Source organism: Bos indicus, chromosome 28 (genome assembly GCF_029378745.1).
Source record: "Bos indicus isolate NIAB-ARS_2022 breed Sahiwal x Tharparkar chromosome 28, NIAB-ARS_B.indTharparkar_mat_pri_1.0, whole genome shotgun sequence".
Classification (NCBI taxonomy): domain Eukaryota; kingdom Metazoa; phylum Chordata; class Mammalia; order Artiodactyla; family Bovidae; genus Bos; species Bos indicus.
The window spans coordinates 35864020-35985915 of record NC_091787.1 but is presented as its reverse complement, the minus strand read 5'-3'; the positions used below and the strand labels follow the sequence as shown (position 1 = coordinate 35985915).

The 121896-nt window shown below is 47.8% G+C and overlaps 2 protein-coding genes and 1 long non-coding RNA gene across 6 annotated transcripts; 1 reads left to right on the top strand and 2 right to left on the bottom strand.

Moving 5' to 3' along the window:
* Window positions 1–2965: 2965 nt before the first annotated feature.
* TSPAN14 (tetraspanin 14) lies at window positions 2966–60706 on the bottom strand. Its single transcript, XM_019954053.2, has 9 exons — window positions 60573–60706; window positions 34398–34495; window positions 14603–14653; window positions 12768–12914; window positions 11095–11265; window positions 8828–8953; window positions 7519–7563; window positions 5669–5788; window positions 2966–4589 (listed from the first exon to the last, which is right to left on the bottom strand). The coding sequence occupies exons 2-9, from the start codon at window positions 34476–34478 to the stop codon at window positions 4518–4520; spliced, it is 813 nt and encodes a 270-aa protein (XP_019809612.1). The 5' UTR covers window positions 34479–34495; window positions 60573–60706; the 3' UTR covers window positions 2966–4517.
* A 92-nt stretch (window positions 60707–60798) lies between these two features.
* LOC109553852 (uncharacterized) lies at window positions 60799–80548 on the top strand. The gene is made up of 3 exons (XR_002180110.2): window positions 60799–61117; window positions 74235–74309; window positions 74777–80548. It is a non-coding gene; the product is annotated as an uncharacterized lncRNA (long non-coding RNA).
* A 4434-nt stretch (window positions 80549–84982) lies between these two features.
* On the bottom strand, window positions 84983–103428 carry PRXL2A (peroxiredoxin like 2A). 4 transcript variants are annotated; one of them, XM_019954085.2, is made up of 6 exons: window positions 103233–103428; window positions 92973–93135; window positions 90844–90935; window positions 90059–90199; window positions 89334–89498; window positions 84983–85767 (listed from the first exon to the last, which is right to left on the bottom strand). In XM_019954085.2, exons 2-6 carry the CDS (start codon window positions 93115–93117, stop codon window positions 85654–85656), a joined length of 657 nt encoding a protein of 218 aa, XP_019809644.1. In that variant the 5' UTR covers window positions 93118–93135; window positions 103233–103428; the 3' UTR covers window positions 84983–85653. The 4 variants fall into 4 exon arrangements, with proteins under 4 accessions (XP_019809644.1, XP_019809638.1, XP_019809643.1 ...); XM_019954079.2 differs by having other exon boundaries at window positions 92973–93152; window positions 103251–103382; XM_019954084.2 differs by having other exon boundaries at window positions 103251–103382.
* Window positions 103429–121896: the final 18468 nt, after the last annotated feature.

Below are 121896 nucleotides of genomic sequence, written 5' to 3'. Positions count from 1 at the left end.
CCATGTCGGCTTGTCCTGAGGTGCCCTGGAGACCCTAAAAGCATTCTGAGAATGAATATATCTTTACTGTAGTCTTTGAGGGCTTCCCTGGTGGCTCAGATGTTAAAGAATCCACCTGCAATGCAGGAGACCTGGGTTTGATCCCTGGTTTGGGAAGATGCCCTGGAGAAGAAAATGGCTACCCACTCCAGTATTCTTGCCTGGAGAATCCCACAGACAGAGGATCCTGGTGGGCTACAATCCATAGGGCCGCAAAGAGTCAGACAGAATTGAGCGACTAACACTTGGGTTTCCCTGGTGGCTCAGATTGGAAAGAATCTGCCTGCAATGCAAGAGACCTGGGTTTGAGGATAAACCAGGTCTTGCTGAGTTTACAGGAGCTAAAAGTGTACAGTTCTCTGCATCTCTGGAGAGAGCGCCCAGATGAAGGAGAACCGTGCTGCAGGAGGCCCAGTCTGCCCTGGAAGGCGGGGCAGCATCCTCTTGGATGGCAGGCGAGCACATGCCAGGGCCTGTACCAAGGTGGGTCCCTGGGGACAGGTTACCACAGTTTGGGGGCAGACAGCCTACAAACCCTGTGGATGAGCCTGGAGCTAGAAAACACCCACCCAAGGTCATACAGCCACTCCACTCACCGAGACAGCTGAAGGCACTGGACCCAGAGGTGACCTGGCTGAGCTCCGGACACCTGGGCAGAAGGATGTCCTGGGACCACTGCAATATCTCCTCCCCCTTTTTTGCAGTCCACACTCTGAGCTTGCCGGCCAAGAGGCAATTGGGTGGTCCCCACTGCCGAGACTCACTCCCTCCTCCGCTGGCTCTGACCCAGCCTCCTGTTCTGAGGAGCTCTCTCCCCTGTGTCCCTGAGATTGCAGTGGCCTACACTCCCAGACATGCCCATTACTGCCCAAGTAGTATCTCTGGGACAGAAAGCTATGCCTGATTTCTCACTGCCCACTAGGCTTGCTCTGGTCATGGAGGGGAGTGAGGCTGCTGCTCATGAAGGTAAGTAAGCTGCCCAGACGGCAGCTCTGGTCATGAAAGGGAGTGAGCCTGCGGCTCAAAACCAGGGCCTCTAGCCCAGGGTGGGACAGAGGTCCTCTGGGATGATGTCATGCTCTCCCAAAGGCCCCCCAAACTCAACCAGGCACCCAGATCCAGGTACAGAGCTAGGGATCTTCACTGACTTTCTCCGGATGGTTGTCAACCTGCCACAGAGCTCAGTAACTGGATCCTCCTCAGGAAAGTGATCCTTCTCACAGCCTTGCCCTTGGTGCTGGTTTTCCTCAGCAGGCACCAATCAGTGCTTCAGAAGCAAGGTTCACAGGCACCAAATCTCCTTCAGGGGCAAGGCTCCCAGAGTTTCAATCCACCTCTTCCAAATCTCCACTGGTAACTTACCTTTCTTGTGTTTTGGACACAAAAATGGTTCCTCCAGAGCTGATCTGGGGACTGAATCAGCTTTTAACTGTTAGGTACTCTGAGTACTTCCTTTGTTCCAGGAAGTTCTGGATCCATTCATTTTTCTTGTTATTCATGTGGGGAAACCTAGTCCAGCCCAGCACCAGCACAGCCGGCTTTCCTGCCCCACCCGCAGCCCTGCCCTGGGGTCAAAGGAGCCCAAGGAGACTGGTGCGTGCACAGGTGCAGCGAGAGGCGGGACAAGGGTGGGCAGGAGGGGGCCAGGCACCTGGGAGCTTGGGCGGCAGAAGCAGAGGACTTTGAGGATGGGGTGGTCCGGGGCTTCAGGAGCCACAGGGAACAAGAGAGAGGCACTGAGTCTGGTGACTGGGCTAAGCGGCTTCCAGGCGAGTGAGAAAAGCAGTGGGTAGTGGCGGGAGGTGGACAGTGCCAGACAAGCAGCTTCCTGGGAAGGAAAGCTGGAGCAGGGCAGCACAGAGCTGGGTAGGCAAGCTTTCTGGGAGGTGGGTATGTGGGATGGGACAAGAAGGAGAGCAACTGGGAAAAATAATAGCATGGCAGTTCCAGGAGGAGGAGGTGGACAGGAAAGTCACAGGAAGGATAAGCAAAGACCCTGAAACTTTCAAGCAAGAGTGTATGGGGTGGGGGGGAGGTGGGGCAGGAGGGGACGTGCAGAGGCACAGGCTGGCCTATGTGGTCTGAGAGGACAGGGAGTGGCTGGGGGCTCAGGGGAGGCTGGGCAGGGCATGACCAGGAGGCTGCACTGTGGCTCTGCGGAGAGTCCAGAGCGCTGGAGATGCCATGTCAGCACTCCTTAGCCTGCATTTCTCTTCTACCCTCAGCACAACTCAGAGTCAGAAGAGACGGCTGAAAGTGGTCAGCAAGTTCTGTAAAATAAGAAACAAACCCAACTCTAAAAAGTCACAGGTAGGTAGACTTCACCCTGAACTGGGCTGGGACCTGTAAAGATATTTACAAGGGGTCACCAGGTCCACCTGAATAGACGGAACGGCAGAGCTGTCGAGGAGCAGCTGCGGTGCACACACACCAGCAGGGAGAGCCTGCGGACACTGACTCCCCCAGGGCGGGCTGGATCAGACATACTGGCGAGGCGGGCAGAGCCGCTAACCCTCTCCACACGTGGGCCAGCAGGTCTGGGGCACACAGCTCACACAGTCTCAGATTCCAGCCCAGTGTTCCCAGGCTCTTTTGCTTGGACCTTACCACCTGGGGCTGTATGCTTATGACCTAAAATAACATTGCCTCTGGGCCTACAGAGTCAAAGTCCCTGTGCTTACAGCTGAGCAAGCCAGCTTGCTGTATCGTAACCTCCAATCACTGAAAGTGGCACATGGAATCTAAAAAAAAATAAAAAAAAAAAAATCACCTGATGAAATTTATTTCAGATTGTGTCAACCGGCTACCTTCCTGTGGTGCTTACTCACACCCAATCCCACTGGTTCCCTTGGCAACCAAGTTTACCACTGAGGTGCTTAATGCCATCTTGCTATGACCCCAAACAAAAACAATCAAAGCAACAGCATTAATATAAAGATATATTCCATAAAAGAGTTTGGCAGTCAAAGAAAAGCATCACACTTCCTAAACACACAAGCATTCTTCTTCCTCTAGTCTACAGAGAAAACTGTAAAAAACAACAAAACCAACGTCATCAACACACACCGGCACGTACACTTCGGCGAGTGAGTGAAGGTAGCGCTCATTCCTGAACGAGGAGGACAGAACTGGCAGGACAAGATCCAGAGAGGCGTTAGAGTGTAGCCCAGCCAAAGCGGCACAGACATCCCAGCTTCCCCCGGGAAGTTATTCAGGACATCAGACAGACTTCATTTCCAAAAGCAGGCCCCCAATAAACCCTGACACGAAGGGTGGACACAATGACCACAGATATCCCCTTCAGGGGTTGGAGGGTCACCACGAAAGTCTTCAACGAAATATATGAGCCTCTATCCAGCTACAGGCTGGGGTCCATGGCTCAGCCCAGGGGCTGGCTACAGGGCTTCTCTGTCCAAGGAGAGGCAAAAAAATGCCAGGCCGGCCAGCCGGCCCTTTGCATGCAGCCTGGAGAGGAGCCCTGGCCAAAGGTCTCCGGCTGGCTGTCTCTGGCTAGGGTTCCCTGGCTTTGCGGTAGAGAAGGGTCAGGATTCAAGTTCCGGGTAACAGTTTCAGTAGCACCAAGACCAGAAGACAGTGAGGCCAAGTGGGGAGGGGAGTGACGGTATGCGTGTCAGGGGCACGTAGACGAAGGGGGAGCATGTGAGTGCAGCTAGGTGATGAGGGATGATAAGGAGAAGCTGATGGAGTTGGTTTGAGAGACACTCAAGGGAACTGAAAGGGATGGCGTCAGTCCCAGACACCGCGTAAGGCTGTTGAGAGGAGAATGCCAGAGGAAATGAAGACGTGGTGTGAGAACATTCTTACCCCTATAAATAAACTATTTACACACTTTAGGAAAAGGAGAGCTGACGCTCAAGAGGAAAGCCACGCCCACCGCCCCCCTCGCCCCCCCCCGCCCCCGCCCCCCGTGCCATCAGGGCATAATGCTGTTAGGCTGGAGCAGTTCCCGTCCTGGGGGGCTGGAGGGGACAGGGGACGAGGCACTCCCGTGGCACCAGCCACGTGCTGGCTCAGGCTTACTTCACTTGGATGTGGCTGAGGATCCCCGCCCACACCCCCAATGTGTGCAGACACCGCAGGCCCCGCTGGCACTCAGAGGTCCACAGAAGATGGGGCTGCCCCTGAGGCCAGCACCAACCACATGTGCGATGGAGGCCAGGGTGCAGCCACCAGAGCAGTCGGTCCCTCAGTCACTTCCCCCACTTAAAAACGGAGCCTCTGACTCTGGGCGGACCCCCGTGGGGGTGTCAGTCACAAGTCTCTGCGGGTTACAGGGGGCCCCTCGGTCTTCAGCACCGGCAAGCAGAAACAGAGGTCACATCACGCGGATGCCGAAGGCGGGGTGCCGGCTCTGGCCAGGTGCTTCTGCTTCTCTCCCTGTGGACATGACGCTAATGCTGGAGAAGGGCTGCTGCCTCCACGGTGTGGCTCAGCTCCGCTTGCCTGCCTCTGGCTCCTCAGAAGTGGTGGCCTGCCTTCACCGCCTCAATGTCTGAGATCAGGGTCCTCGCCAGGAAGATGCCAAATATCTGGAAACAAAGGGCAGCAGAGGCAGCGGCCATCAGCATCGGGGCCCAGAGGGCATGCTGGAGAGGGTAGGTACCCCACACTGCCCATCACCCCCACACCTGCCCGCAGAGACTGAGGACAGAAAGCAGCAACCGGGCACACACCAAAGGAGACCAACCCACAGTTAAGACAGAGGAGCCTGGGGTCTGCTTTGCCATGTCCCAAGAGCCTGGAAGGGGCAAACTGCAGCACCACAGAAGCACAAGGGATGCTCTGGCCTGCCTGCAACATGACCCTGCATATCCCAGACCGCAAACCACAACACGCTTTGTGTGCTGGGTGAAACTGGAAATGACAGGGTCAGTGACTGGTTCTGATTCCCAAAATAACAAATCTTGAACATTTCCCATAAACCTGGATTCTACAATAAATACGCCCTGGCCTGTGCTGATGTCTGAAGCTACACTCTGACCTCAGTGGCTGGGATAACCGTGTGGGAAGAATGATGTTTTTCTACCAAGAACAGACTAATGTGAACTCGGTGACCTGAGGAAATTGGCTTTTTCCCCAGTTTTAAGTTCTTGTTGTGGTTGGTATTTGATGAGCCACTCCTTCTTAAGTCTGAGTTCTTGCCTGCTTTGCAAGTAAGTTTTTTTGTTTCCTTTTCCCGTTGCGTCTGTCTCTCGGCTTTCCTCTGAGATCAACCAGCCACGGAGCAAAGGAGGGAAAAGGGCATGGACAGCTGGTGACCCCGAGTCCACGTCAGTGACCCTCCTTCCAGGAAAGGTCAGAGCTGTACATTTTCTAAACGGTGTGTTTTTCCACAGAGCAGCAGCCTCAGTTGCTTCAGAAGTTGCTCACAAGGCTGCTGGCTTCTCCTCCAAGCCCTGGGTAGTACTGAAAAACCCCTGGTTTCTCTGATTCACTGAATTCTCGACTTTCCCTAGCTAGTTCTTCTCCTGGCAGACACTAGCCAGCCTGCTCACCCCTGGCCTCGGGGACCCCCAGCCACTAGCGTCTTTCCCCGTGTGAAATCTGACTCAAGGGGACAGGTGTGGTTATAAGCGGGGAGGAAGCCACACGGGCAGTGGGAACAGACCTGCAGCAGGGAGATGGCGATGAAGACGCCAGCCACGATGTAGATGTTCCGCGGGAGCCAGCTCTCCAGCGCCTGGATGCAGCCTTTCGTGAAGATGGACTCGTCCCATTTGCTCTTCAGCTGCAGGGAGACACGACACTGCCCTGAGCCTGTGACACGCAGGCTGTCCCCACGTTGGTTTTCTAGTGGGCTCCCGCCAAGGGCAGGGCAAAGGTTGGTGGGGAATGAGGGATCTGAGAGGGAGGTGCCGAGGACAGATGGACAGACAGAACTCTCCAGAAGTACATCAGCTGGCATTGGCCTCTGCCCCTCCCTGGACAGTCTGCCTAAGTAAAGGCTCCCTCACTGTGATCTTTAACTTTTTCTGTGAGGGTCTCCACAGATTTCAAGATCAACACACTCCACAGCCCGTATCTGGAGAAAGGGGAGCAGGCTGGGAGGTGCGGGGGAAAGATGTGCCTCAAAGAGAGAAACTGGGAGAAGAGGGTTCAGCGTCTTCTGAGTCAGCAGAGGGAAGGGAAGGAGCTTCTCAGGTCGTGTCCCCTAGCCCATGGGAGACCGGTTCCAGGAAGCAGAGCCTGCATAAGCAGACACAAGCCGGCCGGCTCTTTCTAATCCTGACCCCAAGTGGAAGCTCAGGAAGCACAAACGGATGGGCCACAGCCGGTTCCTATGTCCCCACCCACCTCCCCACACAGCAACCAGCTCCGGCCCCCCTCCCCTATCAGCATCACTCATGAAACACTGACAGAACATTCATTTGTTAGCGGTGTTAGGAGCTGAATTATGTCCCCCTAAAATTTGTATGTTGAAGTCCTAACCCCCAAGACCTCAGAGTGTGTCTGTACTTGGAGACAGGCTTGTAAAAAAGAAGTAAATACATTAAAATGAGGTCACTGGAGTGGGCCCTAATCCAGTATGACTGGGGTCCCCTAAGAAGAGGTTAGGACACAGAGAGAGAAGCCCATTTGAGGACACAGGGAGGAGAAGATATCATCTGAGCCAAGGAGAGAGGATTCAGAAGGGACCAACCCTACTGGCGCCTTGATCCCAGACTTTTAACCTCCAGAACTGTGAGAAAATAAACCTCTGTTCCCCACAGCCCGAGCGCTTTGTTATGGCAGCCCTAGTGACTAATACAAATGGTGACAAAATTCATTAACTGGAGAGGCTGATGCTGACACGGGCCCATCCCTGTCAAGGGGAGCTCACTGCAGAGGGAGCTGAGGTTTCCCAAACAGGAGGGTCACATCCCCAGTGTCCACGACCAATAGGAGGGGTGTCTGCAGGTTCCCTGAGATCCCTCTCTTTCAGACCAGCTGTCATTCACAGCAGCAGAGGCCATCAGAGCAAGGGCTGGGTGAGGCCTCACCTCTTCACATCCGAGTGGAGCCTGAAGAAGCCCTTAGAGGGCTGAGCCCCACTCTTGCCCTGCCACCACTGTCTCCACTCGGCAGCTGGACCAAGCCATATGCTCCTGCAGCTCCATCCTGGACCCCTAGATAACAGATACCTCCTAGGATTCCAAGGAGCCTCTTCTCCAACATATAGCCTTTGTTCTCCCAAACTTCCACCTGACCTCTTTCCACTCATGTAGCAACTGCTAGATTTTGGGATTGTAGTTCACAGAGTTTGAAATCACAGGCATCATTGTTCTCGGGAGGATGTGTGCATGAACATGTGTGTGCTGGTTCCAAGCTTGCCTGGTTCCCAGCTTAGGTGGCACCTCTGGCTCCTTAAGTCTCCCCTGGCTTTCCCATCCAATTTGCACTTGTGCTAAATCAGGGAGTCAGACCCTGGGGAATAGACCTAAAGAATTCAAAATTCATATGCAATATGGGGGCTCTCACCTGAGTCCTGACGTCGTAGCCACACTGTGTGTTCACAACTTTTTGCTGTTAGAAAAAACAGAAAAAATTCATCATTTTTGTACTCTTGAGAAGCTAGTGGTAGAAAGCTCTAGAAAAGTCACAACCAAACATGAGCACCAACTCCATTACAGCACACACCCTTCCAGCACACTGCCAGCTAACCTTTCATGCTAGGACAGGGTCAGAAAACTTTCTGCATGAAGGACTAGACGGTAAATATTTCTGACCCGTCTACGTAACTGCTTTTTAACTCTGCTGTTGGAGCGTGAACACAGCCATTGACAATATATAAATGAATGGGCATGGCTGTATTTCAATAAAACTTTATTTATAGACAATGAAATTTGAATTTTGCATGATTTTCACGTGTCACAAATTATTCTTGTTTTGATTTATGTTCACTTAAAAATGTCTGAAACCATTCTTGACTCACAGGTGAGGCAAAAACCAACAGCAGGCCGGCTGTGGCACAGGGGTTGCAGTCTGCAGATCCCTGTGCTAGAGGGGAAAACCTACCCTTGCTGAAGAATTCACAGTCACCGTGGAGCTGTGCTCTGCAGCCTCTGTTGATCTGAGGAACCTGCCCAGGGCCTGTGGCCCAGCACCAACAGTGTGACCACACTGACAGTACAGTGTAACTGTCCCCTTGGCTCAGACCCTCTTCAGGCAAACACTGAGCGCTCCTTCAAGGGAACCCGAGGAACCTCCCTAGGCAGTCCACTGGTTAGGATTTGGAGCTTTCAGTGCCAGGTCCCAGGTTCAATTCCTGGTTGGGGAACTAAGATTCCATAAGCCACACAGTGTAACCAAAAGAAAAAAAAAAGGTCACCCAAGAGCTCAGTTTCTGGAACTCAAGGATGTTAGTCTGCAGACCGGAGAGGAAAACCAGTGAAGAAGAAAGAACAGTAAAAATTCTGCGTCACCCCAGATGGCGATGTACCCCATCGTCCCAGGCTTCTGAGGACTGGGCATTTTCTCCAGAGAAAGGGACACCTGGGTTCATTACACTCATAGCATCTTGTTCAGGCTCTCTGAGTGAGAGCCCCTCCCGGCAGGGGTAACACTGTTTTTCTCCTGCTTCACCCAACCCACTAGAGCCAGGGTGGGCCGTGTGAAAACGTTCCTGGAATTTCTACATATAGGATTTCAGAGCTGCACGAGCCCCAGGCAAGTGGAAGGGGAGCCAGGCGCTCAGTGAGTCCACAGGAGAGAAGTGGCCAGAGCCCTCAAGGAAGCAGGAACTGCTCACTCCACTCCAGAGGGACTGTCCACAGGTGAGCCGACTTACCGCGGGGTCAGGCACGCAGCAGGAGAAGGGCACCCCACATTTCTCACGGCTGTAGCTGGCGCCACTGCAGTTGAAGTAGACATTGAGGTCCCAGTCTTCAGGGCCATACGCCCCACAGCACTGGTTCTGCAATCACAACGCCAGGGACCATCAGAGCTCCAAACACAGGGTGGTGTCTGTCTGAGGGACGAGGGATTTGGTGTGCCTCTATGTATCACACAGAGAAATCAAGGCCCACCCAACGGACCTGCCATCACAGGGACGTGACCAAGGTGACCCTGGTGGTCCTAAGGAAGGGAAATGCGTCCAGGCCCTGTCTGGGCCCAACACCCTGGGTTGGCTCAGCAGCGCCCTGGCCTCAGCTCTACTCCCTCCTCACCCTGGAACTTCCCCAACTGCCCCCTAACCAGCCCAGAGCAGGCTTCTCGTTCTCCTTCCTATATGGTCCTCTATCACCTGGCAAGAGAACGCCTCCCATGGTCAGTGTGCCTTCCTCCCCAAGAAAAGGCCAAGCTGACCCCAGTCACCTTTTGTGTCTCTACAGAAAACAGCTGCTGAACACATACTCCCAAGGAAAGAGTTACAACTAGGGTGAATGGTAATGCAATTGAAGCTTTGCCCCCGACCCAGGGTCTCGTCCTCCCTTCCCACAAGCACTCCCTATCTGGTGAAGCAGCAAAGAAAACCTCCCTTTGTCTAAAAACTCATAAAACCAAGTGCACTGAGAGCAGCTTTGTGACATCAGCAGTGTCCCAACCAGATGTTGTTTTTGCACTTGTCCTTAGAGCTGACACAGTTACAGCCCTAATTACAAGCCCACAACCAGGATTTCTGCTTTACTTTCATTTCTGAGGTAAAAGCCCGTCTCTCTCCTGCAACCACCCTCCAGGGTTCCAGGTGCTCTAACGAATACCCAATATTTCACCATGAGGAGAGGAAGGCAGTAGAGGAAACTACAGTGTCTTTAAGGCCAGGGCAGAGACCTGGATCCTTGATACCAGCAAGCCCCAGGCTATGTGGAATCGAGGAGCCTTGAATAGAAAAGGAAAAGGCGCCTCAGGCAGTGCTGTCAGGAGGGGTGGGGTGCCGACTCTCACAGATGCATGCGGGTCTCTACCAATACACAGGAAGGATCTCTGATCACATAAATGGGTTTTGCTGGATCGATCTCAGGATACGTGAAACACGGGGCAAACAAGTTCTGGTTAATAAGGAGAACAGATCAAAGTTATTTTTAATGCTCTCTATTTTCTTCTCAGAACCAAAAGGTTCCCTATAAAAAGTTTTTGAGGAAGCTAGGCTTTTTGGCTGGAGAAGGCAATGGCACCCCACTCCAGTACTCCTGCCTGGAAAATCCCATGGGCTGAGGAGCCTGGTAGGCTGCAGTCCATGGGGTTGCTAAGAGTTGGACACGATTGAACGACTTCACTTTCACTTTCCACTTTCCTGCATTGGAGAAGGAAATGGCAACCCACTCCAGTCTTCTTGTCTGGAGAATCCCAGGGACGGGGGAGGCTGGTGGGCTGCCATCTATGGGGTCGCACAGAGTCGGACATGACTGAAGTGACTTAGCAGCAGCAGCAGGTTTTCTGGTAGAGCAGAGATCAAACAGCAGCCTTGCACAGGCCGGCATGGTGGGGAGTGGGTTTCTCCCGGGGGAAGGGAGGTAAGGATGGGGGATAGCTGTGGTCCCAGCCTCCAGGTGCAGCCACACACAACGGGGATGGAGGTCAGACGAGAAAAGGTCACCGCCTGGGACTGCTTAGACTAACCTCCGGGGACATATTCCAGGGAGGTTACATTCCTCTCGGTCTAAAGAAGTTTGCTCCAGGCGGCTCTGTCCTCTCAAACAGGAAGGGGAAAAGGTCCCGGGAAGGAAAGGGACAGGAATAGCCTCAGACAGGGAGTCATGTGCCTAGCTCTGCCCCTCAGTGCCCACAGGGCCCAAGGGACTGTGGCTGTCTGCGTGGTCAGGGCTGGAGAGGTCCAGGCCCGAGGGAGTGGGGGTGGTCACGAGTGAAGCTAGACTGCCTGCCTGAAGCACTTGGGGGACAGTACGCTGAGCAAGCCTGGCCCATCAGCACACAGGAGTGGACAAAGCTAATCTGTTCAGAGGCAGGGGTGGCACCACCCTGGCCTCCCTGCTGAAGGCAGAGCTGAGGAAGGAGGGTCCAATGTTCCTCACCAGCCTGGGCCCCCAGCCGCGCACACAGACTGAAGCCAGGACAACCAAGCTCTATCAGGGAGAAGGCGGGCATGGTACTTACGGCTTTCTGAAGGGAGTCAATGAGGTTCTGCAGGTCAATGTCATCCCGGTAGGATCTGATGTTGCTCTCAAAGAACTCCCGGAACCGGTCCCTCACCCAGTCCTGGAACAGGAAGGCCAGCACGGCCACGGCCAACTCCAGGAAAAAGATGAGCACGATGGTGCTGCAGAACTGCAGGGGGGACAAGCAGGGAGTGGGTGTCACCGCACCTCAGCCTCCCAGCCAGACCACACCCCCACCTGACCCAGAACCTCTGCCTCCCACTAAGAGCACGGGCTTGGCAGCCAAGAGACCTGCGCTGGAGCTGAGGAATCCCACGTGATGGGCTGGGTACCCTGGTTTCACCTCATCCCTGCTCACATTGCTGCACTATTGGTAAGAGTCAGATGAGTGAAAGGACAAGCAAGCTCCAAGACAATGGGCCAGCCATCTCCTATGAAGGAGCACCCCTCCAACAAGGAAACCCCACAATAGGAATGAATGGCTATCCTGGCCTACCAGGCTGCCAGCTCCTTTAGTGTAGGGACTGTGCCCCAGACACCCTATCTGACCTCTCTCCTCGCGCCTACAGCCATCACACTTGCTAGAAATCTGTCACTCCTACTTTAGGGATAAGGAAACCGAGGTTCACTCAGGTCACATGCCTGAGATGCAGGACATCTGAGTCCCCTGGCAGGGCTCTTGACAACTCTGGAGTTGCTAATGTTATCAGTACCTACTCTGTGTGCATACAATAGTCAACTGCGTTAAAACGTCTGCAGAGCAGAGGCACCACGGGGGTGGAGTTCTGTCAAAGCCACTGCAGCCACAGGTCCACACCCCTCCGTCAAGGTGGGGTTCCAGCCTGCACAGCTCGTGTTATCACAGTCACTAGCACTGGCCACACCGCACACTAAGCATTTATGCTATAGCCAGCAGTATCTCAAAATAAGTAACATACAAACATACATACATACAAGGCCTCCCAGAATGTAATCTCCATTCACAGAGAAGCAAGATAACCAAACAAAAATGAAAAGCATGGGGAAAAAAAAAGTGTGTTTTGCTTTTTAATTTAAGCCCAGAATAAAAGGCTTGGTCTAATAAATTCAACAAATAATATATTGCAAAATATGATTATGTGTTTCCCCCACCAGGTGCTATTTAATTTTAGCTGAACGCATTTCAAAATAAATGTGTATCTAAATATAAAACTAACTCTTAGTAACTCAAAGTTCTGCCAGGAAATCGAGGATTCTGCACTGTACATCCAACAGATTCATACCCGCTGGAGAAGGCAAAAGATTTCCTAACATTATTGACATCTTCTGATCTTAGCCAGGAAGGGCAAAGGTGACCAGCAGACAAACAGCCGGAACTGCAGGGGGCAGATAAAAGGTGAGGGAGGGGCAGGTGACCCTGCCCACTAGGAGCTGAAAACCAGAGGGGCCCAACTTCTCCCCCGCTGAGGGCCTACTTCATCTGAGTGTCTCCTGGAACCTTACCTTTTTCAGGGGGCAGCAGGGAACAGAGGGCTGCCTCCTCCCCTCACTGCCGGATCCTGGGGCAGGCTTGTAAGAGTGGCTACCTCGCCCCACCCACTCCAGCAGGTATAAGGCTAAGCCTGTCCTACAGAGCCTGCACTCCTACCTCCCCCACCATACTTCCTCCCACCCCCACTCCGGGCCACTCACAAAGTTGAGCAGACAGATGTTCTCCCGCAGGGCCCCCACGCAGCCAGCAAAGCCCAGGGTGAACATCACCACGCCCACCATCAGCACCAGCACCACCGGGTCAATTCCATGCATCCGGGTCACTTTGGTGAGGTCGGATAGCACCCCCTGAAAGAGGCAGAGAAAGCAGGGTAACATCAGCCTTGAAGAGTCGAGAGTGCCCTGGGGGGACTGAGCTGCAACTAAATGAGGACAGGGAGCTGCCTTCTGGGGCTGTCTTCTCGTTAAGTGCCAGGCCAGCGCATGGCCCTGCCCCGCTGCCCTCTTAGAGGCCCAGCAGATCTCTGCCTCCCTCAGCTCCCAGTGGCCCTCCTGCTCCCAGACTCCATCTAGGCTGTCAGTTCCTCACAGGCAGACCCCATGCTTCTTTTGTAGCCTGTAGGATATAGATGGGGTGAGAAGGGGCCCTGGGGGACCCTGTGGTCAAGGCACCCAAAGGCCCTGGCCTTTGGTCATCTGGCAGCTGACTCTGCATTCAATTCATGGAGAACGCCATTATTTTGAGATGAAAACAGCTTCAACACGAACAGGCTTGTGAACAGCACAGGCACCAGGGACAGATGAAGACAGCACTGTCCGCTGACTTTTCGTGACGATGCAGATGTCCTGTATATATCTGCGCTGTTCAAAATGGCAGCCACTGGTCACACGTACTATTATTGAGCACTTTAAATGAGGCCTAGTAGAACTGAAGAAGTGCATTTTAATTTGTATTTCACTTTAATTAATTTAGATATAATCAGCCACATCTGGCTAATGGGAACTGGAATGGACAGAGCAGTTCTACAGGATTCAACGGAGGAAGAAGCAAAGAGCAGCCAGGCCAGACACCCAGCGGGAACCGGGCAGCCAGGGTAGCCAGGCCTAGGCTCTGGGCCCGATTGGCTGAGATGCTGCTGCTCCGTTCTGGTCACACGGTGGCGCTATGAGTCATGGTTTGCACCAGCTTCTCGGTCACTAGGGCAAAGGGACACGGCACTGCAAGCACTTAAAGGGGCCTAAACCTAAAGGCAGACCGTATCCAGTTCCCAAGGCCATGGCAACAAAGCCCGCAGACCTAAGTGCTCCTGCCTCCTTCTGAAAGTAAAGAGAGGCTCCACTGAAGGAACAGAGGGCCCTGGGCCTTAGGCTGAAGAGAAAGCTTTAGCTCTCACTGTTTCCTGCCTGGTCTCCACCTCCCCAGTACCCACCGACTTACGGTGCACAAGGTGCACCAAAGCTCCACTCTGCTCACATGCGGTCTAGCCCCCTCCTTGGAGTTCCAAATGCCCCTTGTCCTTCCAGACAGTAAGAGCCTGCTTTCCTCTCCTCCCCCATCCTCCATAGGCTGGGCAATGAGGTTCGTGGGCGCTAAAGATGTGCCCCTGCACCGCAGGGCACCCAGGGGGCACAACCCAGAGCCTAACTCCCTGACTCAGGGGTCCTATCCATGGGCGAGAACGAGAGCTTCAGGAATCACCACAGCTGTGCTCAGGGACCTGCTGGCTCCAGAGGCACAGTCCATTCCAGAAGGTAGCCCCAGGCCTGCCCTGGACACAGCTCTGGACACGCCCCGGGATGACTCGGGACTTCTGGAAACGGAAGAGAGGGCTCTCCATGCTCATAGGCTAGCCACAGGACCCCAAGAGTTTTCATCACAAGTAACTTTCAAGAACTGGCTCTGTAAAGGTTAATGACCACAAATCATTGCCCTGCACAGGAGGGGCTCTCTGGGGAGGAGTTTGGAGAAAGGGACAATTAAAGCTGAATGAACCTGGTGGACTACTGCTCAGGGTTCCAGTGACAGTCACACCTACCTTCTCGCTCCACGCCCATAATCCAACTCCGAGGAAGACAACTCCAGCCAGCTGAGCAGGGCAGGGCAAAGAGAGAGAAAGTTAGGTCAGAAACCAGCTCCACGAACATGCTTCTCAGAGGAGGGACCAGACTGCTAGTGTCAGAGGGGGTTCCTGGCTCATGTCCATGCTGGGCAGGCAAGGCAGCCCCTCGGTCCCTGCAGATGACAGGGACTCCAGCTGAACGGTGGACAGTGAGGCTCTTCAGGTAACTCACACCTGTCTTCCCCGACTGCTGGGACAAAGTCCTTCAACCCCAGCTGGCCCCATGCTTGGGAGAGCAGAAACAAAGATCTCGAACAGTCTCTGATCAGGAGAGACTCTGGGGTCAGAAACGCTGAGCCACACCCTGCTTCCTTCCTCTTCCACAAGTCCCTTCTCAATGCAGTGCACTGCCTGGTGTGTAAGAGGACATCATCCCTTGTGACGCCTTCAAGGGCTCCCAGTGCAGGTAAGGCTCTGCACAGGACTGCCACCCTTCTTGGGTCTCCAGCCCTGGAGACATACTCCAAGCACAGAAAAGCAGCTGCCAGGCTGAGCTTCCTCCCCTACCATACTTACACTCTCGTGGCGGGACACACCTGTGATCAGGGAACGCTGGGTTATGTTACTGAATTAAGAGGCCTGCACTGAGCCATGTGCCAACCCCAGAACCGTGTCCCCCAACCCTGACCTCTCATCCACAGGAGCCCACTGGTGCCAAGGTGCCCCACCTGCCCCATGACAAAAAGAGACCCTCCAGATACACCCCACAGCTCCCTACACCAGGAAGGGTTTTCCAGAGCAAACACCTCGTGGCCTCGGAAATTAAGCAGCCCCCTGTTGTTCTGCTCAACTGCCGTACATTCTGCTGGCGTTGTGCCGCCATTTATCAGGACCTGGTGATAAACAACAGGGCAAGGTTCTCTGTGACTGCAAGTTTCCCAAGTGTGTTCTCCAGCTCCAGGACCCTCCTGCCCACTGCAAGCCCCAGGAGGCTGGACTCAGAAGAAAGGCCTTTGGAGAAAGCCCGGGAGTTCCCAACCTCCTCTGGATCACAGGCCACTTTCAGAAAATGTGCACATGCCCCACATTTTGGAGGGAATTTCAGAGGGTTCACAGACTCCTCATTGCTGGTTCCCACAGCAGTCTGTGGACTTCAAGTGAAAAAGTCCTGCCAGGTGACCTGATCCGCCTGCTCCCACCCCCCGCAACTTGACTAAGTACCACAGGGGCCGACAGGGCCAGGACGAGAGCTCTGAACCCAAGTCTCCCTGAATCCAAGTTCCCTGACAAGTTGATGATGAATCGCTCTATCCATAACTTCATTCCCTTTCTTGTCCCACCCCGTTCTCCTTGAGATTAAGGAATATCAAAGAAAAGGGGAGACTGAAACCGAGCAGAACCCTGAAAGACCTTGCCGGGTACAAGCCCCTCCATGACCCCTGCTTCTTGTTGGCCTCCCCTCCCCCTACCTATTCCAAAGAGCAGATTCAAGCAGTTAATGATTAGAATAATGACACAGGAGTCACAGGACTCCCGATTCCTCCAGAAGGGATTTAGATAACAATCTACCACTATCTTTAAGTTGTTCTGCAGAAGTAAGACCCCCACTCTGTGGAGGAGGGCAATTACACATTGACCACAAGAAGTGTAGACCCCAGACTGGTTGGAATGGGAAGGCTGATGATTCAGATTTCTGAAACATTATCTGTTCAACACTAACCAATCAGAAGAAAGTCCACAAGCTAATCACATACCCTGTGGCCCTCACTACGAACATCTGCCTTTAAAAACACTTGTCTGGATTTATCTCTGGGCTTTCTATTTTGTTCCATTGATTTATATTTCTGTCTTTGTGCCAGTACCATACTGTCTTGATAACTGTGGCTTTGTAGTAGAGCCTGAAGTCAGGTAGGTTGATTCCTCCAGTTCCATTATTCTTTCTCAAGATAGCTTTGGCTATTCGAGGTTTTTTGCATTTCCATACAAACTATGAAATTATTTGTTCTAGCTCTGAAGAATACCATTGGTAGCTTGATAGGGATTGCGTTGAATCTATAAATTGCTTTGGGTAGTATACTCATTTTCACTATATTGAGTCTTCCAATCCATGAACATGGTATATTTCTCCATCTATTAGTGTCCTCTTTGATTTCTTTCATCAGTGTTTTATAGTTTTCCATATATAGGTCTTTAGTTTCTTTAGGTAGATATATTCCTAAGTATTTTATTCTTTCCGTTGCAATGGTGAATGGAATTGTTTCTTTAATTTCTCTTTCTGTTTTCTCATTATTAGTGTATAGGAATGCAAGGGATTTCTGTGTGTTGATTTTATATCCTGCAACTTTACTATAATCATTGATTAGTTCTAGTAATTTTCTGGTGGAGTCTTTAGGGTTTTCTATGTAGAGGATCACGTCATCTGCAAATAGTGAGAGTTTTACTTCTTCTTTTCCAATTTGGATTCCTTTTATTTCTTTTTCTGCTCTGATTGCTGTGGCCAAAACTTCCAAAACTATGTTGAATAGTAATGGTGAAAGTGGGCTGAGGAAACCAGAAGGGAAAGAGACACATGTACCCCAATGTTCATCGCAGCACTGTTTATAATAGCCAGGACATGGAAGCAACCTAGATGTCCATCAGCAGATAAATGGATAAGAAAGCTATGGTACATATACACAATGGAGTATTACTCAGCCATTAAAAAGAATACATTTGAATGAGTTCTAATGAGGTGGATGAAACTGGAGCCTATTATACAGAGTGAAGTAAGCCAGAAAGAAAAACACCAATACAGTATATTAACGCATATATATGGAATTTAGAAAGATGGTAACAATAACCCTGTGTACGAGACAGCAAAAGAGACATTGATGTATAGAACAGTCTTATGGACTCTGTTGGAGAGGGAGAGGGTGGGATGATTTGGGAGAATGGCATTGAAACATGTATAATATCATATATGAAACGAGTCGCCAGTCCAGGTTCGATGCATGATACTGGATGCTTGGGGCTGGTGCACTGAAACAACCCAGAGGGATGGTACAGGGAGGGAGGAGGGAGGGGGGTTTAGGATGGGGAACATGTGTATACCTGTGGCAGATTCATTTCGCTATTTGGCAAAACTAATATAATATTGTAAAGTTTAAAAATAAAATTAAAAAATAAATAAATAAATAAATAAAAACACCTGTCTGAAAGCCTTTGGGGAGTTGGGGTCTTTTGAGCACAAGTTGCCCATTCTCCTTGCTGGGCTTTCTGCAATAAACCTTGTACTTCCCTTCACCACAACCTTGTGTCAATTAATTGGCTTTGCTGCAAGTTGGGCGAGTGAACCCAAGTTCCGGTCAGTAACAATTCAGTAAGCAGTGAGGGAGAAGACCCCGATCCCGAGTCTCAGTTTAGTTTATTCATTTACTCACTCATTCGTGCAATGGACACTGAGCAAATGCTAGGCACCACCTCAAGCACTGGAGACAGCACTGCACCACGTGGCCAAAGGTCCCTCTGCTGCTGGAACGTGGGTGCCAAGGAGCTGACATGAGGTTCCTTCCACCACATCACACTGATCCCCCACTTTTCAGTCCTCCCATTGGATTAGCCAGCTGATAAAGGACTTCATTTTCCTTCATGGGGTGCATGACTTTCCATTCCTGAGTGTCTGACACTGTGTGGTAAGCAAGCTGGAAGATGACTAGTTGCTCTCTGCTGAATCCTATAGACGTCCCTCCCCACCATTCCTCACAGTCTCTGATGACTCACTTCCCTCTTTCCAAGCTGGGAGGTCAAGTCTTTTGCCTTAGCTTATCCACCCTCATCCAGCACAGTGGTCATTCCCTCCTCCACTGAGGCCCTCAGCTTTGGGGACATGAAGGGTACACACATGGTTGTCTTCCACTATCCCTGTCATTCTGCCTCAGTCTCTTTTGAGGGCTTACCCTCTTTCAGTTCAGTTCAGTTCAGTCGCTCAGTCATGTCAGACTCTTTGCGACTCCTTGAATTGCAGCACGCCAGGCCTCCCTGTCCATCACCAACTCCCGGAGTTCACTCAGACTCATGTCCATCGAGTCAGTGATGCCATCCAGCCATCTCATCCTCTGTCGTCCCCTTCTCCTCCTGCCCCCAATCCCTCCCAGCATCAGAGTCTTTTCCAATGAGTCAACTCTTCGCATGAGGTGGCCAAAGTACTGGAGTTTCGGCTTCAGCATCATTCCTTCCAAAGAAATCCCACGGCTGATCTCCTTTAGAATGGACTGGTTGGATCTCCTTGCAGTCCAAGGGACTCTCAAGAGGCTTCTCCAACACCACAGTTCAAAAGCATCAGTTCTTCGGTGCTCAGCCTTCTTCATAGTCCAACTCTCACATCCATACATGACCACAGGAAAAACCATGGCCTTGACTAGTCAGACCTTTGTTGCCAAAGTAACGTCTCTGCTTTTCAATATGCTACCTAGGTTGGTCATAACTTTCCTTTCAAGGAGTAAGTGTCTTTTAATTTCATGGCTGCAATCACCATCTGCAGTGATTTTGGAGCCCCAAAAAATAGAGTCTGTCTATTTCCCATGAAGTGATGGGACCGGATGCCATGATCTTCGTTTTCTGAATGTTGAGTTTTAAGCCAACTTTTTCACTCTCCACTTTCACTTTCATCAAGAGGCTTTTTAGTTCCTCTTCACTTTCTGCCGTAAGGGTGGTGTCATCTGCATATCTGAGGTTATTGATATTTCTCCCAGCAATTTTGATTCCAGCTTGTGCTTCTTCCAGCCCAGTGTTTCTCATGATGTACTCTGCATATAAGTTAAATAAGCAGGGTGACAATATACAGCCTTGACGTACTCCTTTTCCTATTTGGAACCAGTCTGTTGTTCCATGTCCAGTTCTAACTGTTGCTTCCTGACCTGCATATAGGTTTCTCAAGAGGCAGGTCAGGTGCTCTGGTATTCCCATCTCTTTCAGAATTTTCCACAGTTTATTGTGATCCACACAGTCAAAGGCTTTGGCACAGTCAATAAAGCAGAAATAGATGTTTTTCTGGAACTCTCTTGTTTTTTCCATGATCCAGCGGATGTTGGCAATTTGGTCTCTGGTTCCTCTGCCTTTTCTAAAACCAGCTTGAACATCAGGAAGTTCACGGTTCACGTATTGCTGAAGCCTGGCTTGGAGAATTTTGAGCATTACTTTACTAGCATGTGAGATGAGTACAATTGTGTGGTAGTTTGAGCATTCTTTGGCATTGCCTTTCTTTAGGATTGGAATGAAAACTGACCTTTTCCAGTCCTGTGGCCACTGCTGAGTTTTCCAAATTTGCTGGCATATTGAGTGCAGCACTTTCACAGCATCATCTTTCAGGATTTGAAATAGCTCAACTGGAATCAGAGGCCTCTAAATGCTGGAGAACCTCACTGTTCAGTCGTGACCCCTGCCCTCCCCTAATCCTTGGATAATCTCATAACTCACACAGCTGACGCACAAACCTCAACCTCCAGCCATAGCTGATCCCGAGTCAAACACACCAATGACTACTTGACCTGTCCTCTAAATACGACCAGCAACATTTCAATCTTCACGTGCCCCCAAAGGGAGCTGTGGTCTCCCAGATCCCCAGCGGCTCCTCCCAACCCCCACCCCCCCGCCCCGTTCTCACTAAATGGCACTACTGACCATCTACTCTTAAGAGAGAAAACCTCGACCTCAGGCTTGACCACTCTGGACCTCCAACTCCACATTCAACCTACCAGGACCTGCTATTAGTCCTACCTTCAAAATACGTAAAGAACCCTCTCTGCTCCCACCTGTCCATGCCATCACCCCTGCAGGGACCTCGCCACTGTCTCCCCACAGGTCCTGAGCAACTAGAACAACGCTTTAATAATATCAGATCACCCTCCTCCTCAAAATGCTCCAATGACTTCCTTTTACACGTAGAATAAAATTCAAACTCCTTCCTGTGGCTCACAAGGGCCTGGGTAGCCAGGCTGTAGCCCACATTCTAACACTATCTCCAACCCATCTCCCCAGCCCCCGTCCCACCCACCTACCCGCCTCCAATCCCGGCCATCTCTGCTGAATCCTAGACATCCCTCCCCACCATTGTTTCTTGAACTCACCCACCTCACCCCTGCCTCAGAACTTTGACTCGATCCCTTAGCCTAGAAGGTTCCTCCTCCACATCCCTTCCTGGCTTCCTCCCTCACTCCATTCAGGTCTCTCCAAATTTCACCTCCTCAAACACACCTCCCTTTGCCATCATGCGCAGACTGTCTCCCCACGCGTCAGTCCTGACCTCCTTCCCTGCTGGATCTTCTTCAAGGTACTCATCCTAGACCACGTGAGCTGTCTACTGTGTCTCCTCCCCTACTTAAGCCCTCTGAGGGCAGAGAAGTTTTCTATTTTGTTTAGGGTTGCCTGACCACTTTCCAGGACAGCCCACCCACCACCATGTACCACACGGGATGGTGAGGGAGGTCTGGCCCCTGCAGCCCTCTCGCTGAACACAATCAGCCTGAGACACCAGCTCCGTGCCACCACAGCCCCGTTCTCCTCTCAAAACAACAGGGCTCCAAGAATAAGAGCTCACATTTTTTTTTTTTCCCATTCTGTTTCAAAGGAAGAACTAAAGTTAACTTGCAGCAGAAAGACAGGAACTGAGGTGGGGGGTTGGAGGGGTGTCACATGCCAGGGTTCAATGAACACTGGCCCAAGGCAGGAACTTCAAGGACTAACAGTTGTTTTAGAGACAAGACTGAAGGAGGGCCAGACAGGGAAGTGACCTGTCTGGAAGCTCAAACAGCAACCTCTTGAATGAGCCAGGACTCTGGCCAGCTTGGCATGGCTCCCTGAGGAGCCCCTTCCCTGGCCAGCCCCCACCCCCCAGGACAGATGGTCTGTGTAGTTGGGCTGCCCTCTTGGCTGCCAACCATCTGGGAGTGCCTTCCAGCCTCAGAGTAACCTCCTTTGTTTCTCATCTATGACCTGATTAAATTCCTTCTCAAAGAACGGAGTCCAACTCTCACCAGTTTGGGAGGAGCTCAAAGAGGACAGGCTTGGACCATCAGGTTAGCACACTGTGGTGGTCACCAGGGCGAGTAGCACCACCCTCTCCTGGGTAACTGATGCTACATTAAACACAATATACCTAAAGAGGCCCTCCACACCCCATAACACTGGTACTGTTACCCCTATTTTTCAAATGGGAAAGTTCAGATGTGGGATGATTTGGTTATTGCCTAAACTCACATAGCAAGCTGGTGGAGAAGTCAAGAAACAAACCTATGTGTCTCTGACTGTCCTGACATCACGTTATCTCACTGCACAGGGCAGCCGCGAATAGTGGGCACCAGCATACGCCCTCCACCACAAGGGGCAGTCACAAGTGCCCAGTGGTGTGGGAGGCTGCAGAAGGGGCTTCTAGGGTGTGCAACAGTAAAGCCAATGGAGGATCACTCTGTGTCCAGTCAGGACCCCTGTTGGGGTCACTGTGAAGATTCAGGAATAACCTGAAGCAAAGGCCCCCTGTGTAAGAAGGTGAGAGGTTTCCTCTGGGGCATTCTGGGCTGGTCCAGCCCTGCTTTGTTCTGGAAGCCCACATGGAGTCAACTTGCTAAGTGGACAAGTCTTTACCCAGCAGGTTCCAGACACGATGGAAGTGTAGACACCTGGCTAGGTTTCGCCGGACTGGAGGAGGATTCAAACACCAAGTAGGTTGAAAGCAGCCCCTCATCACCCACAATTTAGTGGCCCTAGTCTCTTACAAGATTTCATTTCAGTGTAAAAGTGCTCGGGCCCCAGTGCCTTTCCTCCACAAGATCAAGACAAACCACCAGCAGCCGTAAATGTTTTCAGGCTGCTGGCCTGCCAGCCCCTGACTCTTGTAGATTCCTTTAGCTGAGGCAGGCTCCTCTGGGCTACCTGAGGGAGGCTCCAAAAAGAACCAGAAGGAAACCCAGGAGGAAGCACTGAAACCCAAAGGAGTCCTGGGCAGCGCTGAACAAACAGCATGGGTCAGTTGGTCCTGATTCCAGCTCTACCCTACAAGTTCCTTGTGAGAGGACTTGTGTGGGTCCAGAAATTTCTCTGAACCCGTTTTCCTTTGCAAAATGAAGGTGACCCCTCCTGGGTCAAAGGAGGGTCATAAGGATTCAGTAAGCATCCCGAATAATGTGCTTACCCTGGGGTACTGAGAGAGCCCTGCCTTGCCTTGGAGGCAGAGCAGAGTCCTGGGGTGGGGGACCTTCCAGACCTTATCAGGATTTGCTAGATTGAAGACACTGTGCCCCACCCTCCAATGACTCACAGCTTTGTCCTGACACAAGGTCAGAAGAGTAGAGTTTTAAGGAAATAGGTGCCTCCTGGAGGCAAGTGAAATGGGGAAAGGATGATGGATAGAAAACAGGGCAGGGAGTAGAAAAAGCTATAATAAAACTGTTTCAGCTCTGTTCCTAACTCATCTTGTGGCTTTAAGAAAACCACTTCTCTCTTCGACTTCAGTGGAAGCCAATGATCTCCAAAGACCTCTGTTTCTCCTGCTCCCTAAGCTCCGCCACCATAAACCATGCCAGGTGGAAACCCAATGGTCCTGGCACTCATTCTCCAGAACTGGAAATCCTGGCCTGGCAAGTCCAGGGAACACCAGAGATGCCTGTGGTCACGTGAAAGGATGCCAGAGATGGCACAGATCTTAGACCCAACCTGGCCCTGACAGCCAGTGCGCTGAGGTCAAGATGAGGAGGCCTTGCCCTTCCAGACTGCATCCACTCTGGAGCATAAAGAAAGCATAAAAGGACTGCTTCTTTAAAAAAAAAAAAAAAAAAGCTTAAACCCAGCCACTTCTGGGTGGGAGTTTGGAAGTTCTGGGGGCCGGAAGGGATGCTGGAGCCCAGCTTCCTCATCTCAGAGGGAAACAGGCCCTGGGCGGGTCAGTGCCTTGCCCTGGGTCACACAGTTATCACACACCAGCCTTTCCTCCTGCCGGAAGGGCGGTTCTGAAAACCAGAAGCATGTGTGCCCTTCCCACAGAGCCTGTGAACCCCTGTGAGGGGCCGCGCCAGGATGGGGCAGGACACTCCACAGGGCCCTGGGGCAGCTTCCACAGACACTCTGTGCTCCCAGATAACAGGGGGCCCACGCACACAATGCCTGGGCCAGGGATCTGACTCTGGTCAGCCTTTGAAAGACACGAAGGCGGAGGACGGTTACAGGCAGCGGCCCCAGGCGATAGTGAGAACCCCCAAACCCGCCTCACCCCTGTCCCAGTCCCTGCCATTGCTGGCACAGATGGATGATTAACAGTGAGTAGAAAACAAGATACTAAGCTGAGGGTCGGCAGTTCCAGAAGCCAAATAGTAAGTATTTTCAGCTTTGCTGGGTGGAAGGTCTCTGTTTCAGTTACTCAAATCTGCTGTTTTCACAGGAAAATGGGCAGGGCTTGTTCCAAAAAAAGTCGTATGTGCAAAAACGGGCAGAGAGCCAGGTTTGGCGTGCAAGCCATAGTCAGCCACGTCCTGCACTAAACTATCATACCGAAACCATCTGAACTGAGACAGGATTTCCTTCAGCTCAGCCACGTGAACCCCAGGACATCCTATAATTCGGGTCTCCAACCCTGGTATGTTTCTATATCACTTCAACAGGTCTTAATAGCCTAAAACTACAAGTAATTCAAATAATATGTTTCCACAATGGAATATCCCACAACAATGAGAATCAATGATCTACAGCTACGTACCACAGCAAGAATGAATCTCAGACAAAAGATGCAAATTCAAAAGACTTGATATGGATTGAAATTTATGTCACTCCAAATTTCACATCTTGAAGCCGCAGCCCCAGTGTGATGGTATTTGGAGACGGGGAGGTTAAGTGCGGTTACATGAGGTCATGAGGGTGGAGCCTCCATGAATAGAGGAAGAGAGACCAGAGCTTGTGTTTTCTCTCTCTCTCTCTCTCTGCCATGTGAAAACACAGCAGAAAGACAGCCACGTGAAAGCCAGGAAGACAGCCCTCACCAGAACTTGACCATGCTGGCACCCTGATTTCAAACTTCCAGCCTCCAGAAATGGGAGAAAATACATTTCGATTGTTTAGGCAACAAAAGCAATGGCATGTGGTAATGGCAGCCCAAGCTGACCAAGACAGGAAGAATGCTCGGGCAGAAAACGTGTATCTAGCATCCAAACAAAAGTGACCAGATAGACAAGAGGTAAAACATGACCTATAAAAAGGAAAAAAAAAATCAGTAACTGGAAACAAGACAGGAATGAGAGAGAAGATGGAATCAGCAAAGACTTCAAAACAGATACTGTAAATATACTCAGATTTACAGGAAAATAAGCAAAGAGAGAAATAGAAAATATTAAAAAGATTAAAATGGAACTATAAGAAACAGAAAAACCAACATTAGAAATGAAAGATTCACTAAATGGGTTTAACTGCCAGTTAGACACTACAGAAGATGAGTGAACTCAAAGAGAAAGCAATGGGAACCATCTAAATTAAATGATGCAGGGGGTAGAAAAAACAAAACTGAGCAGCATCTCAGTGACCTGTGGGACAACAAGGAATTCAAGGCGGGGATGGGGTATATATTTAAAGAAATAATCATTGAAGTCATCCCAAATTTGATGAAAAATATAAACCCACAAATCCAAAATGCACAATGGACTTCAAACAGAACACAAGAAAACACACCAGCACACATCATGATAAAATTGCTGGAACCCAGTAAAAAAGAGAAACTCCTGCAGTAAGCCTGGAAGGGAAAGAAAAGACACTTGTATAAACAGTACACATTTACAAGATATTTAACCAAATGAAATGAAAACATCTCAAAATGTGTGGGATACAAAAAAACATGGAGCATCACCAAACACAGGCATACCTTGGACATACTTGGGTTCGGTTCCAGACCACCACTATAAGACAAGTCACACTACACTGTTCGGTTTCCCAGTGCGTATAAAGATTGTCTTTATACTATACTGTAGTCTAATAAGTATGCAATAGCACTATGACTAAGAAAAAAATGTACATATCTTAATTTAAAAATACTATACTTCTAAAACATGCTAACCATCATCTGAGCCTTCAGCAACTCATAATCTTTTTTACAATAGTGATGAATCACAGATCCCCATAACAAATACAACAATGAAAAAGTCTGAAATATTCCAAAGATTACCAAAATGTGAGAGACATGAACTGAGCCATTGCTACTGGGGAAAATGGTGCTGATAGACTTGCTCGAATCGGGGTTGCCAGAAAACCTGCGATTTGTTAAAACTGCTGTGTCTGGGAAACACAATAAAATGAGGTACTTACACTATAGGAAAAAAGAAAGATCTAAAATCAATGACCTAATCTTCCACCTCAAGACGACAGAAAAAGAACAGCATGATCCCAAAACACATAGAAGAGAGAAAATAATAAAAAGCAGAAATCCACGCAACAGGCTGGAGATGGATGGTGGTGATGGATGAAGAGCAATATGAATGCACTTAATGCCACTCAACTGGGCACTTAAAAATGGTTATAATTCTAAGTTTTGTTACATAGGCTTTACCACAATTTTTAAATATAAAAAATTTTTAAACTTTTTAAAGAAATTCATGAAATTAAAAACAGAAAAAAAAAACAAAAAAAAAAAACCAGAGAAACATCCCCTAAATTAAAGGAAGCCAGATCCAAGAGTGAAATTTAATTTATAATGACAGAAGGCAGATCAATGGTTGCTGGAGGAGGGGTGGGGGGAGAATGATTACAGAAAAGTGCAAGGACTGTTGCAGGAGTGATGGAAATCTTTGATATCTTTATTATGGTGATGGTGATTATACAGAGTATACAGCTGCCAACTCAGTGAACTGAACATCCGAAATGGGTACATGTTATCCTATTTAATTTACACCTCAATAGACATGATTTTTTTAAAACACATTTCTGGGAGGGGAAAGGTAAAACAAGGTGGGAGTAGGACACTCCCCCACAGATGACAAATCTCCCCGTCAGACTGGGCCATGCTGACTATTTGCCAGAAGCAGAGTTACTCAGCCCTGACACCACCCTGTGAGTGTGTAATAATCACATGTCCCAGGCACTAATCACAGTACACATACTGCCCATCATTGCAAATTCCTCCTGGTGGTCCCAGCCTCAGATGCGCCTGAACCAATGAGATCAGGAGCTGAGGGCCTGCAAGGATCAGCCACTCCCAGTTCAAGTGGAGTCTATAATTAAGTAATCCTTGCCCTCTGTCTTGGCAAGCCAAAATATGGAAAAATACACAAACAAACACATACCCGTGTGGGCCAAACGATAAGGCAATCTATTTCCTCTGAACTGGGGCAGTCCTTCTGGTGAATATGATTATATAAATGTGTCAGGCCAGTCAAAACAATGGATACACCTTCTGACCCATTTAATCTCACCCTTGGGAACCTATCCCAGCAAATAATTTCTCGTCCTTTCCCCAAAGGCAAGAATCTGTGTTACAAAAGCTAATCACAGCGTCCTTATCCAGGATAGTAGAAAGACAACCTAAATGTCCGATAAGGGAATTTTCAAAGACGTGGTCAGGAAGTCTACTTGGCAACCTGGAATGCTCTATCCTAAGTGACGCTAATACGAAAACTCAGACTGCAAGATGATGAGGATACTTTCACCAAGTGAAACTGAGTGACCACAGACAGGAAAATGGAGCCTGTAGGAGGGAACACAGTAAAGCTGGGAGGCCTTGTGTAGTTCTCCAGAATTTCCAGGCAAATACAAAAGTTCAGTATATAAAACTGGAAGGGGAAAAGGTAATACTTCTCAGCCGTGAAAGTGAAATACTCTACAAACATTATTAAACACTAGACTTTTCCATTCTAATTGCATTAAACAACCAAGAAACGGAAGCAGAGAAACCATCTGTGTGGGGATCAGGCCTTGGGGTCCAATATCACACGGACAGAGTTCAGCTCAAATAAGGGCAATTCTCTAGTGGTTAGAACGATCCAGAGTCAACAGCCCATTGTAGGGTCAGACAAAGAGACTGTCCACCCACAGAGAGGCCACAAACAGGAGCGAGGGCAGGGAGCTGCTGTTAAGTCCTTCCACGTTAGACTGGCTTTGCCTCTCTTGGGCAGGGTTAGGATTAGGGACTGTCCTGTTTTGCCTGGGGCAGTCCTGGGGCACATCTGCTGTTCCGGCAAAATTCTTAAAAACCTCTCTTTCATTCTTTAAAGTTTCCCAACTTGGACCACAAATTACATGCTTACCCTACTCATGGGAGGCATCTGTTACTTTGAAGGAAGGGGCCTCAAGCCATGCTGGTCACAGAACACAAATGTCCATGTTTCTCACCCAGAAACAGGCTGCACATGAGGCTTAGGAGCGAATTCCTGCATTTACAAGCAAGGAAGCTGTGGCTCATGTCACTGAGAAGGCCCAGGGGAGGGGCTCTCTGTGAAACAGGCTGATCGTCTGTGCCTACCAGGGGCCTTGGTTCTACACTTTTAATCCATCTCTGAAATAGATCCTGGCAAGGGCTTCATCAGAACCTTTGCAGATTAAACTCAGTATTTGAGGTGGTAAGCAATCCTGGAGTTGCCAGCATCATCGGAATCATCCCTCATTGAGGATACACTCAGTAAAACCAGGGAAGCCCAAATTCTTTCCAGAATCAGGTGGGGTGAGAATGAACAAAGACAAAGGCTGTATATGCCTCTCTCAGCTTCCCTTCCTCTGAAGTCAAAGTGAGATATTTCAAGAATTTTAATCATAGTGAGGCTTCCCTGGTGGCTCAGTGGTAAAGAACCTGCTTGCCAATGCAGGAGACACGGGTTCCATCTCTGGTCCGGGAGGATCCCACATGCCACAGAGCAACTAAGCCCGTGTGCCACAAACACTGAGCCTGTGCTCTAGAGCCTGTGAGCAGCAACCTCTGAGCCCACATGCTACAACTACTGAAGCCCTGGAGACTGTGCTCCTCAACAAGAGAAGCCACCGCACTGAGGGGTCTGCGCATCGCAACTGAGAGTAGCTCCCGCTTGCTGCAACTAAAGAAAAGCCCGTGCAGCAATGAAGACCCAGCACAGACAAAAATAAATAAATAATTTTTTAAAAAGGAAAATTAATTGCAGTAAAGTACTGGAAAAGGTCAGTTTTCATTCCAATCCCAAAGAAAGGCAATGCCAAAGAATGCTCAAACTACCGCACAATTGCACTCATCTCACACGCTAGTAAAGTAATGCTCAAAATTCTCCAAGCCAGGCTTCAGCAGTATGTGAACCGTGAACTTCCTGATGTTCAAGCTGGTTTTAGAAAAGGCAGAGGAACCAGAGATCAAATTGCTAACATCTGCCGCATCATGGAAAAAGCAAGAGAGTTCCAGAAAAACATCTATTTCTGCTTTATTGACTATGCCAAAGCCTTTGACTGTGTGGATCACAATAAACTGTGGAAAATTCTGAAAGAGATGGGAATATCAGACCACCTGACCTGCCTCTTGAGAAATCTGTATGCAGGTCAGGAAGCAACAGTTAGAACTGGACATAGAACAACAGACTGGTTCCAAATAGGAAAAGGAGTACGTCAAGGCTGTATATTGTCACCCTGCTTATTTAACTTCTATGCAGAGTACATCGTGAGAAACGCTGGACTGGAAGAAACACAAGCTGGAATCAAGATTGCCGGGAGAAATATCAATAACCTCAGATATGCAGAGGACACCACCCTTACGGCAGAAAGTGAAGAGGAACTAAAAAGCCTCTTGATGAAAGTCAAAGTGGAGAGTGAAAACGTTGGCTTAAAGCTCAACATTCAGAAAACGAAGATCATGGCATCTGGTCCCATCACTTCAATGGGAAATAGACGGGGAAACAGAGGAAATAGTGTCAGACTCTATTTTTTGGGGCTCCAAAATCACTGCAGATGGTGATTGGAGCCATGAAATTAAAAGACGCTTACTCCTTGGAAGGAAAGTTATGACCAACCTAGATAGCATATTGAAAAGCAGAGACATTACTTTGCCAACAAAGGTTTGTCTAGTCAAGGCCATGGTTTTTCCTGTGGTCATGTATGGATGTGAGAGTTGGACTATGAAGAAGGCTGAGCACTGAAGAACTGATGCTTTTGAACTGAGTGTTGGAGAAGACTCTTGAGAGTCCCTTGGACTGCAAGGAGATCCAACTAGTCCATTCTGAAGGAGATCAGCCCTGGGATTTCTTTGGAAGGAATGATGCTAAAGCTGAAACTCCAGTACTTTGGCCATCTCATGCGAAGAGTTGACTCATTGGAAAAGACTCTGATGCTGGGAGGGATTGGGGGCAGGAGGAGAAGGGGACGATGAGGATGAGATGACTGGATGGCATCACTGACTCGATGGACGTGAGTCTGAGTGAACTCCGGGAGTTGGTGATGGACAGGGAGGCCTGGTGTGCTGCGATTCATAGGGTCGCAGAGTCGGACACGACTGAGCAACTGAACTGAACACATAATATAAAACTAACCATCTTAACCATTTTTAAGTAAGACTACTCAGTGGCATTAAGTACATTCACAGAATTGTCAAACCATCACCTCCATCCACAGGTATCTTTCCATCTTGTAAAACTGACACCCTGTTCAACAGTAACTTCCCACTTTCCCTTCCCGCAGTCCCTAGTTCCCACCATTCTACTTTCTGTCTCTGACTACTCTACGTACCTCATATAAGTGGAATCATAGAGTGCTTGTCCTTTTGTGTCTGGCTCATTTCACTTAGCATAATGTCCTCAAGGTTTACCCATGTGGGAGTACATGTAGGAATCTCCCTTATTTTTTAAGGCTGAGTAATATTCCATGGATGAGATGGTTGGATGGCATCGCCAATTCAATGGACATGAGTCTGAGTAAACTCCAGGAGCTGGCAATGGACAAGGAGGCCTGGCGTGCTGCAGTCCATGGGGTCACAAAGAGTCAGATATGACTGAGCAACTGAACTGAACTGAACCGAATAGTCCATGGCACGTATAGACTACATTTTGTTTATCCATTCAACCTTCAGTAGACACCAGAGTGGCTTCTACCTCTCAGCTATTGTGAATAATGCTGCTATAAACAAGGGTGTGCAAATACCTCTTCAAAATCCTGCTTTAAATTCTTCTTGATATATGCCCAGAAGGAGAATGCCTGCATCATTCGGTAAATTTTTTCACTTCTGGAGGAACCATCATACTTTTTTTCCACAGCAGCTGCACCATTCTCACCAATGGTGCATAGGGATTCCAATCGCTCTGCATCCTCGCCAACATTTGTTATGTTCTTGTTTTTAATAATACGCATTCTAAGGGGTGAGAAGTGGTATCTCATTGTGGTTTTGATTTGCATTTCCCTATGTCAAAGTGAGAGTCCACCCTAGAGACAGATCTAACACAACCAAGGAATGATTATAAATTTAAAAAACCAAAAGAAGGGTAAAAAATATTAGTGTCCTCAAAATGCTGTGTTGGCAGCATTTCCCTGACATCCCTGTGATGAAAACCCCATGAAGCCCAGCTCCATGCTCACCTAGTAAAACATGCAATTCAGAACAGACACAAATACTGGGGCATCTGTGTTTCTTGCCTCCAGTAAGTATTAAATGTTCCATGGAAAAATCTTGGTCCTAAAGTTGGAAAGAGACAGCTTAAAGAAGAGTACTACAGGTATTTGCTATAAAGAATGTTACTGTGAAAATAATTCTGGATGGGGCAACCTGCTAAACAAAACCTCTGCTTGTTTCAGCACCTAGAACTGGTCAAAGAATCAACAAGTTGCTTCTTCATATTCAAACCTGCCTACTGAGCCCAAGTCCACCATTAAGGCTGTCATCCTGCTCCACTGCTCACTGTTAATTCATCAAAATCAAAGAAAAACTCTCGGCAAAACGATCCAGCAAAATAATCCAAGGTGGAAGAAGACATAAATTAAACAAGATCGGCTGAGTTGGTAACTTTTGAAGCCAGTTGATGGGAGCATGGTGGTGGTGGTGGGATGGGGTTGGGGGATGTTTCATTATATTGTTTTATTTCTGTATTTTCTCCATTTAAAAAAGAAAACTCCTCTGAAAAGGCATACCATATTACACATTTTCAGAAACCTTGTGAAGCAGGAAGCAGGCAGGTGAGAGCAATTCATAAAGAAATTAGCTCTGGTGGGAGTCCAGACTGGCACCCAGGAGCCCCGGCTGCACCATGTACTTCTCGAAGGGCTCTACATCCCAGTTCTCAGACCTCACTCCACATTTCCAGCCCCTGCACAGAAGACAGAAAATCTGTGCCTAGAACTCAGCAGGGAGGGGCCAGGTGGCCTCCCCCTCTCATTTTCCCAACCAAGCTCTCCGTCCTTGTTTTCCTGACTGTTCCTTTTTGTTCCATCCCATTCTGCCCCAGTGGACACCAACTAAAAAATGATTAGCTCTCAACCACACACATAGCCAATTCTGCAAAACTCTGATAACACTGCAGCCCCCTTCAATAACCAAACAGACCTGCTACAATTCTGGATTCATGAACTCTACAATTTGAATTTGCTGCTGCCAGTGTATTATACTGGGTAGGTTAGTAAAGCTTCCCAAGAGCAAAGAATCTGTTCTGAAGAGGCTTTGAAGAAACGGAGATTCCCAGGCCCTCAGCCACGGCGGCCACAGGAGAGTTTCACTCCAGATGCAAAAATCAGGATGAGAGTCAGAGGTCGAGATGTAAGGCCAGCAAACACAGCTGACCAGCTGGCTGAGGGGTACAACAGCTGGGTGGACAAAGCTGAAAAGGTCAAACCGCCGGTCTAAACCAGGTGGCTCTGAACTGTGCATCTGGCTGGTGGGTGGGGACTCCAGGTGGGGCCAGAAGGCTCCCCTCCACACAGGTAGCAATGCAGGTCTGGACGTCACACATCTCAGGGAGGGGCAGCCACAGCCCTCCCATTAGGAGGGGTCCACAGGAACCACCTCAAATGTTCAGCACTGCTCTACTACAGAGGCAATGAGGTGGTTGCTAATGAAAGGTTGTCTGGGACCAGAAAAGTCCTGGGGGAAACAGCCAAGCCACTGAATCCCACCCTATTTCTCCAGGACAGAAACCCAGCCCCCCACCGGATAAATCATCAGGAGATGATGCTGGAAAAACAAGGCTGAAAAGCTGAGGAGTGCGGTAAGTCTGCCTTATTGTCAAGTGTCCCAGTCCAAATAGGAAATGTCAAAATCCTCAGCAGAGGCACACGTGGCGTCATGACCACTCACCCTGTGCCTGTCTCCATCTGGTCCCCCCAGACACAGGCTGCAGCCCCAGACACCAGAAACGGTGCTTATATTAAAGGGAGGTTTTAAAAAGTCTCTGTGTATGGTCACGTGGTCTTGTTCTCCTGCACAGAATCAATGTCTGCCTCTGTCTGAACCAATCCCACCAACATGCTCCGATATCCCTCTTAACCCCTTGACTGTCTCCAGCTAGTACCCAATTTCTCTGCTTTTCATTAAGGCAAGAGTCCTTGAAAGAACTGTCATGAGTCACTGGTCTCCACTCTCTCACGTCCCATTAGCTCCTGGGCCAACTCTAGGTGGGTTTCCACTCCCCAGCAGTTCTGGTCAAGGTCACAACCTCCACCTTGTCAAAGCCAATGTCAATATTCTGTTCTCACCCTACTCCTCTCTACATGAAGGGCTTCATCTTGAGACTTCCATGACACAAAAATATCCTGGTCTTCCTTTGACCTCAGGCCACTCACTCACAGCCAACTTTGGAGTGGACTCTCCTCCTCAACCCACCTCTAGCTTCCCCACCTCCGTATTCAGACTCCTCCTCTCCTCTCCTTCAATAATCTGGTCACCCTTTCCTCCGATGGTGGCCAAGACTTTCATTTCCAGGAAACTGACAATTCCAAGTATCTGGCTAAGAGATCTTTCTAACTCTTCTGCCCCAAATTTCATCTCAGAACTTGGGACCACCATCCATCTCTTCACTCTTCAGAATCTTTCCAAAATCAGATGACACCATCCAACTTATAACCTACCAAGCATTATTAAAAGGAGCAGAAAGTAATTCCAGCTACTTACTGGGAACCACTGAGACCCACATGACCTGGCTTCTTTGTGCCCACATCCTAACCTATGTTGCCTATGCCCTGCACTCACTCAGACCCAGCCACATGGCATTCCTTTTGTTTCTTGCACATGCCAAGCTCATTCCTGCCTCAGGACCTCTGCTGCTCTCCCTACCCAGCGCTTTCTTCCCAAGACCCCACATGGCTGTGTATTCATTAATATTCAGGTCTCTGCCCACAAGCCTTCTCTTCTGAATGTCCTTCCCAAGCACCCTGGCCAAGTGGCTTCTCCTTCCCTGCTCTGAGGCTCTTAAGCTAATACCTCTGCCAGTTGAACCCCAGCATTACAAGGGCAGGGCTTTACGACCCTTGCCCACCCTTACCTCCTAGAAACCAGGACAGGGCCTGGCCCACAGTCCAGTGTGCACAAAGGACCTTACAGTTGATGTCTCATTGGGGCATTCCTGGAGTGTGGGTGGAGGGAAACTGGGTCAGAGCCCCAAGCATTCCTGAACCCCCAAGGCTTCCTAAACCCCCAAGGCTGAAGAAGGGCACCTTAATCTGGTCTTTAATCACTTGGCCTTCCCCAGCACTTTATGGTCTATTTTATAATTTACTTGTTACTGGCTTCATGAGGGTAGAGCAACGACTGCCACCTCATGGGGGGCCAGGTAAACCCAAAGTACGTGAAGAAGAACGGTTTACTAATTAAGGACAGAGAACACGGCCGCTCTCAGCCACTCACCCAGAAGACGATGTTGTAGCTGAAGAGGAGGTACTTGTACCAGCAGCTGACCTCGGCGTTAGAATATCTATAATAGTGCATCTTCTGAGAAGCAGGATCTGTGGAGAGAGGAAGAGTGATGAGATGGCAGGTTCAATTTTTCAAACCATCTCCCCAAAATCTGCTCCCCAAGGAAGGAGCAAAGGCAAGACACAGACTCCTGAAATTCCCAAATTGTCCTGTGTTCTTTCAGTAGTCCAGACATAGGTTTAATATCAATGCCAGCTATAGGTTAGACAAAAATCAGCAAAGTCAACTTTCCATAAACAGCCAAAAGAATAAGAGGAAAATTTTTGAAAGAATGGAGAATAGCAATTTCTAAAAAGTGTCTTGTGGACTTCTGCTGGGAACCTTCCCAAACATTTAGGTCATCACCTCTTCATTGGGTATTTACTCCCCCACTTCACAACAGGGAAACAGGAGTTCAGAAAGGTCACGTGACTTGCCCAACAGCAGGACAAAAAGCACAGCGTTCAGGACCCACACCAAGGCAACGTGGGGGTGGAGACAGCGGTCTCCGCAATCCACGTTCTTCCCACCCACTGCTACCCGGGGCTAAGCAACCAGGAGTTGAGGGAACCAAATGAAGAAATGAGGGCTCGACTAGTGAGAGTCGAGTTTGGGAAGAAGAGATGAAGAGCAAGTCTGGGCATGACCTAACAGTGGCCAGTCAGGAGAAGTCACATTTGTTCATCTAACATTCTCTGAGACAACCTCTCAAGCTCAGCCCTCAAGAGGTAAGGAAGGCAGAGCACCCTGGCCTGGGTGGAGAGGTCCCGTGAACTCACAGCAGCCAGTCTTCACCCCACTCCCTCTTCCCCTGCCTAACCTCCCACCCTCTAGGATCACTGTTTTGGCCTCCTTGGGCTACAGTAAAGCTTAGATTATAGAACTCTGAACTGCCCAGGGTGAAGGGTGGGGCCAACTCTCCTTTGTCCGTGTCCAAAGCCTACAAAGGAGGCGCCCTCAGAAGGAGTGCACTCCGAGGGCCTGCTCCACCTTCACTATGTTCATTTTTGAAACACCATGGCAACCCAGGCGGATCCTTAAGTCCTCCACTATCCGCTGCTGCCCAACAGTGGCTGAATGGTGGCGAAGGCGCCTCAAGCTGACCCTCGGGTGGGATCTGAGGCTCACTGGAAATGCCCACCCCTAGCCCCAGAACTCACCCTACTTCCCAGGGTGAGGAGAGGAACAAGAGGTAACCCAAGGCCTAGGGCAAAAACAAACAAGGCTACTCTGGCAGTGGGGAGACAACCCACCCACAGCTGCCAGTAAGAGACCAGCTTCTGCGCCTTGCCGTGGAGCAGCCACCACAGAATCCCTTCCTGCCGAGGCAGCCTTGGTGGCCTGGCCCCTGGTCTGTAATGTTCTGAGAAAGCGCTGCCAGGCAGGCACATGAAACCACATCCCTCTGGAAATGGGTACTCTGACTGCTCCACCATCCTTCCCGCAGAGCAGAACCAACAGGCAGAGACTGGACACCACTGCCCACTGGCCCCCTCCCTCCCAGAGGGACGGGAGTATGGTCAAGGCCCAGCTGGGAGTATCCAACCTGCCTGGCCTGAAACCAGCCAGGGAGGGGGCAGTGACCCAGCAGCCCATTCCCACCTCCCCGTCCCACCAGCAGAGCAGCATCTCTACAACACTCCCCTCCCAGAATACACATGAACACAGCTCCCGGTAAGGACACAGAAGGCCTGAACACAGCCTGGGCCACACAGGACGGCTGCAAGGAGATGAACAGGAACTCTTGGACACAGTCCTTCCTTCGGCCACATGACCTGACCCTGAGCAAGCGTCTGCCTCTCAAGGCCTCAAATAAAATGGGGCCGATCCCTAAGGTCCCCACAGACTGAGGAGGGCTGCTCAGGCACAATACCCTGAAGTTCAGGAATCCTAAGGGGTGCTCCTTGGAGTTATTTAACCTAACCGTAGTAAAGAACTCTCCTTAAAGCTCTGAAGCAGTAAACAAAGCCAGGCTCCCTTCCTTCTCCTGGATCTTGGCTCCACAAAGACACCAGCTAATTACCACTGGCCTGTATGCTTTCCATAGCAGGGCAGACCTCATCCCTGCCCCCTAGCCCAGGGCCTCTGAACAATGATGACCCTGAGGTGACACAGGGACTCTCCACCCGGAGATCCCTGATCTCCTTCTGCTCCGGCCACGTACATGGGGAGAACATGGAATGGCCACAGCGAGCTCCTTGTCATGCACACTGCAGGGAGCCAGTGCTCTGGAGTGTGGGTTCTCTGCAGGGGGCTGGTTTTCTCAGCACCTGTTCCCCCCTCTTCCACTGGGCTCCCAGGGTCTCACCCCATAAAGACCCAACCAGGAAATAACTCTGCCTTTATAAATGTCAGGGTTCAAACCCACACATAGAGAATCTCAACAACCATGATATAAACCCCAAGCCCTCACTCCATGGTAACTTAAACACTCAGACTATACTAGCCAGGTCCATGCTAGGGAATAATCAGAAAGAAACACCCTAATCATCCATGAGATGATGTACCACCCCCAGATACGTCCCCTTACATGCCTGCCACTCACCCCCAGAACACTCGCTGAACGTTGCATCATTTTTGCTGGACCAAGATAACCGTATGAGGTCTTGGGGTAGGGTGTTTTAATGACACTTATTTCCCCATTCCAACCCACAGAAGAGGAAGCTGTTGAATGGAAACAGTGCAGTTTAGTCTTTCTTCACCCCTTGTTTACTCCTCCCCATGGGGAGAGAAGGCGCTCAACTGACCGGGGGGTGGGGAGAGGGGTCCCGCACCACACGCCGTCAAAGGAGCCGCAAGGAAAAGCTGCCTCTTGCTCTTGACCCACCAGCTCTGTCCTGGGACCAGGGTGGGTAGAGAGGCAGGTCCTGAGCTTCAGCCAGAAGATCCAGGTCCCCACATAGGCAAGTTCTGAATTTAACTGGAAGGAGGTAAAAGTGAGATCTGTTTGGACTCCAGCCTAAGCCACATCCTCCAACACAGAGCCTTGGGTTTGGGGCGGAATGAAGGCAATGAGCATCTGAGGTCTGGCTTGGCAGCTTCAGAACTTCAGGGAAGGAGAAAAGACTGATGAGTGCTCCCCCACCAGCCTGAGGTGTTACCCACATTTCAAAGAACCCCAGAAGGTGACGAGGATGGTGGTGCTGTAACTAGAACCAGATCCAACCCAGAAGCCAGCCAAAATGACTCGAGTGACTATGGTCCCTCACTTCTCACCATAGTTGCTAACCTGAGTAGAGTCACATCAGAGGAAGGCGAAACTCAGCTCTCTATCAGCTAACGAATTCAGTCAGCACCAAAAGCATTTACCCTAAATACCCTAAATACACAGACTAAAAATTCTGCTTCTTAACAGAAGATAAATTTTCACAGCTACTAATGACCACCACAACTGAAAACTCTCCAAAAGCTATGTTGTGTTTTCTGTAGAGAAAACAATTATTTAATTCCAAGTCCTCAAACTGTCTCAACTCCAAAAGTTATTATAACAGAATAAAGCCTTTACGTGGCAAGCAGGAGGCATTGTGTTTGTCCAAACATCAACTTCTTAAAACAAGAGGGAAAGTCAGAATTATTTCAGTGTTAAGATAGCTGGTTAGCAACCTGAGAGGAATTGAATAATACACTAAAGTCTATCTAAATAGTAAACACACACACACACACTCAAGAACAGGGTATCCTTCACATTTAAGCTAAGTGAAGTACAAAATTATCAATATAGAACAGATATGCTTTTAAATTCCCATATAACAATTAAAAGTAACATTAAAATTAAAAAGGAAACAAATGATAAATTATCTGCAGCTGTAGTGATTATGACAAAAGGTAAATACTATTTCCAACACAAAGAAATTCACACTTAATAGAAGACTGATTTTAGACCAATGGACAAAGGATATGGGCAGTATTCTAAAACTGAAGAACAAAACAATTCCTAGATGGAAAACTACTCAAAGTCACTGGAAATGAAATTAAAGACAACTCACAGATATTGTTTTACACTTTTTATTTTAACAAAATCACCACCACTATTGCTGGCAGTCCCATGGTGAGGCTGTTGCATTCATACCTTGCTGGGAGTGGAATAAAGTGTTACTACCCTTTGGTAAGCAATACAGTTAGAGACATTAAAAAAAAAAAAAAAGAAGTCCTACCCTTAATCCAATAAACTCATGACTCAAGAGTTTGCCTCAAGGAAAGAAACCAAAAGAAGAGAGAGAATACGAGTTAAGCATTCAAAATCTAAATATCCTAGCTTGCAATTATGAAACAATTTGTAAGCATGTGGTTAAAGGTCAAAATGGAAGCTAAAACCATGAAAATGGCTTCGTGGGTTGGTAGGCTTACAAGTGATTTTCTAAAAAGGCTTCTATTGTGGCACTTACCGTGACCACCTTTGTACTAAAATGTAAACTGAGGCCACTGCTGGTGGAGGGTGCTGACCCCACAAGTGTGATGACCTCTGCAATCACTGTAAACAGGGCTCATCTACTTTGGGATTATATTAACTTGTAAGATTGTTGCCTCCTCCGTCTCTTGGCTTTATTTAATTAAAAAGGTAGCACATGCTGAACTGTAAAATACTTAGACAATTCACAAGTGTACAAAGAGAACTGGCGATGAGAAGCCACTGACAATGGCTTTCAAATTTTTTACGATGGCCCTCAGTAAGAAGCTCTTCAGTATTCCTGCCTGGAGAGTCCCATGGACAAAGGAGCCTGGCGGGCTACAGTCCACAGGGTCGCAAAGAGTCAAACACAGCTGAAGCAACTTAGCACACACAAGAATCACACTGAACAATCAATCCAATGCACACATACTCCCATACACATCTGAGCTCTGTGAAACAAAACTTGCCCTTATCACAGGCCACGTGTTTCAGATTTGCTATTTTCATTTTTTTAAAAATTATTCCTGAACATATCCCTGCAAGAATCAATGATTGCAAATGCTGTGTTCAGAAAAAAAACAAAAAACAAAAACAGATCCTAGGCCCCAAGGCCCCAGCCCCTTTCCAGGGGCTCCCTTAACTTCTAGCTGGTCTTGATGTTAACATTCCAAATGTCTTAGAAAATTCAGTACATGCTATGCTTGTATTACTATTCCCTGGTTTTTCATTGTTAGGTGTTACCTCACCACTTCCTGCCCTGAAGACGAAAATGTAACTCTACTCCTGTACAAGCCACCTGTCCCAAACCACTCCCCTCACACTCCTTTCCCATATCTCCACTCCAATCATACGCACGGTGACACTAATTTTCAGAGTCTACATTATTAGGACCACGTGAGTCATCACAGCGAGCCATGTAAGCCATGATTACTTTTCCTAGACAACTTTTTTGTTCTCTAGAGTCAATAATTCTCATTTTTTCTGTTTAATTTTCTATGAATTTATTAATATTCAACCCCCAATTCAATGTCAGTTGTCCAAATCTCCTCTCAATAAGTTCACTCACATCAGATGTTCTATTTCTAGTTCTTCTTCCAGAAGAAATTTCTCCTGGAACCTTCTGAGCTACTTTAATCTGGACTGGTGCCCAGAAGAACTCCCTTGGCCTCATTTGGGATACAGCCTATGAAAGAGCCAGTCTTTGCTCATCTTTGTGGAAGAAATCTTCAGGGCAAGAAGAAAATTTTTCAGACCCTGTATGTCTGAAAACATCTTTACTTTACCTTCATTTGTGAATAAAATTTTGGCTGTGTATAGAATTCTAGGTTGGGAGCCATTTCTACTGAGAACACTAAAGGCAGTGCCCTAACATCATCTTCATTCCAGGGTAATGGGAGGTCTGAAGCCACTCAGATTCCTGATTTTGTACTTAACCTATTTCTTTCTCTCTGTAAACTTGTAAGATCATCCTTTTCTTCCCAGAACACTGACATTTCAAGGTACTGGTCTAACTGATCAGGGTACTGGCCTATCTTCATTCTCTCAGCTCAACATTTGATGAGTCCATCTGATATGGAAACCTATATCCTTCTAGGAAACTTTTTTCTGGGTGATTTTCCCACTTGCATTTTTCTCTGCCACTCCTATTAATAGATATGGGAACCTGAGCTGATTCTTCAAACATCTTACCTCTTCTGCTCTATTATCCACCTCCTCTTCATCTTTCTTGTCTATTTTCCAGAAAACTCTTTCAAATTTATAATTATTCTAATGGTTTGATATTTTTGCTCTGCCCTTATTCTTTTAAAATTTTAATTTTTTTGGTTGTTCCCTAAATGTTCCTTTTGTATAGTATCCTATTCCTATTTCATGGGTACTTCTCTTATCTCTCTGAGAAAATGTCTAATTTTTTTCAAAATATTCTCCAAGTAGAATATTTATTTCAAGTTGCTCCCCCTGCCCCATTTGTTTTGCTTCCTTTCACATTAGGTGCTTTCTTCAGGTATTAGCAATCATTAGTAATCCTCATGACTAGAAGTAAATGCCTAAGAATTGACTAGAAGCACTGAGTCCCTGGGCAGGTAGGTGAGTTTCTGTGCAGGGCGATCTGGCTGGCCCATCTGCTCTAAGTCCCTGTTGTCGACATCTTTAGGTCAGCCAGGTTCCTCAATGAGGTCTCTTAATCTCCTGCTTGGAAGGTAAGGGGCTGGCTGTCAGAGTTCTAGAAGCCAAGTGGGATAGAAGGCTTTACTAAGAACAACTGGAATCTCCCAGGCCCTTGGTTTTTCCTTTAGTACAAGGAATCTCCAATGTCCCACTAAAGGGAAAATGCAGTCACCAAGCACCATGGAGACAAGAAAGGCGTTTAACCACATGAACTGCCTTCAAACAGTTCTTATATTCAGCCAGCTCTGAGGCTCCTCCCCTCCAACCCCCCTAAAATAATATGGTGACACCAACTCCTACATTTCAAAGTGGGTCACTCACCCATCTAATTTCTGATTTGAACATTTTTTCTTGCTTTTGCTTCCTTTGCCATTCTCCATGTCCTTGTAGAGTGATTCATTTTTTAAAATTCCCTTTATCTTAACTTCTGTGGGGTTTTAGGATAAAGTAAAATTAGGTGTGCTCACTAAATCCACAGATCTCTGGGAAGACTTCAGAAATATTTTAGTTGCCATCTTTTTACTGAGCAAAGTAAAAAAAAAAGGAAAAACAGGAAGTATAATTTATAACCATATAAAAGGACAAATGAGATTTTGCGGATGTAATCAAGATGAATAATCAATTTACTTAAAATAGGGAAACTATCTGAGTGGGTCCAATGTAATTAGATGAGCCCTTAAAAGCAGAGCTTTCTCCCAGCTGAGGGCAGAAGTAGTCATATTCCAAGTATGAGGATGCAATGCATTGTTGCTGGATCTAAGACAGAGGAGCTACCTGCAAAGAGCAGAGAGAAGTTCCAGCAGTTCAGGGGAACCCTGGCTGACGGTTAGCAAGGAAACAGGGCCTCAGTACTAAAACAAACAACAAGGAACTAAATTCTGCCCCAAATCCTCCAGAAATGAATATAGCCCTGCCAACCCTTTGATTTGGGCCATGTGACAGCCCCAGGCAAAGAACCAAGTGGAACTGTGCTGACCTGACAACACTATCCACCCATATCCCAAGCTAAAACTCTACCAAGTTATTCTGCTGGCTCCTCCCTACCTCATTCTCCAGACCTGGCCATTGACCAAGATTCAACCTTTCCACCTGACCTCTGAGGCTCCCAGTACTTGTATCTGCCCACAAGCCAATCCCCAGGAAGGGCAGCCATATTCCCAACAGAGTTGGGGGCCCTGCTGCACCTCCAAACAGCGCACCACAGGCCTTCGACTCTCCAGGTCCTCAGAGCCCACTGTGTGCTGGGGACCATTCACAGGCCAATGGAACAGGGAGGCCCAAGGGGAGAAGTCTAGGAAGAGACAGGCGACTTTCAAGGGAAATGGGTAAATGAGATGGTCGTAAGGCAGGCCAGTAGGCTGCCTCACTGCCCAAGGGAATCTCACATACAGGAAGGGTATCATATCATACCTCAGCCTAGGGGCACTATCACTCAGAGGGGAAAGAGGGCCTCAAGTCCACAGGCTCCCCACTCGGTTCCGACTCACCCTCAGAGCCAGAAGCGTCTAAGTCCTACTCTAACCCATACCCCTTAGGACCAACTCTCCGTACTCAGGGTCTGCCACAAACAGTGCAAAAATGGACAGGGTGGCAGCAACTACCGCAGGAGTCCAGAAGTTTGCCTCTTCACCCTGGGAAAACACTACAAACTCAGCCAGGAGTTAGGCTGGGCCCCTCAACCCCCTACCCCCACCCCTCACCGTCCCTCATCACCGGGTGACAAGCCCTGCCACACAGGTGTGGGGGAAGGGAGGTTCCCAGAGTTCAGAGACTCTCAGGCCCTTGACTGCCCGACCTGGGAAGGCCTCCAGGTGGAAGTCCAGGAACACCTGGGCTGCCAGCTCTGAGCCCCATCGGGCTCTCCAATGGGCCTGGGATTCTAAGAGCTTGGCTTCCTGTCTGAAACTGTTTTTAACCAACACAGCATTATGAGCTTCCACCACCAAAACCCCACAACCCCCAGACCTGCTGAGTCTGAGAAGCACCAAGGGGCCCCTCGCTAATCTGGGGAGGAGATATCTGTCTCCCTCAATGCTGACACCAGGAAAGAAGCCAAGGGAGGGAGGGACGTGGGGCAGAGGAGGAAGCAGTGAGGCGAGGGCTCAGTGGGAGACATGCTGGGCCTCGAATGGAGGTCACCTAATCCAGCGATTTTCAAACTTACTATTTTTATTACTTTTTAAGCTACAGGAGCTTTTGTACAAAGAGACTCTGACCCAGAAACCCAGCATGAGGTGTGCAGAGCAGTTCTCTTCAAGTGGCTAGGGGGAAGGGGAGGCTCTATGACATACATGCTTGAAAATGATGGGTCTGGCCCAGCTGATCCCAAATTCAGGAATCAGGGGAATCACTCAAGGAGCTTTTTCCAAACTGCACATGGAGACTCGTTCAGTAGTGAATGTGACAGACCTGGAAAGCCACATTTTTAAGAGCTGTCCTTCACAGCAGACAGTTTGAAGGGACCCCCCCACTGGCCCAATCTGGAACTATGTGTGCACCAAAATAAATAATATTGATGCATTTTAACTCACTGAATAAAGAACCCATGACTCCATTCTAATACATATAAATGGATAAATAATATATAAATGGAAGAGAAGGGAAAGTTCTTTACAGCAGAAGGATAAATGTAAAAATTTATGTAATTAAATCATCAGCATTCAGTAACCATAGAATTCTAGGTTGGAGAATTCTAGTATGACAGAAATAACTGATAATGGGTTAAGTCTGTTCTGGCTATTATAACAAAACACCAGACTGGACCAAACTGACAGACCAGGCAATTTCTAAAGTACAGAAGTTTATTCCTCATAGTTCTGAAGGCTAGGAAGTCTAAGATTAAGACACCAACAAAGTGGGGTTCAAGCCTCATCCTGGTTCAAAGCTGGCACCTCTTCACTGTGTCCTCACATGGTGGAGCAGCAAGGGAGCTCTGAGGGGTCTCTTGTAAGGGCACCAATCCTGTTCTTGAGGACTCCACCCCCATGACCTAAGTTCCTCCCAAAGTCCTAACATCATCAAGCCAGGCACCAGACAGAATTTCAATATGTGAATGCGGGAACACACAAAGACCTTTAGACCATAACAGGCTCTAAAACTAGTCAACGAAAGTTTGATTAGAGACAGCATGTTTACATGGTCTCAAAGTATCTCCCCATAGAACACTTATTAATTACAAAGAGCATGATAGTAACTCAGCAATGGAGAAACCTTACAGATATCACCTTTAACCGAGTGACCACCACTGTCATCACCAGCAATGAGTCAAGCCAACGGCTGTCCCTCCTGCGGGGATGCACCGAGGACATGTCATTTCTGTGGTGTTCCCGGCGAAAATGCATAACCTGAGTCCTATCTTGAGGAATGATCAAAAAACAAACAAAACAAATGAAGAGTTTACAAAAGTAACTCACCTCAAGTAAAATGTAAGAAGTTGTGGCCATTTTTCTTTAAAAAAAGAAATGAAGAGAAGAAAACTCTGGGGCAACAGACAATCCTGGGGCCCAAAGAGAGATCTTGAAAATGATACATCAGGCAAGTCATGCCTCACCTGCCTGCCCACACAGGTGAGGGCCGGGCCACCTGCAGCGGCTGCCGCTCCACCTCTCAAAGGACTGCGGAAGCAGGCCTGGCACCGGCCTGGTCTCCGGGGGCCTTCCCTCTGCCGCTGAATGTGAAACCGCCTGTTTAAATGCAGAGGGGGAGCCTGAGCCCAGATGATCACAGCAGGCCTGTTTCTGAAAGCCCAATGTGCACATGAAATGTCCGCATTCAGAAGCAGACGCGCACGAGATGCGGTTTCTGGGCCCAGTTTATGGCAACATCTCCAACATGGACAAGAACCCATGAACCCTGCATGCTGGGACCTCTGGACCTCAGGACCCAGAGGACTGGGCCTTCTGTCCACCCTGAGCTTCTCCACAAATGGCTTGAGGCAAGGCCACAGCACGAATGAATGAAGCCAAGAGTCCAGCAACCTATCAGTGTACTAACTCGCTCTGCGAGTCCCTGAGAGGAAAGGCTTTTATTGTGGGAGACGAACACCTCGGGACCTGTTTCTACACGTCCTGGCTGCTGCTGCTGTTGCCAGGCACCTAGAGTGGGGCTGTGGAGACCAAGAACTCGAGTGAGCCCTGCACCTCACGGGAGGGGCTCAGGACACGCTTCCCTCTGCTAAATGCTGTCAGGCAGGCGCAGGAGGGCAGGAGGAGGCTCAGGAAGGAAGGAGGAGGCGGGAAGCTGGTCAGGAAATGTTCCCTAGAGCAGCAGCTTTAACCACTACAAGCCAGCATGGTGGCAGCCAGGAGTCTCAACAAAGCTCTGGGTCAGGCCCTGTGGATGGCACCAAGGAGCCATCGGGCCGGCTGCCCCAGCAGAACCAACACAGCTGGGGAATGGGACGCTCCTAACAGCCACGGACGTACTGAGTGACGAGTGGGCCTGCTCTCGGGCAGAAATAAATTCTGCTCCAATAACTGAGTCCTGGGCAGCCTTTAGGGGAGCTGCTCCAACTCAGTGCGAGGATGTGACCTGAGTGTCTAACGTGGGTGGGAAACGTTCTCTTTGCAGAGATATCCCACCCTCTCCCCCGCAACACAAACTATATAAAACTTAGAATTAAACACCTTTTCTTCCATTTCTTCATGCCTGAAAGACATAAAGACTGTGGCTCTAAGATGTTCAAAATCCTTGTATCCAAAATTGCACAGTTCACTGCAATATACTTTTTAAGACAACCAACCAACCAACCAACCCACTTGACTCCCGAAGTCAGCACTGGAGGGCCACCCCCTAATCCTGCCCAGGGCGGACAGGACTCACCAAGCCAGGGCAGAGCCTGGCTCCTGGCCTCTGAGCAAGGCAAACAGCCTGGGGTCAGTCTCACAGAGGGAAGAAAGCAAATTTTCCCAACAAGCTATAAAAGGTGAAGCCTGCTGGAGAAAAATAAGTAAAATGAAATGCGCTGAAATGTAGGAGAGAAGAGGAACAAGCAGGGAGGGGAAGGAAGAAGCAGATGTTTTTTTAAAAAACACAAATCAGTGATGGGACTCTAATGAAAAAAGCTGAGAAAAATCTGCAAAGAGATTAGAAGCTTAGTACCTAAAACAGTTCCAGACAGCCAGGGGCATCCCCAGGCTTGGGGCCCCACACTCACCCCCACAGGCCCTCCACCCACCTCTACCTGAAGGCAGGGGGAGGGCAGACCATCTTAGCGAAATCAGGAAAATCATTTCAAACATTTTTCCCGCTAAAAAAATACTACAAAAAATAAATTTACAGTCCGTTTTCTGGACTATTTATTTGAACTTCAACATATACCAAAAACCTTTTTATAGAATGCTTCGTGTGTCTACAAAAAGCAAACAACATTTACAACCTGATTCTGATCGCCATGTCGCCCAGCTGGGACGGATGCGGGGGGGTAGGTGGCAGCAGATGGCCCAGGGAGGCTCTTAGCCCCCTTTCACAAAGGAGGGCTCCAATTACCTCCTCGGCCCGGTGCCCCAGAGTTGACCTTGAGGACAGGCTTGGAGGAGGCACCCGCAGCTGCCAGCTCAGGCGGCTTCCATGGTTCCCAGACCCACCTCCCAGACACCCCCAGTGCCCAGGGCTACCTGCTGCAATCTTCGTGTCCCAGAGACGGAGCCAGACCCCTTTAAAGTAGGCAACTTTAAGCAGGGAAGGAGGGTGCAGACAACTAAACCACAAAACAGAGAAAACAGTCTTGAAGGTGGGGCAGGGCAGGACGGAGGTGTCTGAGACAGAGCCTCTCAAACTTGAAAGTGCATGCAAATCACCCGGGAATCTTGTTAAATGCAGATTTTGCCTCAGCTGCTGTGGGGTGAGTCTGCAGGGCAACAGGCTCCCAGGTGTTGGCAGCCCGGCCCGCTGACAGGCCTGCGGGCAGTACTCTCCACAGTGAGGGTGTAAGAGGCCTCGAGTGAGAAGCAACAGCACTGATGGAGCGAAAGGCCCTTTAGGGCAAGTGACAGGGAAAGCTCACCCCTCTTAACCAGGGATGTCATCAGCTTTCTTGGAGGGATGCTTTAACTGTGGAATTTGTTTGGTATTTTAGTGCATCCTCACAGGTTATTTTTATTCCCATTTCACAGCTGTGGAAGCTACTCTAACCAAATGTTTATCAAAGCTGGGCTCCCTGCCCCTTGGATGTCTTCCAAGAGCACAGGCCTCCCGTGAGGCAGGGCAGGGCAGGGCAGGGCGGAAGCACAAAGGCCAGAGCTGTGACAAGGGGGCCAATCCTAGCCCAGCAGACAAAGGCAGGAAAGCCAAGGGACACAGGAGGTCCCCCAGGGGGTAGAGGTTGGGTGGGGAAAGGCAGATAAAGAGCCAGAAACCCATTTTGCCTCCTGGAATTTTTAACAAAATAGAGACAAAATGTAACCTCAGCCTCCTACCCCCAATTCCCCTAACTCCCACTCCCACCTCCCAGAACTAAAGAGGATATTTAAATACAGAGGGTATCTCCGTCTTATAAGTTTTATTTCTACTTTTAACAGCCCAGCCTCATTTTGGCAGGACATAAAAAACAGCCTTCACTGCCTCCTCCCAGGTTTGCCAGAGAGGGAGTGTGGTATGTCCAAGAAAAGGGCCAGTGCTACTGTCTAAAGCAGACTGTCTGTCTGAGTGGGCTCCCAATGTCACACTCAGCCCCTGAGGGCTGCTGTGTGCTTTTGGCTCCTGGTGGGTGGGTTTCCCTGTGAAAACTGCAGACATCTGGGGAGGTTATCATCACCACTGCCAGTCCCTCAAGAACATGAGGGGAAAAAAAACCATGGGAAGAGATGCCCCGTTAACCCCGTCCAATGACATTTCTCCCAAAAACGTACCCAGAGTTGTCGAGAGGGGATCTGTGTAGTGAACAAGCATTTTGGACTTAGTTTCATAGAACTCAAAAAGTCCCGGCTCAAAAACAACCAAAGTTCATCTGAGCAACCTTTCCATCTTCCAGAGACCTACGCCCATGGAAATGAGTGACCAAGGTCACCCGGAAGGCCAGCGGCACAGCTGGGACCCAACGCTTCGCCTAACCTCCCTGTGCTTTTCCAGAGCAGCATGCTGCCTCAATCACGCTTTTCCCACCCTCGTTTGGGCCCAACTACCCTAAAAACTGGGCTTCCCTGACGGCTTAGTGGTAAAGAATCCACCTGCCGATGCAGGAGACAAGGGGTTGATTCCTGGTTTGGGAAGATCCACTGGAGAAGCAAAAGGCAACCCACTCCAGTATTCTTGCCTGGAGAATTCCATGGTCAGAGGAGACCTGTGGGCTACAGTCCACAGGGTCATAAAATAGTTGGACATAACTTAGCGACAGAACAACAACAAACAAAAAACCCTAAAAGGTGCATCTGTGTTTCAACATTTATGACAGCGAACCTAGCTCTTTTTACTGAGTCTGGTTCAACGTTTGCTGCAATAAGGGCACTCCAAGGGGGCAACCCTGTCCAGGCCTGGGACCTGCTTCCTAATTTAGGAGGTTGGCTGATAAGAGTCAGATAAGACAGCCAGGCTGATCTCAAGATGGATGGGTTTTGGAAAGATAAAATGATAAATACAGAAAGTAGTGAGAGCTCAGGAGTTCTCATATCAAACAACTCTATGTCAAAGGCAGGGAGACGATTACAGACTGCAGTTAAGAAAGTTGGAGATTTGTGAGCTGGGGTGGGCACACTTTCAGAAAGAGTAACCCTCAGCTTAGGCTGTGACCTCACACTGGGTAAAATCAGACTCCCCAGGAGGAAGCTCAATTTGCCCACCAAAAACTGAGGATGAGAGACATTCAGATGCAAAGGGGCCGGGGATGATGGGTGTGTGTGTTGGGGGTGTGGGTGGCGCATGCTGTGTGTGTTGGGGGGGCGCGTGCACGCTATGTCATGTCCAACTCTTGCGGCCCCCACCAGGCTCCTCTGTCCGTGAAATTTTCCAGGCAAGAATACTGAATACCACAACCATAGAGACCCTTCAAAAGAAAAAAAAAAAAAAAGAAAACCGAAAAACAAAAATCACTGTTTTCTCAACTACCCCTGCCACTAAATGCTAAGAGTTTGTCCTGATATGACTCTTTCATGGAGAAGGACCAGGAGGTAAAGGAAGATCACATTTTGCACTTGGGAGTGGCTTTTTCTGCCAAAGACCAGAAGGACGGTGCTCCCAAAGGCATCCATGAATTCAGTCCTTCCCCTCTCTTACACATCTTCAGTGGCACGAGCAGGCGAGCCCTTTCTCTGTCCCCACTGTACAAACCAGCAGCACTGTGATCCAATAAGATGGCAAGACCCTCTTTAAACAAAGAGAAATCTCAGCACCACTGGGGAGCCGGAGGTACAGCTGGGGGAAGTGACGGTACAGCAAGCAGACCGCATAGCATCGGCTCAGTGGGAAGATTCATGTCATAAGGGCTTCCGCTGGTGCTGTGTGCCTGCTGCCTGCTGCCTGCCCAGCCTGCCACCGCCTGCCTGAGATTCAAGAGCCCAGAGATGGCAGAACAAAGAAAAATGGCTGTGGCTCAGGCAGCGCGAGGAGGCTGCAGGCCGGCCGACCAGCAAGCAGGCTTTTCTGCAGCTGAGTACTCCAGTGAGGCACAGGGACACAGGGCGCTGAAGTACAAAGGAAAGTGGGGGCCTCAAGACTGACAGCTGCCCAGGCACACGCCTGGCCCCCACCCAAGGATGCAGCTGGGCCGAGAGAGCTCAGGCAGAAACCCACTCCCAGAGGCAGTGGGCAGGTGGCTGGGCATCCCTACTCCTTGCCCAGTTGCTCAGTGCTCATACCCAGGGAGGTTCCAGGCAGAACCTGGGGACTTGAGAGGGAGGAAGGGGAGTCTTGACAGAAGTACCCAAAGGGCAGGATCCTTCCAGACTTCCTGCGATGGGGAGTGCTGACAGAGGGCAGGGTCGGGCTAGGCAGCTCACCCAACGTCAGAGAACAGGACAGGGGCCCTGGAGTGGCTAAGATCTGTTCATCAAAGGACTTCTATTAAGCATAATGGGCTCCCACTGCCAGGAACAATAGCTGCACTGGCCACCCCCTCTCCTCCTCCCCTCCCCTCCCCCCAAAATTGTCCACAATGGGAGGCAGCAGGAAATGGGGCAGAGCCCATGAATAGCTCCACTGTCAGTCCCTAGGCCCCACCTCCTCAGCCCCACAGGTCAGCCCTAGCTGCCACCCTGCCACAATAGAAACTTGTATGCCGCCAAGCTCCAGGCCCCATACAATAGAGCTGTGGGCATGGGAAGCTGTGGACTTCTCACGGGGCAGCATGTAAGGGCAATGGTGGGAGAGAGAGGGCAGAGATGTGGGCCTCAGACTCACCAGGGCAGGGTCATACCAAGCACATTGTTTTTTAGGGGAGCTATCTGCCAGCCAGTCCTAAAATCTCCTCCCTTCTTGCCCTTCCCTGTCTAGGCATGAGGTCGCCAGAGCCAGACAGGGGAATATTATGGTCATTTCAGGGGCACACGGTGGCCACAGGGGTGAAGAAACTGCCAGAGCACTCCCAGGACCCCCAGAAGGATTCCCAGTAGACACGAACCCTCAAACCCACCCCAGTAAGAAAACCTCACCTGCCCTCACCCCCTGCATCTGCTCTTCAAGGAGGCTGCCTGCTCAAAACAGAAAAACTCATCTATTATTTACACCAGGTGCCTTCTAGACAGGCTTTTAAAATCACAAGGGGGCAGTCTTCTCCAGAGCAGCCTGAAGTTGCACAAAGCCAGGCAGGGCTGCTGGGCAGCTAGGAGATGGGGGATCTCAGGGCGGTGGATGGTCTAGTGAGACCTGGACAAGAGGCCTCACACCAACCCCTGAAACCCAAGGAGGATCTTTTCTTCTAAAAACTGATCTCCAGTTCCTTGTTTGTTTCTCCAAGACTCCAGGTTTCATACCCAGCTCAATTCCTGCAAACTCCTAGAGTCACTCAAGCCCACGTATGAGAAGTTCCCCACGCCTGGCCTCCCCAGACCCTCCCCGGCTCTGCCTGCCTCTTCACACTCTTATAATCACACTTTTGGGTGCACAGGCTGCACGGCCCACGGGGCACAGCCAAAGGCTACAAACACCAGGTGCTCCAGAGGCAGGATGACCTGAGCTGAAATGCTCAGACCACATGGGAACGAGCCAGCACCATGGCCCCTCCAGCTCGAGGGTATGACGGCATAAACACAAGATCCTTCCACAAGGAAAACTCAGAAACGTTCATTCTCCCTCTTGGAATCAAAACAGCATGTTTCTTTTCTGGTCAAGCACCCCACGCCTGGATTCCCCATCTAACCATCTCTACAACAGACCTCTGAGAGTGTACATGCAAGGCATTCCTTGCTGCTTGGCTTGTAGCAGCTGAACACTGAGAGCAACCTCAATGTCCATCCATAGGGGGCTGATAAAGTGAACCATGATTGACCACACAGAGGAATACCATGCCACTGTTAGAAAGAATGGCCTGAACTACATGTGCTGAAATTGAACAATCCCAAGATACACTTGAGGGTAGAAATCAGAACACCGTTAGGTGTGTACGGCATGGGGACAAACAAGAGGACAGACACGCTTCACTAGGCACCCAACATCTGGTGATGGTTATGTGGCCTCAGGGGAGCAGAAGTGAAGGAGCCAGGGGTGGAAATACTAATTTTCACTACATATCAGATCTTTGAAATAAATATGTATTTTTAAAAATAAAACATGTAGTTTTAAAAATGAAAAAAGTTAAAACTGAATTGACATTTAAAACCCCTCATTTATAGCACAAAAAATTTGGCTTGTAGCTCTCTGCAGGCGGTTCCCTAGAATAAGAAGCGGCAAGGGGTGGGGGTGGGGTGGGGGGGTGCCGGTCTTTGAAATAAAGACAGACATACCAACTTATAGAGCTCCCGGCTCACAAGTCCTCCCCAGGTCCCAAAACAGAAAGTTTTCCTAGGAAGACCAAGAGCGGATTCTGACCAAGGCAGAAAGGAAACCTAAGTTATTCCATACAGAGGACCATCTGTAGCCAGGTCCACTCCATCTGTGATGAGACTGTAAGACCCCCAGGATCAGGGGGCGCTGAGTCACAGGCATCCCAGGCCTAGGCAGAGACCCTTCTCAGGGCCCTCCCCAATCATCAGTGAGGCTCAAGGTCCTCATGTTACGAACCCATCCCAATTTTAGCAGCTGAAGAAAGCTATTTCAACAGATTTCTAGGCCTGGCCCAACTCCAAGGACAGGCTAAAAACAGTTTTTCCAAAATCCCAGCTCTAAACTCCAATCCCTTAACCACTAAACTCCCTGCACCTTTCAGGAAATGCAAGCTGCAAAATGGAGCTGCGAGATTGGTGTGCACGCTTCCTCCTTACTAAAGGGATACATACATGTTGTTTAAAAGCCTACTTTAACTGACACATCAATAAATACTCTGCACTCAGAAGCACTGATGTATTTCCTCCGAGTGATTTTCCCCCTAAGGGACAACAGAATAACTAATCTCAGTCTCTCTCTGGCTTCTGAGGGGTATGACACAATGCCTATTAGAACCAGGATGGGCCAGACCATTGGAGTGAGGCCACTTGGAAGGCAGGGAGTGAGTGCTTCCTGGATGGAGCTGTCTCTACCTAGCAGAGGTCCCCTGCCCCACCCCCAGCCCACCACAAATATCCCCTAAGGACTTGCAGAGTGCCCAGGCCACAGAGAAAGGTGGCTAGAAATGGGGGAGGTGTAAGTTTTGCTCCCCTACTCTGTAAGAGGCTTTCTGATGAGTGTTCAATGTTCAACAAGGAGGCTGGAAATAAAGGAGTACAAATGAGACTTCATGACAAGCAGAATCACGCAGGCAGCCAGAGCCTTCTGACCTCAGCTACTGGAAACAAGTTCCTGGCCCTTCAGTGGACCCTCAGGAGCTGTGGTCCATCAGACCAAGGCTGGCCTCTCCCACAGTCTTTCTGCATGAATGGGCAGGGCTCCCACACCCAGGTAGGCACTGATGCTCAATACACTGAATCCTACAGCATCCCAGCTGGCACCTCCCCCCTTGCCCCTCCCCACATCTGTCTTCCCACAGAGAGAGCATCAGGACTCCCCAGCCCAGAGGAGCCCCAGAGAGATCTGCACACCACACCCCTGCACCAGGGTTCACGCCACTGGCTCCGCCCTACTCCCTTGGGAATGAATACCTCAAGGCAACTCCTGGCTCTTTTGTTGTTGACAGGCCCCTTGTTTATATCATTACTTGTATTTCACAGGAAACAATGAGGACAAAGGAGACGATGACAGCAGAGGCAGGATGGGTGCACAGGGCCACTGTTCCCCTGCTGGGGTGGAAGCCAGCCTTCAGGAAGTGGAGAAGGCTCCAAGCCCCGCAGCCAGCAGGTCTTCTCCACACTCCCTTTTTTTCCTCACAACAGCGGGTGGCGTCGTTCCTAAAAAGCTGGCTACTGAGACGCGAACACCTCCAAGAGTAGCAGACACACCCAACAGGGTCATCTGTGCAGGTGTGAGCAAACAGACAAGAAGGTCAGAGAGAACCAGGAGGATGGGAAGGCCACAGACAGCGGAAGGAAGCAGTTGGGGGTAGGGGGGGATCCGGCCAGAAGGCCCTGGAGCTGCAGCAGTGGAGCAGGGTGGGGAGGGGAGAGTCACCCACTGTACCTCCCTTGGCCCAGGTCAGGCAGTTTAGTTGTATCCAAGGCCTGTGGGAGAGAAACAGATCCATAAAGTTGTCGGACTGGTTTGCCCAGAATGCGGAGAACAGGAAACACAAGGTAGAGAGGCCGAGGAAAGAGGGTCAAGTAGGGAGGGTTGTCCAGAGTCAAAAGGCTGTTATCTGGCTCCCAACACATCTGGCAACAAGGGCAGCCAGCACTGGTGGGCCCCAGGGAACCAAGGCCGAGGGTTCACCCAAGTCTGTTTCCTGGGTGCAGAAGGTGGTCAAGGGGCCAATTGTGAGGGAGCCAGGGGCCAAGGAGCCAGTAAATGCTGAAAAGAAAAGGACTAGGGTTTCTGGAAACAAGAGAGTGATGCCCACAAAGAGGGTACCACCCTTGAGTGACAAGCGTGAGTAGTGATGAGCTCAGGCCAATGCGAGAAGCGTGGGCAAGACCGAACAAAGGCTGAGCTAGCCTCATACACTGACAGTTTCTTTGACCGAGCCAGTCAGGCTCCTCTGAGCCCTCTGCCCCTTCTGTCTCTGTCCTGTTAGATTCCAGTTTTAGCAAGAGTCCCGCTAAGGCAGTTTAGCCAGGATCCCCCACCGCTCCACTGCTGGTCACCTTGCACGTCTGACCAAATCCTCACCCTCCTAGTGCAGCATCCCCCACGTTATCTGATCACCCTAGCCTGACTTCAGCAAGAATTCTGTTAGGTCTGTTAACAAAGAACTACCCTACCCTCTCATAAATTCTCCATCCATCCACCCCTCCCCCTACTCTGTTCCCTGGCTGTAAATTCCCACTTTTCCCTGTAATATTTGGGGGTGAGCCCAATCTCTCTCCCTTACTGCAAAGCTCCATTGTTATAGTCTTTACACCTATCATGACAGTCCTGAAGAAAGTCTACCTTACTGTGTTCACAAGTGTCAGAATAATATATATATATTTTTTCCTTTAACAATATGGAGCTCTAAGTCTTCCTGGACCTGGATTGTGAGAACAACTGGGGCTGGCATTTCAGGCTGGACGCTGGCCTCCCCCAAGAATCCCCAGGGACAGATGCTGTCTGCCTGGCCCAGAAGTAAAGGGCTGAAACCAGCTACAGAGTAGCCAGACATCAGGGAAGTCACCTGGAGAGGAAACAGAGTCTCTTCGCAGCAATGGTCACTTAAGTGGGCAATCGGAGCCTTTCCTTGGAGCAGCTGGTGGCTGCAGCCGGGAGGCGTGGAAAGAGCTAGTCCTGAGCACAGCTTGAATGGGCTCTCCAGACTGGGCATCAAAACACACCGAAAGCTGAAAGTCACACCATGGCCTGAACTTGAGCAGGGTGTGTGGGGCCCAGTTGCCCCTCCAGGGGAGACCAAATCTGAAGCTGGGGCGATCATATTCCTTATTCCCACCTGCCACTTTCCAATAAGCCTGAGTTTCCCACGGTGCCCTGGGGGGCTTCTGATGCATAATTGCAGACCCTGACTTAGGACTGTGTCCAGGGATACGCTGCTACCCTCGGCCCTCCCAGGCTCACCACTCGGACCTCAGGGTATGGATTGAAGAGATTCAGGAAACACTCTTGTAATTCCAACTGCTGTTTGAGGGCCCCTCTCCTGAGTATCAGGACTACACATTCCTCCAAGCTTTTTTTTTTTTTTTAACTTTTTGGGCCCTGCAAAATAGACTGGCACAGGCCCCAGTGATTAGTACAGGTAGACAGGGAAAAGCCAGAGAAGGGGGAGGTTCATCAACCCTTTTCTCGGAGTCAACCCTTACTCAGTCCCAAAGCGTGGCTTCTCCCCAAACCTTACCTATACAGGAAAGCCTGGCCTCAGCTCTCCTAAATTCCAGGGGGACACAGAGGCAGCACCAGGAATGCACCTCTGACTAGGATCCCAAAGGCCCCACCACCACAGCTCACAGCCACTAAACACAGGCGGACAGAGCCCGAGAAGGGAGAGGCCGGTCCCTCCAGCTGTCCAGCTGATGGACACCAGGGCTCCAGGAACTTCTCTCTGGAGTGAGGGAGACAGAACAGACCTCCAGAAGCCTGCCCAGGCCCACCGTATCTCAGATTACCAGGCCTGCTGCCTCCTAAAAGAAAACCACAGCCCTGCCCAGCCCCGCCCAGCCCCCACCAGGCCCAAGAATGGAGGAAGTGGGGTTCCCAGAACCCGCAGCTGGTGAGCACTTTGCTGGGAGCCATCAGAGTCACGGCAGCAGTCCCAAAGCAGAGTATATCAGCCTAACTCAAGAGCTGCACATACTGCATCGCAAACCCCAAGTGTGTATGCTTCGCAGTAACTCCACCACGAACAGGGAGGGCGGATTCTTCTCATTTTACAAATGAAAACACCAAGTTCAAGAAAGGGAGAAAGAAAATTCAAAGGCTTGTCTAGATCACTCAGCGACAAAGTAGGTACAGCTCAAAAGCTGGCCTCATCACTGTCCACTCTGTGTGACGGACAACATTCTTCACTGGTACATTCAACCAGCAAAGGCACTGTTTCCCACTGGCCAGGCCAGACCCTCTACTAGTCCAACACACCACTTTTCTGTCTGAACCAAAAAAAACACGCTGTTAAAGGAGAAAACAGATGTTGACACATTATGAATTACCCCCGTTGCTATAATGAAGATAAGACAAACCAGGAATGCTGGCATTCACTTAGACCAAAGACTTTCAAAAAACTGGTGTATGTAGTCCCCTGAGCACTCTGATGACCAGCCAAAATCGAGACCATTGCTGTAGATCACCATTACCTCTCCCTGTATTCCTGATAGGAAAACAGAAGCCCTGAAAAAGGAGGAAAGATGCCCAAAGATAGTGAGTTAACCACAAGCAGAAGAACCTGAGGTCTCACCACCTCCGCCAGGGTTTCCTGGCCTTGCTGGAAGTCACCAGGGACAAAGCAGGCGACAAAGCACAAAAGCAGGGTGCAAAGTGCAGCCAGCTCTTAGACACCCTGCAAGGGTGGCCCAGGTGGGAAAATGCAATTAACAAAGGGGTTCCACCCGCTTCACAGGCCAGAGAACCACCCCAACCCCACATCCAAGCCTGATCTCCATGTGGCTCCATCCTTCAGGTAACATCACCACTTTACCTTTCCACACCCCAAGGCCTGCAAGCTCAGCCTCGGAATCTCACTGGTGGAAGGGGAAGAGCAAAGCCTATGGGGTATTTCTGCCTGCTCCTGCTTCTAAGAAAGTTGGCTGCCCCTACTCGCCACATACAGAATATGAGGAAGACAAGAAATCCAAGGATTGATGTGTCAGGGCAGAGACAGGGAGCAGGAGCCTGCTTCCCATACCATGGGTAATACCATCCCTCCTTAAAGGCCACAGGACCCAGCAGCAGGAAACAGGGATCCTGGAACCCAGTTCACAGCCCCGAGCGCCAGGCAAGGAGATAAACAAGTGCTTAATGAGAATCCCTGGCTAGGGTCTCTGCACCAGTCCTTGGGCCCACGAATTGATGACTGAATAAATGAATAAGCAAAAGAAGAACTCAAGGAACTCAAAATACCTTGTCCAGGGTCAGAGGAACAAGTTGCTTCTGCAGACCACCTCTTACTATGCTAATAAGCATTTTTGTTCACCATACCTCTGCCCTTCAAATGTGACACCTCAATTCATCTCTAACCTAAATGACATTTCTTTGACTAATTCATGATTGGTGTTCCTGGTGGCACAGAAACACACAACACTCAGATCTAGACCTTGGAAATAAGTTACAGGGACAGCACAGTGTTGGGCAGGTGGCAGACATCAGTGCTGTTTCCCAAATGTTTCCAGTCCTCTTTTGCTCCCCACCCTGCAGGGAAGTATGGCCATGTGACTGCTTTGGCTACTGAAACGCCACTTCTAGGTGGAAGCTTTAGGAGCCAGGGTGAGATTCACTGTGCTCCCTGTCTCCAGGTGCAAGTAACTAGGAGCGTTCCAATTAATCAGCATGGGTCCCATGATGAGAACAACATAAAGCAGATATGCGATGGATGTGGTGTGAGTAAGAAATAATCCTTCAATGCTTCAGGCCTCTGAGATTTGAGGATTGTTACCACGGCAAACCCTGATCTATCTAGACAGCTACAGGCAATGACTCACTCCCCAGTGTTCTGTGCAAGGTAGTGCTGGTCTTCCCATTCCCTGGCCTTAGGGAGATAAAAGCTACACTGACAGTCAACCAGCAGAGGTTCAGAGACACCTGCTTTGTGCCCAGACAGATGAAATGCTTTCAGAAGCAGAGGATATGAGGGGACCTGCACTGAAGAATTTACTAGCTCCTCTGTGGGCCAGGCTCTTCAGTGTACTAATCAACTTGAATCACTTCTGAGAGGAGGCTTTATCTAATTTATCTAATTAGATATGAGAAAACCCAGTTCACATTCAGACCTCACTCGGTGACCTCTCTGGGCCATGGTTTCACCATCTGTAAAGTGGGACATTAACATTACCCACTGCACTGTGTTCTTTCAAGGATTAAATGAATACACACAAAGCTTCTTCAATAGTATGTGATATGTCTCAATAAACACTGTCTTAATAAACACAATTACTACACATTTAAACATTCCATATAATTGCTATAAGCTTGTCCGTAACTCCTCCAGTTTTTAAATCTGGCAAAGGTTTCCCAGGACTGGCACAGTGGCACTTTGTAAGCATTGCCAAGCTGAATTCTGTCCCAGTAAAAGTTGAAGTCAAATCCCTGAGCACAAGGTAACCCTAGCGTGGGGCCTCAGGAAATGCTTCCACAACCCAGAGCTTCTAGAACTCCCAGTTTCCTGGCCTCTCTGGAAACTTCACTGCCACCAGGACCCATGGGGCAGAGCTCCCTCCCCTCCCCCAGGGAGAATGCCTTCTGTCCTCCCACTCCCAAATGCAGGATGGGAGGGATGGGAGGCACCCTCACCCGGCCTCAGAGATTTGCACAGCTACCCAGCTGGCAAAGGATGGAACTTTCCTAAGCAGTCAACCCTTCCGCGGCCTTCCTTTCCCTGCCCTTTCTTGCTAGTTGTTGCTAAGTCACTTCAGTCATGTCCGACTCTGTGTGACCCCATAGACGGCAGCCCACCAGGCTCTCCCGTCCCTGGGATTCTCCAGGAGAGAACACTGGAGTGGGTTGCCATTTCCTTCTCCAAATTTCTTGCTAAAGGCAGCTACAAACCTCAGGATGCACCAGTGGGCTTGAACTCCAGTGCCTGAACAGTGCTGCTAAGCTGAGACTGAGTTCAGCTTAGTAAACACTACAGAGCATCTACTACATGTCCAGCCCAGGTTCTAAGACCGCATAGAACTGACAGCCAATCAGGGAGCTGTGAGCCTAGAACAGTGCTTGCAACAATGCCTGGCACCCCACAGATTCTCAACCACGCTTTGTTGAATGAACTGAAGACCATGTTTAGTGGTTCAAGCAGTGGAGTTCAGAGATGTGAGGATGCAGGAAGACAGAAGGGGAAATCCATCTAGTAGCCTGGGCTTCCAAGGCCTGACCCCCAGACATCATGGATCCTCAAGATAAGACAAAGCTTGGAGATAGCAGAGGAGCTGGAAGGACATGTAGGGCCATCATGGAGGAGTATGAGTTTCATTCTGAGAGTGCTTGAAGGATCCCTGGAAACAAGGGCGCTCGGCCTTCCACAGGGCTTACTGAACGATAGAGGTGATGTAGGGGTGCTGGGGTGCTTTGATGACCGACGCGCCAGCTTTCGCTTCACCACCAGGGAAGGGTGACCCAAGCACTCTGCAGGCACTAACTTCCTGTACCTTGAGGTCAAGGGGAAGGGGAAAGGTTACCCTGAAGGATTTAGCAAGCAGCTCCACCCACTTTTATCAACCAGAGGGCAACCCCCATCTCAGAAGTGGGGAAGAATCCTATGGAGCTGACTGTGGTTCAGAGAGCACAGCTGCACAGCCTCCAGTGCAATGCCCTGCACTCAGGGCCCAGGTTGACCTGATGCCCCTAGACCCCACCACCAGGGACAGCCTGCGAACTGGTACACTGCTGCCAGATCAAGCTGCCAGGCCAGCACCGGGGCCAGCCGCTTCCCCACGACTCCCAACAGCACGGACTGCTTCCAGCGAGAGACCAACTTCGTGTTCCCCCGGATTCGTGTCCCAGCGGTCCTGATGCACAAGTCCCTACACAAATACACACACACACCCTACCTACCAATACCATCACCCCTACCGGGCAGGAGCAGTGGCCCGGGACGAACGAACTCCACAGCCACAGACCCAACTCGACCGAAGTTCCAGTTATATCAGGAGTTGGTTTGCTCCCAAGCACAACTCCAAACGACCAACACAGAGAAGCAGGATCACCACCTACTCAAACTCCGACCGCCCCAAATCCGTGAAGGGCAGAATGGGACTTAGGGCCAGGGTGGGCGACTGGGAGCACACTTGGGGGGCAGGGGAGGGGACCGCCCTCCCCGGTCGGCGCCACCCTCCACCCTCTAGCCCGAGCTCCCGGCGGCCGAGGGTCTGTGGCGGAACCGAAAGGAGTGCCCATCCCAAGGCTCGCGGCTGGGGAGGGGAGCAGAGCCCACGACCACGGCGATCTGATCCCTCCCTCCCCGAGTGCTCCCACCCACGCCCGGCCCCAGCAGGCACCCGTCCGGGAATGCGGACAGGGCGAGGGCGACAGAACCCCGAGCGCCAGCTGGGTCGACCGCTGTGGCTCTCACTCCGCTCGGCGCCCGAGTTCGGCTCAGCGGGGTCCGGGCCAAGGCCTCAGCCCCTCGCGGGCTATCTGAGCAGACAAAGCCAGCGCTGGCCGCCGGGCCGCCCCGGGGCAGGAGCGAGGGCGCTGGAGGGACCGAACCTGGACCAGGGGATCAGTCCTTGTCCCCAGAGGGCGCTGGGGGGAGTGGGGGGGATCGGCTTCAGACAATGAGCGGGGCAGGGCCCGACGCTCCAGCGGGGGCTCCGCGCTCTACTCACCCGGGCGCGGTGGCGGCGGCGGCGGCGGCGACAGCAGCGACGCGGCCGGGCTCGGCCAAGGAAGTTAGAGCAAGTTCGGCGGCGCGGGGCGGTAGGGCGCGACTCAGGCCGTCCGAGCGCGGGGGCGGGGCGCGGAGGGCGGGGCCGGGGGCGCGGCGCCGGGTGGCTGCTGAGAAAGGGGCGCCGCTTCCCTGGGCCTCCCGGCGCGGCGCCGCCCTCCGCGCCCGGCCCCCGCCTATAGCCCCGCCCCCGCCCCGCCCCTCCCGGCCTTCCAGTCCGCGCCCGGGCTGAGCCCGCGGGGCCCCGGGCCCCTTCGAACCAGTCTGGGCGGGGCGGGAGGCGAAGGCGGCTCTGGTCGGCGCTCGCCGGGTGGGTTCGTGGCGCAGGCCTAGGCGGGACCCGCACCCCGCGTTTGGGGCCTCCGCAATATGCGGACGCCACGTCGGCGTTGTCACTGACCCAACCGGAACCCAGCCTCCTTGAGAGCGCGAGCTCTGGGGGCCACGTTTCGCGGCGGGGCACGACGAGGGTGACCGGGTAGAGAGGTGAGCGCAGGGTTAGAAAAATGGCAGAATTGAAGATACAGAAAGGCGTTCCTGCCGGGCCTCAGAGTCTGGGAGTGGGGGTACGATTCCAACCTAGAATAGTAAATTAACGTTTATTCCTTTACACACCCACCGGCAGGTAAAGACTGGCTCCTGGTAGCTTTGGTGCTAAAAATACCAGGCTTTCTTTGGACCACCTGACGAGATTTGTCCCTCACCTTCATCCTGAGAAGATGGCTGAGAGGGTTCTTGAGGGGAAAGGGGGGCTAGAGGTACAGCCTGTGGTAGACAGGTATTCACAGTGCCGACTGGGCTCTGGTGTTAAAAATGCTGACCTCTGGGGTCTCAACCCACCTATCTGAAAAATGAGACCCAGGCACCGCCACTGAGCCTAGAACTCATTCAGTGGGGAAGAACTAGGCTATTCTGCTGGGCAGCAGGAAATTCGAATCTGTTAGAACTGGGCCGACAGACTGGTTGCTCCACCTTATGGTAAAAGCAACCAACAGGTTAAGTGCAATGTAAGGAGGAGATCTTGTAAAGGAACTGTTGGGTCCATTCTCAGTTTTTTCTTATTAAGGGGTATGCAGCCAGCCTCTGACACCCAGACAGCTCAGAGACCTTGGAGAACTGCCCATCCGTTCATCTAGAGGAGATAGTGGGTGTTTGATTGAGTGCCCGGCCCTGATTTGATGCTCAGGATACAGCCATAAACAAGACAGCGGAAGCCTCTTACTCCATAAAGCTGATTTTTGGTGATGGAGACATAATTGCAAGTTGAAGTAAATGCTGGGAGAAGAACAAGGGACTGGGTTAGAAGATAGGAGCCATTAATTCTTTAGGTGGAGCCAGCAGGAAAAATGTCTTTGAGGAGTTGATGTTGGAATTCAAGTCAAGAGAATGAGGAGATAGTGCTGGGAAAAGCCAGGGAGAGAAATTCTCCCAAATCAAGAACAGCTTGTGCCAAGGTCCTGAGAAAGTTAAGTTGTGAATGTGTCAAGGAGCTAGGAAGGAAAAAAAACAAAAATAATATGGCCAGAGTATGGAGCCTGGGAAAGAGAACCAGGATGATATGGGGAGGTGGGCGGGGACCAAGACATGTAAGACTGTGTCTAGGTTTGGTTCAGTTCAGTTCAGGTGCCCAGTTGTGTCCAACTCTTTGCGACCCCATGAATCACAGCACGCTAGGCCTACCTGTCCATCACCAACTTCTGGAGCTTACTCAAACTCGTGTCCATTAAGTCAGTGGTGCCATCCAGCCATCTCATCCTCTGTCGTCCCCTTCTCCTTCTGCCCCCAATCCCTCCCAGCATCAGGGTCTTTTCCAATGAGTCAACTCTTCGCATGAAGTGGCCAAAGTATTGGAGTTTCAGTTTCAGCATCAGTCCTTCCAATGAACACCCAGGACTGATCTCCTTTAGGACGGACTGGATCTCTTTGCAGTCCAAGGGACTCTCAAGAGTCTTCTCCAACACCACATTTCAAGAGCATCAATTTTTTGGTGCTCAGCCTTCTTCACAGTCCAACTCTCATATCCATACATGACCACTGGAAGAACCATAGCCTTGACTATACGGACTTTTGTTGGCAAAGTAATGTCTCTGCTTTTGAATATGCTATCTAGGTTGATCATAACTTTCCTTCCAAGGAGTAAACTTAGTCTTTTGATTTCATGGCTGCAGTCACCATCTGCAGTGATTTTGGAGCCCCCAAAAATAAAGTCTGACACTGTTTCCCCATCTATTTCCCACTGAAGTGATCAGACCAGATGCCATGATCTTAGTTTTCTGAATGGTGAGCTTTAAGCCAACTTTTTCACTCTCTTCTTTCACTTTCATCAAGAGGCTTTTTAGTTCCTCTTCACTTACTGCCATAAGGGTGGTGTCATCTGCATATCTGAGGTTATTGATATTTCTCCCGGCAGTCTTTAATCTCAGCTTGTACTTCTTCCAGTCCAGCGTTTCTCATGATGTGCTCTGTGTATAAGTAAAATAAGTAGGGTGACAATATACAGCCTTGACATACTCCTTTTTCTATTTGGAACCAGTCTGTTGTTCCATGTCCAGTTCTAACTGTTGCTTCCTGACCTGCATATAGGTTTCTCAAGAGGCAGGTCAGGTGGTCTGGTATTCCCATCTCTTTCAGAATTTTCCATAGTTTATTGTGATCCACACTGTCAAAGGCTTTGGCATAGTCAATAAAGCAGAAATAGATGTTTTTCTGGAACTCTCTTGCTTTTTTGATGATCCAGCAGATGTTGGCAATTTGATCTCTGGTTCCTTTGCCTTTTCTAAAACCAGCTTGAACATCTGGAAGTTCACGGTTCACGTATTGCTGAAGCCTGGCTTGGAGAATTTTGAGCATTACTTTACTAGCATGTGAGATGAGTGTAATTGTGTGGTAGTTTGAGCATTCTTTGGCATTGCCTTTCTTCGGGATTGAAATGAAAACTCACCTTTTCCAGTCCTGTGGCCCCTGCTGAGTTTTCCAAATTTGCTGGCATATTGAATGCAGCACTTTCACAGCATCATCTTTCAGGATTTGAAATAGCTCAACTGGAATTCCATCACCTCCACTAACTTTGTTCATAGTGATGCTTTCTAAGGCCCACTTGACTTCACATTCCTGGATGTCTGGCTCTAGATGAGTGATCACACCATCGTGATTATCTGGGTCGTGAAGCTCCTTTTTATACAGTTCTTCTGTGTATTCTTGCCACCTCTTCTTAATATCTTCTGCTTCTGTTAGGTCCATACCTTTTCTGTCCTTTATTGAGCCCACCTTTGCATGAAATGTTACCTTGGTATCTCTCATTTTCTTGAAGAGATCTCTAGTCTTTCCCATTCTATTGTTTTCCTCTATTTCTTTGCATTGATAGCTGAGGAAGGCGTTCTTATCTCTCCTTGCTATTCTTTGGAACTCTGCATTCAGATGCTTATATCTTTCCTTTTCTCCTTTGCTTTTCACTTCTCTTCTATTCACAGCTATTTGTAAGACCTCCCCAGACAGCCATTTTGCTTTTCTGCATTTCTTTTCCATGGGGATGGTCTTGATCCCTGTTTCCTGTACAATGTAACGAACCTCTGTCCATAGTTCATCAGGCACTCTGTCTATCAGATCTAGTCCCTTAAATTTATTTCTCACTTCCACTGTATAATCATAAGGGATTTGATTTAGGTTGGAGACCTTTCATTAAAGCATTGAAGGGTTTTATGCAGAAGACTAATGTATCCTGATTTTCTACTGTGTGAAGAATAAATTGGGTGGGTGGCAGGCAAAAATGAAAGCAAGGCGACAGTTAGACTCTTATGGCAGCCCTGGCCCAAACTCATTGTGGTTTGGACCAAACTGATGGCCACACTAAGATCAGTAGTTGAAAGATGCTGTTTTGGACGTGGACATCCATAGGATGGATGTGGGGGAGGCAACGGAGAAACGAAAGATGACTTTCAAGTTTCTGGCTGGAGTAAGTGGGTGAACAGTGCCTCATTTATTGGTTAGGGTAGGCTGGAGGAAAGGGACTACAGCTCAGACAGGCACATCAAGAATCCTGTGTTTATGTTGAGTTCAAGATGCCCATCAGAGATCCAGTTCAATTGTCCAGTCACTACACACCCAGAAGAGAGGCGTGGGCTGGAGGTGAGGCTTTGAGAGACATCATTCTAAAGATGGTAAATGCCTTGGGATCTGAGGGAGTCACCCAGGCCAAAGAGGTAGATGTAGAAGGGGGGAGGGGGGTTCAAGAGAGACCCAGAGGAGTCAGAAGAGTCAGAGCAAGAAAGAAGACTGAAAAAGGCTTCTTTTTCAAAAGGCTGAGGAAGCGAAAGGAGAACCAGAGAGTGCTATATCCCAGAGACTGACAAAACAGTGTTTCCAGAAAAGAGTGGTCAGCTGTGTTAGATGCTGCTCACAAACCAGATAAGATGAAGAAAGGGAAGGAGCCTTTGATTCTGGCAACATGAAAGTCATTGGTGCGCATGATAAGGGCAGTGTTCCTAGAGTAGTGGGTGGCTGCCACGCGATGGTAGAGTGGTTGTGTTTGGACAGCTTCTCCAACAGGGAACACAGAACTGGGAGAGGTCTAGAAGGGATGCGGAAGGACAGGAGGCTTTGGCAGAGAATGCTGGATGACCCTAACAGCCATTCTCCCCTATTTCCTTTATTATAGACTTTCCAATTCTAGCTGGCCACACAGCTCCCTTGACTAAAACCAAGTTTCTAGGACTCCCTCAGGGCTCCGCATGATCACATGACTCAGTTCTAGCCAACAGGAAGTAAATGGAGGTGAGCATGTGCAACACCGGATAAGTAGCTGTAAAGGGAAGTGGTGTCCTGGCCTCAGCCATTGTTTTCTCCTGACCAATGGAATATGTAAAGATGTAGCTGCAGCTCAAGCAGGCTTATTCAATGCTGAAGTGGAAGCTGTGTGTTGAGGATGTTAGGGCAACAAGTTTTTGGGTTCCTGATGTTTAGGGATTTGCTGTATCTACTCTGGGCTACCTACTTCATCCTTTGTTTTCCAGTGCTTATAGCCATATCTAATTTTAATTTTGGTTAGGATATTTGGATTTTATTCAAATGTGGAGGGAGTAGAACAAGCTTGCAGAGTGATAGGAATGACTCAGGAGAGATGGCAGGAGTGATGATTCGGAAGAAGAAGTAGAAGGAGATGGGATGTGGGCAGGAATGGTGCTGTCCCCTCTGGTAGAGGGATGCCCCCACCATTATTAAGGGGGATGTGGAGGCAGAGACGATATTTCCAGTGAAGGTTGGGATTGGAAAGATGATCATCCACACCTGATGATTTCTGCTTAACCCTGGATGGTGAAGAATGTCGTGAGCCTAGAACAAGGAGGAGAGAGTAAAGCCAACTTTGTGAATCATGGACCCCATGATGTTAGTGGTCCTGCCAGCATGAGCAGCCTCAGAGAGACAGCTGCTTCCTGGCGCAGTTGGCCATACTGCTGCAGGACATGAAGGGGGTGAGGGAAGTGCCCTAAAGCCAGCAAGGCCGCCACCCCACCCCCACCAGCCCTCACTGAGAGTTACTGTGACACTCACCTGCCATTCCCAGCTGCCCTTTGAGACCCACCAAGCTTTACCTGACCCATTTTTACAATAATTTGTTGTGGCTTTCAGAGAGCATCAGGGACACTCAAAACAGAGCAGGCCCATTTTCTTTTCCTTTTTTAAAAACTAAAAGGAATCACAGTGGTTATCATTTTGAAATGTACAGAAATATCAAATCACTATGTTGTGCACCGAGACTGACAGTGTTGTAGGTCAATTACATGCTTCAAAAGCAGACTCACGGGAGAAAGAGATCAAATCTGTGGTTACCAGAGGCGGGGCCTGGGCAGGAGGGGGATTGGATGAAGACTGTCGAAAGGGACAAGCTTCTAGTTGTGAGATACAGTACTAGGGATGTAATTAACACCGCTGTATGTTACATATGAAAGTCATTCAGAGAGGAAATCCTGAGTTCTCATCACAAGGAGAAAAATTTATTTTGTTTCTCTTAATGTATGAGTTAATGGTTGCTCACTAAACTTATTGTGGTAATCATTTTGATACTTGTAGATCAAATCATTTTACCATATACTTTGAACTTACACAGTGCCATAGGTCAGTTACATCTCAATAGCACTGAAAGAAGGAAGAAAAAGTACCATGTAACCTAAAGCGGAAGAATGGAGATATGGACAGTCCCAACTCATAAAAGGGCTGTATTTGAACGGTGATTTAGTTTCTGGGCTAGCCCCTAGAACTGTAATTGCCAAGAATATAACTGAATTATTGCACCTACTGCAAGCCTGAGGTATAGATTATCGGAACAGAAAATAGTACAAGGAGGGGTAAAAGAAAGAAGCTGAGAGTACTTTCTTCTCCTGGACCTGGAGTGGCTATAAAATTTAAATGGAGGAACTTGGCATTACCATCCTCTGACTTCCTCCTTTAACCCTCCCATCACCCCCCTCCCCCACTGCCCCACTCCGCCCCCCGCCCCGCCCCAGTCTGGTCCTTGTCCCAGGGCTGCTTTTGCTCACGCTGGGCTCCACTCTAGCACTTCTCTGTGTGTGTGTACAGGACAAGAGGTAGGGAATAAACAGAAACACCTTGAATATAAGAGGGATTTGGTGTCCAAGTGTTCCTAATTCTCAGCCTCTTGATCATGAGCAAAATATTTTACATCTCTGAGCCTTACTTATTTGTGAAGTCAAGATAGTAGAACCCACCTCACAAGCTTGTAGTAAGAATCAAATGAAATAACGTTTGTAAAACATCCTCTAAGCTAGAAGAAACTCTGTTTTCTTGGAAAGATGCCTTATTAGGGCCAGACGACCAAGGGTCCTCACTTTAGTCAGGATGTTTTGGTTGGAAGTGACAGAACCCTACCGAAACTAGCTTAGGCCAAAGGAAGGAAAATTATTAGAAGCATACTCAAGTCATTCACAAAATCAAAAAGAAGAACTTGAAACTCGATCGATTCTGGATACTAGGGGCTGATCCTGTGGGCTACACAGACCAGGAGCCCTTTTCTCTTTGTTTCTCCTAGTGCTCAGAGCTTGCCCCATGTTGGAAATGTGACTCCACATAACTCTACACTCTAGGAATCCCAAGGAAGGCCTTTAATTGGCCAAACTCTGGTCATGTGCCCACTCTTGAACCAATCACTGTGGCAAGGGAGAGAGGTTTCCCTAGTTCCACCAGGTACAGGTCAACATGTCCATCCCTGTGGTCAGTAGAGCAACATCTTTGCCAAAGAAGAGGTGGTGGGTGCAGGACCAGCCTAATTCTTGGCAGAGTTTTACAGTATATATATGCCTGGTATTCCTTAGGCCCTAAGCAGTCACTGAAAGGTTTTAGGCAAAATAGTAACATTATTACACTTGTGCTTTGAGAAGATCCCTAAGGCTGCAGAAGGATTGGAGGGACCAAAATTTTAAAATAGTTACGAAGGAACCTGTACAGTGGTTCAGAAAATTGATAATGAGGAAATGGTAAGAGGTGAACAGATTGAAAATATATTTAGGAGGTAGAACTGAGGGGGAACTAATAGGATGGTGACTAATAGGAATTCTGGCTGCATGGACAGTGATGCTGTTTACTGAGACCAGGAATCCAAGTGACTCTGTGTGTATTTGGTGAGGGGGTCACAACTTGGACCTCTTCCCTTTGAGAGATTTCTGGATAGAGAAAAGAGGTCCAAATTGCTGTTTGAAGTTCAGGAGAAACACCTAAGCAACATTATATATTTGAGAACTGTATTAATCAGAACTTGTTTTCGGTTCCTGTAACATCAACCCAACCACACTGCTTTAACTAAATGGTATTTGTTGCTCTTTGTTGCTCTCTTTATTGAAAATTCTGACGTAACGCCAAGTTTGAAGGTAAGCAGAGCAAGACTGGTCATTCAGGGCCCAGGTCTGCCCTGTCAGTCTGCTCTGGCTCTCCTTACTGGGAAGCTTGCATCCTCAGAGTCAGCTGTGGTCATACAGTGGCTGCTGCAACTCCAGCTTCCCAACTGCATTCCACATATGCAGGAGAAAGAGCAGAATGGATGAAGGAGCAGCACCTGTGTTAAGGAAAGCACACCTCTCCCAGAAATCCCCACTGCCTGCTGCTTATGCCTCATTGGCCAAGTCTGGTCACATGGAAGTCCTTAGCTCCATGAGAGGCTGAGAAATGTAATTTAAAGAAATAAGTCCAAGCCTGTTTGACAGAAAGAAAAGGAGAATGATTCTTGAGAGAGCTGCACAGAGAAGCTGATTAATAACTATAAAAGTAGAGGAAATTATCCTGGGACTGGGAGTTGAGAAGGGAGAGTAACTGAGGCCGAATCCCAATGAACGTGGGGCCAACCAGAAAGAGAAAAGAAGAGGGCTTAATTAACCTGAGAAAGAGCATCAGCAAGGCAGTTGCAAAGCCAGAAAGGTAGTATGTATACAAGTCAAGGGAAATGAGGGTTTCAGGAAGGAAGGAGTGGCCCCCAGTTTCCAGTGTTGCAAGGAGGACTGCAAGATGAAGCTGAGGAATAATGAGGATCGGCAGCTTCAGAGAGCTGGGTTAGTGGAATAATTGAGTCAAAAGTGGGCTGGAGACTAAATGAGGCTCAGAGTGAGATCGTTAGCTGGAAGATGATGGGGGTAAGAGGCTGAAGGAGAGGTTTGTTTGGATTTTTTATGAAGAGAGAGACTTGAAGACGTTTAAATGATGCAGGAAAGACAGTAGAAGAGGAGAGATCCAAGAGTCTGAAGGAAAAGAGATGATGCTTGCTGGAGAAGGTGGGAGGGACTGGGATTCAGGACAAGTGGGCAACCAAAAACTGAAGAGCCGAGTTGGATACAGATGTTTGTGGGTTTAGTGGGGGTCCCTGAGTGAAAGCAGGCTTTTTTTTTCCTTCTGAAAATAGGAGAAATAGGTCACCTGTTAAAAGAAAGTGGCTAAAAAAAAAAAAAAAAAAAGAAAGAAAGAAAGTGGCTGTTTGGTGGGATCCAGGGATTTTTAGAGAAACTTAGTAGAAAATGAGAGAAGCTTCTGAGGAAGGCAGGCAGGAAGGTTTGAGGATGGTGAACCAGAGTCAGAGTCACAGCTCAAATGAGACAGCCTTCATCAGTCCTCAGCGACTGGGGTGTGTCCCGGTGTAGAGAGCACAGACCGGAGAATTGATCAAAGTGTGGAGGGAGTTGCTGGAAAGGCATAATAGAAAACAATGGTACAGAGGGTTGAAGACAATTGAAGAGAAAGCACTGAAGTGTTGCATCATGAGCTGTGGGTGTTGGGGGAGAGAAGTGATAGCTGGAAGGGCCAGTAGACGGAGAGAAAGGAGAAGATGGGAGTGGAGCTGGAGGGCCCTCATTGACTACAAAAGACAGGAGTGGTTGCACGAGGCTAGGTCGGACAGAGGGATGTATCCACGGGTGGGAATGATTGAACTGGAATGAAGGAATCAGTGACCCTTGGAGTGAGGAAGTCAGGGTCAAGTATGGCAGGACTCAGGTGAGCCGGGCGCTAACATCTTTCACCCTGAGCTGTCTTGAATTAAGGTTGCCTTTCTTGAAAAGATCAGAGAGCCGTGGAGAAAGGTTAAAAGAAAGTAATTTGTTAGCCTGTCACCCAATGCCTACCCAAATATCTGTTTTAAAGAATTTGTAAATTTCCAAGGGCTTCTTGCTCCGATATGCAGCGGCCACCGCGGCTGTGAGTCTTCTGTCCTCAGAAGTATCCCTACCAGACCATAGAGATTTGTGATAGGATCCCATGTGTGAGCACAGGACACAGTGGAGCATACTTTAATGGTGGAGGCCAGGACTGTCATAGATGATGGTAACGGGGAGTCCTACCTATCTCTCCTTAGTTGTCCAACCTATAAACTGAGGGTGGGAGAGAGGGGACAGTTGTTTAGTAGGTAACCTCCCAGGGCCCTTCCAGCCTTGACTGCCTGTGAGTCAACCCTACTGTAATTTCTCCAAATGGGTGAAGACAGTTTTGCCAAAGCAGGAAGGTCCAGATGTTGCCAGTAAGACGTCAGAGGGAGGGTGCCAATCAGCGAGATTAAGAGTAAGGTCAACCCCAGCTTTGCCCCTGAAAGCTGTCTACTAGGGGAACTGTGGACTGTGTGCAAATGTGAAAATCACTTGACAGTGAAGAATTATTCCTTCTGAAATAATCTCATGTGAACTGACTTTGACAAAGCTATGCGTTTGTAAAACAACATGGAAAGGTAGGCTCAGAGTGAGTCACTCACCCCATAAGACGTAGAACCAGAACTGTTGGCTTTATGTCCAGACCTTTGTGTCTCAATCTTCCACCCCAGACTGGAGAGTCATGATCACATGGATTTGGGGATTCACTGAGCCCCTGGGACCCCTATGCTCAGGCTCTGCCAGGAGGGACCCTTGATAGGAACCCCAGGGAGGGGGACAGAGAGGCACCTGCCCCAGCTGCCTGAAGCAGAGCAGAGCAGAGGTGGATGCTGTACACATCACAAGCGCTTCTGCCTGGCTGCCTCACAGCTCTGGGGACTTTCCCCCGGTTCCTGAGAGAAGCTGGCTGTCCCTGGGGAGCAGTGCATGCTAGCTCCTGCGCGTGCACACACTGCCATCTAGGGGCAGCCAGCTGAACTGGCTTTATGGAACCACTGCTCTGTGTGTTGGGGCAGGAGAAAAGGGCTTTCGGTCTGGTCTGAGGCTGCTTCCTTCCTGGAGCACTAGTTCTCCTGGCTCCCCTCTCCTAGTTACCCACTCAGACAGGACTATGCGCCTCCTCCTCCGAGTATCCGAATCTCCCTTCCCTGTAAATGTTTCTTCTCCTCCCTGCTTCCACCGTCTCCACAGGCTCTCTGAGGTCTCTGTTGCTGATGTGACTTTAGATACCTTCCATGCACTGGCCACACTTCATGTTCATCACCAGACTTGCCCTGTCTCATGAGCCCCAGCCTCAGTCTAGAAGGAGAACTTGATTCCATGCTCCCCTTCCCCCAGGCCCTGAGAAGTTTATGTCCCTGAACTCTGCACAACTCCACAAGCCTGGTCCCCATAACCACATCTGAGCAGGTCCCCGTAACCACGGCTTTGACCACTGGCCTTCTTCACACTCGGTGATCCAGTCTGCCACCTCTAGTTCAGGGCTGGCTGCACAGCCTGCCCTTCAGGTCCCAGTGTTGGAATCCGTTGAATGGCTTCTGGCTGAAGGAAGCTGCCTCACCCAGAGTTCTTAGACCCAGAGCTTGCCAAATCCTCTTACCTCACTCTGGACAAGTGATGAGTGATCCTGGCTCTGGCCTCCCCATGGGGTCAGATGAAGCCAGAGTTCAGTTTCAGTTCAATTTCTCCCTCCACCCTGTCCTGCTTCCCTTACTTCCTGCACACAGGTCTCTGGATCAGCTTCTGTTTCCAGTGCACTTGACCACAGCACATATTATCACCTCAACTCAGAACATCTTCTGCCCATTCCCTTTGTATGAGAATACAGAAGGAAGAAACCAGCCAGCCCCACCGCTCAGCCAGGTCCTTCAGAAGAATGGGCCTGGATGTTCCCATGTCACCAGCTTCCAGAGTGTCACTCACACTCTGGCCCTAGTGTCTCCCTTTCTTTCTCCTGCTCCAGCTACTTCTGGCCAATTGGTCCCCAGTTTCCTTGCGGGGGCTCTGCCTGCTGCCCTGTGAGTCTTCAGCCCTTGCCCTCTTCCTCTTTCAGAGAGGCACATTTGTGTACCCCAAGAGTGAGAAGCTGATTACCTTGGTTGACTGTCACCCTCTATATCACTTCTTGGACAAAACTTTTGTGCTAGCTTTGCAGGTTGGTCTGCCTTGCATACCTGACCAGTCCATGGGGCCCTAACTCAGAGTCCAGGACCCACCTCTGGTCCAGCCACTCTGTCCAGGACAGTTTGGGGTACAGAGCTCTGGTGAGGGGACTCCAGTGGAGCTGCTGCATGAGAGCCCCAGGAGAGGGCAGTGATGCATGGCAAATGAGTGCATAGTGCCTCTCTTGTCTGCTGCTAGGGCTGCTGACTCGAGATAATAAAGTTTGATCTACATATTAGCATTTGCAACCAGTTTGAGTATGAGTATGCAGATCCGGTTTTGTGATGATTATAGTCTTATTGGTCGATTTTTAAAGGTGTTTAAAACATTTATGAGACTGAATCATCAGAATTCGGAAGAGTGTCATTGACTACACTTAACTTCAAATGTTCAGGGCAATCTACTTTGTTAAAATTATAAAAGGTCAATTTGTTAACTGTGGGGGTTTATTGTTTAGTCGCTAAGTCGTGTCCGATTCTTTGCGACCCCATGGACTGCAGCATGCTAGGCTTCCCTGTCCTTCACTGCTCAAAAAAGTCCTTCACTACCTCCGGGATTTTGCTAAGTTTTGAACAAAATCCCGCAGGTAGTGAAGGACAGGGAAGCCTGGCATGGGGCAGTCCTTGTGGTTGCAAAGAGTCAGACATAGTATGTGAATATTTAAAGAAATGTTAACTGTTTCCGCTTTCCCATGTTGCATGTGAGACAAAGTGTGGAGCTGGCTGTGTTTCTCTGTGTACACAGAGTTCCTTGGGCATTAAAGAGTAAGCTGTGGGGAGCCCAAGGGGTGCTGAGAGTCAGTCCAGGGAGCAGGACACTCTCACTGTCTGTGCACCGGGGGTGAGAAGGTGTCTGTCCTGTGCTCTGCCCTGTGGCCCAGCTGGGGCCACTGAAGGGGGCTGACCCTGTGCTCTAGGGTAAGGGATTCACTGCTGGTGGCCCCCCAGCCCTCACCCCACACAGGCCTGAAGTTGATTCAAGGTTCTTTTGAGTCATGAATGTTGGGGACGAGATGAATGCCAGATAAGGGCAGCTGAGGCCCCTGCCTGGCAAACGTGTCAAAGGCTTCCTGCTTGAAAGGGCAAGCCGCACAGCCCACCCAAGGAGCTGGCTGTGTCTCTAGGCCCAGCTCCCCAGCCCCTCTGGCCCTCAGGGCCCTGGCCTCCTCCTCCTCTTGAGTATGGGCAGTGCCGGGATAAGGGCCTGGCAGCAGGCTAGTCTTCTCTCCCCCTATACAGGCACAATTAGAAAGAGCACAGGGAAGGCCCAATGCCGACTGGATCCACTGACAGGCAGAGCAACTCTCCCAAGGGCTTGTCTGAATTTGCATTCCTCTCCAGGCCTCCTCTCCCCATGCAGGCCCATTGGGCTTACCCAGCCATACTGATTCTATACAATTTAATGTGCCCTGAGCTTCATGCCACATCTATAACCCTCTCGGAGGGGCTGAGGGTGAGGGTGCAAAAAACTTTTGGTCAGTAAATCAGATACAGAGGTTTACTAAGCAGATAGGATAATGCTAATTTTATTACTTCATTAAAAATATTTAATTAGTTAATACATTCACATGTATTAAAGTTCAAAAAGGCTTTGGAACGGACATTTTCTTCTCACCTGTGTCCCTAGCACCCTCTTCCTCAAAGCAAATACTGTTACTGTTCGTTTATTTTCCCGATAAGGGCAGCAGGCTAGTCTTCTCTCCCCCTAGACAGGCACAATCAGAAAGGGTAGAGGGAAGGCCCTTATCAGGATGTTATGGAAGACGCTGTCGGTTGAATCCTCAAATCCATTCTGTTTTCTTTTTCTAGGGATAGAGTCACCAAAGTTTGGCAAGGTATAAACCCATCCATGAGAAAGACTACATTCTCCCAGCCACTGTTACAGTTAAGTACAAGCATACCTCATTTTATTGAGCTTTGCTTTGTTTATCTGTGTATGTGTGTTTACAAATTAAAGGTTTGTAGCAATGCTGCATCAAGCAAGTTTATAGGCGCCATTTTTTGTCAACAGTATTTGTTCACTTTGTGTCTCTGTGTCACATTTTTGGTAATTCTCATAATATTTTAAACTTTCATCATTCTTATTTTTGCTATGGTGATCTGTGATCAGTTATCTCTGATGCTACTACTATTGCATAAAGATTACTACTTGCAGAAGGCTCAGATGATAGCGTTTTTAGCAACAAACTTTTTAAATTAAGATATGTACATTATTTTCTTAGACATAATACTACTGCACACTTAACAAATTACAATACAGTGTAAACATTACTTTTATATGCACTGGGAAACCAAAAAAAATTCATCTGACTGGCTTTTTTTTTTAATTTTCTATATTTACTTTTTTGCAGTAATCTGAAACTGAACCCATGAAATCTCCAAGGAATGCACGTGCAGCCCTTAATCCTGGCCAGTAGGATGTGAGCAAAAGTGATACATGCTTCTTCTAGGTCATACCTTAAGAGAAAGAAGTACGTTTAACCTTTGACAAAATTCAACATCCTTTCATGATAGGATTGAGTATGATTAAGTATGGAAGGATCTGTTCCATACCGACAGATTAAGTATGGAAGCATTATTCCTCAACCCACAGCTCACGTCATACTCAATGGTGTAAAGTTAAAAGCCTTTCCTCCTAGGATCAGAAATAAGACAAGGATGCCCACTACCACCATTTCTATCCAACATAGGACTGGAAGTCTTAGTCAAATCAATTTGGCAAGAAAAAAATAAATAAATAAAAGGCATCTAGTCAGAATTTCATCAGAATGAAATCTGTTTACAGATCACATGATACAGATCACTCTGAAGGCCACCCTGAAACTGCTAAAACTCATAAATGAATTTAGTAAAGTTGCAGATATAAAACCAATATATAAAAATCAATTGTATTTCTGTACACTAACAACAAGCTATCTAAAAGAGCAAGAAAGCAACCTAAGCTTTCTAAGTTAATAGATAGCTAAGCTAAAAGACATCTATCACTGGAGAAGGAAATGGCAACCCAATCCACTATTCTTACCTGGAAAGTCCCATGGACAGACGTGCTTGGCAGGCTACAGTTCATGGGGTCACAAAGAGTCAGACACAACTGAGTGAGTGAGCGCACGGTAGACATGTGTAAGCACATTCCACACAGCAACTACAGAACACATTCTGCTCAAGTGCCTGGGAAACACTCTGGGCGCTTATTTGGCTGCTTCACGTCTTAGTTGCAGCACATGGCATCAGGCTTAGTTTCTGTGTGGCATGTGGGGTCTTAGTTCCCCAACCAGGAATCAAACTCACATCCCCTGCACTGCAAGGTGGGTTCTTAACCACTGGACCAGGGAAGTCTCCCTAAAAAACATTCTTAAGTATAGACCATATGTTAGGCAATCACATAAATCTTTAAAAAGTAAAATAATTGAAATCATACAAAAGCTTATTCTCTGATCACAATGGAATGAAATTAGAAATCATTAACAAAAGGAAATTTGAGGAATTCACAATTATGTGGATATTACGCTTCCCTGTTAGTTCAGACAATAAAGAATTTGCCTGCAATGCAGGAGACCTGGGTTCAATCCCTGGGTTGGGAAGATCCCCTGGAGGGGAATGGCAACCCACTCTGGTATTCTTGCCTGGAAAATCCCATGAACAGAGGAGCCTGGTGGTCTCATGGGTCCATGGGGTCTCAAAGAGTCAGACATGACTGAGCGACTAGCACACAAACAACATACTCCTAAATAACTAAAAGGTCAAAGATGAAATCAAAAAGGATATTAGGAAATATTTTGAAATGAATGAAAACAAAAACACCGCATACCAAAGTTTATGCAACCAACACAGTGCTTAGATGGAAAATTATAGCTGTAAACATCTATATTTAAAAAAAAGGAAGATCTCAAATCAATAACCTAACCTTGTACCTCAAGATACTAAAAAAGAAGAGCAAACTAAACCCAACACAAACAGAAGGAAGGAAATAATAGAGATTAGTGCCAAAATAAATGAAATAAAAATGTAGAAAAAATGGAAAGAGGAAATCAACAAAACCAAAAGCTGATTCTTTAAAAGGATCAACAAAATTGACAAATCTTTAGCTAGACTAGTAAGAAAAAAAAAGACTCAGTTTATTAAAATCATTAATAAAAAGGGCCATTATTTTATTTTCAGAAATAAAAAAGATTATAGCAAAAAAGAAAGCAATCTCATTTACAATAGCATCCAAATAATTAAATAAACCAAGGAGGTAAAAGACCGGTACACTGAGAAGTATAAGACATTGATGAAAGAGCCTAAAGAGGATACAAGAAAAAAAAAGGGAAGGAAAAGAAGAAGACACAAATAAATGGAAAGATATTCCATGTTCCTGGATTGGAAGAATTAATATTGTGAAAATATCCATTCTACCCAAAGGAATTTACAGACTCAGTGTAATCCCTATCAAATTTCTAATGGCATTTTTAGAATACCTTTTAGGGAAACCTATCGTAAAACCCTAAATAGCCAAAGAAATCCTAAAAAAGAACAAATCTAGAGGCATCACACTTTCTGATTTTGCACTATAGGGAACATTCCATGCAAAGATGGGCACAATTAAGGACAGAAATGGTATGGACCTAACAGAAGGAGAGATATTAAGAAGACGTGGCAAGAATACACAGAAGATCTATACAAAAAAGATCTTCATGACCTAGATAACCACTATGGTGTGATCACTCACCTAGAGCCAGACATCCTAGAATGCGAAGTCAAGTGGGCCTTAGGAAGCATCACTACGAACAAAGCTAGTGGAGGTGAATTCCAGTTGAGCCATTTCAAATCCTAAAAGATGATGCTGTGAACATGCTGCACTCAATATGCCAGCAAATTTGGAAAACTCAGCAGTGGCCACAGGACTGGAAAAGGCCGTTTTCATTCCTATCCCAAAGAAAGGCAATGCCAAAGAATGCTCAAACTACCACTCATCTCACTCATCTCACATGCTTGCACTCATCTCACATGCTTGCAAAGTAATGCTCAAAATTCTCCAAGCCAGGCTTCAACAATATATGAACTTCCAGATGTTCAAGCTGGATTTAGAAAAGGCAGAGGAACCAGAGATCAAATTGCCAACATCCGTTGGATCATCGAAAAAGTGAGAGAGTTCCCGAAAAACATCTGCTTTATTGACTATGCCAAAGCCTTTGGCTGTGTGGATCACAACAAACTGTGGAAAATACTTCAAGAAATGGAAATACCAGACCACCTGACCTGCCTCCTGAGAAATCTATATGCAGGTCAAGAAGCAACAGTTAGACCTGGACTTGGAACAACAGATTGGTTCCAGATCGGGAAAGGAGTACGTCAAGGCTGCATATTGTCACTTGCTTATTTAACTTATATGCAGAGTACATCATGTGAAATGCCAGGCTACATGAAGCACAAGCTGGAATCAACATTGCTGGGAGAAATATCAATAACCTCAGATATGCAGGTGACACCACCCTTATGGCAGAAAGTGTAGAGGAACTGAAAAGCCTCTTGATGAAAGTGAAAGAGGAGCGTGAAAAAGTTGGCTTAAAACTCAACATTCAGAAAACTAAGATCATGGCATCTGGTCCCATCACTTCTTGGCAAATAGATGGGGATTTCCCTAATAGAAACAGTGAAAGACTTTATTTTCTGGGGCTCCAAAATCACTGCAGATGGTGACTGCAGCCATGAAATTAAAAGATGCTTGCTCCTTGGAAGAAAAACTATGACCAACCTAGATAGCATATTAAAGCATCAGAGACTACTTTGCCAACAAAGGTCAGTCTAGTCAAAGCTTTGGTTTTTTCAGTAGTCATTTATGGATGCAAGAGTTGAACTATAAAGAAAGTTGAATGCCAAAGAATTGCTGCTTTTGAACTGTGGTGTTGGAGAAGACTCGAGAGTCCCCTGGACAGCAGGGAGATCCAACCAGTCAATCCTAAAGGAAATCAGTCCTGAATATTCATTGGAAGGACTGATGTTGAAGCTGAAGCTCCAATATTTTGGCCACCTGATGTGAAGAGCTGACTCATTGGAAAAGATCCTGATGCTGGGAAAGATTGAAGGCAGGAGGAGAAGGGGACGACAGAGGATGAGATGGTTGAATGTCATCACCAACTCAATGGACATGAGTTTGAGTAAGCTCCAGAAGTTGGTGATGGACAGGGAAGCCTGGCATGCCACAGTCCATGGGCTCCCAAAGAATCGGACATGACTGAGCGACTGAACTGACGGACTGAATGTTTGTGGTGATCCACACAAAGGCTTTTGCATAGTCAATGAAAAGGAAATAGAGGTTTTTCTGGAATTCCCTTGCTTTCTCTATGATCCAATGGGTGTTGGCAATTTGATCTCTAGTTCCTCTGCCTTTTCTAAACCTAGCTTGTACATCTGGAAGTCCTCAGTTTACATATTGCTGAAGCCTAGCTTGAAGGATTTTGAGCATAAAATGAGTGCAATTGTACAATAGTTTGAACATTCTTTGGCACTGCCCTTCTTTGGGATCAGAATAAAAACTCACCTTTTCCAGTCCTGTGGCCATCAGCAAAAGGTTTTGTAGCCTCAGCTCTGGGGGCTTAATTCAGAGCTCTTTTGTCTTCTTCAAAATGTTGGTACTGACCTGTTTGGGATCCTATAACATCATATTTCTGTAACTCTGTTTTACCCCATAAAGTGAGGGGTAAGATCAAGATTTTAACTCATTGAGTCTATGGTGGGAGTATTTCAAGTAGGAAATGGAACCAGCGTGTCTTGCTGGATGTAGAGAGTAGTTTGAGGCATTATTTGTTGGAAAGAAGCTCTGCCAGGAGAGGAGTTTCCAGAGACCTGGCCTCTGCCTCTGGCTACTCCGTGACTTCTCCCATTCTAAATATGGCTGGGCCAGCCCTGAGCATGTACTTGTGTAATGAGAAGGTTCTCTCGCCAACTCTTTGGTTCCTCTGAATCAAGAGAGACAGGATAAGTGCTCATTTCTTTTTTTCTTTCCCAGGTTTTAAAATGAATTAATTTTCTAGTATCATCCAAAGACTTTTTAATTTTTTTTTTTAGCGTTTAAAAATTTTTAAAGGATTGTTGTGAACTTATGAATTTAAACATATCTTATATGGTCTAATCCATCTTAACTAAAGATGCTCATGTTGTCCCATCTTTTGCAAGAAAGAACCCTTCACGGTAGATCTTGAGTCCTTTCTTTCTACAAGCCTTCAGCGGTTTTGGAGCACTTGCTTGATAACTGATATGACAAGATATTCCAGGTGAGCTTGTACACATTCTTTGCCCTAAGCTTGTAATCAGCCATTTCTTTGATGTTGGAAGATGACAGTGTGGGCTTATCTGCTGGACGGAGGAGCCTGGTAGGCTGCAGTCCATGGGGTCGCTAGGAGTCAGACACGACTGAGGGACTTCACTTTCAATTTTCACTTTCATGCATTGGAGAAGGAAAAGGCAACCCACTCCAGTGTTCTTGCCTGGAGAATCCCAGGGACGGAGGAGCCTGGTGGGCTGCCGTCTCTGGGGTCGAACAGAGTCGGACATGACTGAAGCAACTTAGCAGCAGCAGAAGAGTTTTTTCATGTTTCTGGACTGAACACCATACTAACTAGGGCATGGGTGTCTCTTATCTAGCTCTTAAACAGATGCTCTATTCAAGGCTTAAGATATAGATGAGGAACATTCCTTATACTTCTCTAACATACCACAGTTGTTTCTCAATTTAAGCCAGTGTTTTCCACCTTGACTGCACACTATAACCCCTAGGAAGCTTTTTAAAAAATACTGGATCCATCCTGGATGCACACCCAGAAATTCTGGTTTAACTGGAGTAGGGTCTGGCCTGGGCATTAGTTGTAAAAGTGTGAAGCAACCGGATGGTGCACAGCCCTGGCTACACAGTTTATCATTCCATATGTGTTTTTACACTTTACTTCATATGTATGAAGCTTTAAACATTACTGTTGGTCAGTCTTAAAATTTTATGTAAATTGTGTGCTACTGAGTATAGCCTTGGGAAGCTTGGTTTTTACCTAAGATTGTTTTTATGCATCTCAGTTGATACTTAGACCCCTGGTTCATTCATCCCAACTATTGTGTTAACAGCTTATTAAAACCTTACTTCTACACCATCATTTTCTGCTCTCTTTTACTGCAAAATTCACGAGCAGTTAGTTGTTCAGGTCAAAGATTTTGGAGTCATCTTTGACTCCTCTTTTTTGTGTGTGTGTCCCAAATTTATTTATTTGGAAATCCCCTTAGCTCCATCTTCAATCTTCAAATACATCTGACAATTTCTCACCACCTCTACGGCTACCACCAGCTTCCAGCGATCATTATCTTTTGCTTGGATTATTGCAGTAGCATCCTAACTGGTCTCCATGGCTGATCTTCTATCATCGATCATCGAAAAGCAATCAGAATAATGTAAGTCAAATCATTCCTCTGCTCAAAACCCTCCAAAGGATTCCCATCTCTCAGTAAAATTCAGACGTTTTACCATGGTATGCCAGAACATGGTGTACATTTCCACCATCTATCTCACCACCTTCTCATCTTGTTACCAAGGCCAAGGTCATACTGCTTGCCTCATGCCAGGCCAATAAATCGAGAGAGGGATTGTTGGGGCAAGGAATAGCGACTTTATTTAGAAAGCCAGCAGACCGAGAAGATGGTGGACTAGTGTCCCGAAAACCATATTACCTGAGTTAGAATTTGGGGCCTCTGAAAGGAGAGGCAGGTGGCTGGTTGTTGCATACTTCTTGATGCAGGGATCCTTTATGACTGCCACTGTCCACATAGGTGTGGCTACAGTGTTCCTGTAAACCTCCAAGAAGACAGGTGCTATTTTCTGTTCTTCAACTTTTTAAAAGTCAGAGCCTTGAGACTGGACTATTGTGTTTTTCAGGCTTTAGGCAACACTCATTCACAAAGGCGCAGCGCCAGCGTGACTACGCACAGGCAAAGAGCACAGGAGTTGGAGCTAAAGGAGTAGATCCAATGAGTCAGGGTTGTTTTTCTCTCTTAGACAGTCTCATCTACCTCTGCCCCCTCACCTATGTTGTTACAGCCACACTTGCTTTCTTTTTATTCCTTGACTATAACAATCCCATCCCCACCTTTGGGCCTTTGGATCTGCTGTTTCCTCATTGATGTGAGAAGGGTAATGCTTTTGAGAAATCAGTGTATTGAGAAAGAGAACGAAGAACCAGGTAAATAAAGTAGGCTCTCCCATTTTCCCATGCCTACGTACTTTCCCTCTGAGGTTCAGAGGCTTGATCCTATCTGAAATGACCTCTTTACTATCCTGTGCACCGACCCAGATCTTCTCCACCCTGAAGATTCAGCCCAGGCTTCCCCTACATCCATGTCCATGCCATCCCTGACCCTTGCCATCCAAAGACCATTTTACAAAAATCATCACAGACTACCAAAGGCAGTCTGGTTCTGGGTAAATTCTCTTTTAAGGTGTGAGCGCTGGTCTAGACTTGATGCTAAATTCTTTGAAGATGCTTCTCAACCTTAGTTGCATATTGGAGTCACCCAGGAGCTTTCAGAAATGTTTTATCTGTGTCCCACCCCCGAGATTCTGATTTAATGGGCCTGGGTGTGTGTCCAGGGCATCAGAATCTTTCCAACTTCCTCAGGTAATTCTATCGTGCCAACATTTTTAAGAACCATCAGCTTTCCTGCAAGGACTCTCTCTCTGCAGGTAGTTTAAATTATTATGGATTCTTGATTAGTTTATAAAATAAAGAAAAGGGAACATGCTACTGCTTGTCAAAGGCTGCTGAAGCTTCAAGCCCGAGGTACACAGATATTAACAGGTTTGCTCTGTAGGGTCGTTAGATTCTTGCTTCTCAAAGTGTGGTCCATGGGTCACTAGAACATCATTACCAGGAGCCTGTTAGAGGTGTGAAAACTCAAGCCCCGCCCCTCCTCCAGTCTTGAGAACTGTGTAACTTTCAGTACAAATGGTTTTGTCCAGCCCCCACAGTAGGAGACCTGAACAAAACTATGCTCCCTAGCATAGTTTTTAGCACTCAAGGTTTCTTGGGGAGATCCAGCCCCCTGAGTCCTTGCCTGGGGAAGCTCAAGGCTGTCAAAAGAATTTACCCATTGCTCCAGCCAAACATCTGACCATAGGCCTCTGACCTACATTTTCTTTTTTTAAGTTGATGTATATTTTATTTTTTTAAACTTTTTATTTTATATTGGAGTATAGCTGATTAACAACATTGTGATATTTTCAGGTGGATAGCAAACAGACTCCATTTTCTTCCTTTTGTTTTTTTTTTACCTCCCTTTCCTTAGAGCATTTACTTTAAAAAAAAGGAAAGAAAAAACCCCTCACAACTGTAAATGTTCTCTGTCCCTTTAAGATGTGTATGTTATCTCCTGAAACCCAGGAGTATCTTCCTTAAGGACCTGGGGGCATCCCTCTGAAAATGTCCTCAGCAAGACAGATAGGGCTCCATCTTCCAGTCTCTGTGGAAGGATGGAAACCTAACCTGCTGAATGAGCCAGTTAGCAGAGACAGCCTGATCACAGTGATCAGTGCCCCCCACCTGCCGTTTGTAATTTTCCACCACTTTGACTTTGTTCAAATCCCAGCTCATCTCCCCTCCCACTCCTTCATCTTCCCTTTAAAATTCCAGTCACCTTTGTGCACAGCCTGGCTGAATTCAGTTCTGCACTGAAGCCTCTGCCCTAACTGTAGGGGTTACCAAGTAAACTCCACCTACAGTGCCTTTAACTAGTGTTTGGCTTTTCTCTAACCTTATTCATTTAACAAGATCTTTAGGTGATTTGCATGTATATGAAAGTTGGAGAAGTACCGTTTCGTATTTATCATTCCCTCAATGACTTCTAATAAACAGCCCTCAGTGACAGATAGGAATTACTATGCCCATTCTACGATTGAGAGCCTAAGGTCAGAGCTTTGCTTAAAGTCACACGGTTAAACTAGAACTTGAGCTCACCTCATAACTCAGTCCAGTGCTCATTCCGTAACGCCATGCTGATTGGGGAGAGAAGACACAACGCATGCGAGGACCCAGGAGTGAAACAGCTGATGAAGAAGATCACAATAAGGTTGGTTCCTCTCCAGGCATCCATTTCAGCGACATCTTGCAGGCTCTGCTCTTCTTTGGTTGTATGAGAACTGTTTCAGAATCAAGTGTCTCCTAGGCACCAAAGAATTCTCATCTGGAAAATCCTATCATTACCTGGAGTCCCAGGGGTCACAGCTAGTAGGGGATGAGTCACTGTTGACCCTCTTCAAGTACTGAAGAGCGCTGCCTCCAAGAAGCCCAGCACCTCACGGGCTACTGCACACACCATACAGCCACCACATGAAGTCAGACCCAGTCCTGGTCTTAGTCCTGAACTAGCCACCCCTCCTCACTGTACGGTCAGTGCCGATATGCCTACCTTCCCAGCTTTATGTCCACCCTCCATCTTCATTTCTTGCTTTCCCGGATAAACACTGACTCCCTTCTTCCTGGCCGGTTTGGCCTCTTAGGTAAATTCAGTAGTTCCCCCTTATCCATGGTTTTGCTTTCCACCCTTTCAGCTGCCTGAAGTCAACTGCCCTCTGAAAATATTAAATGGAAAATTTCAGAAAAAAAAATTCTGAAGTTTTAAATTGGACACTGTTCTGAGTAGCATGATGAAATCTTGCTCTGCCCCGCTGCCCTGCGTGGGATGCACAAGCATCCACATCATCTGCTTCTGGCACCCAAACCCCAACACTGTCATGGCTCAGGGATCCAGGATCACCTGGAGCAGACAGATGATCCTTCTTCTTACTGTCAGGTCAGCAGTCGCCTGACCCTACAATGCCTACGTCATTCACCTCATTTCATCTCAGCACATACCATCTCAGCATCACAAGGAGGATAAGTATAGTACATAAAGATACTTTGAGAGAGACCACAGTCACATAACTTTTATCAGAGTATAATTTTTCTATTTTATTATTGTTTTTAATCTCTTGTCTAATTTATACTTTATAATAGGTATGCATGTATAGGAAAAAACATGGTATACATAGGGTTCAGTGTCTTCCATGTTTTCAGGCAGCCAGAGGGGTTCTTGGAACATATACATGTAGAGGGGGACCACTGTACTCCTCTCCTCTGGACTCCCATCCCTGCCTTCCTACTCCTGGGCCGGTCTGGTGCCCTGAGCAGACTCTCTAGGGCAGAGTCCCCTTCAGGCTTTTGTGGGCATCATACTGACTCACACGACAAAATTTCAAACGTAACAAACTAATGAATTAAGTTACATTTCATCTTCTCTGTCCTTTTTTCCCTTCAGTTACCAAATTAGGCCAAAAGACCATCAATAAGAAAGCAACTACCAATTTTAAATGCCAAGTCATTTCTCTAGAAAAGACAGCAAAATCACTCACGTGAATGACAGGATGAACTTTTCTGGTCATTTGGAAATCTCCTAGATCATTAGAACGAGGGGAACTCCTTTACCAACCATACCCCATACACATGCAGAGCACTGATTTTTCACATTCAGTGTCTTTGACACCAATGATTTAATAAATTCAGCCATTATTATGGTAAATATTTTTATTGTTAGTTTTATCAGAAATGTGTATATATGGACAATTTTTGATGCTTAATTTTATTAGAACCAGAACCATGCTTTCTAGAAGATCATTCCTTCTAGAAAATCAAATTTCCAAGATTAGAATGGAAGACAATGAGAAAATAGATTTCACTTTATTATTTACCTTTATCAAGTCATCCAAAGCACATCAATTCTTTTATGTATTACTTTAACATTATAAAATAAATCATTCATTATTACTGTGAAAACATGAGCCAAAAACTTTGTATCTTTAATCAAGTCAATCATCAACTTTTCTAAGATTTTTAAAGACATGAAGATAAAAATCATTTCAAATAATAGCACTCAAACACCATGTACATTTGTGATGAAGTGTAACAGTCAACCTTAAGCCTCAGATTTTCCAGGTTTTAGCTGAAATAAGCCTTATTAGCTTCTTAGATTTTTATCAGTCTTGTTTGGGGGCTTATTAGACCTTATTTTGCCTTATGAGACCTACACAGAGTACAATATTAAAATATGTTAATGGTCTATACTGAGAATATGGCATAAATGGGTTTATAACTCCTTAGGGACAGCAGTGGAACCACAACACATCCTGCAAACACAGGTGAGAGCCCTAGTTATCCCTGAGCTGGGCAGTTTCACACAATCATTGCTTCTCTGAGGCCGAAGTCTGTGGTCTGATCTTCCTAGCAGCTTCCAGAACAGAAGTCAGATTTACTTTGTCTCCAAATTCTTTTTCTCGGTGCTCGAGAAGAATGCCCTAAAAGGAAACGAGACTACATCAGTCCTTACTCTTGAGAAATTCATGAGACAGACTCTGAGTGCCAGCTGTCCATTAAGCCCTATGCTTGGGGCAGCAAGGCACAGAGATCCAAATCAGGATGGGCTCTGTCCTTGAGCAGTGCAGTCTTTTGGGGAAGGTGGATCAGGAAGTCTCCCTCAAAATAATCTGGACTCTACATGCAGCACTTTGGGAGCAGGAAGTCAGGAGTGATTAATGTAACGGGCGATCAAGGAAGGCTTCACAGACAATACACCATGGACGGTGAAGGGAAAGGTGCAGAGAAAAGGACATTCCAGGCAGAAGAGAACAGGAGCTTGCTCAGAAAAGCCTGATGGTGTGGAAGTGGAACTCCGAGGTCAGGCCTTGATGGGCACCCAGTGACGACCTGAGAAGGGTGACCCTCTCTTCAGTTTACCTACGAGTCTTGGTGCATTTAGTGAAGCATAATGCACTAAGACATGGTATGCCCCAAAGTACCCTGAAGTGGTAAAAAGACAAAATAATATGCTGGAGATCAGCATCAAGGAATCCTTGTTAGAGAGTTCTCCGACACATAATAAATTAAACTCGAATTTGAAAAGTAAACACTGTAAACATGTTCTTTTTACCATTATTCGTAAAGACTTAAAAAAAAATAAAAAGTATCACCACCCTGTGGGAAGGGTGATCTCCTTCCACTACCGGGAAGGACAGCAGGAAATTAAATTATATTTACTTGCTCATCAGGGCAGTTTGCAGACATTAGAAACACTGAGGAAGAACATATGATGACATGAGGAAATGTTCATGATACACTGTTAAGTTAAAAGAGAATATCTAATTTAGTAAGATATCATTTTCTAAAAAAAATAAAAGGCCCCTCAGCTCAGCTCTGTTCTAACAAGTTGACCCTGTTAACTGAGCTCTCCCCACCTTCTCCATTTTCATATTTCCTACGTTGAAAGTGCATTATTTTAAAAGTAAGTATGCTTTAAAGATGATTACAAAGAAAATCCCTACTGAGTGGCACTTGGCACAGCGGAACTGCAAAAACTCTGCTCTCAAGAAACACAGAGGTGAGTCCTGAAGCTGGGCCAGCCTGGTCAACCTTCCACCAGGAAGGAAGAAGGCAGGAGCTCCAGGGGCACCAACAAAGTCAAGCAACACACCTAGCAACATCAGAGTGAGCAGCCGGGCTTAGGGAGCCTGTGAGCACCGGGTGAGTCACTGCCAGGCAAGAGGAGGCTGGCAGGGGAGCCGGGCCCTGCCCTGGGGGCTGAGAGAGGCAGGGATAGGAAGAGAAGGAATCCTAGGAGTCCAGAGTGGGGAGAGGCTGAAGGATCCTAAGGAAGTGGCCTGCCCAACTGCAAGGGTACCCGGAAGGGATCTCTGGGAACCATCTGCAAGAAGGAGCTATGGGCAAGGGAAGGGCGGCGTCTCTGCAGCAGGAGAGTCACTTTCTCTCCTGCTGAGTTATTTCATAGGCCCATTCTCTTACATGTAGGTGGGAATAAAAATACTGACTACCCCAGACTGACTGCAGAGAAGACATGAGATCATGTAGATGAGCATCTGGCACAAGGCAGGTACTCACTGGCAGTCCCTGTCACTAAGACATGTTGATAAATTTACCAGAAAGTTAGCAAATAAGTTAATGTTATACCAGACACCAGATCATGCTAGATTCTCAGACAAGCAACTGCAGATACCCAAGGTTTAAAAGAAAAAGACTTGAAATACTGCTTAAAATTGAATGCTTTCTGGAGAAATATCGTCTGACATCCCTTATGTGGAATCTGAAAAGAAACAATACAAAGGAACTTACTTACCAAATAGAAAGAGACTCAAAGATTTAGAGAATGAACTTATAGTTGTGCGGGTGGGTGGAAGGGATAATTAGGGAGTTTGGGATCAACATGTACACACTGATATATTTAAAATGGATAACCAACAAGGACCTACTGTATAGCATATGGAACTCTGCTCAATGTTATGTGGTAGCCTGGATGGAAGGGGAGTTTGGGGGAGAATGTATATATGTGTATGTATAGCTGAATCCTTTTGCTGTTCACCTGAAACTATTAATATCACAACACTGTTTGTTCATGCTTTCAAACTGTGGTGTTGAAGAAGACTCTTGAGAGTTCCTTGCAATGCAAGGAGATCAAACCACTCAATCCTAAAGGAAATCAATCCTGAATATTCATTGGAAGGACTGATGCTGAAGCTGAAGCTCCAACACCTTGGCCACCTGATCCGAAGAGCCCACTCATTGGAAAAGACCCTGATGCTGGGAAAGATTGAAGGCAGGAGGAGAACAGGATGACAGAAGATGAGATGGTTGGATGGCATCACCGACTCAATGGACATGAGTTTAAGCAAGCTCTGGGAAATGGTGAAGGATAGAGAGGCCTGGTGTGCTGGAGTCCACGAGGTCACACAGAGTTGGACGATTGAGCGACTGAACAACAACTACTTGTTAATCAGCTACACCCCAATACAAAATAAAAAATTCTTTTAAAAAAATTGAAGGCTTTCTGTTCCCACTAGCTTATTCTTCCCTGCCTGGTAAAAGTATGCAGTTAGCAGTGTCAGTAGGAATCTCCACCATGAAGACCAACCCTGTCTTTTTGGCTGTGCCACAAGGCTTGTGGGATTTTAAGTTCCCCAACTAGGGATTGAACCTGTTCCCCCTGCAGTGGAAGTACTGACTCCTAACCACTGGACTGCCAGGGAATTCCCAATCCTGTCTTTTTTACAGATGAGGCCAAGTATTAACGTCATGCCTAAAGTTGGCGAGACAGGCCTAGAGATTTAGAAGTCAGACCTTGAGTCTCTGGGTCCTCCTGCCAGGCCCTTGAGCCGGCACCCACTGCACCCTGTCCTAGCTCTGTACCTGCCCGGCCTCTGCTGGCACTGCCCTGAGTCTGACATGGAACATCTACCCACCACCTCCTGGGCCCACAGAGTCCTCATCTCTCTACACCTTCTCCTCCTAGGCCCCTGTTTTGGATCCCCACGGCTGGGACCCAAGCCAGAGTGTACACAGAATTGTGCCCTGCCACCAGGACCCCCATGCGGAAAGCACCCCGCCCACCACAGCTCCCAGCTGCTCCCCCAGCTGCTCCCCCAGCGAGGTCTGTTTCCATTCCTTCTCGTCACTTTACTATCCGTCCTCAATGACAGGGAACACTGCAAGGGAGTAAATTTTTCACAGAATAAAGACTCTGCTTTTGTTCTAATGTGGAAAACAGAACTCGACATCAGAAAACCTGGGTCAGGCCCCCACAGTGCCACTGAGGAGCTGTCCTGGTTGGTGCGCTCACTCACCGCCCTCACAAGGTACTCCTGCAAGGCTCACACTATGCTGTGATGTTACTGTGACGGGGGAGGCGGCTCCCGCGTGAGGTGCCGAGAGAGCAGGAGGAGCCCGCTTCCCCATCCACATCATCCCTGGCTTTCTGGAAGGAAGGCTGGGAGACTCCGATTAGGAAAAATCACCCTCCCACCAACAGACTGGTGTCTTATGCTCACAGACCCCCAAGTGAATGCTAGGAATTTACCTGCTTTCCTGGTCCCATCACAAAGACTCCCCCAAGAATGAAGCCCTCGCCGTCCAGGTTTCCAGAAAAGCCTCCATTCCAGGCCCGGAAGAAGTTTTGCCAGACGCCCAGACGGACAAATCCCATGAACATCATCTTCCGTCTCTGTGGGCCATAGAACTTTTTCTGCAGGATTGAGGAAGATAGACCCCATGTGAGTAGCCCATATGCCTGCCTTCCTGCCTTCTGCTGGTTCACATCTTCCACCCCTGACACACACACAGCTCCCGCCCAAGAGCGCTCTAAACTGCGCGGGACCAAACAGAACCCTGCAGCTTGCAACTCTTGCTATCTCTTGCTACAGACGTACAGGCTTCTTGGGCCTGACCAAGTGATAACAGTCCTACACTCTGCAGAGGCGAGTGTAGGGGAAAGAATAAGGGCACAGTGAATTACGGGACAGGCGTTGGTGCTGGGCACCCCCCTACAGGGCGGGGGACCCAGCAGAGCTCTTAGCTATTTTCAAGGCTCCCATTCCTGGGTCACAAGTCAGGAAGGGCTCAAGTAAAATCTGAAAGACAGTTTTTAAGTTTTTTTTTTCACTCGTGCTCTGCTCAGAGGGCTGGGGGAAGCTGAAAGGGAGGCCAACTTCAGCTCCTGGCCAGACAGGCTGGGAGCCACCAAACTCCTCATGCATGAGCACCATCCCCAGCAGTCTGTGTCTGACTGGCTCACACCACACATACATTTTCATCCAGGAAGATTTCTCCTTTGAAATAAGGCTGGAAGTCCTTAACTTCATTCTTGATGTGCTCCTTTACCACTGCATAGAGGGGGACGCCCAGCTCATCCAACTTGGGCTTCAGGGAGGACAAATCTGTAGCCTCCTGCAGAAAAATGGAAAGGTCAAGGGCATGAACTCCTGGGACTCTGTGGCCAGCCAACACCATCTCCTACAGGCCCAGAGTGTAGGAAAGACAAATGCACCAAATGCAGGAGAACAGACGATCATGCCCACTGTACTCACATGATCAGCAAGACTGAAATCCCCGAGTTTCGGATCCAAGGCTGAGGGAGGCAGCGGAGTCACCACCTCCAGCCCTCAGCCATCCAGCAGGAATGCCAGTGGCTCCCCAAGAAGGAGGCAGGTGGGTCTAGTCTAAAAGTGTGGCCATGCTTCCCCAGGTGCCAAGGCTGCACCATAGGTGAGGCTGCCCACACCTGTACCAGTGACAATCCAGACACCTCATTTCAGTACGCAAAGCCCTGTGCTCACATCAGGAACATGGGCATTGGAGCTGGTACAGGACAGAGTACAAGACTCACAGGCCTTGGATTGCCAAAGGAAGGTCAAGCATGGGGTTAACCCTAGGATAAGGTGAACTCTTACATGAAGAGAAACAGAGAATTAGACCAAAACAAAAAACCTGGAATAAATGACAGACTGCGCCAGTGCTGGTCCTGGCTGGAAATGCCCCGGTTCCCACTTGCTAGGATCCCTTCCTATGAACAGGTCCTCCAGTGCACTCACCTCCCGACAGAGGAAGCAGCCTGGCCTCCGCACAGCCATAATCACAGCTCCATTCTTCTCCCAGAGCGCCTTCGCTTTAAAAGTTACTGCATCTGAGGAGAAGAAAAGAGAATTCAGTATCATTTCCTCTTGGCTGCCCCCGACCTCTAAGCACCTCATAAACAGCACCAGGCCTAACAGAGGACCTGGAAAAGTACTTCATACATTGAGGAAAAAGTCAAACAGGAAACACAGACAGGCAATATTCATCTTTTGGAGGAAAATGAATCCAGTGGAAGAGCCCTACTCCCTAACCAGAAGCCCCCTCCCCCATAAAAATCTAGTTGTGAACTGCAATATCCCAAACTGGAATATTTCTGGAAAAGTAGTGTATTCCTTTGCTGGTCTCGGTGGACCTTATAACAGTGCTTTAGGGCTAACACATGGCCAAAACTTGAACAAGACCTTGCACTGGGCCAAGAAAATCCCAACTCTGAAGGAAGTATTTAAAGAAATCAACTGAACTTTTTTTTTCTAAATTTAACCTCAATATGTTAACTCCAGTGTTATCCACAAGAGAGGGTAGAAAATGCCCAAGAAGGAGACGCTTCAGGTAGCAGAGCAGTGCAGCTCAAGGCCGGCTCTGGTCAGCCTGAGTCACATCTAGGTGTGAGCCTAGGCAGGCTATGTCTCCTCCCTGAACCTTCCTTTCCCTATCTGTAAATGCAGACGCCTAGCAGCTCCACTTTGGGCCACAAGGAGTATTAAAACATGGATATAAAAGAGCTCACTGCAGCATCTCGTAATAGAGTCAGTGAGGGCTGAGTAAGCACTATCCCTTATTATTTCAGTGAGGAATCCATGTGCCTGTGAAATGTTACCTAGGAAAATAAAGGTGGGAGAGGGTTGAAATCAAATCATACGGGGAAATTCTGGGTTGAACATAGTGAAACAGAGCTCTCTGTCTCCATGGCTTCTTAGTCCCTTACCAAGGGAAGCTACATCATAAATCTGCAATCACAGTTCCTGCCTTCCCTTCACAAGCTTCCTCACTTACTGAACAGAAATGATGGTCTCCTTTTGAGGGGTCAACTTGGAGACCACCCAGTCAGTGAGCCCCAGCTTGCACCTAATCCTCATGCCCACTGAACCCACAGTATGGGTACGACTGAACCCCCTGAGCTTCAGGTCCACGGCCAAGAGCACAGGAAGGCAGCTGAGTCACCACATGTGGCTCTCAGCCATCCAGCAGGGGCTCTAGTGGGCTCCCCAGGAAGGACACAGGCGGGTCTATTCTAAAAATGTGACTGTGCTTCCTCGGGTACCCTGGCTGTACCAGAGGTGAGGCTGCCCACACCTGTACCAGTGAAAATTCAGACACCTCATCTCAGTAAGCAAAGCCCTGTGCTCGCATCAGGAACATGGAACTGGACACACAATATTTCTCAAACTTATTTGACTCAGGAGCTCCTGTTTTTGAAGATCCATGCCTGTGAGCATGCTAAGTCACTTCAGTCATGTCTGACTCTTTGCAACCCTATGGACTGTGGGCCATCAGGCTCCTCTGTCCATGGGATTCTCCAGGCAAGAATGCTGGAGTGGGCTGTCATGCCCTCCTCCAGCGGATCTTCCTGACCCAGGGATCAAACCCACGTCTCTTGTCTCCTGCATTAGCAGGCGGGTTCTTTACCACTAGCACCACCTGGGAAGGCCCAGGCGCCTTGAATCCCTCAGGACACACTCCACACTCTGGAAGGCGTGGCTGAGTTGGCCATGGTGCACTGTTACTAAATATTACGGAACAATTATCATTACATTTAGAGAGACAACATGAGAAAATGAATAATGCTTTTGATAAGAAAAAGCTATACTGTAAAAGAAATCATGTACACTCAGATCACAAATACATATTACAACATGTACACCTGGAAAAGAATGTTCAAAAATTAAAAAGATTATTGTGTTAGGGTAATGGTAATTTAAAATTTAAATTATCAGTAATTTTAAAAGTGTTATTAAATTTTTTCTAATGTTACACTGCCTTCTCAGTGAAAACAAAAAGAAGAAACTACTTCAGAGAGAAAAAAAATAAGTAGGCCTGCAACCCAGTGCCCTGGAAAAGTACTGACACCGGTGGGGTCACCACTTACCCTTCTCCAGTGTTTTCAGGTCTATGTCCTCCAGATACTCCAATGCTGCTTTCTCGGGCTTGGCCAGAAACATGTCTGTGTTGGCCAGGAGCAGTGCCAAGGCAGCGACTCCTATGGCCCCCGCACCAATGGACCACATTCCCATGCCGAAGAAACTGGGATCCTGGAGGAAAGACATTTCTGGGGATTGAGAGGAAGGAAGAAGATGTTACTGCTCCCACAGGACAGCTGTAATCTGATCTCTGGGACAGGGCTCTGGCTGGACAGCTAATCAGGGTGCCAGAGGCCAAGGGAGGGGGAGCTGCAGCATCAGAGATAGGACTAGACAAGGGATGCTATCAAGGGATCCGCCACCATAGGAGCCTGGGGGGTTATGACGGACATATGGAGGTTCCTGACCCAAGGAGCTCACTTCCAGGTCAGGAGCCAGGCAAGAGAGTGACAGCCTCTCTTGCTGATCCCTCTCCCATGCCCAAAGCTGTCACCTCCTGGTCTGATGGTGTTCCTCCAGGCTGCAACCCCCAGCACTTCCCTCCCTCCTCCTCAATGCCTGTCCATGCCTTCAGTCCAGGAGTCACAGCTCCCACCTCCCTGGGGAGGGAGCAGCTTCTTGTGTAATTAGATTACTCAGAGTGCCGATCCCCTTCTTGTTACCCTACCCTTCCTCCTCACTGTGAACCCCTCAGGCACAGAGAGACCAGTCCTCCTATTTCATCCAGCCCCCAACAGTGCCCAGCAGGACCTCACTCGAGGCAGACAGGCAATCTGAGTACATTTCTCCCAATTGAGAAGACTTTTATTTTCTGATCATTATACAAATAAAACAGGCTCAAAGTGAAAACAAGCAAATAACAAAAAAGGAGCATTACATAAAACCATAGTTGACAACGCAAATGTCCTCTAAATATCTACCCTTACTATATAGTTTAATAGAGATGGCTACTATTAATCTGACATTTCCCCCTGTGAACAGAACTACACAGATGTCTGCTGAAGGAACAGAGTCACAGTCTGAGAGAGTAGGCATCGTGTAAGAAAAGAGCATGGTGCTGGGGTGGCGGGGTGGGGCGGGGGGGGAGTCTGTTTCAGAGGGCTGGGCAACAGATGTCTGTGTCAGGCAGGGGGCTCGCTGGTTGAAATGGAGGCACAGGCAGGTCCTGTGGAATCTAGCCTCATCCTCAGCTCGTGCTCAGGGGCTGCACTAGGGCTTCCTCTAGTTGGGAAGCCTTGTGCTTCTGGGTGCAAGCTCCTCGAAGCAACCCACCTCTGTAAGAGTGGCAGATACCCTATCCAGCCTTCTTTTCCTGACAACCACTTACAGTTTCTGTCTTTCCATTTGGCCCACTAGCCATCCTAGGATCTGACTTACACTGGAGCCTTCCTCCCTAAGTACTAGCATGACTCTATTTGCTAGGATCACTGGGACCGTCCTGGGGTATGTATCTATGTGTCTGTGTCTCTGTGACCCACTTGACCTCATCCCACTTAACCAAAGACTTGATTCCCCCTGCGAGACTCTACTCAGGAGAGGACTTCTCCAAAGGTTTAAGCAAAGGCCCAGAAATTCGCACGTCATAGCCAAAGGAGGGGGCTGGGAGGGGTCCACTGCCAAGAGGTGAGGTTGGGAGTAACTTGGTGGTGATGGTTTTGGGCAGAAAAGGTAAGCCAGACTAGTGTTTAGGTCAGCCTGAGAAGTTTAGACTTGAGTTCAGACATAAAAGGGGACTTCCAGGCAGTGGGTGTGGGGTGTGAACTGGGAATAACCAACAAAAATAGCCTTTAAGAAAGAGGAATCTGGCATCTGTACCAGAGGGAAGAGGAAAAAGAAGGGGAGGCTGTATGTGTCTATTTGTGTGTGTGTTGGGGGAGGGACCAAGTGAACTGGGAGAGAAGCACGTCGTATAACCTCAAAACGTGCTCTCATGGGCTGGCAGCATTGGCACCAGGGAGAACTGCAGAATTTCCAGTCTTACCTCAGAACTAAGGAATCACAACCTGCATCTTCATCAGATGTGGCAGACCATTCACAGGCATATTGGAGTGACAAGACTGAGTGATGGAAATGGTGATTTATGGACGACCAAAGCACTTGGGCCAAGCAGGAAAGAACATTCCACAGGCCGACTTCCAATTTGTTTTTTTATGTGGCAAAGTTATACATTATTGGATTATGGTTCATAGAACAATCAGGAGGAAAACCACAGCTCTCACCTGCCTGCTATAAACAGGAGATTCTCCAGAGCGGGGTGCAATTTCTGTACCTTGACGTATTTCCAAAGCCTCCCTGGACTCCTGATAAGTGTGTATGATTCAGATCCACAGGCTACGGTCTCTGATCACAGATTCGATACCATTTCTGCGTCAGCTCACAAAGGCCAGCTTACACCTACCCTTCCAAAGGACTCGCTTCAATTCCTGGGACACATCATTAAGTTTTAGGAAGTCCGGGGACCCTCACAGTCAGCTCTGCATCCTTCTAACACACCACTGCTGTTCCTGGAGACAAACAGGCTCCATCTCTCCACTGCCCATCCATCATCATTGAGCCTGTTTGCTCCTGAGTACAAGGGAATCAGGCTCAAATAGACTCAACATTTATTTCCAAACATTTATTCAGCACTGATCTGTTTAATAAGTGGCAATTTGGGAATTTTAACTAAATGATAAACAGTCCTCTAGGAGCTACAGGCCTAGTACACCGGTAACAGGGTGGAAAGGTGAGGGGGAAAAAGAAAGGTGAGACCACACCACAGGCACGGTATCAACACTGCGCTAGGGCAGTGCAGGGATGAAAACGCTTCTGTCTGGTCTGGGGAGCCACAGAAGCACCTAGAAGGAAGTGGCTTTGGAGAAACTCAGAGAGCAGGATGGAAGAGCTAGGCCAGGCTGCGGCTCAATAAGCCTGGGAAACAGCAGACTGGCTGGGTGTGAATGTCCTACAGGCCCCTGACTCTCTACCTCCAGTTCATGAGCTGGAACACAAGACAGGGGCTTCAGAACCCCCAGGAGCTTTGTTCAGCACCCCATCCGCACCTCTAGCTGTGATCCAGAAGGCTTGAGCACAGAGTCACCCCTTCGGGGAGCTCCGCCCTCAACCCCAGGCCCCGAAGCACTAAGATGTGAGAGTGTTATCAGCACCAGAGGGGAGAGGCAGGCCTCTCTGGGAACATATGCTCCCAGTGGGCCTCGAGCAGCTGGCCCTTCTGCCAGAGGGAAGTAGAGTGTATAGATCCACCTCCCAGCCAAGCCCCCCTAAGTTGCAAAACAATTCCCAACCCAACAAGCCTTGGGGCATGTGCCATGAAACCTGAATCACAGCTATTTCCACTCACAAAAGGAAGCCTGGAGGTAGAGGGAAGCTTAATATCTGCATGGAACAATGCCGAATCATGTGAACCTCTAAGGCTACTAACTGGAGAGAGAGGGTGGCCGGTACAGCAGCACTTACTTTGCTAAGTCTCTTCAGTTCGTGTCCGACTCTGTGCGACCCCATAGACAGCAGCCCACCAGGCTCCCCCGTCCCTGGGATTCTCCAGGCAAGAACACTGGAGTGGGATGCCATTTCCTTCTCCAATGCATGAAAGCAAAAGGTGAAAGTGAAGTCGCTCAGTCATGTCCGACTTATCGACCCCAGGGACTGCAGCCCACCAGGCTCCTCCATCCATGGGATTTTCCAGGCAAGAGTACTGGAGTGGGGTGCCATTGCCTTCTCCAAGCACTTACTTAGTACCATCCAAAATGAGTGCCTCAATTTCACTCTCTCTCCAGTCTTATCACGCACATAGCCTCCTGTTGCGCAGCTGACAACAGTTAAGTTTAGAGAAGTTCAGTACCTCCTTCCAGTCACAGAGCTAGCAGGCAGCAATACTGTCTCCTGGATCCAGACCACTAAGACCCTGAATCTTTCTACTACACAGGCCTCTCAAAGCGTTCACTGGTGGGGTTTCTGGAGGTCAAAGGGCCTGGTGTCTTTTGTCTTAGAATTTTAAAAGATCAACTTATTTTTTCATTCATCACATACAGTCAAACCACATGTTGAAAGGAAATTCACCATGTGACAGAGGTCTCTTCTCTTTCCTCCCCTCTCTATCCCCCTTCTGTTAAGGAAAGGGTCAGTGCTTCTCTGAAAGATAATAGCGAGGCTGTTTACAGAAGAGCCGACCCTCACCTGACACCACCACAGTATTCGGTTGCCCACTGTGGGACTTATCTGATCCGGGCTCTCCCACAGAAGAAGGTGAAGCCTGATAAGACCACAAACAACAGCTGGGGCGGCTCAGAGTGGCAGCGCCGGGCTGGGATGAGCATGGGGGCAGGAGACACAGCTGGGCTCCTGAGGCCCTGCTGGCTTGATCCCTCCCCCAGCCTCCTTTCCCTCAACTCCAAAATGAGGGGGTTGGACAAGGTGAATGGCAAAGCTTCCAAAGCACCCAGTGACATCACAAGATTCTTTCAGGAACAGCTCACTTTGGAGCCTGTGCATTCTGGGTTCCTGATCATGACCCTACCTCCACCCCCCTCCAGTCTCAAGTTCAGAGTATTTCTTCCCCGGTACCCAGAGCTTCACAAGGCACCTGCCCTTGACCACATACGGTCCCGTATACCCAACCTTTCAAACCTGGGAACCAGGCACTCACCATCCCCCACGCACAGAGTACACACCCCGGGTCCTGCTGACCGGCTAGGAGTAGGCAAGGAGCAGGTGGCAGGGGAAGGCTGGAGGCTGGGCTCTCGAGTCCCGCCTTTGGCCCTAAGCTCACTCACTCCATAGGCAGGACCAGGCCACCCACAAACCGTGGGGCACCTTCAGCTGCCAATAGTCAATCTCCAAAAAACATCAATATGGACAGCTGCCAAGACCCCCTAGTCCTTCAAAACACTGAGCAAATGTTGAGTCATTTGCAGTCATGCAGATTATAACATTTATCAAGTGCCAACAGACTCCCTCTCTGCTTTCTGGAGCAGGCTAATGAAGCAAAGTCCTTAACGCAGACCTTAACACAGTCCTGGGGTCACAGTAACTGAAATAAAAGGAGCTGTCCCTTTCTCCATGGCTGCTTGTGTAACAGACAAACAAGCCTGACTCCACGCTGGCTCTATTCCTTTAGCTCTAACCCTCGTGCTCTGTGCTTAGTCAGCTGGTACTTACTGCACCTTTGTGAAAGAACATTGCCTAGAGCCTGAAATATACATGAAAGGTGTTCTCAAGGCTTTGATCTTTAAAAAGTTGCACAACAGAAAATAACAATTGTCTTGTTGATGGTTTAAAGGAACACTGTGACCGGACCTACTCTGACAGCTGCAAGAACAAAGAACATCTGCATCAAGAAATTTGCAACAATCAGCCATGTCCCCTCCCCTTTCCATATAAACGAAGGCTGAATTCTAACTCAGGTAACATGATTCTTTGCGACACCAGTCCACTGTCTTCTTGGCCTAGTGGCTTTCTGAATAAAATCGCTATTCTTTCCCCTGACACCCTGTCTCTCGATTTACTGGCCTGTTGTGCGATGAGCAGTGCAAGTTAGGCAGACAGCCTCCTTGCCGCATCCTCCACCCTACACCACTGAGGCCACTTACCACTGTCTCTTCTTCACCTCCCTCTGCCTTCCCTTCTTTTCCTGCCACTTCGAGACACCTCGAAACCCACACTCCGTGCCTCAGTGACCTCACCTATGGCCAGTGCTTCACCCACCACCTTGGGATTGACTTCCATGTTCCATGTGCTGCTCTGGACTCGAAGTTTCCACTCGAGAGTTCTATAGTTTATCTCTGTGACCAAAAGCTGACATCCACTAAAGTCAGTTTCTCTTCCAGAGTTCCTTTTCCCCAGCTCAGTGAATGACACAAGCATGGAGCCAACTGTGCAGCCAGAAACTGAGAAGTGCGTTTTCGTCTTCATGCTCCCTCATCACCCGTGCAAAATCAGTCAGGAAGTTCTGTCCCTCCTATGCAATGGGTTCAGTACCCGCCCTCTTCTCACCTTCACTGCTGCTGTCCAGAGTGAAGCCCTTGTTACTTTGCACCCGGCCTCAGTAACTACAGATCTGAGGTTGGCTGGCTCCAAGCCCTCTTCTGCTTATTCTCCGTGCTGTAGGCAGATCAACTGTTACACTCCCCAGCCGGATCACATCCTTCCCTTGCCTTCAGATTATCACTGTAAACAAACTCTGCAACCCACCACCAGGGCCCTTCACAGTTCAGCTTCAGGCCACCATTCTTGCCTCACTCCCAGCCATTTCAGCACCCTCCTTGGTCACTCAATGTGCAAGGACTATAACATGTCATGTCAGGCCTCCGCACTGCAGCTCGTGTTGTTTCCGTTATCCAGAATGCCCTCCCCACCCAGGCCAACTAGGTAGAGGCACGGCACAGGTTAACACTCTCTCCCCGGAGCCTTTCCTCAAAGTCCTGACAACTGACTGCTCCCTCACCTCTGGTCAGACTGCATGCATGTGTGCAAACACACACATAACTTTTGCACATTGCACAAGCAGATGGACTTAAGTGTATTTAGTTATTTACACGTCTATCTACACAATATGGTGGATCAATCTGAAGGTAGGAGCTGCCATCTTTATCCATTCCTGCAAATTCAGCAGGAATCTATTTAACATAAATCCTGTCAATTGCTAGGCATTAAATGTCTGGATGCAATGATCTCAATTTTACCCTTTCAACTCCACAGTGAGGCAGAGTTGGAACTACTTTGTAGCTTGTTTGACCTTAAAGAAAATACCTGAGCCTGGGGCTTAGGTGACCTTAGGTGGGTTCCTAGCTCCTCTGCTCATTGGTAGGGTGATCCTACGCAAGCTCTGAAGACGCTCTGGGCCTGGGTCTCCTCATCCATACACAGGAGGGAACTGACAAATTTATGAGGTTGTCTCAGTTCTGCCATCCAAAGACTCTGAACTACTGCACGACTGCACCTCCAGGGTTCTGACATCCAGAAAGTTATGGGGACACGTGCCACTACTGCTCCCCTGCTGGGTGTGTGCAGCCTCACCCTCAGCTTCCCCAGGCCTCATTCTGCCTGTTCAAGGAGCTGCCTCTGGGCAAGAACTGATAAAAGTCTTACTAAAACAAGGTATCAGCACTGGGTGGGTTAATTCATGCCCGAAACAAGTAGAGACAGCATCATATTCCAAACATTAAGGGTACACCTGCCCAACCAAGCCCCACCCAGGGAATCTTCCCTACTCAGAATGAGCTGTCTTGAGGCAGAGACAGGGCAGGAGGAAGAAAGGGGTCCTCAGGAAGACAGAAGAAACTAGGAGGCTGGAAAGCATGCTTCATCTTCTTTTCTTTGCTCTCGCTAATGCACGTTCCTTCAGAGTTCTAGTTCAGCCCCTCTTTCACGAAGTAAAAGAAGAAATTAAGGCCCAGAGATGGAACCAGCTAGTCCCAGGTCACTTCTGGGGAAGACTGGTTAGTGACTACGCTGGGTCTCAGGGCTCCCAACTCCCAGTTCATGGCTATTTAGCCTGCACTGGACACACCTGCAGAGGCTGCAACAGTGTGGGGCTCAGGAAAGGGGCCCAGAGATCCTCAAGTAGGCTCACTGGTCTGAAGAAGGCTGAAAGCAAAACTGCTCCTGAACAGAGCCTGGGAAATCATGTGGCTAGAGAGAGCACTAATCTCTCCCAAGTCCAGTGCTTTGCAAGCAGTTTATAATTCGAAGTCAAATGTTTTCTTGAGAGTCACATTGCCCATTCTTGGCTGAGAAGCCATTCTGTACCTCTCCTCCCCACGGTCACAAGGTCGTCTCAATTCTGGATGATAAAAAGATAGCCTTGAAAATGACAATTTAGCAGCCTGGTGTCATGGCACCTACGGCCCCAGGAGCAATAGGGGACGCACTCTCACCCACCCTTGTCATCAACCACCAGGAACTAGCCAGGTGCAAGGAGCTCTCACCTACTTGCCTCAGTCTCCAACTTCCTGCTCTGCTCCTTGGGATGACTGTCTCCCAGATGCCAGATTCAAAGTTCTGATCAGATGCTGAATGCAGAACAAGAGGACATCTCAGTTACTGGGAAACTTGCCAGTGTAAGGAATGTGAGGACTGGGAGACATCTTTTCCTCTCATCAGTATCCTGAGGCTTCTCCCACCCCCTGCCCTGCAAAACCCCTGGCCATTCTGCCGTCTGCTTGCATAGCCTCCAGTCTGGGCTCCGTTTTATGAGTGTGGATGGGAAGGCAAGCTCAATCTATGAAAGACACTGGGCTTCAGGACAAAAATCCTATTTCTTCCTCTTTGATTCTGAGAGTTCACCTTGTCCCTCTGAACCTCAGCGCTCCTTTAAAATAAGGGCACTTTCAGGAAGAAAATATGAGAAGAGCAATGAGGAATGAACTGCAAAGCAGCACTGTTCTCTTCTTTGCAGGACTCCGCTTCACTCATTCTCTTATAAGGGCAGGAGATGTGAAGCAGAACAGACACCAAACACTGAACAGCTGCTCCAGCTGTGTCACTGCAGGCCTGCCTCCTGGGCATAAGTTCTGGGTCTGGAGGGAACCCTGGCTTTTCTCTGGCCCCTCTGCCCACTCTACAGTGCATACTCCAGGCTGTCCTTCTACAGCCCGCCAGCACCAGAAAAGGCAAAGGGCCCTGCCCAGCTGTAATCTCCCTGGGCCAGAGGCTACTGAGTTCAGGGGTGAGGCTGGTTCCCTCCAGAGAGTTCTTGCCACACACGCCTCAGCAGAGGGACATTTGGAGTGTTTCTGCTCAACATTTCACAAAAAGGCAAGTACCCAGCTGGCAGGAGAGCTGCCTTATTTCTGGGATACTAACAGATCCTGGGGCTTCAAGCCCCAGAATTCCAGTCCTCACCAGACTTTCCTAGCACTCTTTAAGTGACAGGAGCAGATTAAGTAAGAAGTGTCTTCATTCACCTCAGGAACACTGCATAAGATCTCAAATAAATGGCATGCCTTTATAAAGAACGGCAAGATAAGAAGGTTCACACCAAGGATAACTCAAACCTAATTCAAATTGCTGCAAGCTGTAAGAAGCTGGACAAGGCTCTGCATTAGTAAAACAGGAATGATTACCAAATTACAAAAGGTAACCTACAGAGTTGTAGAACTGAAGGATTAAATGCATGCATGGTGCTTTGTAAGCTACCTTACAAAGAGTGACAGAATGTGAGGTGTAATTCTTACTCATTTCTAGATTAGTCAGTGGTTGCCCCTAAAATGTTGTCTATACATGAAGATGGAGGATTCCTAATGGCTGGATACGTTCCAAGGAGACAGAGTTTCTCATCTGCCCGACTGAGCCGAAACAGGAGCATCCGAGACTTCCCAAGCTGGCTCCCGGACAAGGCTTAGCTAAATAAATCCGAAGTAATTATTTTCTGTTTTTAATCATCTGCCAAGTTCAAAGGAAAATACATTAAAAAAAAAAAAAACTAAACGGAGGGGTAGGGAGCTGGGCTGTGGAAACAGCCTCGTGTGTAAACAAAAAGAAGCCCAGAGTCAGCTGGGGCTGAAGCCCAAGCTGGCATATGGCCTCTCTGGGGGTGCTGTCTCCCCACGACCCTGGCCAGGCTGGGCCTTAACCACCTTCTCCAACTGCTTCAGCTCTGATCCCTACAACAACTTCGAGGTGCGACTGTCTGATCATCAGTGCCTTGATTTTTCATTCCCACACTTCAGCACAGTGTTTTAAAATCCGTACGGTTGGGCTCTTTTCAGTTGCCTTTGTAGGAGGGAGGCAAAACAGGTGCCTCTGAGATTATGAAAAAAGCGAGAAATCGCTACCCCATAAAACACAGAGCCCCGCATGACCAGGTTCTCGGCCTCTACCTGCACATTGCCAGCTGGTCCGCCCGCCACCCCCTGGGAAACAACCCCAGGCTCATCCCGGCTCGGCCCCACAGGACAGACGCGCCAGGACAAGAGTCCGTTTCTCAGTTCTTTGTCCTAATAATCTAGGCAGGCCTGTGCAATCAGCCTCTCTCAAAGCCTGGGGGCGGTGAAAAGGGTGATTTTTGGCCGAACGGATCAACGCCGGTCCCGAAACCTGGTTTTCTGACCGCAAACGCTGGCTTTTTCGCGGAGCGCGGGGCACTGGGGTGGGAGGGGCGTCGTCCTCCGCGGGAGTGGGGGCCGCCTCGGGCTCAGCAGGTGCGGCCGCAGCCGGCCGGCTCGGAAGCAGCTTCCCGCGGGCCCCGAAGCTGATCGCCGGGCGGACCTAACGAGTCCGGCATCCAGCTAACCTGCCCGCGCCAACCGGCCTCGCTCGCCCCGTCCTACCTCAGTTTCCTCACTTGCCTTCGCGGACGTCACGAGCCTCGCGGACCCCCAGCGCGCCGCGCGTACGACTCTCGCTCCCCGGCCTCCCGCCTCCTCTAGCGTAGGATGCCGGGTGGGTTGACTGATAAACCCTCCCCGGCCCAAGGGGTCGCAGGGGTGGCCCCCGCGCCTGCGCAGGTTCGCGCCTGCGCCGCCGCGCGGGCCACGCCCAAGTGACCCGCCCCGCCCACCGCGGCTCGGTGCCTGCGGCGCTGTGGCGCTGTCTCTCACTCCGAACGCGCGTCTAACCCTCTGTGGCTCTCGAGACCCGCTATCCTCCGGCCCCTCGTTCTCGCAGCTCCAGCTTAGCTCAGTCCTTCGCTAGCGGTGACCCTAGACTCCTGACTCATTTGTCAGGAGCGCCTTCTGGAGCAAAAGGAGGCTCTCGTGCCCTATTTGGATGTGGAAGCCCTGTAGCCCGAGGACAGCCCCTTTCAGTCAGTTCAGTCGCTCAGTCGTGTCCGACTTTTTGCGACCCCATGGGCTGCAGCACGCCAGGCTTCCCTGTCCATCGCCAACTCCCGGAGTTTACTCAAACTCATGTCCGTAGAGTCTATGATGCTATCCAACCATCTCATCCTCTGTCTTCCCCTCTCCTCCTGCCTTCAATCTTTCCCAGCATCAGGGTCTTTTCCAATGAATCAGTTCTTTGCATCAGGTGGCCAAAGTATTAGAGTTTCAGTCCTCACCGTTTTTGAGCAGTTAATTTTTCAAGGCTTTTCTGTGTTTGGGGGGTTTTTGTTTTGTATAGGGAGCGAGAAGCTTTAGGTCGGACGCATTGTGGTGAGTGTCCCTTCAAGCTTTAGGAGCAAATTCACAATTGCCAGCCTCTGACCCCCATCCCGCAACCTCATTCACCTTCAGAGTGCTGTCTGTTGGGTAGAGGGTGGTGAGTGGCAGCCTGGAGCGCTGGCTCCTGGGATGTTGCCAGACTTCACAGATTCTGAAGTCAGGGTCTAGTCTGACCCAAATGGTTCTTCCATACATTCGTTTACTTGTTATGTGTTAAATGTTCACACTATTTTATAAAAGTCAGCGATTGAGAGAACGCCTTTTCAGAGATAGGAAGAACTGATCAACACTTAAAATATCACTGGGACAACTGATCAGTCACAGGTAGCGTGCAATGAAACAGCATAGCAGGGCTGACACACTCACTGTATTTTGCCCCCTGAGTTCACCTGGCACTGCCTACTGATGTGCAAAGTCCAGAGGTCTGGTTCACCTTCCCAACCCTCCCAATTCAGACTCCAAGTATCTTGTAAATTTATGGGCCATTTAAGTCTACGGTCCCCAACCTTTTGGCACCAGAGACTTTCATGGAAGACAATTTTTCCACAGATGTGGGGATGGGGTGGTGGTGGTTTCAGGATGATTCAAACACATTACTTTTATTGTGCACTTTATTTCTATTATTGAAGGAAATGGCAACCCACTCCAGTATTCTTGTCTGGAAAATCCCATAGACGGAGGAGCCTGGCAGGCTACAGTCCATGGGTTTGCAAAGAGTCAGACAGGACTGAGCAACTTCACTTATTTCTATTATTATTATATCAGTCCCACCTCAGATCATCGGATTCTGGAGGATGGAGATCCTTGCTTTAACAGACCTGTCCTTTAGCAGATGGTGAATTCCTTTTCTTCATCGTTAGGAGCCCAGAGCCTGGCCCAAGGCCAGCACAGAGGTATAGATGGGAAGTGTTGTAAAAGAGAAGGTGTTTCTAGGCTGGAGGTGAGAGCGATCTGTGGGTGATCTTGCAGATTTCTTGCAGAAGTAGGTATTTGAAGGCCTGAAAATATTTGATATAATTTGGTTCAGTGTAAGTGTAGTCATAAGAAGACAGTTTACCCCAGAGGGCCTTTCTCACTCCTGTTAATAAATACCTTCTTACCGCATGAAGGGGAGAGGGAAAAGGCTTATTCTAGCCATCCTGAAATAGGATATTTAGTCAACAGGGAGAAAGGTTGCAGGGAAGAAGAGCCACTTAGAACAAAACAGGAAACCATTTCCCTGTGTGGGTCCCTGGAGACTGACCATTAATGACAGAACCATCCAGGGGTTGTGGGTTTCAGAATCCTAAGGTGGAAGGCTCCCTGAGGCTGCAGCTCTGGATAATTACCAAATGCAAAAAGCCAGGATTATATTTACATTTTTGTAGCATTCCAAAGCTCTGGATTTCAAAAGTCAAGCTAGATCTGATAGCTAATTAGCACACTCCTCACACTCCCAACTGGTCCAAGAAGGCACAGGCTGAACTCATTAAAAAGTGGTCATCAGACCAGAAGAATAAGTTATGAGCAAGTAGGCACAGGAAAACTCACAAAACTCAAGGATTAAAAACACCAATACCAATCTGCCAAGCTTTAAAGAGAAAAGTAGTTCTGGTGTCCTGAAGACCATGAAATAACCTAGATTTTGAATTTAGGGGAGTAGAACTGAGGGTTGACTAGGGGCTTTGTGACAACTTAGCTGTGTTACCCTCTCGATAGGGGCAGGGAAACTGTTCCATCCTTCACAAATCCCCTGGGGCAGGCAGAAAACATTGCTAACAGGAGGCAGAGATTTGTAAGTAAAAATTTGTGATTCTTTCAGTGTCACAGCTGCCTGTAGACTGACCTATCTTCATCTGTTCACTCAGCAGTAATCCAGGCCAACAGCATAACATGATTCTTGAAGTTGGTGGTCCTGCCAAGTGTCTGGCTCATTGGGAACAGTTCTGGAAGCAGCTAGCATCAACATGAAAGTAAAGTAAAAATAGGTGCTTGATTTCATCTTCTCAGGCCAGGTTCTCATTCTGTGGATGCGTAAAAGTCAAATCAAGATCTGGAAACATGTATGAAGCACAGAAACAGATGTGCGTGGATCAGCTCCAGCTATCTTTCTACTTGCCAATATCTCCAAATTCCACTCTTCCTTATTTTTTAAAAAGTATTATAAAGATGCTCTCCCTCCACAGTGTGCCTCACAGCAAAACCTCTCTGGAGCCCTCAGTAGACAATACCTGGTTCACCAGATGGATCAATGACTAACCCAGAGCTGGATGGTACGCTCGATCATTCGGTCCCTCGGTTGACGCAGCAGGGCTGCCTTGAGTGTCCTCACTTATTATATTTGCTCCATCCACATTTATTCGATTAGAGAGCTTTAGTTCTAAAGCTTGCTTCTAAAGCGAGTAACAGAGACCAAACACGTGCTGCCCTGAGGTGCTCCTGTGGTTCAATATAGTCATCAAGTATCCAGGTCCTTTTGCTTCTTTGCTCTGTTAGCCATGTGTTGGTTCATGTTAAGTCTGTTTCTTCTTATGGTCAAAGGATGCTTTCCAAGACCCAGCATGGGGAGGGGCCAGTTAGACTAAGAAGGGAACAAAGTCAAGAGCCTCACTCTGATTGGCCAGTCATGGTAGACAGACTATTTCTGTGCTCTGATTGGTCTAAGTCTGGGTTAGTGTCTATATCATACATCACTGCATGCACACTTTAAAGGATAAATGGAAGTGAAATTAATGTGTTAAGGTATTCCTAAAACATCTTTACATCAAAAGTTTAACTCTTCTGCATTTTTAGACTCAGAATCGTTGATGTCTGCATTTGTCACAGAGAAGGGAATGCCAAACCACTTCAGTATTCTTGCCTTGAGAACCTCATGAACAGTATGAAAAGGCAAAATGATAGGACACTGAAAGATGAACTCCTCAGGTCGGTAGGTGCCCAATATGTTACTGGAGATCAGTGGAGAAATAACCCCAGAAAGAATGAAGGGATGGAGCCAAAGCAAAAACAACACCCGGTTGTGGATGTGACTGGTGATAGAAGCAAGGTCCGATGCTGTAAAGAGCAATATTGCATAGGAACCTGGAATGTCAGGTCTATGAATCAAGGTAAATTGGAAATGGTCAAACAGGAGATAGCAAGAGTGAACATCGACATTCTAGGAATCAGCAAACTAAGATGGACTGGAATGGGTGAATTTAACTCAGATGACCATTATATCTACTACTGTGGTCAGGAATCCCTTAGAAGAAATGGAGTAGCTCTCATAGTCAACAAAAGAGTCCAAAACGCAGTACTTGGATGCAATCTCAAAAACAACAGAATGATCTCTGTTTGTTTCCAAGGCAAACCATTCAATATCACAGTAATCCAAGTCTATGTCCCAACCAGTAATGCTGAAGAAGTTGAAGTTGAACAGTTGCATGCTGAAGACATACAAGACCTTTTAGAACACCCAAAAAAGATGTCCTTTTCATTATAGGGGACTGGAATGCAAAAGTAGGAAGTCAAGAAACACCTGGAGTAACAGGCAAATTTGGCCTTGGAGTACAGAATGAAGCAGGGCAAAGGCTAATAGAGTTCTGCCAAGAGAACTCACTGGTCATAGCAAACACTCTCTTCCAACAACACAAAAGGAGAGTCTACACATGGACACCACCAGATGGTCAACACTGAAATCAGATTGATTATATTCTTTGCAGCCAAAGATGGAGAACCTCTATACAGTCAACAAAAACAAGACCAGGAGCTGACTGTGGCTCAGATCATGAACTCCTTATTGCCAAATTCAGACTTAAATTGAAGAAAGTGGGGAAAACCATAAACCATTCAGGTATGACCTAAATCAAATCCCTTATGATTATACAGTGGAAGTGAGAAATAGATTTAAGGGACTAGATCTGATAGACAGACGGAGGTTTATGACATTGTACAGGAGATAGGAATCAAGACCATCCCTAAGAAAAAGAAATGCAAAAAAACAAAGTGGCTGTCTGGGGAGGCCTTACAAATAGCTGTGAAAAGAAGAGAAGCAAAAAGCAAAGGAGAAAAGGAAAGATATATCTCTTTGAATGCAGAGTTCCAAAGAATAGCAAGGAGAGATAAGAAAGCCTTCCTCAGCTATCAATGCAAAGAAATAGAGGAAAACAATAGAATGGGAAAGACTAGAGATCTCTTCAAGAAAATGAGAGATACGAAGGGAACATTTCATGCAAAGATGGGCTCAATAAAGGACAGAAATGGTATGGACCTAACAGAAGCAGAGGATATTAAGAAGAGGTGGCAAGAATACACAGAAGAACTGTACAAAAAAGATCTTCATGACCCAGATAATCACCATGGTGTGATCAGGCACACTCAACTAGAGCCAGACATCCTAGAATATGAAGTCAAGTGGGCCTTAGGAAGCATCACTACAAACAAAGCTAGTGGAGGTGATGGAATTCCAGTTGAGCTATTTCAAATCCTAAAAGATGATGCTGTGAAAGTACTGCACTCAATATGCCAGCAAATTTGGAAAACTCAGCAGTGGCCACAGGACTGGAAAAGGTGAGTTTTCATTCCAATCCCAAAGAAAGGCAATGCCAAAGAATGCTCAAACTACCACACAATTGCACTCATCTCACATGCTAGCAAAGTAATGCTCAAAATTCTCCAAGCCAGGCTTCAGCAATATGTGAACTGTGAACTTCCAGATGTTCAAGCTGGTTTTAGAAAAGGCAGAGGAACCAGAGATCAAATTGCCAACATCTGCTGGATCATGGAAAAAGCAAGAGAGTTCTGAAAAACATCTATTTCTGCTTTATTGACTATGCCAAAGCCTTTGACAGTGTGGATCACAATAAACGGTGGAAAATTCTGAAAGAGATGGACATACCAGATCACCTGACCTGCCTCTTGAGAAATCTGTATTCAGGTCAGGAAGCAACAGTTAGGACTTGACATGAAACAACAGACTGGTTCCAAATAGGAAAAGGAGTACGTCAAGGCTGTATATTGTCACCTGCTTATTTAACTTATATGCAGAGTACATCATGAGAAACGCTGGGCTGGAGGAAGCACAAGCTGGAATCAAGATTGCCGGGAGAAATATCAGTAAGTTCAGATACGCAGATGACACCACACTTATGGCAGAAAGTGAAGAAGAATTAAAGAGCCTCTTGATAAAAGTGAAAGAGGAGAGTGAAAAAGTTGGCTTAAAGCTCAACATTCGGAAAACTAAGACCATGGCATTCAGTCCTATCACTTCATGGAAAACAGATGGGGAAACAGTGGAAAGAGTGGTTGACTTTATTTTTCTGGGCTCCAAAATCACTGCAGATTTTGACTGCAGCCATGAAATTAAAAGACACTTGCTCCTTGGAAGGAAAGTTATGACCAATCTAGACAGCATATTAAAAAGCAGAGACATTACTTTGTCAACAAAGTTCTGCCTAATCAAGGCTATGGTTTTTCCAGTGGTCATGTATGGATGTGAGAGTTGGACTATAAAGAAAGCTGAGCACCGAAGAATTGATGCTTTTGAACTATGGTGTTGGAGAAGACTCTTGAGAGTCCCTTGGACTGCAAGGAGATCCAACCAGTCCATCCTAAAGGAGATCAGTCCTGGGTGTTCATTGGAAGGACTGATGTTGAAGCTGAAACTCCAGTATTTGGCCACCTGATGCGAAGAGCTGACTCATTTGAAAAACCCTGATGCTGGGAAAGATTGAGAGCAGGAGGAGAAGGGAACAACAGAGGATGAGATGGTTGGATGGCATCACCGACTCAATGGATATGGGTTTGGGTGGACTCTGGGAGTTGGTGATGGACAGGGAGGCCTGGCCTGCTGTGGTTCATGGGGTCCCAAAGAGTCGGACATGACTGAACTGAACTGATTATCCTTGGGTTATTAGAAACACTGATAATGCAGCATTTCTTAAAAACAGTTCCACTATTGTCTTCTGCTCAAAATCAACAGGAAGTTTTGATAAATAGATGTTTTACGTCTTAATGGCAGTCCTTCAAAACACATGAATTGTGATAACAATCTCTTATTGCTTTGGAATTTCTTTTATCTATATCAAGACATTTGAGGAATTTTCCTTTGCTTTATAATCCTTTGGCATGGATCTTGTGAAATATAATAGAATTCATATGTGTGTGAGGGGTGATTGGGGGATAGCTTTATTTCTTGGCTCTATAAATGTATTTTATTTTGATTGTTGCTTTGCAGGAAAACAGAAAAATGAAGTCGTTCCTTTGATAACCAAATTTCGTTTACTAATATAAATTTATTTTTTCAGTTGCTATTTCCATGAAAACTGTGTTCACAATGACTTTTTCACTTTAGTGCCCAGTCACTATGTCATCTCTTAGAAGATTTTTACACAGCAATTAAACTCACTCATGGAGGGTAAACAGTGTGCACTTGTAACTCAATGAAGCTGAACTAATATAACATCCAAGTTTTATAAGGAAACGTAAATGTCTGAAGTGAAGTGAAGTGAAAGTCACTCAGTTGTGTCCGACTCTTTGCAACCTCATGGACTATAACGTCCATGGAATTCTCCAGGCCAGAATACTGGAGTGGGTAGCCTTTACCTTCTCCGGGAAATCTTCCCAACCCAGAGATCAAACAAGGGTCTCCTGCATTGTAGTCAGATTCTTTACCAACTGAATTATGAGGGAAGCCCAAATGCCTGAAAGTAGTTGTGCAAGTTACATGAAAGAACAATGAGACAAAGTTTATCTTACTAAGTATCAAAATACACCATAAAGCCATTCAGGTGAATACAATGTTTTCTAAAACCTCTGCTTTATCTATAATTATATCCCAGTTTTCCATCCTGCTATTAATTTCCTTCTCACTTTTTTTTTTTTTTTTTCCTGGACACTAAGGTCCAAGTGAGCTTCCCTGGTCACCAGTATTCTGAATATTGTCACACATCACTGCTGGAAAAGTAACACTTTTCATGACTCCACAGTAAGAGGATGACCGGAAGCTCTGAGTTTGGCACGTTCTTAGACTTGGCCCTATGTACTTCTTCCCTTGGCTAATTTTAATCTATATCTTTTCCCTATAATAAAATATAACTGCTAGCATAACAGCATTCGGTGAGATCTACAGGTTCCCCAAGTGAATTATCAAACCTAAGTGTGGTTTCAAGAGCCCTAAACTTGAAGTTGGTGTCAAAAGTCTTACTCCCTCGGACACATACATATGTATGGCTGAGTCCCTTACTGCCCACCTGAAACTGTCACAACATTGTTAATCAGCTATACTCCAATATAAAAAAAATTTAATAAAAAATACATATTTAACAAAAAGAAGTCTTGCTCCCTCAAACTCCTCACTGTCCTTGATAGTTTCAGGGGCATCTGGGTTATGCTAGCATAGTAAAACCAGCTAAGAACTTTTCTGTTGATTCACTTTATTAAGTCATATTTTTCTGAATCATTGTCCATTTCAACTACATTTTAAGATATACGTATTCAAAGTTGACCCCAGTCTGTGTGATCACAAAGAATCAGACACAACTGAGTGACTTTCACTTCACTTCCTAATGATATTCTAAAAGAAGTCTGCTTTTCCTCTAGTTAGATCCCATCTCTCAATCCAGTTATCAATTTCCTTCCTTATTTTTGCTTGAATTAAAAAAAAAAATAAGTTGCATCTGACAGGAGAGATTTGTGTTGTACCAGCATATGCCTTGGAAAGACTTAAGTAATGCAAAAGATTGTCTTTTTTTCCTAATCTACTGACAGGCTCTAATAACCCAAGAAATGAAGGAGAAAGCAGCTGCCTCACCGCTCAGATACTGATTTGTTCACATGTTTCAATGCCTCATGCTACAATAAAACCACAAAAATTTTCTTTAAAAGCAGTTTTATCAGCTTTAGTAAAGTACAATTTTTTATTAAAGAATTGAGATAAAATTCACCGGTTTTAACTGATGAAACCCGCATATACAGTCGTCTACGACCACCTGCACAGTTGTCGAATGGAACACTTCTGTTACCCATGATCAATAGTTCTTTCATGGCCCTTTGTGGTCAATCCCTTCCCCAGACCGCTAGCCTCAGGAGGTCACTGGTCTGCTTTCTATCACTATAGTTTTTTTTGTAGCATGTCATATCAATGGAATCATACAATACACAGTATTTATTTGGCTTCTTTCTCTTAGAATAGTGCTTTCAAGCCTTTGTTGCTGTGTACACTAGTCCTTTGTAGCTTCCCTGTGGCTCAGATGGTGAAGAATCTGCCCTCAAAGTGGGAGACCCGGGCTTGAACCCTGGGTCGGAAAGATCCCCTGGAGAAGGGAATGGCAATCCACACCAATATTCTTGCCTGGAGAATTCCATGGACAGAGAAGCCTGCCAGACTACAGTCTATAGGCCACAAAGAGTTGGACATGACGGAGCAACTAACACACACACACACACCAGTACTTCATTCCTTCTTGTTGCTAAGAAGTATTCCATTGTGTATGTATGCTAGACTTTGTTTTTCCATTCACCAGTTGATGGATGTATTTGGGTTGTTTCTGGCTTTTTGTCAGCTATGAATAAAGCTGCTGGGAACATTTGTCTGCAACCTCTGGACATCTGTTATCATTTCTCTTGGATCAATGTCTAGGAGTGGTCATATGGTCAGTGTATGTTTAACTTTATAAGACGGTCTCAAACTGTTTTCTAAACTGTCTGTATGATTTTCATTCCCACCAGCAGTGTGTAGGAGTTCCAGCTGCTCCACATCCTCACCAAATTTGGTGTTTTCAATCAAGCCCTGTAGTTTTCTCCGCTGACAGCACACTTGGCATTAGATCCTTGAAGCCACTCTTCAGTGCTTTAGGGCTTACAGTCCAGTCTCTACAAAGACCCTGCAGCAATCCGGGGCAGAGAGGGCTCAGGCCCTCCGTTGTGTTGGGTAACCCCAATTGCGTCTCTTCCATTAGTCTTAGAAATCTGGATCTGGCTTCTCTGGCCTCTCCTTCCTCCCAAGTATTGGCTTGTTTCTCCTTACGTAACTCTGCTTAACTGACTAGAAACAGAAAACTTCTATTCCTCACTCTGTTCCCAAGAGTTAGGCTCTTCTTATTCCCTGTTCCTGATAACCGGAAGGAACAGCTGACATCAGCTGTGTGTTTGTCCCTCTCTGCATCCCACTCTGGTCCTGTCTCTCTGACTCTTCTTCATCCAGCTACATGTAGGTCTGTTTTGATACACTCTGATGCTGTATGTGCATAGCACAAGTTCTAGAAGGAAACCCCACAAACTCATAACGATGGTTCCATTCTGGGAAGGAGAAAGATTTACTTTTCAACATGTAGGCTCATGTTGGTACTTTTAAAGCAATATAATTAAAAGGAAAATAGCTGCACTGATAAAAAAAAAGTTTCCTTGTATTCCACATTTTGGGCATCCTTCTCCTCTAGGAGCTCTCTATAGTTCTTCCTAGCTCTGCCCATGTCTCATTGAATTATTAATTATTATTTTTAAAGATCACCTACACTTTCTGGAGGCTAGAGAAGACACTCAGAACTCCCAGGTGAAAAGAATCCTGTGTAGCAAGACAGGCCGCTCCATATTCATTAGAGCTTCTCTGGGGAGACTCAATTTCTTCCTAAAAACATTTAGAAGGAAGAGCATCCCATAAAGAGTCTAGACTGGCTTAACACTGTCTAATTTTTGTCTCTTTTCTTAGTGTCTCATTCAGTATAGTCTATGTCCCAGAAAGAAGAAGCGTGGTTGAGATGATAAAAAGCACTGTCTCCCAAACCACAGATAACAAGTTTTGGACAATAGTAGGCTGCCACCAGCCAATCCTTCTGGGAGAAGATGAAGGCTTCCTCCCCGCCTGCAGTCACCTTGCCTTATGTTCTCTTGCTGATATCTCAAAGTGCCACCAGCTTCCCTTCATTGGCACGCTGCCAAGACACCCAAGGACCTGGCTGGAGCCAGTGCATGCTGTTTCTGCCTCCCAGGAATGTTAATGAGCATCAAGTCAATGACTGGGATGGCCAGAGCTGCTGCAGGAAAGAGCCAAGAGGTGAATATTCCTCACACGCTCCTCAGCTTCACCACAGGAAGCCTCCCCTCTAAGCAGGCAAGGCCTCCTCTTTGCTGATTGAATGCCTCCTCCCTGCAAATGGCCATTAAAGCAATGCTTGTGCCACCCATGAATCAATGCCTTTTCCATCCTTGGTTCTGGGTACACAGCTGCACAGTGTAAGCCCTGGTTGGACACTGTGGGCAGCCAGAAAGACCAGGAATGGGACTGGATCCACCCAACAGGGACACAGCAGCCCTCTTCTGGGGTTCTCACACTTCATCAAGAAGGCTTCTCAAGTCTCAGCCTCAGCCTCAACCGTCTGCTACTCAGCCATCCTGCCACTCATATGCGTTTCCAAACATCAAGGTATCTTTGCATGTGCTGTTTCCTCCAGTCTAAACTGTGCTTCCTTATGCTTTTCTGCCTGTGAAACTCCTCCTTGTTCTTCAACACCCAGGTCAGTTGTCATCTGTGCAGTGCTTTCCTCGCACTCTACCTGAGTTAATTTCACTCCTCTGGGCTCCTGAGGATTGTTTTTATTTCTGTTCCCACACTGCCTACCTCTCTCTGCCTCCCCCACTGGAGTAGGACCTCGAGGGTAGAGACTGTGTTAATCACAGCCATACTCCCAGACAGGGACTTGGCAACTGTTATTAAGAAGAATGGCTTGGCTCTCCCACTACTATCCTGATATACACATTCTCATTGTGGAAACGAACCCAGAGAGGAAGGTTTCAATGGATCAGCCAGGTTTCACAACAGTTTTCTCCAAAGAGGATTCTGTGATTAGTGATTTAAGTTACTTCTGCACACCAACCAGCAGGCACACCTTTACTGAAATATTAAGCATCTAACAAACACTCACCACCCCACTGAGTCATTGTGCTGAAGTCAGAAGTTCCAATATTTAGTAACATGCCTACCAGCTTGATCACTGGCCAGACCTTTCAACCACGCTACTCAGGAGAGAAAAGGCAAATCTTTCTTCCAAAGGATGCTGTACGGCTCCTAAATATTTTCCCCTGGGGGTGTAGTATACATGACTGAATTTGAAGAATGTTTTTTCTGAACACCTGGAATGTAGTCTTCCATATTTTCCAACAAGTAAATGCATAGCTTCATCTAGCAAACGATTTATATTACTAGATACTCATCTTTGCTGAAAGGGTTTCCTAGATAATATTGTGACTAAAGTTCATAATGATTCCAGGACTTTCTCTGCAAGGCCCCAATTTAGAGCTGTTCTAGGGGTACAATTTAAGGCTATTCAGTACAATTTAAGTCTGGTCTGTACCTTCTTGGGGGGTGCAGCTTTGGGACTCTATTGAATACCAAAATCTTAGCTTTGAGTGTCCAAACTTCCCAAATTAATGTCACCCAGCAGTCTCTGAAATGTTAATTTCAGTTAGTTCACTCCTCAAAAGGCTTCATGTTTATTTATTTGTTCGTTTAAAGAACGTACTAATAAAACATGCAACCAAGTTGATTGTATGTTAAACCCAAGAGTCAAGCTGGATCTTTGATACTAAGCAGGGTCCTGTGTGGTTCCTGGGCACAAAGACTTTTTATGTTCCCCATTTCTTTGATTACAAGAAATAGCCTTCATTCAGCTTCCATGACCTTCCCTGAGGTCCAACGGTCAGATTTAAGCAGGAGAAACAATAGTGCGGTCTTGGGCAAGGTCCTGCTTCTATATCAAGGGATGCGCTGTGCTTAGTCACTCAGTCACATCCGACGCTTTGTGACCCCATGGACTGTAGCCCACCAGGCTCCTCTGTCCATGGGGATTCTCCAGGCAAGAATACCGGAGTGGCTTGCCATGCCCTCCTCCAGGGGATCTTCCCAACCCAGGGATGAAACCCAGGTCTTCTGCATTGCAGGAGGATTCTTTACTGTCTGAGCCACCACGAAAGCCCATCAAGGGATACCCTTGATAATATCTTTGAACTATTTTGGAAATGCTGAAGCCCTCTCCAGGTAGGAGAAGTTAAGATCAACGATGGCATGCTGCCCCACAAGCATACTTTAACCCTAACCCTAACTCCAGACCAGTTGGAACCTGAAAGTTGATGATGCTGACTCCTACATACTTCACCACCAACCCATCAGAAGAATGTCTTCAAATTGATCACACCCTCTTTGAATCATAAAACTTCTTACTATCCTCTCCAAGTTGGGACACATAGTTTTTTTGAGGCAGGATCCCACTGTGTCTCCCTTTGTCTGGTAAAGCTATCCTTTTCTACTTCACTCAAAACTGTCTCCAAGGTTTGATGTAGCACCGGTATACAGAGAGCATGAGCTTTCAACATCATCTTGGAAAGATATTTGCATACCTATGTTCATAACAGCATTATTTACAATAGCCAAGAGGTGGATGCAACCAAAGATCTATCAGCTGGCGACTGGATAAACAAAATGTGGCATATATATGCAACGGAATATTCTTCAGCCTTAAAAGGCAGGAAATCTTGTCACATGCTACAACACAGATGAACCCAGAGGACATCATACTAAATGAAGTAAGCCAGCCACAAAAGACAAATTTTGTATGATTCCAGTTATATGATGTATCTGCTGCTGCTGCTAAGTTGCTTCAGTCGTGTCCGACTCTGTGCGACCCCATAGATGGCAGCCCACCAGCCTCCCCCAGGCAAGAACACTGGAGTGGGTTGCCATTTCCTTCTCCAATGTATGAACGTGAAAAGTGAAAGTGAAGTCGCTCAATTGTGTCCCACTCTTCGCGACCCCATGGACTGCAGCCTACCAGGCTCCTCCGCCCACGGGATTTTCCAGGCAAGAGTACTGGAGTGGGGTGCCATTGCTTTCTCCATATGATGTATCTGCTGCTGCTAAGTCACTACAGTCGTGTCCGACTCTGTGTGACCCCATAGACGTCAACCCACCAGGCTCCCCTGTCCCTGGGATTCTCCAGGCAAGAACACTGGAGTGGGTTGCCATTTCCTTCTCCAATGCATGAAAGTGAAAAAGTGAAAGTGAAGTCGCTCAGTTGTGTCTGACTCTTAGCAACCCCATGGACTGCAGCCTACCAGGCTCCTCCATCCATGGGATTTTCCAGGCAAAAGTACTGGAGTGGGGTGCCATTGCCTTCTCCATTTAGAGTCATCTAATTCACAGAAAGACAAAGTGGCTTGGGGGTTTAATGGAGTTAACAGATCTGGAGATCTGTTGCACAACAACATAAATATACTTTACACTACTGAACCATGTACTTGAAAATGATGAAGGCAGTAAACTTTATGTTGCCCATTTTTTTTAAACCACAAAGCAACAATAACAATAAAACAAAGCAAAGGTTCTTCAGGATCACTGGGTTTGTCCTTCTATTTTACAAATGGCCCAAAGATTTGCCTAAGGTCATCATCCACATTCGGGGTGACCTGACTCACGGCTGGATGCTTTTCTTATTCGAGCAACCTGGCTCTCCATCAGCTCTGGTGAGTTTCCCCTCCTCCTTCTTTGGGGAAAGGAGGAGCCCAAGTCAGTGGTGGTCCCAAGCAGAGTCAGGGCAGGAGGGGAGGCCCTTCAATGCACTAAATTCTCATCGGTTCCACTCTCTTCTCTTCATCAGCCTCCTGGGTAGCTCATTTTTACTGGGCACCAATATGTATACCCATGGAAACAAGTTGAGTGGTCTTTGGCTTCTAAAGATAACAGAAGCCTAAACTCTTCCTAAGGAATGGCACTATACCTGGAAGATGTTCCCTGTGCCCTAGATCTGGAGTCACACTCCCAGCAGACATTACCGTATCTCAAATCAGAGTTCTTCTGCTAAGATAAGGGTTGAGTGTTGGCTTGGTCTGCATACATCTCTCTGCTCAGGCTTAAGGAGATTCCACTACAACCTTGCATATTTCCTAAGTGTTCTCACTCCAGAACTTGAGCTTCTCTAAGTGCAATATTCTTTGTTAGTATTCAAGGCCCTATCTTCTTCTCGTTGTTGTTCAATCACTCAGTCATGTCTGACTCTGTGCAACCCCATGGACTGCAGCACGCTGGGCTCCCATGTCCTTCACTATCTCCTGGAGCTTGCTCAAATTTATGTCCAATTGAGTCGGTGATGCCATCCAACCATCTCATCCTCTGCTGTCCCCTTCTCCTCCTGCCTTCTATCTTTCTCAGCATCAGGGTCTTTTCTAATGAGTTGGCTCTTTGCATCAGGTGGCCAAAGTACTAGAGATTCAGCTTCAGCATCAGTCCTTCCAATGAATATTCAGGGTTGATTTCCTTTAAGATTGACTGGTTTGATCTCTTTGCTGTCCAAGGGACTCAAAAGTTTTCTCCAGCACCACAGTTCAAAAGCATCAGTTCTTCAGCACTCAGCCTTTTTTATGGTCTATCTCTCACATCTGTACATGACTACTGAAAAAATCATAGCTTTGACTAGACAGACCTTTGTTGGCAAAATAATGTCTCTGCCTTTTAATACACTGTCTAGGTTGGTCATAGCTTTTCTTCCAAGGAGCAAGCGTCTTTTAATTTCATGGCTTCAGTCACCATCTGCAGTGATTTTGGAGCCCCCAAACATAAAGTCTATCACTGTTTCCATTGTTTCTCCATCTATTTGCCAAGAAGTGATGGGACCGGATGTCATGATCTTCATTTTTTGAATGTTGAGTTTTAAGTCAGCTTTTTCACTCTTCTCTTTCACCTTCATTGAGAGGCTTCTTAGTTCCTCTTCACTTTCTGCCATAAAGGTGGTGTCTTCTGCATATCTGAAGTTATTGATATTTCTCCCAGCAACCTTGATTCAAGTTTGTGATACATCCAGCCTGGCATTTTGCATAATGTACTCTGTATATAAGTTAAATAAACAGGGTGACAATATACAGCCTTGATGTACTCCTTTCCCAATTTTGAACCAGTCTGTTGTTCCATGTTCAGTTCTAACTGTTGCTTCTTGACCTGCAAATAGGTTTCTCAGGAGGCAGGTAAGGTGGTCTGGTATTCAGAAGCAAGAAAAAGTGGGAAGAATACACAGAACTATACAAAAATGGTCTTAATGACCAGGATAACCACGGTGGTGCGGTCACTCACTTAGAGCCAGACATCCTGGAGTGTGAAGGCAAGTGGGCCTTAGGAAGCATTACTACAAACAAAACTAGTATATATAATGGAATTCCAACTGAGCTATTTGAAATACTAAAAGATGATGCTGTTAAAGTGGAGCTCTCAATGTGTCAGCAAATTTGGAAAGCTCAGCAGTGGCCAGAGGACTGGAAGAGGTCAGTTTTCATTCCAATTCCAAAGAAGGGGAGTCCAAAGAATGTTCAAACTGCTGGACAATTGCACTCATTTCACATGCTAGTAAGGTTATGCTCAAAATCCTTCATGCTAGACTTCAGCAGTAAGTGAACTGAGAACTTTCAGAACTTCCAGATGTTCAAGCTGGTTAGAAGAGGCAGAGGAACCAGAGATCAAATTGTCAACATCCCTGGATCATAAAGAAAGCAAGAGAATTCCAGAAAAACATCTACTTCTGCTTCATTGACTACATGAAAATCTTTGACTGTGTGGATCACAAGAAACTTTGCAAAATTCTCAAAGAGATGGGAATACCAGACCATCTTACCTGTCTCCCGAGAAACCTGTATGTGGGTCAGGTAGCAACAGTTAGAACTTTACATGGAACAACTGACTGGTTCAAAATTGGGGGAGAGGTATGACAAAGTTGTATTGTCACCATGTTTATTTAACTTCTATGCAGAGTACATCATGCAAAATGCTGGGCTGGATGAATCATAAGCAGGAATCAAGATTGCCAGGAGAAATATCAATAACCTCAGATATGCAGGTCATACCACTCTGATGGCAGAAAGTGAAGAGGAACTAAAGAGCCTATTGATAAGGGTGAAAGAGGAGAGTGAAAAAGTTGGCTTAAAATTTAACATCCCCAAAACAAAGATCATGGCATCTGGTCCCGTCACTTCATGGCAAATAGAAGGGGAAAAAGTGGAAGCAGTGACAGATTTTATTTCCTTGGGTTCCAGAATCACTGTGGATGGTGACTGCAGTCATGAAATTAAAAGACACTTGCTTCTTGGAAGGAAAGCTATGACCAACCTAGACAGCATATTAAAAAGCCAAGACATCACTTTGCCAACAAAGGTCCATATAGTCGAAGCTATGGTTTTTCCAGTAGTCATGTATGGATGTGAGAGTTGGATCAAACAGAAGGCTGAGCACTAAAGAATTGATGTTTTTGAATTGTGGTGCTGGAGAAGACTTTTGGGAGTCCCTTGGACAGCAAGGAGATCAGATCAGTCAATCCTAAAGGAAATCAACCCTGAATATTCATTGGAAGGACTGATGCTGAAGCTGAAGCTTCAATACTTTGGCCACCTCATCCGAAGAGCCCACTGATTGGAAAAGACCCTGATGCTTGGAAAAACTGGACTGGAGGAGAAGGGGGTGACAGAGGATAAGATGGTTAGATAGCATCACCATCTCAATGGACATGAGTTTGAGCAAGGTCCGGAAGATAGTGAAGGACAGGGAAGCCTTTGTTCTGCAGTCCATGGGGTTGCAAAGTCAGATACGACCTAGTGACTGAACAACAACATCATTGGAAGCTAACACTGCATAGTGACTTAAGCTTAAACTTAGGGTCAGGATTAAATTCTAGTTTAATAGGCTTTATCTCTGTAGCCTTGCTTCCCAAGTGGCTCAGTGGTAAAGAATCCGCATGCCAATGCAGAAGACGCTGGTTCAGTCTCTGGGTCAAGAAGCTCCCCTGGAGAAGGAAATGGCAACCCACTGCACTATTTTTGCCTGAAAAATCCCATGGATAGAGGAACCGGATGGGCTACAGTCCATGGAGTCACAAAAGAGTCAGATAGGACTTAGCAACTGAGCAACAACTGTAGTCTTAGATAGTCACTTATCTCACTCAGCCTTAATTAAAGAAAAACAAAGATAACAGAATCTAGTGTTGAAAATTGGAGAAGGCAATGGCAAGCCACTCCAGTACTCTTGCCTAGAAAATCCCATGGATGGAGGAGCCTGGTAGGCTGCAGTCCATGGGGTCGCTAGAGTCAGACACAACCGAGCGACTTCCCTTTCACTTTCCACTTTCACACAATGGAGAAGGAAATGGCAACCCACTCCAGTGTTCTTGCCTGGAGAATCCCAGGGATGGCAGAGCCTGATGGGCTGCTGTCTATGGGGTCGCACAGAGTTGGACACGACTGAAGCGACTTAGCAGCAGCAGCAGCAGCAGTGTTGAAAATGTGATGAGATAATGCATGACAGATCTTAGCATAAAACCCAGGACAATGTAAGCAGTCTTTGGAGCACTTTGAAATAGGACTTTTTGCCAATAATACGGGTGTCATCTGCTCCAGCAGAGTCTGATCATTTACTAGATGTACAGTGTGCACAGAGTCTATGCATTCCAGCCTCTGCCTCTGTCTTACTTCTCTCTTCTCCCTTTCTAGAGCCTCTTCAGCAAATCCCACTGAGGCCCAGATCGAAGCCATCTCCTTCTTGAAAATTTCATCCATGCTCTCAGCAGGAATGTATCTATGCTAGAGGTTGATTTATGAGGCCTGGGCTAGCTGTAAAGACAGTGTTACAGATGGGGGTGGCTGAATGTGTCCTCAGGTGATCATGGAATGTAGGAGGCTCTAGGACTTAAGAGAGGAGCTTAGTCTTTCTCTGGCACTTTGGAAACTTCTCTGAGCAGATCCATGTTTCTTCTCTTCATGAGGAATTCTTGAGGAATCCATGAGACCTCAAGGGAGGCATCTATTAGACCTAGTTTGTCAGTTACTGCAAGCCTTGGAGAAGAAGGACGCTTTC

Bases quoted from the DNA above. Each gene is read 5' to 3' on its own strand.
- PRXL2A (XM_019954079.2), bottom strand. From the start codon at position 93,150: ATGTCTTTCCTCCAGGATCCCAGTTTCTTCGGCATGGGAATGTGGTCC. The intron at 90,200-90,843 runs GTGAGTGCACTG...ATTTTTCTGCAG, and splicing joins GCTGCTTCCTCTGTCGGGAG to GAGGCTACAGATTTGTCCTC. The intron at 85,768-89,333 runs GTAAATTCCTAG...GTTTCCTTTTAG, and splicing joins TGATGGGACCAGGAAAGCAG to GGCATTCTTCTCGAGCACCG.
- TSPAN14 (XM_019954053.2), bottom strand. From the start codon at position 34,478: ATGCACTATTATAGATATTCTAACGCCGAGGTCAGCTGCTGGTACAAG. The intron at 12,915-14,602 runs GTAGGTGTGACT...TGCCTCTTTCAG, and splicing joins TATGGGCGTGGAGCGAGAAG to GGGGTGCTATCCGACCTCAC. The intron at 4,590-5,668 runs GTCTGTTCCCAC...CTTTGTTTCCAG, and splicing joins TCGCCATCTCCCTGCTGCAG to ATATTTGGCATCTTCCTGGC.